The sequence below is a fragment of the Tachypleus tridentatus genome, chromosome 13 (genome assembly GCF_004210375.1).
Source record: "Tachypleus tridentatus isolate NWPU-2018 chromosome 13, ASM421037v1, whole genome shotgun sequence".
Taxonomy (NCBI): domain Eukaryota; kingdom Metazoa; phylum Arthropoda; class Merostomata; order Xiphosura; family Limulidae; genus Tachypleus; species Tachypleus tridentatus.
The window spans coordinates 110,806,500-110,950,678 of NC_134837.1; the positions used below are offsets into that span (position 1 = coordinate 110,806,500).

The 144,179-nt window shown below is 33.2% G+C and overlaps 1 protein-coding gene across 1 annotated transcript; it reads left to right on the top strand.

Moving 5' to 3' along the window:
• The first annotated feature begins 1,378 nt into the window (after window positions 1-1,378).
• On the top strand, window positions 1,379-88,903 carry LOC143238755 (TWiK family of potassium channels protein 7-like). Its single transcript, XM_076479270.1, has 2 exons — window positions 1,379-2,279; window positions 87,670-88,903. The coding sequence occupies exons 1-2, from the start codon at window positions 1,835-1,837 to the stop codon at window positions 88,380-88,382; spliced, it is 1,158 nt and encodes a 385-aa protein (XP_076335385.1). The 5' UTR covers window positions 1,379-1,834; the 3' UTR covers window positions 88,383-88,903.
• Window positions 88,904-144,179: the final 55,276 nt, after the last annotated feature.

Consider the following 144,179-nt stretch of genomic DNA (forward strand, 5'->3'; position numbering starts at 1 on the left):
AAAGACTGAGTTTTCTGTGGGGGGACACAGTGTCAAGTGTATTACTAGTGGACCTCCAGAAGGTTTTCTTCCCACCATTGCACATAAAATTGTGTTTTATGAAATAATTTGTTACAGCTCTTGATAAGGAGTCTGCAGCTTTCAAGTACCTTCGATACTTCTTCCCTAAGCTGTTTGAGACAAAGATCAAAGCTGGTGTCTTCGTTGGACCGCAAATAAAGATTCTGTAGTGCACAGAATTCCCCAAGAAGCTTAGTGGGAAGGAAACAAAAGCTTGGGCCAGCTTTGTCGCAATGGTTCGGTTCTTCTTGGGCAATCACGAGGCCGAGAATTATGTAGAACTGGTTGAGGCTCTGGCGAAGAACTACGGCAAAATTGACAGCAGGATGTCCCTGAAAGTCCATATCCTTGACGCTCATCTTGATAAATTCAAGGAGAACATGAAAGCATACTCACAGGAGCAAAGTGAGCGCTTCCACCAAGATATACTGGACTTTGAACGCCGTTACCGAGGAGCGTATAACGAAAACGTAATGGGAGACTACATTTGGGAATTGATACGTGAAAATAATTTACATTACAGTCGCAAATCTCATTTCTAAACATTTTTGTTCATTTTTGTATAACTTTAGTATAAATACATGTAAATCTTGATTCATATGTTGTTTTATTCACACCTTATGTAAATGAAAATGTGCAAATTTGCTCATTTTTACATAGAAAATAGGTTAATTTCTAAATTTCATTATCCAGGTCACAAAAGCAAAGTTTGAAGGGAATAATGGTCATTTTCTGTACTTTTACGACATAACCAATTAAGAAATAACACATATTATCCAGGAACAAAATTTGTGTTACATAGTGTAATACAACATTTAAAAATGCACAGTTTTCATGTAGTCCCATACTTAGGAACATAGTGGTCCTGTAATAACAATATAGAAATATTTTGCAGTCATATAACATCGTATTTAGAAAAAGTGTTCCCATTATGCCTAATTATGAACTTGCAATGGTTGTGATAAAATGATTTATAAATGTAAGGTGGTCGAATTACATCGATTTAAAATTTTCTTGCCTTCTTAGTACTAAACAATGGTGAAACGCTAATAACAAAAACCTGTCTAGTTCTGTGGTTTCGAATCAAGCTTTTTTCATATTTATCTGTTTTAAAACATAAAGGAAGTAGTTGCTAGGAGAGAAATCTTGAGGTATTTTTAATAGTTATGTTTTCAGAAGGATAAAAAATATTATGAGAAATAAAAATATATAATATGTGTATGTATGTGTTTGTGAAGAAATACGCCGATATGCCGGTAGAGGGAGTCACCATTACAGTTAAGGTATTGAGAAAAGAAGTACCGTGCTGGTCGACAGACGGTAGCTGACTCGTGATGGATGTAGTGTAGCAGTGATCACATCGTGTTTGATATAAGCCTAAATTTAGGGGTGTGATTGTGAATTAGAAGATCAGAAAGTTTGTATAACCAGGATGTGCTGATAATCTGACCTTATTCTATCCAGTGATATTATGTTAGCCAACATATGTGAAATCACAAAGCTCTGCAAGTCGGTAGCTGAATTGCATGGTTTAAAAGTTTTCAGTAAAATTGTTAGCTGCTTCCTTGCTGTATAGAGACTGAAGATTACTAATATTTTTTACTTTACAGTGTTAGATACTTTTTTTCGAATAAACCTTAAGTTTAATAAATTTGGATAAAACACCGAATAATTTATTTAGTCTCTATGGTCATGTGTATCGTTTGCCTGAGCAAGTTTCCAAAAGATGTAAGGAATACTTAGTATTGGCTGGCTGTGAATCTACCAGCCAGCGATGGAGACGAAGATGTCCAACCGACGGAATGGAGCTCGATACCCATGTCGAAAACGTCCACCCCCAAGTAAATGCAAGACTTGTTGTCGCAAGTTAACGGCGTTTTTGTTCTCTCACGTGGGTCTATGTGTTTTGGTGGTGGGGTACAGCATCATGGGAGCATTTGCCTTCCGAGCACTGGAGGCTCCTCATGAAGAAGAGCAGGCCAGTCAGGTAACAGATATGCGAGAGGATACGGTGAGAAGACTGTGGGACATCACAAATAACCTGAACGTCCTCTACAAGGATAACTGGACCCGCTTAGTATCCGTGGAAATTGATAAGTTCCAGATGGACTTGATAGCTGCTGTGCGAGACGGATATGATGGTCAAGAGATAGGAGCTAGTCAACAATGGTCTTTCTCTGGAGCTTTCTTATATTCTTTGACTGTCATCACCACCATAGGTAAATCCCTACATACTATAGCTTATTAAAGAGATTACTGTAACATTTGTTATTTTTTTAAGTTCAATTCGTTATTCTCATGATTTAATTATAGTTCCCCAGTATATATATGAATGCCGTTGTTACAAGTATTCTTTCTTTTTAATCCAAAGGCCTTCCATTATTGTGGTATTGTCTTGCAAAGCTTTTGCAATAAATCTCCGTTAATAAAATTATTTTTAAAGTTATAATAAGCACATTTTTATCAATGTGTCTTTTTGTTTATTGCAAGTGTGTAACAATTGTGTGTTATTTCCAATGAGACGTAAGTATTTTATCCATACGTTCAGTTTTTTACATGCTGTAATATCAGTTTTTTGCTAATATCTTTGTTTATTCTTGCTTACCAAACTCTAATTTTTTGAAATGCTTTATATTTCTTTCTGTTTTCTTCCTTTGTTTATTTAAATTGTTGTTGTTATTTCTTTTGAAGATCGTTAGGTTTCTCAAATGTTGTTTTTGCTTTTCTCATTATTCGTATTCTTAAGTTTGTGTAAAGGTTTCATTCAGACTTTTGCAAAATGTTACGCTTCTTATTTCGCAAAATGTGGTATGTTTTTTACTTTATTATTTTTTAATATTGAAGTTTCTTTCTTCACCATTATCTTTTGAAAGGTAACGTTTTTTCATTCATCATCAAATTCTAATAACATTTTTTCTTCAATATAAATCACATTCTGAGATGTGAGGATTTATTTTACATTATTTTCTTTTGATATGCGAAGTTTTACTTGAAAAATGTGACTTTTTCTATTCGTTATTGTCTTCTGATACGTCAGGTTTCTTTAATATTACACTTACAAATTTTACGTTTTCTTCTTTATTGTCACTTTCTGTTGTGTAAAGTTTCTTTTTCATTATTACATTTTGAAGTGAGGCGATTTCTCCTTCGTTATTATCTTCTGACATGTGAGTTACCTTCCATTATTGTCTTTTGATATATGAAATTTCTTCCTCAGTTATTACCTTTTGAAATGTAGCGTTTTCCTCTTCATTACTTATTTCATTACTAACTACTAATATATAAAGTTTATTTATTCATTACTAACCTCTGAGATATAAAGTTTATTTATTCATTACTAACCTCTGATATATAAAGTTTATTTATTTATTACTAACCTGTGATATATAAAGTTTATTTATTCATTACTAACCTCTGATATGTAAAGTTTATTTATTCATTACTGATATCTGATATATAAAGTTTATTTATTCATTACTGACCTCTGATATATAAAGTTTATTTATTTATTACTAACCTCTGACATATAAAGTTTATTTATTCATTACTAACCTGTGATATATAAAGTTTATTTATTCATTACTAACCTCTGATATATAAAGTTTATTTATTCATTACTAACCTCTGATATGTAAAGTTTATTTATTCATTATATCTGATATATAAAGTTTATTTATTCATTACTGACCTCTGATATATAAAGTTTATTTATTCATTACTAACCTCTGATATATAAAGTTTATTTATTCATTACTAACCTCTGACATATGAAGTTTATTTATTCATTACTAACCTCTGATATATAAAGTTTATTTATTCATTACTAACCTCTGACATATAAAGTTTATTTATTCATTACTAACCTCTGACATATAAAGTTTATTTATTCATTACTGACCTCTGACATATAAAGTTTATTTATTCATTACTAACCTCTGATATATAAAGTTTATTTATTCATTACTAACCTCTGATATATAAAGTTTATTTATTCATTACTAACCTCTGACATATGAAGTTTATTTATTCATTACTAACCTCTGACATATAAAGTTTATTTATTCATTACTAACCTCTGACATATAAAGTTTATTTATTCATTACTAACCTGACATATAAAGTTTATTTATTCATTACTAACCTCTGTTTAGTTTATTTATTCATTACTAACCTCTGACATATAAAGTTTATTTATTCATTACTAACCTCTGACATATAAAGTTTATTTATTCATTACTAACCTCTGATATATAAAGTTTATTTATTCATTACTAACCTCTGACATATAAAGTTTATTTATTCATTACTAACCTCTGATATATAAAGTTTATTTATTCATTACTGACCTCTGATATATAAAGTTTATTTATTCATTACTGACCTCTGATATATAAAGTTTATTTATTCATTACTAACCTCTGACATATAAAGTTTATTTATTCATTACTAACCTCTGACATATAAAGTTTATTTATTCATTACTAACCTCTGATATATAAAGTTTATTTATTCATTACTGACCTCTGATATATAAAGTTTATTTATTCATTACTGACCTCTGATATATAAAGTTTATTTATTCATTACTAACCTCTGACATATAAAGTTTATTTATTCATTACTAACCTCTGACATATGAAGTTTATTTATTCATTACTAACCTCTGACATATAAAGTTTATTTATTCATTACTAACCTCTGACATATAAAGTTTATTTATTCATTAAAGTTTATTTATTCATTACTGACCTCATATGAAGTTTATTTATTCATTATAAAGTTTATTTATTCATTACTGACCTCTGATATATAAAGTTTATTTATTCATTACTGACCTCTGATATATAAAGTTTATTTATTCATTATTATCTTTTGAAGGTGACTTTTTAAGCTTTTTCACTTCTGAAGTTAAGATTATTTTCATGATGACATAACTTTCTGAAATGAAACACTTCAGTTTTAATTATCTTTTGAAGTCCAACTTTTAAGAATTTTTGGTTTCATTAAAATTTCTTGAAATGTAACTTTTCTTTCTCGATTATGACTTTCTGAAAAATATTTTTCTTCATTACTATTTTGTGCAGTTGAAGTTTGTTTTTGATTATTACTTTTTTGAAATGTTATGAATTTTATCTTTGTTTATGATTGGGGACAATATATGTTTTAACTTATTAAAGTAAATTAACGTCCATTTTATTTTATTAGATAAAGAAACCGATTTACTTTTTAATTGGCAATGTTTGTCTTTTATTTATTTATCCTGATATAGATTTAGCTATTCTAATCTCAGAACAGGTAATTCTTTTATTCGATAGCAATTATAATAATTCTTAGTTTCGAATTCGTAAATTCTTCTTTTTATTGAAAAAACATAAAATATTTTGGTTCCTTCTATATTACCTGTATCGTTCTGTTTTTCACTTTCTGCCTTTACGTTGCTTTACTTATATTTTCAAACTTTAAACGCTTTTCCGTGTTAATAACCAGAAATAAACCCATGAATACTAGAACACACAAAAGACGAGTATGTGATTCATGATAACACCGTGGGAAGGCTTCTATACAAGATCGTGACCCACAAGTATCAACAACTAAATGTAGGATGTGGGCGTGGAAGCTACGAAGCTTTGTCGACATTGGAAGTAGCGTAAATTTGTGGCATTTGATGCAGTTCGTCTAAGTAAACAAGCAGGAGATTGCGAAGAATACCTCTTTCTATAGAGATATTGCACATAAAATTGTTCTTTTGTTGCGAACCCTGGTTGTGAAGACTCCAATTCACTTTACAAAGATAAGTTTTTGAAGCTTTTGTATTAGCAAACCAGAAAGTTAGAGGGTTAGTAGAAGTAATAAAAAATGAAATGATATATAGATTTTTTTTTACCATTCCAAATTAAAATACAAAGACATGATTCTGAAATGCCTTTATAGTATACAGAGGGCTGAGTACATTGTATTAAAATTATTTTGAATCTACTCATCAGCAAGTTACGATACAACCACAGCCGATATAAAACTACAGTAAAACTAAATGTAACAGAGCTACATTTTATAAGTAGTGTGATGACCCCAAAACGTATCGATTTTAGAAAGGGTATGTAAGAGCCTTTTATGAAGCAAAATATTTTAATAAACTGAGATCATGACGATGTGTTCAGATCGGGTATTCATAGTGTTTGAGACGAGATTTTCCACTACACTTAATAGTAGTGAAAAAATAATTGTGGATTAATTTGGGTCCCAATGCTACCTAGAAAGAGATCTACAGAAAGTCGTACATTAACAGTGGTAATCAAAGTGCAGCGTCCTGTTACATGAAAAAAAATCAATGGCTGAAGCAGTTAATGTATCCTAGCCAACAGTATGCAATATAACGAAGAAAGATCTCCACCTGGAAAGTGACACAAGTTACGTCCATCAGAAAGAATGAAACAAATATTACTATTATTTCATACAGTATTACCTTTGCAATGGGACTGTTGAAAGAGGTTCTAAAAAGGCGTTTCCTTGGGTACTAGAGTCACTATGAAAAGCATGTAGGGAGGAATAGTGTGCTTTGATTATGACAGCCTTACGACGAAGCCATCCGTAAAGAAAACTTCGCTGTAAGACTGTTATCATTATGCACTGTTATTTGATAAAACACGACTGTAGCGCTGTGATGAGGCTCCAAAATCGTTTTAATGTTACAAATTCAACGACTGTACAAGAAATATCAAATAGAGCCAGTATAGCTAGTAAGGCTAAAGAGTTGAAGGAAAAATATATACAAAAAATACGAAAGAGATTATGATGTGCACTTCTTACAAAAGGATAGAAATGAGAAAGAACTAGAGAAACCCGGAATATAGAAAGTCAAAATAACAGTCATGAGGTAAAACAAATTGAAAAATAATAAAAACTTTAAGAACAAAATATTACTGGAATATATCGATTGACTTAAATTGCTGAGTAGATAAAAAAGAATAAGAGCCAATAAGCAATTACGTTTAGTCTCATGTTTTGTAAAACTATTGTATAATAATTTAACAGTAACATACTGCTTTATGATTTTATAATACTCATTTGGTAAATTTTAAACACATGCCATTTTGTTGATAGAACAGAAAATTGTTTGTCGAATTAAACGAAAGTTACAACGCTTAGATTTCTCTACACGCGTGCATCTGTTCTTCAATGATAACGCTTCCTACATTTGCTGATAGCAATTCATGAATATTTGCATTTCTTCTTTCCCTGGCAACGCATCCGGGATAGCTGTATCATTTCATTTCATGACAACGCTTCCTTCTTTACATTTTTTCCCCCCAAAATCCTTTCTGAATATTTTGTTTTCTTCTTTCCCTAACAACGTTTTCTAGAACACATTTGAATTTATTTGTTCCCTAACAACGCTTCTTGGATGTATGCATATATTATTTCCATGACAATGCTTCTATCTGGATTGTAATTAAATTCTGTAGCGGAAAGAAATGCATACCAAGCTGAGCTCCATGTTTCTACGCGGGTTGACACCGGTGATAATGAGCGGATCCTTGCGTCTCCAGAAATAAGATTTCGGTTATCTTCTCTGAAATTCTATGATAGAATTTTACGCTGATTTTACCTAGACGACATTTCACACACGATAATCATAATTTAAGAAATAAAACTGCTGTATATGATTTAGTTTCTTCCACATTTAAAAAGATAGCAGATGTAAGTATTCTATTACTGCTCACTAAACATGCTCGCCCTCCCAGCCGTGGGGGTGTATAATGTTACGGTCAATCCCACTATTCGTTGGTAAAAGAGTAGCCCAAGAGTTGGCGGTGGGTGGTGATGACTAGCTGCCTTCCCTCTAGTCTTACACTGCTAAATTAGGGACGGCTAGCACAGATAGCCCTCGAGTAGCTTTGTGCGAAATTCCAAAAAACAAACAAACAAACTGCTCACTAAATAGTCACTTCTAATATATAATTTCTTTTCTTTACAAGAACCATAGAATACTTTATTTGAGTGGAGACTTTTACGTACTTATAGCGAACCAGTTAATCGCTGAGCTGGTATATGATATTGCTATATATTTCTACAATCACAGTGGTTGAAGTTACCGAATGAATATTGATTGTTGTATAGTTTTTAATACGTCACGTTTGTTTATTTCGACCGTTTGCTTCAAAAGAAAGTATCTCTGATTAACAGTTTCTAATTTTGAGGTGACAAGAAAGAAAGACATCTGAACCAATCACTTGGCTATTCTCTTACCAAATATTGCGAATAGACTGTCATTTCATAACGCACCCACAACCCCAAAAGTCTGTTATGAATATTGTGTTTTTTTTTCTTCCAAGAATGTTAACAATCGCTCCACCACACCCATGTCCCGACAGGAGCGGCAAGTTTATGAACTTACATCTCGGGTAGACATTGTATTCATCAAATGGCTCAATGTGACGTTGCTCTAAAATCACTGCCTAGACCTTACCATTCCTACCAGACTTCCTTAATAAATAAATCCAGAAATATCCAGCCACTTACTCTACCATTTTTGTTGGTGGCTCTTTATATCCCTTTCACTTATTTCTAGAGGCACAGAGAAATATCATGTACAATAAACTTTGAAAGTTACAGAGTTAACAGAATTTTCAGTTAACAGTTTATAACAAGTACTACTTTGAAAGTAAACATTTCAGAAATGTTCTAAATTTTATATGGACAGCTCTAAGTTATTAAGTGCACTATTTTACATTTCCCTCTTCTGTATTTTCATGAGAGCTCTTTTATTTAAAGACATTCTTTCAGATAAGCAATTCATTATTCATTTTTGTCGGTGATCCACAGTCGCTATGAGCTGTTATTTAACCATGTTCGTAATTCACTCTTACAGAGGACCGAGTACTATTTGATGTTCGTGTTTAAGTAATTTTCTGAATTATTCTTTCAGCATTTTCTCAGCTTTATGTAAAATTTCATCAGTTTCCAGATAGATTTGTTTTTACACTTCACTTTTTAGTGGACATTCTTATTTATTACCTGACGTATTCTTATAGTAATACTTACGTTGTTGAAACCTGCTGGATATTAAACTATTGTAACGCTACCTAAATAATTAAATACTGTTATTTCACCAATTTATTAATAGACCAATGTAGCGTTGCCTATATTATGAAACATTCTTATTTCACCAATTCACTACTAAATTATTGTAGCGCTACTTACGTTGTTAAGCTATTATCCCAGCATTTTCATGCTCAGTTATTTTAGAGACACCAACGTTATTTTGTTATGACATTTATGTATTTTTGGAAATTGTTAGTCTTGCTTCTTTGTAACCAATATATTAACCTGTTGACTGCCAAGTATTTCAGTTGCTACGGCAACTTCGAACCAAGTTCAAAATGCAACTACAATGCTTCTTCGTTTTGTAACCTTTTTCGTGACGCCATTTTGGATCAAAAGTGAAACAATATGTAAGTAGATCAAATTCATGTATGGTGCTGACGTCTGGCGTTGAAGATAGGTATTACTGAAAACGAATTAACTCGTCCGTGACACTGTGTTACCGATCGGCTTGGACGAGTTATCTAGTCTATGGCACTGAACAGGTTAATGTTGTTCCGTCAAGAAATATTACTAAAACGCTAAACTACATCTTTAAAATAGCAGCATAAACATAGTAAATTAACCTTATTCTGATAAATATTTTACTTAAAAGTATTCGGTATGCCGGATCACGTGTTGCATAGCTTGTGAAGTCTACCAGTGAATTTGGATCTAACTTTCAATATTCTAGTGACAATGGATGTAACTGTTAACATACCGATAACTCTGAAAAAAGTTTAAGAATGTTGAAAGTTCGTCATCAAATCTAAATCTTCGTGAATTACATGTTATCTTAAAACAATTCTGTATGATTCATTCATTTTTTTATCCATTTTTATTTTACATTCTAATGGATTTATATCAAACATTCCGTGAAGTAATAAGAATTTTATAGAGCGTTAGATGTACTGATTTGAACTAGATTGATGTAACGTCTTCAAAAATTCAAACGTAAGTAAGCAAATTTATTTTGAATATTATCAATAACTGTGTACAAAGTTTTAATTCTGACGCTAAACTTTGAAGAACGTAACCTATAATTTTAACAAATGACTATTCATATTCGCCCTTTTGACAATAAATGTGTTTTCATGACCTTGAAAAAGTATCTTCTCAAAAATTAATGTTTGAGCTTCTGCTCGTGACAGTGACAGAGATTAATGATGCTAGAAGCAGTTCTACAGTTCACGTGGTAGAATTCAGACGTCTCCCTGGATAATACATGAAATTGGTGAAAAGACGGCAACCAGTGTTTGCAGCTCTTCAGGCCTTGTGCAGACAAAGAAAGAAGATTTTTTTGGATATTTATGTGTTCGATTCCTTCTCTTGAGGAAGACTGCTGATTTACTGATCATCGACCGGCTATTGAATAATTTTCATTCTCTAAGATCACAAGTGTTTGAGTTCCAAAAGAACTGTTCCTCAATCAATATTCTGCATCGATTCAACGGAATGTTTTATGGTTTTCCTGGTTACGAACAGACCTAGTCTGCTCCTATTTATAGTTATCAAGAAGATATAAACTAAATAGGACCCTCACTCATGAGTCATAAGCTAGAAAGGAGGCAATTTAAAACACGTGCATTGAAAATTATTAGGTAGTACCTAAGTGTTATTAGGTGGTAGAAGAAATTGGTTAAGGCTGTTATATCGGCAGTAGGAAATAAGCTTCACCTAGAATTACATACTAGATAGATAACAAAGTATTCGAAGCACATTAAGCCTAGCTCCGCAGAGAATAGTAAGCTAAAAATCTTAACACCTCTTAGACGTTACCTAAATTCGACATTCTGTCCATGTTTCATTATCTAAAACGGAAATAAATAGTTTCAATACTAAGATGTGAATTTAAATTCTCACATCGTAAATAATACAATATGAAAGACAAATTATAACAAGATTTCAAATACTTTTTTATTTTATTGTTCGTTTAAGTTTGGACCTCAAGACTTTATATACACTTTGAAATATTCGAAACTCATATATATGTATTTATTTATATACATAATAATATTGAATTCACAGTTATATATTTTCTATAAATCGTTTTTCTAAAATTCATCGCATTTTCCGACTCAAATTATTTGCTTATTTTACAATATTTAATGTCTTATAAGAGAAATTAATATACTGTCTCATTGTGGCAAGAAAGCGCATCTCAGTAACAAATGCGTTTAGGAAGTGTAAGTCCTATGTAACATACGTATAAAAATTACTTTTTTGTTAAGATATTATTTAAAATATATGAGTTGAAAATTCATCGACTTGTAATATAACTGTACAAGGTTAAAACCTTATTTAAATGCTTATAGTTATTGTTAAAATTCCACATTGTGAAATTAATTCTCTTAACTTTGCTTGAAGTTGTAGTTAAGCACAAAGCAACACAAATGGCTGTCTGTGTTCTCCTCAATACGGGTATCGAGTTCTCTTTACAGTTATTCGACAAAGATATAAACTAAAAGTCTTAGTTGCGCTAAAAACTATCCCACTATAACCTTCCAGAAAACCTGAAATTTAAGCAAAAAATTTAAATAAAACTACAAAAGACGCTTAATCTAGAATGAACGGATTATAAAACGAGCATGCTGATTAATGTCGGTTGTTCGACTGAATGTATATTTTACATCTGCTTGTAAATATGAACCATTTTTGGTATGAAGAATTTTTACAGAAGAATCAAAATTGACTTACTGTTTTAGTAAGCGAGTAATATTGTTCTGACATGAAATCATTGTTTGCAAAAGATTAACACACACAACAATATGAAAAACTTTCAGTTCATCTTGTAACCTTCAATAAAACTAAATTTCTACACTTTGTCAACGATATTATAAGCTAAATGAATGAAACAAAACGAAAAGGGCATGGCCAGGCAGTTAGGGTAATCTGAGGGTCGCGGATTCGAATTCCCGTTACACCAAACATGTTTGTCCTATAAGACGTAGGGGCGTTATAATATGACGGTCAATCCCCCTATTTGTTGGTAAAAGAGTAGCCCAAGAGATGGAGGTGGGTGTTGATTACTAGTTACCTTCCCTCTAGTCTTACACTGCTAAATTAGGGACGGCTAGCTCACAGAGCCCTCGTGTAGCTTTGTGCGAAATTCATAAAACAAACAAACAAATCAATGGACAAATAAATAAATAGTTTTAGTACAAATTTTCATACTTATATGCTGATGCAAAGACAAATGCTGTTGTAGTCGCTGTGTCACGGACAACGTATTTAACACTATTGCACATGATTTACGACAAATTCTCGACCATTCGACCGTGAAATTTGCTTCTAATACAACTGTGGATAAAGTCATATTTGACTTTTTTTCAAGTAAAAATGCGTAAATAGAAAGATTGTTCAACAATGTTTCATGAAAGGGAGGCGTCATTGACCTTTACCAGAGTTAGTTTAGGTAGAAATGGACTTCGAAACGAGACCCAACACATTTAACTCTGAAGTCTGAAGTCAGTATTATTCATATTAATTCATAGTGTCTCAGATCAATATTAATCCTATTAACTCGTAGTGTCTAAGATCAGTATTAATCCTATTAACTCGTAGAGTCTGAGGTCTGTATTAATCCTATTAACTCGTACTCTCTGAGGGGAAAATATACCATAATCGGCAAAGTTAAAAAAAAAAAATCTAGAAAATAAAAAAAAAAGTTTTTTTAAAAATAAAATCTAGAAAATAAAAAAAAATAGTTTTGTTAGACATTTGAGCGTATCAATGAAAATAGTTTTGTTAGACATTTGAGTGTATCAATGAAAATAGTTTTGTTAGACATTTGAGTGTATCAATGAAAATAGTTTTGTTAGACATTTGAGTGTATCAATGAAAATTGTCATATGAATAAATAATTAAGTGAAATTATTAAGAAGAATAAATGACTAAAAGAAATAAACAAATTATTAAGGACACCAGTTGAAAATAAGCAACAACTTGTTTGCTTGTTTGTTTCATAGAAAAGCCATCCTTGGGGGGGTTATTTGATGTGTTTACCGCGGGGATTCGAAGGTCGTATTCCAGCGTTATAAATATATAAACTTACCAATGGCTCTCCGGGATACATATGCAAAACCACATATAAATCATTAAAACTTGTTCATTTGCGTTTAAGCAATAAGTCACTCAATAGTCTTCCTGTGTCATGTCCAAAATAGGGAACAAACTCAGAATTATACGCTACGATGCTAACAGCTGAACTACAGGGACAATTATTGACACTAATGAAGCTCTGAAAAAATGAATTTCAAAAGAACAAACCGAATAAAATTAAAATATCACGAAAAAAAGCTTACATATCCTCACTTTTTTATTTAACAAAGACGAACACATCCGATACATTATTAATTTTATCACAAATAAACTTTTAGAGCAGATAGTAAGAAACAAAATTTCTTTCGAGTAATCTTTATATTGCAAGATTATAAATAATTTAAAAATGAGTTTCAAAGTGTGTTTTGTGTTAACTAATCGTCAGAATAAGTCGGATAGAAGGTAGTTTATTTTCATTAAGATAACGTTCTCTCGTGGTAGTAAACTGGACACAAACTACTCCTGTTAAGGGGTTAGTTTGTGCAAAATTATTCTAATTCTAAGTTTTAAAAATTATGGATATATTTTATTAAATGTTACAGCTTACTCTTAGAAGTTTGTTGTCAGGCGTTCTGAAGCACCCATACACCTTTAATTACTTTTTGTGTAAGTCTAGAATTAGATTACATGTACGTAATTGTAATATACTTGTAGCATACAGACCGAGTAAGCTTTTAAACTGAGTTTTATGTCGCAGAAGGATATTATTGCGAGTAGGAACACTGGACACGTCAATAGGAAACCGTTTCCAACTTCTTCTTTGACCTAGATAAGTAACTACAATGAAGCTTTATTTATCGCAAGGAAACATTTGCCTAACAAACCAACCTTTTTACATTCGTGTCTATGGAAAATGCAACGAAAGATACATTTAAAAGGAAACATTACTTACAGTAGAAGGTTATTCTAAGACACTTGTCGGATGCTTTATTATTACACATAGTTGAATAATATCATGTAGATTAAAACATAATAATGTAACATACATACACTTCAACATTGCTGTGTAACATATAACAATGCAGTGCTATATATTTAGTTCAATATTGATATGTGTGGCCTATGTTATATTTCAGAACAAATTCATTCACAATATCTATGAGGTTTCAAGACTTTTTAAATTCACCATACGTCACATGTTTTCTTTCTAAATTCATCTTTGGTAAAAAAAAGAAAGAAATCTTTAACACACACAAAGACGCATATAAAGTTAGTTGTTTCAGTATTGTTATATATGGTAGAACAGTGTAACATTACACACTGTTAAATACCATTGTTACTGGTGGATCAAAGTAAAGTTATATAAATTTAAATACTGAAACTGAATATGAAGCCTAATCTATTTTCTGGCTCAACAGTTATTGGGTAATTATATATCGGTTTAGGGAAGTTTCACCCCTAACAATTAACCCTGAAGAATGGAAAGTCGAAAAACAAAGAAGACTAAGCTTCATATAGTAATGTAGTGTATGCTAGGAACCTGTAAACTGGTATAACTCACTGCGAAGTGATGAATATAGTGATGGAGTGTATGCTAGGAACCTGTAAACTGGTATAACTCACTGCGAAGTGATGGATATAGTAATGGAGTGTATGCTAGGAACCTGTAAACTGGTATAACTCACTGCGAAGTGATGGATATAGTAATGGAGTGTATACTGGGAAGCTATAAACTGGTATAACTCACTGAGCAGTGATGAACATAGCAGTGAAGTGTATACTGCAAACCTATAAACTGATGTAACTCACTGAAAAGTGATGAATATAGTAATGGAGTGTATACTGGGAACCTAGAAACTAGTAATACTCACTGAAGAGTGATGAATATAGTAATGGAGTGTATACTGGGAATCTAGAAACTAGTAATACTCACTGAAGAGTGATGAATATAGTAATGGAGTGTATACTGGGAAGCTATAAACTGGTATAACTCACTGAGCAGTGATAAACATAGCAGTGAGGTGTATACTGCAAACCTATAAACTGATGTAACTCACTGAAAAGTGATGAATATAGTAATGGAGTGTATACTGGGAACCTAGAAACTAGTAATACTCACTGAAGAGTGATGAATGGAATGATAAACTGAGCTTTACATTCATATAAATTACCTTAAACACTTATCTGCTGTATTATTTATAATAATAAATTAATAGACATACTGTTATAAGTTTTTTTAATTCTATATAATTTTAGATTCACTTTCTATGAGACAACTAAAAACTCCATACATATGACGATGAACGATAGTGTTATAAGTGTTGAAACAATAGAGCATTTGTACAAAGCTAGATTTTCACGAACTTCAAAGATTAAAAAACATGATTTTTAAAAAAAAAATTGTTGTTGGTTTTGTAGTTCGTTACTCGAAATGTGATAAAACCATATAATCTGAGAAAATGTTTAGCTATATTTACAGCCCCATGATTAAGATGTGCTTTACTTGGTCATGTTTGTTTATGGTGAACATCTGCTGATTTTTAAAAGAAGTCAAACTTTTGTATGTAAATCTTATTGTATATGAGTTGAAGGAAAACTGTATAGAGGAAAATGAAATACACTTATAAGAGGTTTGTTACTTGTCTGTTCGTCGTTCATCAGTTCACACTGTATTATTGTAAGAATAATCTTACTCTCCCCGAAATAGAGTAAGGAATCTTACTAGTTAAACAGAACTGTAAAGTCTTCTTGAATGATTTTAAAGAACATAAGAACGAGACAGACTATTGCTTGGAACTAAACCCACCCAATGGGTCGCTAGAATTAACCAACGTCAAATATGACGTCAGAGATGTTACACAGTGTGACGTAACATTTATACTTCTTGAAAGCTACAATATTGTCATTAAAATGTATTCAGAAAAAACAGAAGAAATTTAATTTGGATAAAATTTGTTTACTTTCTTGTTGCTCAAAGTTGCAATTCACAAACAAAGTTCATCGTGGAAAGATAAATCATATTCTTTCTGTCATTGCATATTAGAGAGAAAAATCTTCTTGTTCGAGTCAGGGGCGTGACAATGTTACCAGTACCTCCATCTTGGTAGTGATATATCGTGACAACGTTACCAGTACCTCCATCTTGGTAGTGATATATCGTGACAACGTTACCAGTACCTCCATCTTGGTAGTGATATATCGTGACAACGTTACCAGTACCTCCATCTTGGTAGTGATATATCTTCTCCTTCTCACATTGACAACTTAATCTATCTGTTCCGACTGTTTTTCTTTTTTCATCTGTTCAACAATAAACGCTGTTAATTGTATTTTAATGTAAAATACGCAGAAAGGCCCACGGGTACGTTCACGTTGTTAAAAATCTCTTTGTTAAACATATAGCTACACTTTCTTTTGACACGACGAAACGAGATAAAGTACAAATTTGTATTTATTCCTCTTTCTTTATCAACACATTTATTTTTCGTTTCCTGAATGTCAATTATTAAGTTTTTGTGATCACTTTTCCTTGAAAAATATTTTACCATTTATTGATGCCATTAATGAATAGACGTACTTAACACGACATTCACTTTCTTTCTGCAATATACTGATGTTTTTTTTTCTAATTATTTCACGCTATAAAGAGAATGAATTTTGTAATATTATCTGTGTCAGAAAATCTGTAAACAACAAAATTCCGAAGATTTATTCAACATCTTAAACGTCTATAGTCTGGATAGCTCGTGATAAGCTCCACCCTTCTGGGATTATTTTTCCACCCAAAGTAATAATAAACGTACTTGGAGCTTTATAAGATGGCTGGTGTACTTCAAGTGTACTGACATTTTACATACTTAACAATCAATGAAGTGAAGAAATACACTTCGAAAGACAAAAACAACAAACAAACAAAACAAAGAAATACTTCATAGGAATGTAGTTTAATTATAGTTGTATCTAAAAATATTTATTATCTTAATATATAATCCTGCATCACATAGAGTTGCATAAAAATAAAGGTTCACATACTTCGTTATGTAATGTCCAGGCATGACCAGGTGGTTAAGGCGCTTGACTTGCAAACTGCGAGTCACGGGTTCGAATCCCCGTCACACCAAGCATGCTTGCTCTTTCAGCCGTGGGGGCGCTATAATGTTAAGATCTATCCCACTATTCGTTGGTGAAAGAGTAGCCCAAAAGTTGGCGGTGGGTGGTGACGACTAGATGCCTTTTCTATAGTCTTATATGTATCGTTAGGAACAACCGTGACATGAAATAGAACTGTATAAAATGAAACTTCTCTCAGCATCATGATATACACATGTAAGTTAGAAAAAACTGGCGTGAAATTGGATTGCATAAAACTCAGGTTTATGAACAATGTTATACATACACTTGTCTTAAGAATAAAACTAGCACGAAATAGAACTCCATAAAAAGTAAGATTTATGTACCTTATTATGGGTGTATAATGTAAGTTAGAAATAACTGTCTCGTAAAATAGAACTGCATAAACCCAATGTTTATGCTATAACTTTGACCATGTTTTCCTTATGTCACTAACTCTGAAAGACGATTATTTTCAGTAAAACTTAGATTCTTGATGACTTAGACTCTTGTTTTTTCCTTTATAACATTAACATCTTGCATTTTGTGTATTAAGGTCACGTCTTTTACAGATCTAGTTTTAAATAGCTTAGTTTTACTATTCATATATAGATATATATGTATAATCCTTAAATACATGTTTCTGTAGTTTTGATAATGTGACTTTTTTCTGTTCTTAAATGTTTGTAGGCTTAACTTTTTTGTGTGTTTACAAAAGCCGTTTTAAGGTGTTTAGGGAAACGGATACATAAAGTAAACGAACAGAAACAACATTGGCTCACGATAACCAACAGATACGAACTTAAAGCCTTTTCCAATAAAAGCGTAGTTTATCCGGCAATAAGAGGCTAAAGTAAGCGAGTAGTTGTTTGTTCTTCTGATGGGTACGTTTAAAGCCGTAAGGAATTATGTGTCACTGTGTCTCGACCTTTCTGTCACCATTTCATCCCTTATAACCTATAGTTTACTTTTTATTAGCAGTCTTGTATTTAAAAAGAGTTTTACCACGATTTTCACAGACAAGTCGATGTGTTTGTAAACTATAATAGGTCGTCTTTATTGTATTCTTCCCGAGTATTTCAGAGCTATTGATCAACCTAACAACCGTTTTTCATCAGCGCCCCACAGAGTGGTCGATTTCTAATCTTTTTCAAAGAAATCTGTATGTAGTTGTTCTGAATCGTCTGCAATCACTGAGAAAATGTTACCCCAGTTCTTCAAAAGACGTAATTGTTCTATAGAGATTACTAAAGTCTTCTCTTGTTTCTTTTATGAGTCTAAGCTTTGTTAAAATGTTTTAATACATGCGTGGCGTCAATTTCCGGTTAAGTTTTTATTCGGCTAAACATTCCGAAGCTAGGTGGCGATTAAAGGAGACTAAAAGCTATTAGTTGCACTTGAATAGTTTGAAAACATCGAAAAAATGACCAGTTGTTTCTGGCAAGATAAATACAGTTTACTTAATGTATAGAATAAATCACAAAAAGAAAGTTTCTAAAGAGACTGTCTCGAGGTTTTAAACAACAAAATAGTTTTGAAATGCTTAATATTTTGAAATAGTTTTGCACAGATAACATATAAAACAGTTGTAATAACTTACTTCTCAGCTTTTATAGTTGTATTGTTACTAACTAAGGTATATATATATATATGTATTTTATAGCTAGTATATGCCATTATATTATCATTGTTTGACAGAAAGTATAAATACACACCTAAGGTTGATAGGTAATTGATATATAATAACAGCGTTTTATAGCTGGTATAGTTGTATAATTGGGGTTTATAAGTGGTAGATGTAATTATGATTCTGTGCATTTTGGGTAGTAGATATAATTCTATGTCTTTGTTTTATATAGGGTAGGTATAATTACGTGTCTTTGTTATACGACTGGTAAATATAATTATGTGTCTGTGTTTCATAAGCTGTAGATGTAATCATATAGTTCATTATAGGTTGCAGATGTAGCTATGTAGCTGGAAATTATACGTAGCATAATTATATATCTGGGGTTTATATGTGGTAGGTATAATTATGTGTCTATATTTTATAGGTGGTAGAGATAATTATATACGCTCTTCAGTGCTTAGCAGTAAGTCTGGACTTATGGTAGATGAAGCACAAATAGTTCATTGTGTAGCCTCATGCATAACAACAAACAAAATAATAGTGATATAACTGTGGCTTATTTTATTAAAAGTATCAAACTGATAAATATAGATACAGCTCTTCTTTAAAAATCTAGTCACAGAAATATAGTTAAAATAAAAAAAACTTTAGTGAACAAATAACTAAAAACAATATAGTTTTTAAAAATTTATCTTAATTTCTTCATTTTTTATTTCAGACAAAACTAATCAAACATAATATATCATATCTATCGTCTACCTTCTAAAAGTCTTTATAAACGAAGTATTTTGTTCTAAACCAGAGCTGTTCTTTAGCTGGGCTGAATGATAAAAGACAAAATAATAGGTGACAAGTTCTGGTATTAAACTTAAGCCCTCCAGGGCAATTACTTGTGAAAGTGTTAGTTTCTAATACTTTTTGTTTGAAATCCAAAACGAAAAAAACTAAGAAAATGTGAAAAGAAAAAGGTATTTGCTGTCTAAATGATTTTTAATCGCGGGATAGCAGTTTATAGAATGGCTCTGTTTTTTGTCGTACAAACTTTTAGCTTATAGCTCCGTCACTTGTTGACACTTTAAAATTTAGTTACAGTTTTGGACTCATGATGTGAGACCCTTTTGATTAATGTATTTGACCATATTCAAGATCTCACAAAGTAATTTACTCCGATTTTACTTGAAATAATTTCAAAAGCCGTAGCTATTTATGATTCCCTCTTGTTCTAACAAATATCAAACCTATTGGAATATAATGCTTCGTCATCTCAGCATTTAAACCATAAATTACCTCATTTTGGTCTTATTTTTAATATATCTAGTATTATACATATAAATCCAGTTTTGATAGACTAACAACATTTTTTATGAAATAACATTCTACATTATCACTGGCGACATTTTGGTTTTCCTTAAAATGTTTCTATAAAATCCACTATTATGTATAATATGGTTGAATTGAGATCTTACAAATTCAGAGATAGATGGTGTTTTAAAGTGAAACGTTGATGTTTTGATTTGAGACAATAAATAAGTTTCGTAAAAATGTTTTAAATGTTTCAGCCAAGAAACATATAACATTAAAATATGCTTCAGGAACAAGTTTCAAGAAATTGAGTATGATAGGGGGCATTCAGGTTAAGTTAAGTTTTTATACAGAGTCGAATAGCTTTTAACACTTGCCACACAAGCCAGCCGCGAGCATCTGTTAGTACTGTATCTAGGACGGTTAACAAGGAGGGGTGAGTGGTCATTCCGTAAGTTATTTTAAGGTTATTTGAACAAATATCGATGAATGAAGCTTTTAGAACTCCTAAAACGAAAAAAATAACAAAAACAAAACAGTTAAATATTAATATATGTATTTATTTATTTATGACATAATAAAACCTATATGAATTATAATATGGTGGTAACTATATTGGGCATTATTCCATCCTTGAAATGTTTATTCTTGATTGTAGAAATGACACTTCTTACGTGACAATCGCTAGGGAAATCATCATACAATGCAACGTACATCTGCTTCAATTTCAACACTGGATCTTTGAGCTTCACTGTGCTATTAGTTCCAGAAAATATTGAAAATATATATCATTATATCTTATATATCATTTCAATTCCTCCTTTTCAATTTAACGATACTATTTTGCCTATTCTTTTATGTTAAGCCGTCAGTGCAATAACCAATTCACGAATCTCTAATTCAACTGATATATCCTCATCGGATCTGAACCCACGGCTTAGTTTAATCGCTATACTTAAACTGTCACATTCACAAACACATCTGGAACATTTCAAGTATGTTTCGTTGCTGCATCGTTTTAGTTTACATTTTCAAGTTAAGTTCTTCATACTGACTCTCATGGTCTTGAGTCAGATCACGAGTCTGGTCTAGTGACCTAGACCTCAAAAAATAACACCAAACATCTTTTTTGTGTAATGAAAACAATCCAAACTTTTCCTAATGACCTGTTTTGTTGGATTCACATCAAGGTGCCAAGTCGGCTTATGTGACAGGTGTTAAAATGATTTTGTATAAGTAAATCACCAAGCTACAGCCGGTATAAAGTCGTGGTTGAACAGTGTATATAAGAATTATAATTTGATATGAATTAGTATTTGTAGATTGTAAGATGCTACCAAACATTTACCGGTTTTGAGAACGGCATGGAACATTCATTTCCGACGTAAAACATTCGTACATTTAGGTCAGAAAGATGAGTTCAGAATAAGGATTTATACTTCAAAGACGGAGATATCCCTTGTATTTAACAGCGTTAAAAGCATAGGAATATGGGTCAATCTAAGGTACCAGGATAAAAAATACCTGCAAGAAGTCGTACTCCAATTATAATAAGCAAAGTGCAAGTTTGTAACAGGTAAGAATTTAGCAATACGAATATCATTGATTGAATCCATTTACGCAGCCCAGGTAACAGTTCACAACATAATAAGAAACATTTCCGATAAGATAAGCGACTACACAAGCTGCTTCTACGACGTTTGCGTTCAACCATTGATTATCTTAAGCAGCTGGAAATGTATTTTTGGTATACTATGCGCAGACATACCCACCAAGTCAACCAGACACAGCGCCTATGTATTTCTATGCGATCAAATTGTTTGAAAGGCTGCTAGGATACTGTCGTCCTCCTATAGTACGTTGTTTATTAAAAGTCTGCAGAGAACCGTTTGTAATGGAAAATGCAATGCAAAGCTATTGGCAAGATGCATTGCTTTCACACAAAATATGACCAGATCTAATTTTTTGAGGGGCAATGATGTGGTGAGGCTCCAAAATAATTTTAATGTAATGTTTTTCCCTTACATACTATGTACTATATATAATTATTTATGGCTTTTTTGTTTAACATAAGTTGCTAAAAAGTTTAATAATTTATACACTGAATATTATCTTGCATAAGATATTTCAAGTTTGCTATTATCTACACTGGATACGCAATGTAAAAGTCTTACACAATACCATGTAATGTCATTAATATTTTGTCGGTAATATGTTGTTTATAAACTATCATTGTGGTACTAAGTCATGTTGTTAATATTGAAACTGAATTACGTTTCCCCTAAACTATTGTCGTAATATTGTTATTGTTGAATCAAAATTATGTTATCTAAAAACTATTATTGCGGTACTAAGTAGTATTGTCAATGATGCATGTGAGCAATGTTGTTTGTAAACTGTTATTGTGATAGCAACTAATGTTTTTAATGTTAATTTGGAATTATGTCGTCTGTAAATTGTTATTCTAGTAGAAAACACTTTTGTTAATGTTTAATCAAATGAAAGCAGGCCTGGCATGGCCAGGTGGGTTAAGACGTTTGACTCGTAATCCGAGGGTCGCAGGTTCGAATCTCCCTCGCACCAAACATGCTCACCCTTTCAGCCGTGGGGCGTTATAATGTGACAGTTAATCTCACTATTCACTGGTAAAAGAGTAGCCCAAGAGTTGGTGGTGATGACTAGCTGCCTTCCCTCTAGTCTTACACTGTTAAATTAGGGACGGCTGGCGCAGATAGCCCTCGAGTAGCTTTGCGCGAAATTTAGAAACAAAAAACAAACAAAAGTTTTTAAAGGAACCTGAAGATTTGAGATGTTTTTAGTGTTAGATCATACATGTATACATTTTATATTTATTTAATTAAATCGATGTTACCCATTATAGGTTTATCTTAGGTTTAATGTACTATGATAATGTACATATAGCTAATTCAAATAGTTTTACGACTCTTCCAAATTGTCAATGATTCCACTCTCGTCAATGACAATTACTCGCCAAACGTCACAATAGTGTTGACAAGAGAAATAAAATGTTTTATCCGAGAACAGTAGCCCTGTTGAGTAATTCCGAATAATATGTTAGAAACATTCTTTTGATGATAAAATAATTAACAATATTGAAAACCAAATATTAAACTATGACTACATTTCTTCATGTTCAAATTCATACACATTAGGATGATCCTTCAAACGTAGATTTGATAGTTTGTTGTAGTAGAAGATGGTTGCTAACATCATATCTTCTTTCGTATGTATGAAATAAAAATAGTATACACATATATTTCAAACTAACTAATATTCATTGGTGTAGCATATATGTATATATTTTCTAAAAAATAATTAATCACGTAAAACAAGGAACACAAGTACATTAATATATATTTAGTTTTAATACAAATATATACACTATTGTAATATTTATTTATTAATTATTTCTAGATATTAAAGGCTCATGTATTTAATCGGTTAAGTTTAGTTGTTCAAAGCAATATTCACAAAAACATAAACATCTATGGCTGAGACAATGTTTTACTTGTTCTTTTACATTAAAACAAATAAACAAATGTGTTTCGAAGTAACAAAAAGGTACTTAAAATAAGAGACATCTTAAATACAACATTCTTGGTGTAGCTTTGCGCGAAATTCAAACATTTTTTTTTCATCTTGAGACAATTTTCTTGTTTCATATTTTTATTCACTGGTGGTGTTCCGTTCAAACAGGGTTCAATAAACAGAATTATATCGCTTTAGCTGAGTTTTGCTAGTGCAGTGTTAGGCTTCTGCCAATTTAGTGGCTATGTTGTCATAAATCAGTTTATCAGGAATCCAGTGTTACAAATATACACTGTTGAAATTTTATAATTTACGTTTCTACAATCCTGTTTCAAATGCACAAGCAACATTTTGCTGAAATAAAACTATCATTCATTTCGTAATACATATATATACACTGGGAAATGTTCTTTGATACGATCTTCTACAATCCAGTATTATACACAATGAATAATATTTTGACTACGTCGTTTACTTTCTGTACTGTATTAGAGTGTACATTAGCCACCTATAATCCAGTATGTTTATTCAATAGTTGGTGTTTATAACGTAGTTCTGTAAATTATGGCACTTTGCTGTAAACATTTAATTTCTAACTTTCTCTGATAAATAATTTTCCATACTAGAGACTCATTTTCATAATGAGAACATACCTTAATTTTCTAAATTAGTGTTTGTACCACGTATTGCTTTAGCTTCGAATGCTACAGCGAATTTAAGGCGGGGCCATCACCACCACTTAAAATAACTTCTTTATGTGATCCATTGAAGCTGGTAGCAGTACCAAAACTCGTGTGACGACCGAAACGAACACAAACAATACGCGTGATATGCTGCAGCCGTCCTGGACTTCTCAAACAAGAATGTTTTATTTGGCATCGCGTATTGAAAGGTTTTTATTAACTTTGAAAGTTTCTCAAGAAGCGATGTTTTCATTTTAGCAAGTAACAAATGTATTTATTCTACGCACTTGACGGTCCAGAGTGACGTCAGTCAGACCAACTGAGTCTGTTATGTTTGGATTTCAACAAATTCATTGTCTTTTACAGTTGCATAATAGCTATTCTTAGAAAACGACCACTGTTTAAATATTTTTAACAAAATGTATCTTTAGTATAAACAATAGCGATAATTTTAGTTTATTTTTGGAAATAAAAGTTAAGAGGTTAAACAAGTTCGCTTTTCTTTTAAAGCATTCTTAAACATTGAATGTTGCTGGAAATGTGCCAATCATTATCGTTTCTTACTAGGCTGTTATTTTTGTCTTTTGGTATTATATATTAACTTTAATATAAATGAAGTATCGAACGTACACACGCTATTATTTTCTGTACAGGAACACATTTTAAATATTTTACTTTAATCTAGAAAGCCCTCAATTAAGATTACTCACGAAGTCAAGCAATGTTTTTATTACCTATAAAATGAGTGCGTATTAGGTGTACCATATCGAAACCTTTGACCATTAAATATATATGAAAAATATGAATTTAATTATTGCTTATTTTAAATAAATATTTCATATGTTATTTCCTAATTGAAAATTATTAACATTTTTTAGAAACATTTTGAGTAGTATTTGTAGTGGTGCACATTGGAAAATCGAAACGTATTCACTTCGAACTATAAAAGTAATAAAATATGGAATTAAGTCTTTGTAAATCCAGTTTACATCAGCATTTATTTTGTGGTTAAAACCTGCAGTAAAAAGTGACAAATCACGTAAGTCATAATTTCGTATAGCGGTTAGATTGGGACAGTTCTATTTTTCTCTGACACGCATGCTGTTGAGTTCCGAATGTGGTTGTTCTTGTTACATTAAACCTTAATGACGTAGAGCTATGTTTCAAATGTGGTTGTTTTTGTTACACTAAACCTTAATGAACGTAGAGCGATGTTTCATATGTGGTTGTTCTTGTTACACTAAACCTGAATGAACGTAGAGCTATGTTTCAAATGTGGTAGGCTCGGCATGGCCAAGCGTGTTAAGGCGTGCGACTCGTAATCTGAGGGTCGCGGGTTCGCATCCCGGTCGCGCCAAACATGCTAGCCCTTTCAGCCGTGGGGCGTTATAATGTGACGGTCAAGCCCACTATTCGTTGGTAAAATAGTAGCCCAAGAGTTTGCGGTGGATGGTGATGACTAGCTGCCTTCCCTCTAGTCTTACACTACTGAATTAGGGACGGCTAGCACAGATAGCCCTCGAGTAGCTTTGTGTGAAATTCCAAAAAACAAACAAACAATCAAATGTGGTTGTTTTCGTTACGTTACATTTTAGTGAATGTCCAACTGTGGACATAAATATAAATGTGGTTTGTCTTCTCATATCATATTTCTATTAAAATATTTCGGTGCTTCAAGTATGATTAGATCCAAGTGTTTTAAACTATATTTAATGTTTATCTATGCTATAGATGAGATTGTGACAATCTACAAGTATAACTTTTCTTGACTGAAGTAAGCCTCATTATCTTTTTGTTAAAATATGCTGTAGGATATCTTTTATTACTAGACTGGGGTAAGCTTTCCAGTTTTTTACTGATATTTGTTATAGTTTTTTTTACTAGACTGGGGTAAGCTTTACCGTATTTTTTTGTGATATGATATAGGGTATGTTTTCACTATTCTCGTTACGAATTATTGAGAATTTCATATACGAACACTAAGCTAATTAAGTAGATCAGAAATAAAATATAATATATGACAAACTTACTAGAAATACTTAACGTTATGAATCAAGGCGCTATAAAGCTGAAACCCATAATTAATAGATTGCATTTATTCGTACCTAATAATCATATTATACGATCTTCTAGTTTAGATCTTAACGTTTTAATATGATGTAAGGAGAAGTTAATATGTTTCTTCAAAATGATTTTATAGTCACTATTATAATTTTTAAATATAATGAGATAAAATTTTTTTTTAAAATTCATATATCAACGCTTTTTGAGAGTTAAAATTTCAAGCCTATTATTAAGGGTTTTAAATGCAATGCACGATAGCTTATTCGAGATTTAGCTTCACTGTTTTCCATTATCAAATCGAAACGACAGATTGTCAGAGCTCATACACAGATCTATTCTTAAACGGAAGCAATTAAAATCATGTAGACTTCACTGAATTCCGAGTCCTCGCTTTGGCTGATCGTTAATTCTAACTTGGGTTCATTAATGTCAAAAAAGTTAATCACTGTCTGTATTTAACTTTTCGTTTGCTCTAACTGACAGTAGCTAGTGAACTCGCAATGCCTGAAGAGTTAACAGAACAATAAAGAAGACTTGTTAATTCTCGTCATGGTCGTCAGTTATTCAGAAGCTGTCTATAAAAATAAAAACAAAAAACGTTTTCACTGTTCTAATAACATCGTCCAAACAGAAGAACCAGTCTTCAGATATTCTTTCTTAACATTTGATCTTTTCCTTGAAGCTAGAGACTGAAATGAAATAAAACCGTGAACAAGAACTTGGTATAAGTCCTGGCCAAAATCTTAAGGCCAATGGACATAAAGAAAAAAATATACATCTTGCGTTGTTAGACTCAACCACTTAGTTGAGTAGAGTTTCGAAAGATGAAAGTAAGAAAATGGAAAATAATAAAAAAACTTTTAGCATTTAATAGGGAAAATGTGAGCACTATGGAATTAACCTAAATACTAACTGGTCAAAAGTTTAAGACCATACCAAAAAGATGTCCTAAACAGGGTAGAAAATGTCCAACAAGAGGTCTCAGTAGTGAGTTGCATGGCCGTCATTACAAATAACTGCAAACATTCGCTTTGGCATGGTCGATATAAGTGTTTGTAGAAGGCTGGCTGGAATGTTATTCCAAGTGGTGAAGATGGCTTCACAAAGATTATGTACTGTTTGGAATTGACATTCATTTATATAGACTTCCCTTGTCATCCACTCCCAAACATTTTCAATGGGGTTCAGTTTCGGCGAACACGCTGGATGGTCCAAAAGCATTACGTTGTTCGCCATGAAAAAGTCCTTTGTCCTGCGGGAATTGTGGATTACAGCGTTGTCCTGCTGAAATATCCAGTCATTTCCACACAAGCAAGAGCTTTCAGTCAATAAGGACGCTCTCTCCAACATGCCAATGTAGCCAGCTGCTGTTTGACGCCCCTGTATAACCTCTATTATTCCATGGAAGGAGAAAGCACCCCAGATCGTGATGGAACCTTCTCCACTGTGTTGTGTAGAAAATGTCTCCGGTGGGATATCCTTATCGTGTCAGTAACCTTGGAAGCCATCTGGACCATCCAGGTTAATTTTTTTATCATCAGAGAATAAAACCTTCGTCCACTTTTCTACGTCCCATGTTTGGTGCTTTGCAGCAAAGTGTAAACGAGCTGTTTTGTGGTGTGGAAGGAGGCGTGGCCTTTGAAGATGTTTACGGTTTTTAAAGCCTTTTTCTCGTAGATGCCGTCTTACTGTTTTGAACTGCATTCTGCGTTCGTAAGGGCCTTAATCTGGTTCGACGACCGGCTGATTTCTTGCTGAGCAACCCGTCAAATCCTCCTGCTCAATGCCGGCGAAATTTTCTTGGGCCGACCACTTGAACTTCTTGTTCCGTATTCCTCAGTGTCTTTTAAGAAATTTGCAACAGCAGTTTTACTATGCCCAATCTCACCAGCGATGGCACGTTGAGAGCTTTTGCAGCTCGACAATTCTGCCACGTTCAAACTCTGTCAACTTTTCAGCCTTTGCCATGTTTTTACCCAATGTAATGCAGGAGATGTCAGTGAGAGATAATGACAACGCTAATGCTTGAACAGAAATGACTAAATTTCATTACGTGTTTACCGATTAACACTTCGGTTCAGTATGGTCTTAAACTTTTGACCAGCTAGTAGTTAGGCTAATTTCATAGTGTTAACATTTTCCCTATTAAATGCTAAAAAAGTTTTTTATTTTTATTTGTCCTTTTCTTATTTTCATCTTTCGAAGCTCTACTCAAATAAGTGGTTGAGTCTAACAATAAAAAATGCATATTTTTTCTTTATGTTCATTGGTCTTAAGATTTTGGCCAGCAGTGTATATAATGTAATTAATTTTACTGCAACTATTTCAAATGTTACAACATTTATTACGTGTTTAATTTTTGATACTTATTGGAAATTTATAGAAGACTAACTAATGTAAGCCGAATTGGCAGTAGGTATACATACCCGGAAAAGACTAACTATAGTTGTTAGATTAAAGTTATCCCCCGTTATTGTCGAATATCGAGGAAGAAGGAAATCTGTGATAGTGAAATAATCAAACAATTACTTCTTAGGTGTTTTGTAAATAAGATTATTGTGTTCTACATCAATATACCTTTCACTAATAGTATTGGTTCAAATGTTTAATGTATATACGTATTAGAAGAATAAATATTAATGTATTAGAAATACACACACACATAGATATTCTTTATTATGATGTGATATATTATTTGGATTACATAAGAAGTATCGCTAACATCGAGGGGGGCTCAACTGATGAGTCACTCCTTCTAATCAAACATGTTAAATTAGCTGTGATAATTATTGGGTTAACTTTAAGTTTGGTTATATGTCGGCAGCTTGCTTTGATCAAAAGTTAATGATAATAAATTAAAGGATATTAGCAGTGCTCTCACTATAATTTTGATCGTTTTCATAAATTTGCAAAAAAAATATCCGCATGCCGAAGCTTCCGATAAAATAGTGAAATTTAGTTTACTTTTATTTATTAAAGATACAAAGAATTATTTTTGCTTAACAAAAACCTTTGAACAAGCTCCATAATGTATCTACTGAGTACACATTTCTTAACTAACACATTTTGAAGTTAGCTCTAAAGTGTATTTTGTTAATTTTTTATCGAAATAAAAACTTACTATTGAAACATAAACTCTTTAGACACTTAACAAGTTGAACCTTTAGTGACAGAAAAAATGTTTTAGAGCTTGGAAAAAAAGGCTTAACTATTTAATTCAAATAATGCATTCCTACTTTAGTTGCAATAAACTGCTGTTTGATATAATTTAAGGCGGCTGAAAGTTTAGCTTCCTAGACTCTTTGCAATGGACTTTAGTAAAAGTTACTAGTTTGTACGACATGTGCTGATTTAAAAGTAACTAAAAAATCTGACTGATAAGTAAGATATCAGACGATAATTTAATCGGTACTGATAAGCTTTATTTCTCAAGCATGAATTTATTTATCATAAAGCAACATTTTTCCTGAACATCGGAAAATTACTTTGGAGAATGATTACAAGTACACTGAAAAGTTACCACATTTAGTTCCACACTGGATACCAAAGTTATTACATATATTAGCAAGCACGATAGGCATTACAAAGCTTCTGTACGTAATAGCTCTGAATACTATTATATTGCTGCATGTTGTAACACACTGAATATTAGAGTTACTACATGTTTCAATATAATAAATATTAGTGATTCATTACCTGTTGTAGCATACTCAGTATTGGGGAGTTATTATATGCTGCAATACTTTGATTATTGGACAGTTACAATCTATTTTAGCACATTTATTATTAGAGTTATATTATGTTGTGGTGTACTGAGTAATACTGAGTTACTACTCGTAGCTCCACGCTGAGTATTTGATAATTACTACACATTGCAGCCATTGAGTAGTAGAGAGTGATTACATGTTAAAGTTACTACAGTGAGCATTGAAAGTCACGTTATTTTGTAGCACATTCAATACTGAAGAGTTATTACAAGTTGTAGTGCTTTGAGCATTAGAGAGTTGCATGGAGAGCTACCGTGTGTTGCAGTACGTTGAATAGCAAATAGTTAGTATACGTAATAACGAACTAAATATTAAAATATTAATATATTTAGGTATGTGAAATTTCTCTGTGCATCGGTTGCCACGCTTTTTGTTGTGCTCTTGAAATCACTTGGAAACATTAAATATTATTCATCGATGGTTAGAGGAAGGTTTGTGGTTCACGGTATTTATTATGTCTAACTCGTAGTTCCAACCAAACTCATTTTATATGTTACTAACACAAAACAGTTAAGCGGTTTGGTAGAATACAGCTAAATTATCAAGCATGTGTGACAGCCCTCTAACCACACCCTCATGTAAATATACTTTTCTCCGGAGTTAAATAATAATGGTTCATTCTATTTGGTCGGGAAGTGTTCTGTTTCCCAGCAGGCGGTGCTCAGTTATATAACGTACACAAGCGACTTCCAAGCCTGAAAGGGTTTGGTTTTCAATTATAATTTCCAACTTAATTAACACGTTATACAACGTAACTCAATTAATTCTTCTTGAATCAAATATTTTTCTGTTTACATAGAGCTGTTAAAGTATTTAATGATAACTCAAGTCCTCTACGTAATGTGTTAATAATACTTATTACTTGATCAGGTACTATGTACAATGTTTTTAACAATATTTATTATTGGCTTAAGCCCTTCACTCAGTGTGTTAATAGTATTTAATACCAACTAGATCCTTTACAATATGTTAATAATACTTAGTACTGACTTAGATCATTTAAAAAATGCTGTTAGTAATACTGACTTAGTTACTTCGCACAATTCTGTTGATAATATTTAATATTGGCTCCAGTCCTTTACAAAGTGTGTTAATAGTATTAAATTCTGATTTATTTCCTTTACACAATATTGACTCAACTCCTTTACATATTGTTGTTATTAATACTTAATACTGGTTCACGTACTTTATACAATGCTGTTATTAATACTTAATACTGACTCATGTTCTTTACACAAAGCTGTTATTAATACTTAATACTGACTCACGTACTTTATACAATGCTGTTATTAATACTTAATACTGACTCGTGTTCTTTATACAATGCTGTTATTAATACTTAATACTGACTCATGTTCTTTATACAATGCTGTTATTAATACTTAATACTGACTCATGTTCTTTATACAATGCTGTTATTAATACTTAATACTGACTCATGTTCTTTACACAATGCTGTTATTAATACTTAATACTGACTCACGTACTTTATACAATGCTGTTATTAATACTTAATACTGACTCATGTACTTTATACAATGCTGTTATTCATAATTAATACTGACTCATGTTCCTTACACAATGCTGTTATTAATACTTAATACTGACTCATGTTCTTTACACAATGCTGTTAGTAATATTTACTCAGGTATTTTATACAGTATTTTATTAATACTGTATGAAACTTTTTATACGAAGCTGTTGATAATTATTCAGTTTATGTACACAATGTTTTTAGAGTTATTTAACACGGCTCAAGTATTTGAATTTTCCCTTTCATAGCACTTTCATAAATGTGTATCATAAGGGAATGTCATTAAGATACATGTCAATAGTAAGAGTAGGTTGCAATCGTTTATGGTAAAGGAATATAATACGGTTTCAATATAAGGATAAATATTGATTTAGGTATTGAAGTAAGGAAAATGCTAAGAGGTGTGATAAGGGACACGTTCAGATAGTCTTAGTAAGAGTAACTTGGTAAGAAGTTAAGATACGAAGCTTGGTAAATAGGTTTTGTATAATGAAATGATAAAAGTTAACAATGATTTTATTTTTCACAATAGATATTGGTCTAATGCGTTATGTGATTGGCAGAGCAACAGATAACAATCAGTATACTTTGTAGGGTTATCACTATAATAGACAATAGTCTATAGGATTAGCCCAACAATACTTACTGGTCTGTGTATTCTGCAGAACTAGTATAACAATAGTTACTAGCTATAGATCTAGTCCAATAACATAGTTAATGGTTTGCGTAATTTACTGAGTTATAAGAACAATAAAAATTACTTTATGTGTTTAATAAGACCAGTAGAACAATTTATACTGATGTCTGTGCAGTATGGAATTAGCACAAGTGCATACTGGTCTACTTTTATAAAAATTCAGATAGTATACAGTGTATGTATATGTTTATGTCTTTCTAACCATAAAATATTCAAGCCATAAACCAGAACATATTAACATGAAATTTAATGTATATATATATATATTTACGTACGCTACACATTTAGTTGAAGACTATTCATATTAGACGTTGGGTACAATGGTAAGTAAGAACAAATTTGTAATTGAAATATAACAAAACTTATTGTTTAAAGAGAAAATCCGTACTAAGTTGAATATTAATAAACTGTATAATACAGCTTCATTATATCATCTATAGTAAACCTAGACAATGTTGTAAAATATAAGATTATAATACACTACACAATTAACACTAGGGACATACATAAAATTCTATAATATAGTTTATATTATATAATAAACACAATCAACTAATCACGTATGTGTTAATCTATAACAGAGATTTATGTTACAACCTGCATTATAACACAGAGTGTAACATAATCTTGTATAATGCTTCAACAATAAACACCTATATTAGTGATAGGTATAGTTTTATAACATATCCCACAGTTAACACTGAGCACATAAATAATATTATGTAATACAATTTTATGGCAAACTCTGTACTGAAGACTAGTAATGCTGCATAATACAGGTTTATGTTACTCTCCGCATGAATAATACGATGTCATACAATTTTATGATATACTTTACATATAATATTTAACAATAGACGTTTATTTTAAACTTAGCAATCATCAGTATGTAAACTACAAGTTCCTGAATAATAATAACACACTGAAAAAAAATAAACACTTAGTTGCTTGTGTTGTTTTACGGACCAATACTCACCTCAAAGTTTAGTTTATTACTTCTTTATTGTATGCTTAAAAATGTAAGTGAATAGTTTAGTTAGTCTGAAACATATGTTTTATCAAGACTTACAACTATTCGTACTTCTATATTTCTTATATATATACAACAATTTAAAAGAATAAACGTTTTCGTGTTGTCACGACTCTCTTTAAGATTTACACTTCACAGTTTATGCAAATACACTTTTTATAGTGTTTTTCCATCTTTTATCTTCCAGGAAGACAAATGACTGTGCTCACAATTCTCTCTCAGTGTTTTGTATTCTTCACAGACGAGACAAACTACCGTGAAATCCAACGCGTGCACAAGTTTATCATTTGTGACTGTAGAACTGTAGGGGGGTGAGACTCTTGGGACTCAATCGACCGTGAGTTCCCACCCTGGAATTATGATATGAAAGCAGATATATTAATCTCACTGAAGTCTGACCTCGCTGTGGTGTGTAAGATTTCTGTCAGATATAGTAGAGATTAGTGGTGAAACTAGATTACTTAACTTGTGTTTTGGGAGTACTTCTGTAATATGTCTGAAACTGCTTTCTTTAAAGCTGAAGTGTTTGTGAGAGAAATAGAGTTTTCTTGAACAATCGAGTTCGTTAAAAAGGCCAAACGAAGTCGAGAATAAAATGGCTTCCAACATCCATCTACATGTTATAATGTCTGTCTGCCTACCTTTCTGTCTATATATCACGTTTCTTGGTTGTCTGAACGTCGACTGTTTAATAATGCTTCCTATGTTTCCTAGGGTAGGAAAGCGGAAAAGCGATTGTTTAGCTCTTAAAGTTTCCTGAGATGTGTCGCGGGTGTTCTTTATTTTAACTGCAGTTAAATTTTCACGCACTATCATATTACAGTCGCTAGGTGACTGATGGTAAAACCAGTTAACTATCTCTGACAAGAAAGATGTGGTGGAACAGAGCTGGTTCAAAGTCTGGGGGAAAATACATATTTATTTCTTTAAGTAGTTCAAAGAGCGTGCGACAGTTAAAATACACCTGCAGCTTGTAGGATACATAAAGTAATTTTATGTTTACTTGCATAATGAAATTCACGTTTAAAATTTTTTTTTTTTCAAAATCCTCGAGCGTACAAAATAATAGAAAGAAACAGAAAGTGTATAATACTGAGCCACACCAAACAGTTGATGTAGGTCAGAGCGAACATAGAAGTTTTGTAGTCTGCATGTTACTCACAATTAAGTATATTTAGTCTTAGTTTCAATTATTGTTCAATAATAAAGACTGTTTGCTACCATTTCTAATTATTTCTGTAGAATTAAGACTATTATTAATTCTGATTATGATTGTAAAATTTTGCAATTTTTTCTGATAGAATCCGTGCACGACTGTAAAAACAAAACATAAACTTCTAGTAAAAGTAACACGGAATAGAATTCTTGATTAGTTTTTAATGGCTACAATACAAATCCAAGTGACAAACAATGCAATGATTGTAGTTCAACAAAAAAAGAACACAATCTTACTGTAAAATTTTATACAATCTAAATAAATATAAAATTGCGAGTTTAAATTAATATAATTTTGAACTGAAAACTAGATAAGATTTTTGTTGTTAAAATCACACGAAAGAGTTAGTGTCTATATTACTATAACAAGCAATTGTTTTATAGTATACACAAGACTGTAATTCGGAAACACAAATTGTTTTGATTTACCGCAACTTGTTTATAGTGTATAAATAGATAATCTTTTACTCCATGCAGTAAGCTGTCTTAAAAAGATTTCAAGTAATTGTTAAATATTTAATTACTTGAAGTATGTGTACTTTTCTCCAGTAAACTATGTAAACCTTATACTATGCAGGGACAGTTAAAACGGGAAAGTTCATAATCAAAATATTAATTCTTCATTCTGTATATGTGGTTTCTGCGCATGATCAAATACGTCGGTATGCAGCATATAGTTTTAATCTTGTTAGAATTGCCGAGAATCCATTACAGTGGTAATTTCAGCGTATAATTCTCGCCCCTCAAGGTTCACTGTGTAATCCTCTCATTAGCTTTGCCTGGGATCTGGCAAGTCTTCGTCGCCAAACAAGAGCAATCTAACGATGCAAACTTTTCTGTAAACTTTTCTTAAAAAAAAAAGGAACCAATAACACTCTGTGACAGCAAAACATTTCATTCTAAGTATTGGTGTTTTCTCAATGTGCTAAGACTTACTTGGTTGTCATCTTAAAAGCAGAATAATAAGTAAATATATTTTTAATGGTAATTTGGTAATATTTGTCTGCTGAATTTCGCGCAAAACTACTCGAAGGCTAATTGTGCTAGTTGTCTCTAATTTAGAATCTATAAACTAGTGGTAAAACAGCTGGTCAACAACACCCGCCATCAACCCATCGGCTACTTTTTACAAAGGAAAACTGGGATTAATCTCATGTAGCTGAAAGGGCGAGCGTGTTCAGTGATGGGACTCGAACTCACAATGCGCAGGCTGTGAGTCGAGTGTATTAACCAGCAGGTCAAACTAAACTCTTTGGTGATATTCTAACATACTTTAAATATTTTATCTTTTATTAGTTTTGGAAGAAAAATATAGTTTAACTTTCATTGTCACTTCAGGGCAATTCATAAAAGGTTTCAATAGCTCGTGTGCTCTGAGATGGTAAATATACTCAAAAGGTCGCCATTTTGAAAATAACACTGATAATTCAGAAAATAATTTGTATTCATTGCTTATACATTGAAATATAATTGCTAAAATTATATTTTCTAGTTCTTACATAAGTTATTATGTTACGGTCAATTCATTATTCGTTGGTAAGAGAAGCCAAAAAATTTGCGGTGGCTGGTATTGATTAGCACCATTTCCTTTACTCTTTTAACTGCCAAGTTCGGAAAGGCTAGTCCTGGTGTAGCTTTGCGAGAAATTAAAAACAAACATACAAAAATGCTTTATGACAAAGAATCAAAAGATGTTTTATTGTGTGTTCTAGAGTTTCCTGTAGAAAGTGTTTATGTCACGAAATCACAGTTGTTCTATTTCATGTTCCGTAAGTTTTTACAGAAAATAATTTATATCACGAAACCATTAAGATGATTTATTTTATGTTCTTTAGGTTTTTACAGAAGATGGTTTACATCATGAAACCATTAAGATGATTTATTTTATGTTCTGTAGGTTTTTACAGAAGATGGTTTACATCATGAAACCATTAAGATGTTTTATTTTATGTTCTGTAGGTTTTTACAGACGATGATTTATGTCACAAAACCACTAAGATGATCTATTTTATGTTCTGTAGGTTTTTACAGAAGATGGCTTAAATCACGAAAGCACTAAGATGTCTTATCTCATATTGCGAAATCATTGAAGATATTTAATATTTTGCATTCCGTAGTGCGTAGAGAAGTGTAATTGTTTCATTTGCTGGGGTGTTTGAGGGGATGTTGTAATTATCCAATGTCCCGATGTAACAAATGAGAGTTTTTAAGGTTTATTAGGAGTTACTTCAAGAAATCAGTGTGTAGATGTGTTAAATACGCTTATAACTGTGTGAAATACGTTTGTAACTGAATTAAATATGTTTGTATATGAGATAAGTGCGTTTTTAAGTGAACTAATTACGTTTTTAAATTAATTAAATACATTTATGAATAGCTAAATAAGAAACATAGCCAATAACAATAACTTTTAACATGCCATTCGTTATTGTTATACCGTCTAATTTAAGAGGGATTACACTACACATTTCCTTGCTGTTTGCAACAAATTCACCTTCTTTGTTTCCTACGAGCGTGTTCTTAAGTTACGAAACAGAATGACGTCACAGAGAAGTCGTGCTTGACAAGTTTTACATAAGTAAACAATAAGATAAGTTGACTGCTTGATAGAGAAACATGCTTTGTTATCGGTCAGAGGTTATACACAAGCTGTGAAACAGCTTGCAGAAAGAAGCTTTTATAACGTATAAACTGTTCGTAACGAACAAGTTAGGTCACGAGAAAACATTTCAAACATAATTAAAAGATACTGAATTTTATCAATTATTTTCCTTTTTAACATAAATTTAAGAGCAAGATTTGTTTAATGTAAATATAAATTAGCTCGCAAGTTATGTTTATCTGCCTATTTTATAGTAAAAAGTATATCAATATCAGGAACATTTTAGTTCTGAATATATATAAAACATTTCTTCAGGTTACTGTCAACGTTATTTCACAATACACCATGGGTCGATCTTCCTGAAAATAAACTGAAAAAGTCAACGTGTTTTACATCATACTTTCTTCAGTTTTAAGCTTACGTTACCTATTCCAGACATAAACTGTAAAGTAGCTTCTGTTAAAAATAATCGATATAGTCTAGTGTTTGAATATCTACAAGAGAAATTCAAGTTGAAACAACACAGTCATAATGTGCTAACAAAATAAACTGCAAATGTACTGGCTGACTGATGTACGTCATTTGTGTTTAATTTTATACAATTTACGTCAACATAACATAAAAAGGAAAATCACAGCACACGTTTTACCAAAAAAAAACATCAGCATTTTGAGCTGAAGACCCGCACGTCAATTGTGTTGTTACAAAATACAAAACTTTTGTGTTTATATCACTGCAACAACAAAATTATGTTACAGTTCACACAACCCTGTATTAAGGAAACAGTTTGTGTTAATTACGACGCAACTTGTTTATATTGCAATAAATACCTAAATCTAGTTTCTGACACTTCTGTTACTGTTCAGTCATCGTTTACAAGAAATTGTTTTTATATGCAGATATTAATAACTGAATGTAATAAAAAACGTTACATAAAAAATAGAAAAAAGTAACATTCCGGTTATAAATACTGTTATTCAGAGGTTCCGCCGGTTTTTAAACATTATATTATTATCATATTCAAAGTGTATTCAAACCATTTGTATAGTTCACTTTATATTGTGTCATTAATTCGGTATTTTCACAGTCTAAAGTGTTGATGTTTTACATGTAGAATATGTGTAACTTGTGAAATTTAGTTACTTCCAGGTAACAAGGAAAACTTATTTCACTCGACACTTGGATCTTTATGTCAATACTTTCATTCATGGACTGTCACTTCCATCACCTCAGTAGTAGAGTTAAATGACTGAAACGGTTTTCTTTTCTTTCTCGGGATAGCCACGAAAATAATGTGGTCTCACTCTGGATTTGACATTCATTAAGCCTGTAAAGCTGTGTTAGTTTCCTAATGCAACAGGAAGGAAGACCTGAACAAAGGAAAGGATTATTACGACAGCTGTATTAGTGTAAAAATGCTGCAACGTATCCATAATGTATAGTATAACACTAAATGTCTCCTCTGTTATGTAATATTAACATTATTACTAATATTACATAACACTAAATGTCTTCTCTGTTATGTAATATTAATATTATCCTTTATTTTTTTGTCGTTGTGAATGTCAACGTTTTTTGTTTCTTTTACCGTGGTACAAAATATTAATATTTTGCTGAGGAATTATTTACTCAATACCGTTAGCTGGGTAATTATATAATTAGGTGGATGATTATATAAACAGTATTTATATACGTTTATAAATGTTTTATTGCATATCATCATTTATGACAATAGTTAGATATATGTCTGACATTTCTAAAAGATTAACGATTTTTCATACAAAATTTCATATTCACAAATCATGCTAGAGTTTAATTTATGGTACCTCCGAGCCATGAGGATTTGCAAACATTAAAGTTAGATTTGTTGTAAAGAAGTGAAGAAAATTAACAAGAAACATCTCGCGATAATTACGGTAAAATACAGAATACAAAGGGTTAAATGTACTTCGTATGAACGACTTTATTCACTTATAGTTAAACACAAACCTACGCAATAGGCTATGTGTGCTTTGCCCACAACGCGTATTGAAATCTGGTTTTTATCGTAATAAGTCCGCAGACGTCCCGCTGTAACATTGAAGAGGGGATTATATGAGGGATATTTGTATTGAATTACAGTGGATTGTCTCTTCATGTGCAAGCTGAGGCCAGTACTCGTGAGGGGGGGGGAGAGGAATGACATGTGACAAAGTTTCCGAGCATTAATGAACTCCAAATTATTCTCGGAATTATCTATAAGCTGGTAACTAGCATTGGTAAAGGAGCACTGTCACTATCATTGGTAAGCCTCAAACTGGTCGTCCAGATCTCTCTGCCTCCACAAAATGATTGCTAAAACTTGCACACACTTCAATCTAATATGCATAAGATAATTCACGATCTAACCCTTGTAAGGAGACATAAATAAACAATACACAGGTTTCACCCCAGACTTATAGTTGGGAGAAATACAACCTGCAGAAAATTAGTTAAAAAGAGATCTTGAACGTTTTCTTCACTGGGCTGTTAATAAAATCTAATATGTGGTATACCCTAATATATCTAATATATCTCACTTAAGTGAGAGGAAATTTCTAACATGTGTGGCCAGAAGGTCAAAATAGACATGTCTTTCACACCAGAGTAAAGCGTCCAGTTACATATCTAATTCCACAACAGGGTTTTTACAAACTATGAGCAATGAAACCAGTGTTTATGTTATCTGCTACTCCGACACACCTGTTAAACTACTTGAATACGTAGCCACATATGTTTCTGAATTTAGTTTGCTTAAATATGATTTTGGACTCACAAATCTGTGTGTAGTGGAGAGTCTTTAGAAACTGTTGGTATAAAACTAAGCTTGCCATTTTTTACAGAAACTTTTGATAAGGAACATTTTGGTTTTAGGCAACAGTGCTTGTTCGGTGACCATTGAAAGAAAAATAATGAACGATGAAGGACACATGGCACGAGACCCGTGAAATAACTCCCCTTCCCTAATTACTTTTGTTTGGTAGAGAATAAAAGCCAATCTGAATCAGACTGACAACAAAAAAGACGAGTTACGGTATGCTACATCTTAGAGGGACTATAAAAGATGCTTGTAGATCTGTGAATGATTTATACTTAGAGGGACTATAAAAGATGCTTGTAGATCTGTGAATGATTTATACTTAGAGGGACTATAAAAGATGCTTGTAGATCTGTGAATGATTTATACTTAGAGGGACTATAAAAGATGCTTGTAGATCTGTGAATGATTTATACTTAGAGGGACTATAAAAGATGCTTGTAGATCTGTGAATGATTTATACTTAGAGGGACTATAAAAGATGCTTGTAGATCTGTGAATGATTTATACTTAGAGGGACTATAAAAGATGCTTGTAGATCTGTGAATGATTTATACTTAGAGGGACTATAAAAGATGCTTGTAGATCTGTGAATGATTTATACTTAGAGGGACTATAAAAGATGCTTGTAGATCTGTGAATGATTTATACTTAGAGGGACTATAAAAGATGCTTGTAGATCTGTGAATGATTTATACTTAGAGGGACTATAAAAGATGCTTGTAGATCTGTGAATGATTTATACTTAGAGGGACTATAAAAGATGCTTGTAGATCTGTGAATGATTTATACTTAGAGGGACTATAAAAGATGCTTGTAGATCTGTGAATGATTTATAAGTGACATTAAGCAAGTTAACATTGTTCTTAGTGTTTTATAATAATATCATTTTTATAATTTTCTTCAGTAGGAATATTATAACATGTAAAAGGAAATATAAAGATAACCTATATTTAAAATGAATATATTTTAAAACCCGCTTCTTCTAGATAAACTAATATCACAAGAGGCATATTGAAAACCATATATGTTTTTTCCAGAAACTTTGTTGAGAAGATGTTTTAAAAACTGTTACAGAACGTTCTCGATCATTCTCTCAATGAGCAAAGTCAAACGTATCCCTAAATGCAGTTACTGTGAGAACACTGTTCTGTAGTTCTAAGGGTTTCCTGCACTACAATAAACATTAAATTCAAATGACTGACATCGTATTTATCTTTCACATCCTGTTAATAAGTAAATATCGTAGAATGAAATTTTGTAAACGAAAGGCGGAAGAGTTTAGAAACGTGGTCCTCTACACTTGTGTCTCCACAGCAGGCAGTTGCCGTCCATCCTACAAAGTTTCATGATGAATACTCTGCCTAAAAAATCTATCACAGAATATCGTAGAATTTATTTTGAAGTGTACTTGTTAATAAAAAACACCTGAATATTTTATTGTGCCTTTAGTTGAGTTAGTTTTACACAATGTTAAGTACATTTTGGAACTTCATATATCATTACAACTATGTCGCCACATTAGGTCATAATCCACTTGATGAGTATACATCGTGATAACAGCTGTACTTGCAGTTCTACTGCAAGAGGTTCCTTCATAAGGCTATAACCTCCAAATCCCATCTGAAGGTTTTTCGTTATCCATACGGCATACTAGAATAATGATTTACCAGTGCCAGTTTAACCTGTCTGATCGCACACAAATATATATGTGCCCCGTCTATGGAATAGAATGAGTACTCGTTTCATTTTCCAGCTGCTTAGGGTATACGATGGATAAACGGGAATTATGACAGGAAGTCTTATCTTGGTAAACCTATACCATGTTGTTTTGTTTGCAGACAGAGATTCTTCTTGATTATGTTGCTAAACACATGTGAAGGGTTTTTGCCCATGACCTTTGTGTTCCTTGTTCCTCACTTGTTAGAAGACGCTGCTCTTTGAATAAAACATTTGAGGTACAACTTGTTGTAGGTCTCTTTCCTGATAGTGCTGATGCTTCAAGCTGATTCATATTCCTTTGTTTTCCCGTGTCATTAAGAACAAGGGATATACAACTCTGCTTTAGAAAATCCGAATCCTTGATGATCTGAGTGTATTTATATTTTGTGCTGGAAAGGCTGTTACACATCCTTCTCAAAACGATCATTTGTCGTTGGCATTACAGAATGTACAAATCGCCAGTGTCAAAACGTAGCTCAGATACAGCGCGTTCTATACTACGATGTCAGTTACAACAGCTGTAATTCTTACGTGGCTTGCTGATTTATATCATCACATTTGTTTTAATATAACGCACTCAACCATGTATTTCAAACACAATTCATCATGATAGGGACAAAAATTGACTATTTTTAACTCATCAAATTTTAAACTTTATGCTCTTATATTTGTAAAAATTATGCGACACGCTGAAGTTAAAATAAACAAATTCACAAATCATATGAAACACTTAATCAACCAGTGTTAGTATGATATGATTGCTGCTAAAATTAGTAAGTTGTATTTAAACAGAATCTTTAAAGTGTATACAGAAGCATAGCCAAAATAATCCACAAAAATTTAACCAAAATATTCAGAGATAATATGATGCTTATAAAATAACTGGCTTCGAACTAAACTTTACCAATACTTTTATTATAAAGTATCACAGTAATAATATATATTTATGCAATTGAGGACACAAATGCGAAACCTTATAACCAAAGTGTGTCCCTGATGAGAAAAATATCTCAGGTCACAGGGTTTCGTGTTATTGTTTTTAATTATTTTTGAATTTACTTGTTTCTCTGGTATTATGCTTTGATTAGCGAAATGTTCTCTTTTAGTCCTATCTATTTCTCACCAATTAATGAGCCATCTCTAAAAGTGCTTTTGATTTCATTCAGTATTTGATCCTATATAAATAAAACGCCTTCTCACTGCACGCTATTAAAATCTACAATCATAATAACCCATTTAAAATTTTTATATCCTTACATTTTCAAGGAATTTTCTAATCTGACTTTTATCTTAACTAGAGGTTCTAAACTTTAAGAGTTCCAATAAAGGGTAAAGCATCTTTTTTTTTTCTCACTGCAATTTACACTGATATTTTAAAATTTTAAAACGTACACTTAAAAACTACGTAGAAGAATTTACGTATAAGATATTTAAACCATACTTAATGTGGAACGTTCTCATCCCACTCTTGTATATATTCTGGAAAGAATCTGAAAAATAACAATTATATTTTGGTCTACTCTCTGTTTTTTAGCCTCCTAGTAAATGTTCAAAGACTAAAGTTTCACATCAAACTTGACGCCCTAGAATTTCAGAGAAACATCAGTGTCAGGTAGTGAGTAAAGAAAGATCTTTATGATTTAATTTCTGTGGTGTGTAGTGAAATACAAAATACATTTTAATTCCAGTAACTAAATATACTTATTCATGGTCTACAAAAATGTTCTGTTTTAAATGTAAATAAAACAAGAATAAAGAGTAACAAATATTTTTATTTCTAGCTTTTGAAGCTTATACATCACGGTGTGATGTTGGTAACACAGCGAATAATTTGTCTCGTGTTTCATGATATGAGAAAGTTTTACTGACGTCACGATAGTACAAATTGCAGTGCTAAGCGTCCCGTATGTAACGCCTGTCTAGTTTCTACTGATTAACTGGCAGACAACACACTAAGTTATTGTTGTGTGAATAGTTAAAACAGGTGGCCCCTCGAGGCGTCCACCTTTCGGGGAAATAAACGGTCTTATGACACTAATTTGTTTTCTTTTATTGAACACTTAACTGTTTGTTTGAAGTTGAGTGTCAAATGGAATAAAAAATTAAATTTGATGTTATATGTTATTTATTATTAGTACTAAAGACGTTTATCTACTAAAAGATTGTCTATCAGTTCGAAGTAACGTCATAATTTTAGGGTTGGTCCTTTTGAGAAGAAACAGAAGCACTATAAATTTAATACCAAGAACAAACAGAGATATAGTTTGTCAAATTATTGTTAGTTATTATATGTGATAACTTTTAAATTTTGTTTGATTTAATGACGTAAACTGTTCAATCCTTTGCACAATAGAAGTTTTTAGTAATGTTTGTGTACTAGTTAAAAAACTTCAGACAGACACGTTGTTGTACGTTCAAATGAATCATTTTAATATCGTTACCCAAATAACCGTATGATTTTCTGTATTGTTGTGCACGACAATATCGCCTAATAACAAAAATGTAATGCCTAAAAACAGAAATAAAGACATCTTGATGAAGTTGAAGGACCCAAAGTTGTTAAAAAATAAGTTGTTCATGGAAGTAGTCGATGTTAAAGCTTGACATACATCCCATACAATTCAGTTTGTATCCTTTTTAATACTGTTCATCGTTGTTACAATGATAAGTCCATGGATTTATGACGCTAAACTCAGCAGTTCGATTCCTTTCGGTGTACTCAGCAGATAGTACGATGTGGCTTTGTTATAATAAAACACACACATACATATCTTTAATACTAATCTAACTTGAAAACAAATATTAAAAATAGGAAAACTCCAGATGAAAAACAAAAATAGATACAGGGAAGCACAAAGTGTTCCAATTAACAAATAATTTTCTCGCGAAAATAATAGAAATGTTATTTTTTTTGAAAGATCTTAACTTTAATAGTTATAACCTTGACTGAATAACATCTTCAAAAATGGCAAATTGATGTTGAAAGTAAAAACCTTGTGGTTTCTTCCGATGAAAACAATTTTCATACATACAGCATTTCAGCCTAAAACGCAAAATACAAAACACGGACACACAACAAAAACATTAACAAAAACTCTCGTTTACTAACAATGCATTGGTAAAGAAAAATGGATAAAAATACAACCTCACTAACTTGTCAAGAGCATTGGGGAAATTTATTACACATTTCAAAATGTTTTAAAGTAACCAGAAGAAGGACTTTTCAATTTCTTCAAAAACAATATTATTAATCTTCTTCATTGAATAACTCGTTTTTGTTGGTGTATTTCTAGTAAACACTATTACGTATTACATATGTATTACATATTTCACACAAAATTATGGTTTAGTGTTAACTACAACGTAAGGTTTCTATGTAAGGTCGTAAACTCTGTAAGGATGTTAACTTCTCCAGAGATTGGATTGTACGAAGCAAACAAATAATTTTTATGAGCTTTAGAAGTAAAGGTGTTTGGCTGATTGTTCAATTTTTGAGCAAAGCTGTTTGAGAGCTATCTATGATAGTCGTCATTTTTATGTGTTAAAATAGAAGGAAAGCGGCTAGTCAATACCACTCTCTACTAACTCTTGGGCTACTCTTTTACCAACAAATATGATCGCAATATTGTAACGCCCTCATACCTGAAAGGTCAAACATGTTTGGTGGCAGGTTTCGGTTCTGCTATCTTCAGGATGCGAGTCATACGCCTTATCCATCAGTCCATGCCAAGCCCAAATGAAGATATACTATATTCTTTCTTTTATGTTACTTTCTTTAATAACTGTGGATAAAACGTTTAGGGTACGCATATATATGTATTTCATTTATTTATTATATATACACGTATATATACGTATATTATGAAGGCTGTTTTGCCTTGTTTGTTTAGTACACGGATTTAGGATTACCCTTTTTTACGTAAACTAAATGAGTATTTGAATTACGGCCAAAAATATCGATAACAGTGATGGTAAACAGCTGATCAAAAACAGGGAAAGCAAGTCATAAACATATATATTGGGTCAAATCTCTAAGTTAAGAAAGATAAAATAAACACGCACTAGTAAAAGGTTCGCAAACCACTGATGCATTGATTACCAAAAACGTTTGAGTTTTTTATACGAAGCCAAAGCCTTTTATTGATAATTTATTAAAAGAAAACACTCGTTCTATAGTGGTTTGTTTAAAACAGGTCTAGACTTATAGTTAGATATACGAGGGCTGTTCAAAAAATACGCGGACTGACGTCATAAAACAAAATGTACTTTATTTAGAAGTTACAGGTCTGGGACCCCTTCAAGGTACTCTCCTCCCCAACGCACACACTTATCCCAACGGTGTTTCCACTTGTTGAAACAGTCCTGGTACGCTTCTTTTGTAATGTCCTCCAGCTCCTTCGTCGCATTTGCCTTAATTTCGGGAATCGTCTCAAATCTTCTTCCTTTCAAGGGACTTTTGAGTTTGGGGAACAAGAAAACATCGCAAGGAGCAAGGTCAGGTGAGTAGGGGGGGGGGAAGAACAGTGATCGAGTGTTTGGCCAAAAACGCACGAGTTCTGAGGCACAAATTTCGCAGCAACGCGGTGCATCTTCAATTTTTCGGTCAAAATCTCGTAACAAGATCCAACTGATATCCCAAACTCTTCAGCAAGCTCCCTAACAGTGAGACGTCGATTTGCCCGCACCAGGGTGTTGATTTTGTCGACGTGTGGGTCGTCAGTTGACGTGGAAGGACGTCCAGGACGCTCATCATCTTCAATGGACTGTCGACCATTTTTAAAACGTTCATGCCACTTGAAACATGCCGTACGCTTCATAGCAACATCACCGTAAGCCGTGTTAAGCATAGCAAAAGGTTAAGTCGCAGATTTTCCAAGTTTAACACAAAATTTCACAGCAAGTCGTTGCTCCTTCAGGTCATTCATTCTGAAATCCGCCAAACGAAAAAATCGCACTTCACTTAAAACCGCGTAGCTAATACACAAATGAAGATATCTGCAATCGGGAAATGGCGTCGTAATCAGCTGATCTGTGCGAACCTAGCGACACCAAGCGGATTCCACTGGAACCAACTGGAGCCGCGCAATTCAAACAGTCCGCGTATTTTTTGAACAGACCTCGTAGACGTCGCTTTTGTAGTCTTAAACACATGCTTTGATTTTATGAACGTAAACATAGGTTTAATTTTTATTTTACGAACATTTACATTCACTAAATTATCCAGTTACTTAACTTCCTCACCTTTATAATGGCCCTTTTAATCATTATACGTTTTAGCTTGATAGCCCTTCGTAGTTCTAGTAAGAGAAGTATGTATTAAATGAGTTGCATTATCTAATTAATTCTTAGTTCTAACTTATGTAAGTATCTTTCTTTGGTCAGAAATTATAAATAAATACTTCGAGAGGTTTCATTCTGGATAGTTCACAAATAAATCTAGCATGATTGCAGACTGGAACACCTTCTTTACATGAACTATTATACTTTAACTTAGCTTAGTGTGTACGATTTTGTTTAATAAAAGTAATCTCTCAATCTCTTAAAAAATATTATATTGGTATTTAACTGTGTTACTCGAGATTTTTGTTTTTGGATAATAAAGCGATTCCGTAGTTTTGCTTGGCATGATGTGGCGGACCTTAGGATTATAGGGTTTAATCCCATCACCAAACATGTTTGTATGTTTAGTCGTCGGTGAGTGGATGTGGGGTTATAATGTGGCAGTCATTCCCACCATTCCTTGGTAAATAGAACTTTAATAGTTGACATGGGTAGTGTGAATAGCTTACTTTTTTCTTGTCTATCATTTCAAAGTATGTATTAATTATAAATTAATTTGTAAAAATAATAATGTTTTTTCAAACAATGGAGAACCTATAGATGGTTATCTTCCACACTGTACATAGCTTTGTCACTTCTTACTTAGGTTTAAATAAGAGATTCACAAGAGTGAGTTTACTGTTTGTCAGTTTTTATAAGCCAACTTCAGAAAAACGAAAAGAGTAAACATTTTTGTTATTGTCGTTAAGCTCCGCTGTTTGAATCCATCATTACATGATGTGGAAAAAACTTACACGAACATCTGAGTAAATGGATAACATTTTTAATGGTTTGTTATAATGCAAATTTCAGTTGCTTCCATATACTCTACCACCATGTATGTAGAATTAGTTACGCACTGAAGATAAATTAAGATTTTTAAAACAAAAAAGAGCGGTACTATTAACTGCAGAGAAAGAACATTCGGGGACGTCGCACAAATATAAATATACATTTTTGTACTTTACATCATAAAACATTTCCTCATACTCCAGCCTTTATTTTTGTTTGTTTGTTTTTTAATTTCGCGCAAAGTTACTCGTGGGCTATCTGCGCTAGCCGCCCCTAATTTAGCAGTGTAAAACTAGAAGGAAGGTAGCTAGTCATCACCACCCATCGCCAACTTTTGGGGTACTATTTTATTAGCGAATAGTGGGATTGACCGTCACTTTATAACGCCCCCACGAGCATGTTTGGTGCGACGGGGCAAGCTTTTATTAAGATGCAATATATCATTTGTGGTTCAAGTTTCTTTTAAACAAACCTTGTTCATAGAACATATTTCAGTTTAGGAGAAAAGTTATTGTTCCAATGACTTATATTTTGTTCAAAGATTTAGGCTTCGTTTTGTAACGTTTTTACTCTCTAATGTATGCTTTGATTTTATAAGCACGAACGCACGTTTTCATATACTGGTTACAAACACTTAGAATTACCAGATGATTCGTTTATTTAACTTTCTCCAACAAATTGTTTAAATTGAAATGAAAAAAAAAAGCCGGAAGCTTTTTCGTAAACTACTATTTGTTACGTTTGTTCAATTTCTACGGTAAAGTTCATCAAACCTTGAGTCAATATCTGCTGGACTCGTGCAGAGCAATTGTCATTCCTGACAGAAAATGTGCCTCTGCTGTGAATTAGAAACTAACTGTTCAAAGCACAACAGTGGTCGATTCTTCTGAGATTACGAAGTAAATAATAAGTTCACTTAACAAAAGTGAATCCTTTCAGAGAAATTTTAGAAACACTGATTTTGTATGATACTTTAACACTGAATCCCTGATAAAGTTTCTACCTTGATACCAAACATAAGGGATATTTGTGAACTATGGCTATCGACCATTAAACTATCTGTCTGGCGCCTTACTTTCTTTAGTAGCTATTTTCTGATCATACTGTTTTGCATATTTCTATAGTACATCGTTTAAAAAAAACCCATTAAACTTTTGTAATAAATTTTTGTTAGATATATATATATATATTTTATGATAGACATTCAGATAAAATTCAATATTTATTTATGTCTTTCGATAATTGAAAAAGAAATTGTTTTCTAATTTATGGTTTTAGCTAAACCGACTAAACTTCGTCAACTATATCAACGTTATTTAGATAACGTGGATGTACTTCCTTCTCGTCTTCACATGTTAAATGCTTCGATAGACTTTATAACCTATTTCACGTCTTAGGGCAGCTCATATTAGTTTATATGGTATATTTTATTGTGGTAGGTAACGTAGCTATATTTCTTTCTCATTTATTCATGTTAAACACTCTAATAAACCTTATAACCTATTTTACGTTGTCAGACAACACACTCAAACATTGCGATCAAATTAGATAGTTAAGCATCTATATAAACTTTGTGGTCCATTATAATGTTAGATTTGTTTGTTTTTAGCGCAAAGGTACACCATAGGTTATTTGCGTTCTGTCCACCACAGGGAATTTTTTTGTCATCACGAATTCCGGATTTATTACTGCAGATCAGTAAACATTATTACCGACGCACTGTAGACTACAAATTAAGACAATTCAAGTAAATTTTGAGATGATTCCTCGTTATATTCGTTGGAATAAACCCAAATGAAATATGAGAAAAACTAAAACTAAACTCTTACTTAAGAACTCCGAACAGAAAAAAGTCTATTTTAACCGCTGACATTTAATAATTTCCTTATAAAAATATATGATATGCTATTTCTTTAATAGCAGCTTTTCTAAATGTATATATAAATTGTCTCAACTACCTTGACTGACAACCTTGTAATCTCATAAATTCTTACTGCACACGAACTATGTAATCTCGTGATACAAAATTTACTAGAAACATTTTCGAAATATGAGGTCGAAGAAGAAGAATTTTGAATGAATTACATCACATTACATATTCTTCTGATGTGCACTACTGGATGAGAGGAGATGGGTTCTGGTCTTAGCAAGTGTGCTTGGATAACTAGAATAGATTATGCGACTGCTATGCCATAAAAAAGCACTTAATCCTCATCTGTAAGTCCTTGGAGTTGCGCTCAAATTCCTCAGGCTTGGAAATAGCTAGGATCTGGAAATCCCTTGGGTGTTCAAAGTTTCAATCAAATGAGGCGATGTTACTTCACAAACAAGGTGAGAATGCTGAGCCATGATTTAAATAACGACATGCTTCAGAAAATGTCTACATTTCTTTGTTTCTAGGAAAGACATAAGTGATCAGAACATGATTGTTTTTACAATGTTGCAGTTTACCGTAAGTCTCAGAAGAATGATTTTTGTCTACAAAATTACTCGTCACAGTGTCAGTTATAAACCTTTGATCACTGTGATAATAAACTATTATTAGCACTTTTCTGCTAATTTAATTTTCATGGCACTGTGACAACATGCGATGTTTGTAAAAAGTTCTCTGTCGGTTAAGAAACATTACATGCCTCCTCTCCTTATGACAATAAAATTTTTACTGGATATTGTCTTCAATTCCGTATTCTTCCTTACATAAAAAAAATGTTGTCGTTAAAAGTTCTGTTGAAATTAAGATACCCCTCCTTACTGTGATAATAAACGCAACTCTTATGTGATATTTGTCAGCAATGTCTTTAACAGCCATTGTGTTCATGCACCCTATACTAGAATTTCTTCGTCGACTACGACTTCTCACACACTTGAAATAGAACGTTTTGCCTAATATATATTTCTTACGTGGGTCTCTTTCTGTTTCTGCGTCCGTAAATTTCATAACTAACTACGAGTTCTAGATTAACAGTGATTCTTTCACATTTCTCTGTTTTTGCACAGAAAAGTATGATACTCTCAGTTGTTTTCCTGTCTAAGGCTCCTACATTCTTTCTTTCACAACATGTTCTCTGTAAATAAGGATTCTCGTTTCTTCTGTGAAATGTCAACACTGTTATTAGATGTTGATGTTTCATTTATAACAAATAACAATAACCAGAATCACTATAACTTGTAAGAAAACAAAGATTTTCTTCGGAGTCACACATTCCGAACTATGTGAACAAACAACTCATAGAGTGCACACGTAATATACACAGTGTGTTGCTCTTTCGGAACACAGCAGGCGCCTGTTCGTAGCGTTGCCATGGTGACTTTTCATGGTACACATTTTTGTTCAAGGGTTTCACGGTATGTGTCTTCCATGTGATTTTTCCGTAAGTAAATTATTTGTTATTAAGCTCTCTATTAAGCTTCATTCTTTCTGTGTGAAAGAAATTTACAACATGAGAAGTTCTGTGTTAATTAAAAATCTCCCTCTCTGTGTGGCATGAAACTCTGCTACAAGAAGTATTCTTGAAATTAATGTTGTACAACGAACTTCGTTGTTCAGTTCCCTCTTTAGATGTTTGTTGTTTATTATGAATAATTCTGCCAGTCTGATAATAAACTCACCTAGTAACTACGTGTTACCTGTCAATCCTTGCTGTAGCATTCTCTACCGAACGCTTTACTGGAAGTACTCTATGAATGATAACTCCTCCTGTAATTCTGGTAATAAATTCTATTACAAGAAGAATTCTAATGCTTAAGTCAACAATTTCTATTGCAACTATAAATTTTGTTAGTAGGTCTTGTTAGTTAAAACTCATATCTTATTTATAAACGCAAACTCTTGTATTTTCCGATTAAGACTCCATTACTCACCGTCAGAAACTATTAAATGTTTTCTGCCAACTAAAACTTATCTACCCACTGTCATAATACATCTTGTTAATATAAGACTTCTACTAGTTAAGACTCCTCTACCTCCTGTCAAAATACATATTATTACTGGAAGTTTTATGCTAATTAAGCCCCCCAGTGGCACAGTGGTATGCCTGCGGACTTACACACTAAAAACCGGGTTTCGATACCCGCGGTGGGCAGAGCACAGATAGCCCGTTGTGTAGCTTTGTGCTTAATTCAAAATAAACAATGCCGCTTAAACTTATCTGCCAACTGTTGTAATCCAACGTGTTATTAGAAGTCCTCTACCAGCTGAGACCCTTCTACTCACTGTCATAATACATTTTACTACTAAAAGTTTTTTGCCAAATGAAACTTATCTACCGGCAACTTGTTATTAGAAGTCCGTTGTCTGTCAGAATTACACTCACCAGTGTGTCGTTACACTCTGTTATAATTACTTCTCTGTTAACTGTTATAATTACTTCTCTGTTAACGAAGACTCTTCAGCCCACTGTAATAATAAGTTCTGTGAAATAAGGCTTTTATACAGTGTTTATTAATCAACGGTGTTACTTAGAGTTACTTCTAAATTATGGGCTTACTCACTCCAAAAATATTGTTTACTGTGTACCAGTGACGGGATTATATATTTTTGTAAATTATGTTACGTAGTTCATTCAGTGTAATAATTCAGTTGAAGAGCCACATACAATATAAATCTTGGATTTACGAGATGTTGTAAAGGAACTCTTGTTTCTAAATCTGGTATGTAATAATTAACCAGAGGTTATCATGAATCGTTAAAGAGGTTATTTCTTTAACGGAGAGAGTTAATTGTCGTTTACAATCTACAATAAAAACTGCTTTTAATCAATTATTTTTTTTGCACTTTTACTTGGATGATAGTTATTAGTTTTCTAAGTATTTAGTGAATAAACAACAAACTTTCTGGCAACAGTATATTGTTTTCAGTGGTATGTTATTAGATTCAACAAATATAAGTCGTTTGACGGCCGAAAGAGCAGCGGCTGCCTATACTGTTTTCTATTGCGGATTAATAGGCAGAGTTTTTCTTCGGGTTTGTAAAAGCATAAACTTGAACAACAAGTTTTAATTATTTAATTTTTACAGTCTTTATTTACACGTTTGTAATGATTAAGTTATCATTGCAAGTTTCGAAGTAATTTATTTGTTTGTGGTGCATTCAGGAAAAACCAATCTTATTCTTCGTTAGTTCAGGGAACAGTGCTAAATACTTAAACAACTTTTGAGGCATCAAAATATTTGAGTACCTTAAAAATACTTAATTCTAAGTGAACGACACACAAGTTCTAAAAACTGCATTCATTTCTGAATCTAACACTTATAGTAATGGGTTACCTCCAAAGAAGTCGCACACACGAACCCTTAGACGAAGAAATTATAAAATATTTTGGAGATTCGGTAGGAAAAAACGAATTGTTAGTAAGTCCGATACACAGATACAAATAAAGAGTCAAGGAAAACTATAGTAAACGAGAAATAATAGGACGTGAAACCTTCGTTTTGAGATTAAGTCGACAAAAAATAACCATTGAAGTCTTGATTGATTCTTTATGTTTTAGCATAAATAATAATTTAGAATATATATATCTTCCTGTTTATTCCACACACGGACAGTTTGTTGTCTGTGACCTTTTGAAACCTAGAAAACCTTTTTAATATGACGTCGGCTAAGAAGAGATTGAATGATTTGAGTGCCACTCGTATTACAACCATCCCATTTATTTGTCTTCTTATCAGGTGTATTGTCCTTTATGATATTGCCTGGTGGGGAACAGGAGGAAGAATAGTTATGTTGGATAGCGACCGCTTGGACCTGAAAGACGTATTCTTCTAACGTGACAATGAGCCACAAGAAAATTTGAGATTTGCTGTATTTTCTGCTAATATGTGTAGGTGATCGATATTTTATATGGTAGCCCTTTCTTGTGCAGTGCTCGTGGCGGTGGCGCGTAGATTATTAATAACACATGTCAACGCCACGTGCTAGCACGTGCCACGACGATAGACTAAGCTTTCTTTTGTTTATTGTTTTCTGCACTTAGACGTTGCCATATCAAATTTTCATCTGATAATTTGAAGTAAATGAAAAAGAAATAGCTAATCTGACTACGTTGAACATGGCAATAAGGTTTGTTCAGTAATATATATCCTGTTTCAGCATTGTTCCAGTATCATTATACTTGTTCAGTACGCGTTCTTGCTGCTGCTTTAAGACAGTTCATAATTTATAATTCAAGAGCAATGTAGATGAGTTATTTCGAACCATATACGAACACTGATTAAATGAACTTATTAAATATATATAATACGAATATAAAATTTTAATTAGGTAAAATACAATAACAACAATCTGCAAAAGAAGTGAAGTATTCTATCTCGATGTAGATAGTTTCTCTCACAAACACTGATTTTTACTTGTTCGTGACAAATATTATCCTAGTGTTCAATTTATAATTCCTAAAACAACGTTCACAATATCAATAGAAGTATCTAACGTTGGTAAGCACAGATCAACATATCCTCATGGATAAAGTAATTATGATTATGAGGAAACTTACGCGTGTTTGAGGGGCCCGGCATGGCCAGGTGTGTTAAGGCGTTCGACTCGTAATCCGAGGGTCGCGGGTTTGAATCCTGGTCGCACCAAACATGCTCGCCCGTTCAGCCGTGGAGGCGTTATAAAGTTACGATCAATCCCACTATTCGTTGGTAAAAGAGTAGCCCAAGAGTCGGCGGTTGGTGGTGATGACTAGCTGCCTTCCCTCTAGTCTTACACTGCTAAATTAGGGACGGCTAGCACAGATAGCCCTCGAGTAGCTTTGCGCAAAATTAAAAAAAACAACTCGTCTTTGCACAGGACAAAACGTTTACTTTGAGGTAGGTATTTCATTGAGCTTTTTAAATTTTGAATACAGCTAATAAAATGAAGGTAAACATGAAAATACATCTACTTATCTGCTTGCCTCTCTATTCTATTTCACGTAGTTCAATAACTGTTACACGCTATACCAGCTTTGAGCATAATGAAACATTAAGAATGCTTTATTTTTCTTCAGTACTGTTAAGGTTGTGAAGTTAAACGGTATGCAAAGTTATTAGAACTGATTGTGATATTAAGGTCAGTTGATGTGCATATTAAGAAAATAGTGAAATGAAGCACATTTACTTAAGATTTGTTCGGAGCTACTGACGCCATCGTGATTGTTGTTTGGTGTTGCATTCAACGCTTGGTTTCGCGCAGCACAGCTTTGGAGAACACAAGACACGAAGACACCAACATACTTAAAAGGAATACTCAGTAAACACGAATGATCGTTTTCCAGATTCTTTAAGAATGGCATTACTTAATACATACTCAATACTCAGAACCGTACTTTCCACAAATCAGGTAATTATGATCACCCAGTTTATTCATGAATATCGTTGAGATAAATATTAGAAACAAAGATGTATTGCCAGTTTTTCGAAACAAAATTAAACCGATAGACTTGGAATATCTTTGAAAGCACGTAAACCTGGGAGTTTTGTAGTTCTTTGTAGTTTTTTAGAATATGTTTATTTGTATTATAGGCATTTTCTGGTATTTAGGTAGGAAACATTTATCTATTTTAGTGATGACCAAAACGTTGGAAACTTTATCTTTCCTCTAAAATTACCTTAGTATTTGTTTTTTAATCTCCATTAATCACCAGTGGGGTCCATATATTATATCACACTAATGACCGCAGCAGTAATTAGTGGGATTAATTGCAATACTGATGGCATATTTGTTACTTTTTTATATGATTCTTAAGTTATAGGGAACGCTGTAAAAATGTGTAGGAAAAGCTAATGGAGAATCTGATCTTATTGAGTTTAGAGTTAATGTTCAGTACCATACATTTTAATCGATTTCTGTATGTTGTAAATCTTGTTAGCGTTTACTTCCGTAAAAATTCTTGAAATAGTAATGAAAGAGGTTCACAAACTAGATTAAATTTGGACTGCCATCAACACTTAGTTTTGAATTTACTTACTGATTATAAGCATTATTTTATTGTAAGTCAGAGCTTTTATAGTAAGGAAGAATATTTTTAAAACAGGTATGACGTTTGCCAAACCTTTGAGCGATCTCTTCAAATTGCACTTAAAACCGGTGTATCACTTATGTAATAAAATAGACTTATATCTTTTAAATATCCAATATTTTACTTCTTTATATATACAGAAGACACTCATTAAGAACTCTGAAGACATCAGTAACATGTATTAAAGGATACTAAATAATAAAAACATATTTTTAAAAAGATGTTCGTATCACTTCTGCACGCTTTTGAATTTAGTCTACATACAGTGGTTGTGACACATCCGAATGTTGTAATGATTCTACAGAACCAAACAGTATTAAAACTTCTAAATGATTCCTAAGCTCATCTAGAAAAATTGCTACGATCTTTGGTAGCTTCTTTCTAAATAGCGAACATTTTAAGTGTATAATCACTTGACATCAAAGATAAGCTGTAGTTCTGGTCATACAATATAAACAAACGCAATACCATACAAAACTTACTGATGTTGGATTAACCGGTGTAAACAACAAAAAGCAATGACGACAAATGATTGTTTTTGTTTGGGCAACGTGGTATAACCAAAGCAAATAGCTTCAAAATCTATTATTGTTGCAGTGGTCACGTAATGTAATGTAACTACAATACATTTTTGCTGATGCTCCCTTCATGTAATGTAATCATTCACAACAATCTATAAAACATTATTATTGTTGTCTTATAACAAATTAAAAGAGAAGAAAAACATGACAAATTTTAATTTTGTATTCGCATGATTTAATTAACTACAATAAAAAGTTGAACATATCCTGAAACTTAGCTACTTTGTTGAGAGTATTACAGAAATATTTGTTAATGTTGTAAAGTCTGTTAGTCCTTATTCTCGATATTCAGGAACTTTTTGCATCAACAACAGACATCAATCAAATTTCATGTAGGTTTAGGTTTCGTACGCTGGTATACACGCTACAAGAGACTAATGAGTATTGCTAGCTTGCCTTGACAAATGAATTACAATTTTGCTTACTTTCCTACTTCTCATTATGTGCAATTATGATGGTTTTTATACTCCTACAAACACTGTATCCCTAAAATAATAAAATAAGCGACGTATGTACAAAGTATTTTAGCGTTTGCCTGTTATAGTATTTGAAATAATTCATTTGAATATTGATCATAGCTAGTTTGTGCGACATGTCTATGTTTATGCATAAAGTATAAGATTATCGAGCTACCTTTAATGTAAGTTCCTTCTGCTCACAACAAGCATTTGTCTATGCCATTCGTTTCGTAGTTTTGTTCTTTAGTTGGAAATAGACAAATATAAAATTTCTAGAATAAAATCCATAACATTTACGTTAGTTTTAAACCTTTTTAACAACTCACTCTAAAAATTTCACCTTTAAATCGTGTCTATAAGTAAATAAACATATGTTTGTTTTCGAAATGCAAGACTTAGAGACGAATAATAATGCAGTAAAGTGGTATTTTTTATTATTAATTTACAAAATTCATAAGAGTTGATTTAGCTCGAATCGCTAGCATTTACTTCAAGCTTAAAGTTTCAGCTTTGTTGGATTAGAATTTCAACGTCGTTAAATTAATCGGTTTTATTAACTTGAAATATATAGTTTCGTTCTCGCTAGATCAGATTTTCGTTGCTATTAAATTAGAGTTTTAACTACAAGTTTAGATAATTTTAAATTAATACGCCTTGCTAAAAAAACAAATTACAAAAATAAAAAATATCCGGGAAACTATAAAGAAAGAAGAGAAAAGAAGAACAAAGTTGATAAAAAAAGAAATGAACCACTACGTGAGTAAGTAACGAAAATTATACGGAAAATACTAAAACTAAAATATTTAGGGCGGTGATGTATAAAAGTAGCTAGGTAACTGTGGAAACAATGCCTCAAACATAAAGGGAAAGAAAGAAAAGTATTAAGAAAAGACAAAAGAAAGGAGTTATAGAGAAGCTCGAGGGTCAGACTTCTTAAGATCTTATGGTATGAATTCATGTTCTAGTACGGCGCCGGTTTAGCACTCAAAGCGATGAGAAAAAAAAGCAAACAAAAATCAACTGTTTAACAAGAAAATCGATATCTAGGGCTGTATTGTATTCTCGTAAAATTGTATTCAACTTTTAGCATGGATCAATGAGCGTGAGCTTGGAAGACACCAGGGTTAAGCAGTTTCAAACAGTATCAATAAATCCTTTGTCTCTATTTGTGATATAATTAATGCGGGTTAATATCGTCCCTAACACAAAATAATTATATTTATTTTCTTATTACTTTCATATTTTTTGTCATTCAATCAGTCCTTGCCGATTTTTCCCCTTTCATCCGTCTTTCTTTAGTTTGACTGGCTATTTAGTGCTGGGTAAAATTGGTTTTACCTTCTAGTTTCCCGCTTTTTGCGTGCCTGTAGGTCGTTATTTTTCATTAGATTTTTTTTAGATGGAATTTTTTCAGTAAAGCTCATCATGTTTATTTTAAACATTTACCTATGAACTCATTCATTGAATAGAATACTTTTCTCTATTCCTATGGCCCCAAACCCAAATAAATAGCACACATATATGCACGTACTGTATGTATATTTTAAGAGGACTGATTTTGGTTTCTGTTTTATGTCTTTGAATCTAATCAGAAGAAATAATCGTATTTTATTTATTTGTAACCAAACCTCTTTTTGCTTATTTTGTTATTACGATGTTCTTACTTGTACCCTAAATGTTGATTTTACCCGTTTAGGGTGCAGCTCACTTTATCGTTGGTTATTTCAAGGAACTCCTTCGGTTTTGTTTGTTTTGAATTTCGCACAAAGCTACTCGAGGGCTATCTACGCTAACTTCTTAGGAACTGATAACTTCTGTGTTTCTTTACAGCTTAAAGTGAGTAGGCAAAATATTAAAACAGTTTAAAGTGAGTAGGCTAAATATCAAAACAGTTTAAAGTGAGTAGGATAAATATCAAAACAGTTTAAAGTGAGTAGGCTAAATATCAAAATATTTCTTTTTTTGTTGAACTTTCGCGAAAAGCTATTCGAAAGCTATCTTTGCAAGTCGTCCCTAATATTGAAGTTGTAAACTGGAGAGAGTGCAGTAAACCAACTCCAATCATCGCGAACTCTTGGGAACAGTGGAGTTTATCACCATACTATAACGTTCTCACATTTGAAAGGGCGAGTAGATTTAGAGACAAGTCGGGCCTGAAGCACATTGAAGAAAACGATGTTTACAGAACATTTGCTCCAACTGCTTTTATGCTAGTATTGTTAAACCGCTGCTTACAACAATAACTGTAAGGGTTAAAGTGGACTATTGTTTGTTTGAAATTAGGTACAATGCTACACAATGGGCTATCTGTTCTCTGCTCACCACAAGTATCGAAACCCTGTTTCTGGTGGTGTGAATCCGGAAACATGCCGTTGTGCTACTTTGGGGCTCCTTTTGTTAATATGCTACTTATACAGTAACCCTGAGATTTCAGTTTATTATTAAACATGTTCAGAGTGAGTTTTTTTTTTATTACTATTTGTTTACAACGACACACAATGATGAGTGAAAAATACTTATTTTTTATTCTGCGAAATAACATTTGATCCCTAGGAAAATATATATAGAGTTCATGTAAGACGTATTGAAATGTAAAAGTAAAAACAAAATAAGCAGAAATATTCAGCTTTTCATTCTATTATTTTTGTTTTCATTTTCTCTTCACATAAGTCACCTAGTGACGAGGGGTAAGTTTGAAGACTTGTAACACTAAAAAACTGGTTTCGATACTTGTGGTATGCATAGCACAAATAACTCATTGTGTAGCATTGTGCTTAATAACGCAACAAACAAACTCTTTAAACGTATTCCAGGCTGAATGTTGCCATTGCACTTTGGGTAATAGACTTTGAACAATCCTGAATTATTAAACTAAAGGCAGTACTAAATGTTTAGAAAATGAATTTTCCTAACTTCAATCTTCGTTGTATAACTGTTAATTTGAGGTACGCATCACATTGTCAACGCGTATTAATTTTGTTTTGATGGTTTGGTTTTTGAATTTCGCACAAAGCTACTCGAGGGCTACCTGCGCTAGCCGTCCCTAATTTTGCAGTGTAAGACTAGAGGGAAGGTAGCTAGTCACCACCACCTTGCGCCAACTTTTGAGCTACTCTTTTACCAAGAAATAGTAGGATTGACCGTAACATTATAACGCCCCACATGGTTGAAAGGGTGAGCATGTTTGGTGCGACTGGGATTCGAACCCGCGACCCTCGGTTACGAGTCGAACGCCTTAACCCACCTGGCCATGACGGGCCTCTTTTGTTTTGATGTGGAAAGGTATGAACCATTTCTATACGATATTATATATGTTTTTTACATAACCTGTGAAAAATGATTTTTTTCTTAAGTATGTTCCTGATCTTTGTCTTTTATTCAGTCCTTGGCCAGAGTGCTGAAACTAGTTTAATTCAGTAGAGCGGGGTGAAACAAAATAAATATTGTGCTTTTGGAAGTAAAAGTTGATAAAAAACAACAACAAAATAAATACTTAAAATAGTGATTATTTTACAACCTAATCAATAGAAGTACATAGAATAGAAAAATCACATGTTTACTAGAACTGCGAAATACTGATAAGTAAGTCCGCGGTGTTTGGAAAGACGAGTGGAATGAAAGAGATGTAGTGAAGCTAGACAGTAACTAAAACTTCATTTACTGAGACCACAGAAGAATAGATGGATCACTGGCTGATCGGCTAGTAGGAAAAAAATCGTTGCGTTGGGAGATAAAAGTGGCTAAGATTAAAGAAAATGATAAATTGAATCGTGTAGTAGATTAAAAAGTAGATTTAAACAAACACATGCGGTTGATAGTTATCAATATAAAACACGGGAACAGAAAGAAGTCTTCAGCAGCAAATTTTTGCTGTGCCAAGATGGAAAGAAATTCGCTTGAAAATACCAAACTGCTTTCATAATTTACATTCTGTCTGTATTTAATAATCACAAAATTGGATAATTACTATCCAGATGTATCTGGATATTCCATGACTAACATAAAGTTATTTCAGATGCACAGGTGATGTTTGTTTGTTTTGAATTTCACGCAAAACTCCTCAAGGGCTATCTGCGCTAGCCGTCCCTGGTTTAGCAGTGTCAGACTAGAGGGAAGGCAGCTAGTCATTACCACCCACCGCCAACTCTTGGGCTACTCTTTTGCCAACTAATAGTGGGATTGACCGTAACATTATAACGCCCCCACGGCTGGAAGAGTAAGCATGTTTGGTGCGACGGGGATTCGAATGCGCGACCCTCAGATTATGAGCCGAGTGCCTTAACCACCTGGCCATAATATACGATATAATTCCAACAAACACACCCCATGACAAAGTATGAATTTATGCCATTAAAGGTGTAAATTTAGGGTAAATAAACTTTTACACTTCTGCTATGTATGTGAATATTTAAAGAGAATGAAGTATTTTGTCATTCATACTTGATAGAAAAAGTTAACAAAGTCACTTAAATGAAGATAATTTTAAGATGATTAATATAACATTTTATTAACATAATATTTTTACACAAACAGAAACTCTCCTAAATGTGCATGTTCACAAGTAGGTTTACTTATACAACTTCTTAAAATTATTAGTATTTAATATATTATAATTGTATCGTGTTTGTGTGATCACGTTTGGTGTGTAGTAATACCTTTACAGGAAACAGAAGATAAATTTTTGACCACACCCTACCAAAGAAAGGAACACATAGGATTAAATCAGAACACGACTTTAATGAAACACACAATCCGCTTTTAGCGATTTAAACTCAGTAGATTTCGACACACAACACCAACACCATGTCAACAACTACATAAATGCAAACCAAGCTTCATTCTCACCAGGATTTCCCGGAGAGACACTAGAAGCATACTCAAATTCAATCAATAGAAAAATAACCATAACCGAACTAAAGATTAATATCAAAAACTTGAAGAACACTTCCCCCGGACATGACCAAATACCAAATATTATTCTCAAAAAAAGTTCCACTCTCCTACTACAACACCTCACAAACATCATGAACATTTCATTAGCGACAGGGTATTACCCTGACACATGGAAAAAAGCCATCATAACAACGATCCCCAAGAAACAAACTAACAGAACAAATCCAGATAATTTCCGCCCCATCAGTCTGTTAAGCTGCCTTGGCAAACTGATGGAGAGAATTATCTCCAACCGTCTCCTCCATTTTTTGCGAATCAAACAACATCCTTCCAGAATCTCAAAATGCCTCCAGAAAAATAGACAAACAACAGATCACCTCACACGACTCACCGAATCAATATACAAAGCTTACAACAACAATCAAGTAACCATCGGGGTATTCCTAGATGTCAAAAAAGCATTCGACAGCGTTTGGCACAATGCCATCATATACAAACTAAACCACCTACAAATAAATCCTACGATAGTCAAATGGATTTCAAATTTTTTAACCAATAGAACAGCACAAGTAAAAGTCAATAAAACCATATCCAAATTGTTTAATATAACGGCAGGAGTGCCCCAAGGATCAGTCCTCTCTCCACTTCTTTACATAATTTTCGTCAGTGACATACCTTTTCCAAATCTAACATACACACACAATTCACAATACGCAGATGACATCGCAATCTGGAGCACCTCCAGAAACCCAGTAATGGCCATGTCTCGCGTACAAGAATCACTAAACAACGTCTCAACATGGAGCAACAAGTGGAGGGTCGTGTTAAATCCGACAAAAACACAAGCAATCACCTTCTATAGAAAACTAAAGAAGCAAAGAAAAAATCTAGAAAAAATAAATCTATCACTTGGAAACACAACCATCAACATGAGCAAAAACATCACATTCCTTGGCGTCACTTTCGACACAAAACTAACATGGAAAAAAACACATAAACAATATACACTCATCAATAAGAAAAGGATTTCATATCTAAAGACTATAACTGGAAAACAATCAAAATGCGCACCGAACACCATTATACAAATATACAAGGCTTACATCCGTCCACTAATAGAGTACGGATGTCAAGTAACATACAACATGTCAAACAACACACTCCAAAAAATCCAAGTGCAACAAAACAAAATATTGAAATCCGCATTCAGTTTACCATCCTTTACACCAACAAATTATCTACACCAAATTAGTAATTTACCAACTATAAAAGACAGAATAACAGAACTTTCTCTGAAATATTATCGAAAAGCAGAAAACAGAAACAAACTAACGGCATCACTACACAAATTATCAAGTGCACCAACAAAATACATATCACCATACAACATATTTCAAGAATCACAATCCACTCAACAAAGAGTTTAAATACATAAAAACTATGTTATTAACATGAATTCCTTTTTTTTCAGGTACAGGGGCACGACAGGCAAAACTTTCGGCGCCTGTCGTGTGAAAGTGGGTTTTCTCAGGGTACTCCCGTTTCCCCACATCAAAATCTTCAGGCATTGGATTTCTAGATCCCAGCCCAGGCAACCTTTTGCCAGACCCAGAATCGGGCCGTTTGATTTGATCTGAACTTGAATGAATTACATTCATGTTCACATCTACCCAACTTTTTTCTTTCGAGACAGGTCCCGACCTTTCCTTCTTTCCACTGCTACCTTTGCCTCCACCCAAAGACCATTTAGTGAGACATTCCCCACCTAAAAAGTCAAGAATAATAACGATAATTAATTTATTAAAATAATAATAATAAAAAAACCCACCACTTAATCCTAATAACAATGTTCCTGAACACCCCAGTTGGAGAGAGAACTCTTCGGATTTCTCTCTCTCTAAACTGAACCCCTGCCACGTTAGTTTAGTTTTAGTTTATGAAACACACTATGTTCTACATAAGAACTTAGGATAAATTAAAAAAAGCTGAAAATATTAAACTCATTTGAAAGGAGAGTGAAATATGTGATATATGCCACCCTTGCCACTTTCCTCCATTTTTCTAGACTTGTCTTCAAGTTGACCTTAAAAGCAACTTTAATATAATATTAAAACGTTATTCCTGTTAGACTAGATGGTAATGTCATAGAACAGCATGTGATGCGGAAAATAATAACACGCCAAGTGGTCTACATGCACATGACACTCACAGCCATGAATAAACAGGCCCCAAGTAACACACACAGCTTCCAAAGTAAGCAGAACGAAGACCTTTAAACTTTAAACTACTGGCGTCTTTATATGCCGTTAAATAATAGTGAGATACATTATTCTGTGTAATTTTATGTTTATCTGTTGAACTCTGAATGTAAATAATTGGCCAAAATAAAGTGGATGAAATAACACATTTTCTGTGTGGAATACATAGGAATTCCTAGAAGTAACTAGTGGGCAATTTTGTTAATTATTTTGTGAACATCGTGCTATTAGGAATTCTATAACCAACAATGACATATACTCACGAGTAATTGGTAATAAGTAGTTTATAAAATGTGTTTAACAAATTCATGTGTCCTGAAGAATTGACGCTTGCAAAGGAAGAAGCAATAACAGCAATATAAATGTAGCTACACAATAAGTATAAATGAACTGGGAGAAGCACTCGTGAAGGAAAGGATATAAACGTATCTGTTAGAGATGTACATACAATGAATGAAATACAATATTGATGTAACAGTCTGAATGCAAACAAAATAAAAAGCAACCGAAAAGTCAAACTCAACCTAATTACAGAATTAAACAACTTAATATGCGGTAAGAATACTTATTATTAAAACTAACTGGAGTATCTGTCCTCTGGACGGAAGCTATATAAATTCATTATTTAATCAAATGTTATTTTAGGACATGAAAATTTGTTCCTCTTATATGTAATTGAAAAACACAAAATGTAGAACAGAAAGTAAGCTTGTTTCCCCGCATTGACCTTATGAGTCTCCTCATCAATTTTGGTTAAGGTCCTTCCACACCCTGCAAAGTAATTACATAAACATACAACGGACAGTACTGTAATGTTTATATAAATGTAGATACACATGTAAAAATCCTTTATAAGAATTGAATATAAAATCAAAATGAAACAGTATCAATACAAAACGAAATGAAAAAAACAAAAACTTCCTTTAAATATGCAATAATGGTAAAAGTGAATAAGATCTTATTGTGTTTGTTTACTTAGTGCTAAGGTACGCAGTGAGACACCTGCATCCTGTACATTGAAGGTAAATAAGTTACAGGTTTAGACTGCAGGTGGGAGATAAAGCTAATAAAAGAACTCATATATAACCTTAAAAAATATGACACTTACAAAACTAAGACTTGTACAAATATACATTTTATCTACCTGAACGCAGCCCGATGTGGCTATGCTATAACAATGCACACACACAAATATATATTATTTTAAAAAATTACAAACGCGTTAAATGAAATATATATATATACATTGCAGTTTCTCAGGTCAATGGGTAGGTCACCAGTATTTGAGGTATTAATGAATGAGAGGGCGTCACTCTCTCTTTGTTTGCTGGTGCAAGAAACATGGCTCTAATGGTGACGCTCAGATATCTGGATTAACGGATGAGCTTTGAGGCAACACCTGTAAGATTTTGAAAGTGTCAGGGAAGGGAAGACTCATGGACCACATTTCTACTTGACTCTTAGAAACACTTTTCGTCATCCTCGTTATGAGATGGCGAATTATTCAGACAGCAACTATGGAAGGTGAATGATTCCTATCCATTACGGTTGGAACTGGAGGTCCATCAACATTAATAAAATGGATGGATAGTGATATCCAAATCCAATTGTCCAGCTCGTCAGTGTATTGAATGTTGATGGCTAATCGTCACTGGCAAAATAAATAACGATAAAACATGACACGAAAAACCTCACTTTTTGATAATCACAACAAAAATGGTCAGTGTTGACCCTCACAGTCTGTAAATATTTAGGAATTTACGTTTCAGCATTAGGTATTGTTGATAAACTTAAAATACATCTATGCACTGGTGTTTTCTCAAACTTTACACAAACTATCTAAAACAAGAAACTTATGCTGCAGTAATTTAAATGAACTTCATATCTCTGTAAACCTTAAACACGTATATCGTATTCCATCTTCATGGGTATCTGAGTGCCTTTTATTTTTGTGAATAAAGTTGCCTGAAAAACACTTTACATGACAATCTGAGTCGAACAAGAAGTTTTTAGAAAAATACAACGTTAACTGTTGACAAAAGTTTATAATTGAACTGCTGCACCAGCATTTTAACTACACAAACTGTTGGTAGGTACAGTATCATATATGCTGTCTTCGGGCAGGTTAGCTATTTAACAATTAATCTTTGGACCCCTTTAAGCATAACAGAAACTAGAAATTTATGTTCATTTCATTGACTTTTGCACCAACACATTTCTCAAGAAGGGAAAAACATAGTATTAAAGCTAAATAGTACTCTCAACCTTCTGTATCACGGTAACTCGACAGAACATTTATCCTTTTGATTAAAATATTCTTAAATTTTGAACTGTTGACAAAAATAACACTTTATATAGGTTTCTGTGCTGTCCGCAATCATTAAGTTAAGCTTCTCTAGACAGACAAAACCCAATCTGTAATTCACTTAATATATTAGAAGCATTTTCTTATTTTAATGTATTTTCTCAGGCATTTCAACTTCTATTGTTTTATTAATGCTCACGATAAATAAGTATATTCATATGCTTGTACTTGCTAAACACATACGGATAATGGTTATTAGAAGATAAAACTCTGTAGGACAATAGAAGTAATTAATTAATTCTAGTTACAATGTTCGAAGCTTAATGTTTGATCTTTTACCATCTATGAGTAAACAATCCAACATTACTCATACAAATTAAGTAAAGAATTCAAGATATTAAGTGCTTTCGAGAGGTTAAAAAGCAGTAACTGAAACACATCACTTTATATTTCTTTCTAGTGCAAATCACATTTAACAAATAATATAATTAAAGAAGGAGTTAACACTATTATACAGTAGTATCTCTTGATTTTCTTTTATTTGTTATCCTCACTTTCACTACATATTCACGGCCCGACATGGCCAGATGGGTTAAGGCGTTCGACTCGTAATCTGAGAGTCGCGGGTTCGAATCTCCGTCGCACCAAACATGCTCGTCCTTTCAGCCGTGGGGCGTTACAATGTGACTGTCAATCCCACTATTCGTTGGTAAAAGAGTAGCCCAAGGGTTGGCGGTGGGTGGTGATGACTAGCTGCCTTCCCTCTAGTCTTACACCGCTAACTTAGGGACGGCTAGCGCAGATAGCCCTTGAGTAGCTTTGCGCGAAATTTATAACAAACAAACCAAACCACTACATATTCATTCCAATTCATTTATACATGCTTACGCCTTCAAATCATGATTAAAAGTGGTTTCACGAAGGGTAAGAACTGAACGTTTTGAATAGCATAACATCAATTCTCCTACTGAAGTTATATATTCATGATATTTTTTGAACATAAAATTTCAAACAATGTAAATAGGGTTTGAAGTATCATAGTTATCGTTAATATCTTACCAATTTATAATATACTAGGATCTATAGCTCTCACTCTGTGCTATTGTAACAATCGTAAGTGAATTGTTAGCAGAAACCTTTTCTGACAGGTATTTGGTTAAAGAATTTGGCTCCAAAGTTTTAAAGTTAAGGATTTTTACTCTTTTAATCTAATAGCAATACATACAACAGATCACACAATTATCGTTAAAGTTGAATGTTGTTTAATTTTTACTCCCAGTCAGGAAAGGTTTAACATTGTTCTCTTGTTTCTTGTGTGATTAATTCAATCATAGTATAGAATTAATTGGTGTCCTCATCATCATCTTCATCTTCATTACTCTCTACTTTCTGGTCAAACTAATGTGTTAGAGGGCCATTCGTGGCATAGAGTTGTCATTTATCAACATTTCTTATGCACTTTCATGAATTACGAGACAACTAAATTTGGTAGCTTGATGATTTGAGTCACTTCAGTACAAGCTAAAATACATTCCAAGTGGATCTGAGTAATTTTTGTGTTATTGGTATACATAAGATTTACAGTTAATCTCCTCACTTGAACGAATGTTTTTTTACTTTCTTATCAGTTGCTTTTTTACTGGTTTTTGTGGCTTCATAACTCATATATCGACACGTGAACTCATGATTATCAAATAATGCGCATTTTAACCATTCTAAACAATTTTGTGGATATTTAAGGAACTATTCATCAGGTGTAGGGCCACAACTTCAGTTTCCAACAGAAACATATTTCTAAAACCACTGAAAGTTGTTTTACTCAATAGTATGCCATCATCAAATGTGACAGGTGATTATCCCAAGCAGTTCAACATTATCTCTCAAAAGTAGAATGCGCAATTTTTACCATAAGAATAGGTGTGATAATGTGAAACACGAATATTCACCAGACCTAGGGTCTTATACAACTCACCGAACAACTTGTTATTAAAATCAATTTCTTGATCAATATGGATCGTTTTCGTGTTCTAAAGCAACTTATCCAATATTCACCCAACTTACTGGTTACTTACACAGCCAAAACGTATCACTCAGTACTTTATCTTTGGCCCACGTTATTAACAGAGTATAATAATTACCATCATATATTTCAAGGGGGGTTCAACAATTTCCTGGGTTATTCTCTATAATTGGAAAGGTACAATGTGGTGATCGGGGGTGTTTTGGTACAGATAACCCTTTTTATAAGTTGCACATCTTACATCCTATACAAAAATAAAGATAGAACTATCATTTTTGCAGATTGACTGTAGTATAGGGCTTTCTCTGGTGTCCTCTAATCCTCGAGTTAATTAATGTTTGGAAAATTTATGATATCAGATATTTTGAGTTCACCAACAGAATCATAGCAACAGTACAGCACTTTCACCTATATCTACAACTGTTCAAACAAATGTCAGAGATTAAATACTTTTGAGTTCCATTCACTAATGTGTGATGTTTCTGCTTCTTTTTGGTGTACACCAGGCAGAAAATAACCTAGTTCTGATACCTTAAACTCATCACTCATAGCTTCACTCTCATTATAGTAAGTATTCCATCATTCATTCATCAATGGAATCTTGGCTATTTGTACGGATTTAACATCAAGGCTAAGACTGTAGGTTTTGTAGCAGTATTATCTCCATTCTACAGACACGCAACAAATAGGAAAGCTCTCACGTGTGAAATATTTGATCTAATAATTTGAAGTTGGACTCCTGTGTAGACACAGAGAAAGAGCATCTAAGAAACCAAGGACAAAATCGTCCATATTTACAGAAAGCATCGTTACATTCTTGCTTTATCTGTGGACTCAAATATCTTTTAATCTGCATATATGAATGTAAAGAGCAAGCTCAGGGTACCTTTGCTAATCCACTGACAGTCATTCAAGCTAAATCAACCAACATACAATATTTTCAAGGAGATACCACTATCATCTACTCTTCTATGATACAGTGCTGAAACTTCAAAACTACATTTCTGGTGGAGACACTGTTGTTCATCTGCAGGCTTTTTCTGCAATGGATACTTGTTTATTATCACAAGCTCATATCTTGTTGCCACTGGCATAGTTGAAGTAAAATATAATGTTCTTAATGCCCAAGTTGCATTGTATGGTTGAAATGAACACCAGTTTATAATACTACGGGTTGCACTAACAGATGTTGACCCGTGTTGTGGATACTGGCGGCATTACACGAGGAAGCAAAGTTTTTTGGTTTTTTTTACTGATGTGACTAGTGTTCTTTTGAATGAGTAATGTCTTACTGAATATCCATAATTAGCTTTTACTAATTACCACACCAAATATAGTATCTTATTTACCAGTAGTATGGTATCATCTGAACTTACTACAAATTCTCTCAATTCACAAGCTTACGAACCTGAATATTTTTTTCTTTATTTGTTTCCTTTCTGGAAGAAACTGTGCAGTGTATCATTTGCAATCTAAATGTTGATGTCTAATATTGTATTGGTTCTAAGTATTTCATGGCATCAAGTGCTGAATTGTTCAAACGAATAACAAAAACTGCATGATATATGGTCTGCAGTCCATGAATTCGAAAAAGTGTCCAAGCAAAACAGTTTAAGTCAGCAATCAAGATCTTTCTTCGCTGAGAATCTGAAATTCACATTTCTGCTTTCTATAGGCTATAGTAGGAAAAATTATTTATTTTTATTGTCATTAAGGAAATGTAATATTAAGCTGCTGTCGATACGGGCACAGATTCTTCCTCTCTTTTATCTTGCAGATAGAATTCCTATGTTCAGTTAAATTTTAAAATCTCTCTCGAACGTACTTTGGGAATGCGTCACATGGCAATGCTGCCATAGTTCAAGGGCTGTTTGAGGTTCATTATGATATCTAGTATCAGCAGTTTCCTCTATCTTCAAGGTAGTGCTTCCAGTTAATTTAGAATACATGACACACTTCATATAATATCAGTCATGCTACCTGTTGGCAGAGATAATTTATCTACGAAAGCATGTTTGTAGGAAACCTTAATAAGTGCATACAGCACTGGGCTATGCAAATTTCATCAGAAGGTATCAGCATGCCCTTGATTGGTCACCTTTGCAACGTGAATTTTACCGTATCTTTTGGTTCATCATACCTGTATGAGAGAAACTGATAATTTATTAGTGATATCGGATGGAACGGGTTGTATTTCAGACTTTTTATTTAAGTAGAAAGTGTGAAGTGTGAAGTTCTCGAAGGTTTGCTGAAGTGCTGGGAAGCAGGCTACTTTAAACAAAAATATATATCTCAGAACCAAGTTAGGACTGTCTGATGTCACTTTCAGATCAGTTTGATTTTTTTCTATCTGCCACAAATTTTTACCAGATCCCAGAAATGTATGTCAAATGGTATCTCACAAAGAGCGATTAATAGGTTCGGATCGATGCCACCAAAATGTGCATCGATAAAGGTTGCCTGTAATATCCCAAAGTTCGGGATAAACCAAAAACACAGTTATTTGGTATTTGCAGCAATGAAAGGCTTATGGATTTAGTATTTGGAAAATCAAATGTGACAGTTTGTTACAGGTTAAATGAAGAGCAAAGACTGTGTGTAGCCAAACAAAATATAAGACATTATTTAGAGGAGACAAAAGAACAGATCATACGTGGTTGACTATCTGGAACACATTATTTACAGAGGAAACAGAAGAACAGATCAAACGTGGCCGACTATCTGGAACACATTATTTACAGAGGAGACAGAAGAACAGATCAAACGTGGCCGACTATCTGGAACACTTTATTTACAGAAGAGACAGTAAACAGGTCAAACGTGGCTGACTATCTGGAACACATTATTTACAGAGGAGACAGAAGAACAGATCAAACAGGGCTGATTATCTGGTTAGCAAGGACAATTTTAGTAAAGAGCAGAATAAAACCAACTATGCCTTTAAAATAATCCTGTATTTGAAGCCACTGGAAGATTTTTGTCAAAATTGACAGCAAATGTGGATGGTCAACAGTTGTTAATCTGAAATAGTAACAGAGACGAGTCTTCAGTGGCAAATCTTGAATGTCTTAAGATAGAATTGCTTAAAATGCAAAACAAAAAAGTCTTCATCATCCACACTGTTTGTGCAATTGACCAATATCAAAATATAATCAAAGTATCAGAAGACATTTCTGTTTTACCTGAAAGGCATCAAGTTCGTTCTGCTTATCTTATATGTATGCTAATGTAGTATTGAATTTAGATCTTTTCAAATCTCATTATTCTTCGTCTGAAGTATCCGTGAAAGATTCGGTTTAAAAAAATTATCCTTAGAATTTGAAAAGAAATCTACATGATGCCATCTACAAGCATTTCAAATAAATAAACATCAAAGAAATATATGATTAAATTATAAAAGTTGTTTCACACTGTAAGGGTGATGTAGAACTCAGCAAGCTGTTTTATGGCACAGTAAATAGTACATTTTTCCAAATGTTGCACACGGGTTTAATTAGCCCACGTATTCGACTGTTATGGATTAGAGCTTCACAAAATTTGTAAAATGTAGGAAATAGTAAAATATTCTACTGGAGAGATAGGTACGAGTTATCTCCCAAAACAACTTGGTTTTTCCCATAAATAGGCTTTCTTGTTTCGCAGTTCAATCATGAGAAAAAGGGCTTCATCTATAGGGATAGCATGCAGTGATGAAAATAAGTTTGGTTTATTTTGTTTTCAATTTCGTTGAAAGTTATTTGAAAGCTATTTGCGCTAGACGAAACTAATTTAACAGTGATGAACGAGAACGAAGGTACTAGTTAACGTCATCCACTGCTAACTCTTGGACCACTCTTTTATCAACAAATTGGCCATTACATTTTAAAGCCCTTATTAAAAGGACTAAAACATTTGGTGACATGCATTGGGAATATAGGTCGCCATAATTCCCCAGCGAAAATACGAAAATAGGCCTTATCGTTTCTCTGTAAGATGTCTTCAAAGTGGTGAGTGTTTTGCCTTAAGGCTTTTTTAGTAGCTTTTCGAAATACTTGAGAATCAAAATAGCTATAATGTTTGCAAACTCATTGTATAGTAGGTGGTTATATAATGTTGATAGTAATTTTAAAACATTCAGTTTAGAAAGGAATAAATCGTTTATTTATTTTTGAATTTCGCGCAAAGCTACATTAGGGCTATCTGCGCTAGCCGTCCCTAATTTAGCAGCGTAAGACTAGATGGAAGGCAGCTAGCCATTACCACCCACCGCCAACCCTTGGGCTACTCTTTTACCAACAAATAATGGGATTGACCGTCACATTATAACGCCCCAAGGCTGTAAGGGTGAGCTTGTTTGGTGTAACAGGGATTCGAACCCGCGATCCTCAAATTATGAGTTGGGCGCCCTAACCACGTGATCATGCCTGTGCGGAATAAAATGTAACTTTTTTTATATGCAAAGAAGAGTTAGTACAAAAGTCCACTGAAGTAATAGTGTTATTGAATATAATATTTCATCCAAGAATCGTATTAACCACCGTTAAGAAATGTTGTTTTTTGAGCCTTTAATTTGAAGAAGGGATTTAAAATGTGCACTTTATTGCTTATATTAAAAGCGGGGAGCTGGCATAATGATAAAACTAACCGGCAGGAAATTTGTGCTCACCAGGTTCGTTCTGCTTATCTTATATGTATGCTAATGTAGTATTGAATTTAGATCTTTCCAAATCTCATTATTCTTCATCTCAAGTATCCGACGAAAGATTTGGTTTAAAAAAAACATCCTTAGAATTTGAAATGAAATCTGCATTACGCCATCTACAAGCATTTTAAATAAAGAAACATGAAAAATATGTATGATTAAATTATAAAATGTACCAAACAAAGAATGGTATGCAACCTTTTGATTGTTCCTTTAGCTGCTGTGAAAGATATGTAATAAATTATCCTCTCTGCTTAGATCTTATCAGAGTTGTACACTGAAAAATGGCACCTAGACTCAGTAATGTAAAACAAGTGATCAATATCTTGAAGGATTTGCGCGAGAAACAAAAACGAAGTATAATCATAGAGTAAAATATTACCTTAACTGATGACACAGTTTAAAGACATGAGTTTTGAAAGAAAAGAATAACATGAATTATTTTTGGCTTGAATTAGTTGTATTAATCCATTTTAAACTATTGTTTACTCACAATTATATCTATATCTGTATATATGCTATGAACAAAATGTGATTTTGAAATTTACATTAAACGTTTTTCTCCGCTTCTGAATTCAGATATAAAACTTTTAAATACAATCCAATGTGATTGAGTTTGTTTAGCTCATATATACTTTTTAAATGAATTCTTTTCAATGGGTGTGTGTGTATTTTCTTATAGTGAAGCCACATTGGGCTATCTGCTAGCTCATCAAGGGGAATCGAACCCCTAATTTTAGGGTTGTAAATCCGTAGACATACCGCTGTACTAGCGGTGGGCTCTTTTTGTATACAAATCAGTTGTGTAATGTTAAATTAGATTAATATTAAATTAAAACAAAATTTGACTAATAAATAGTACGTTTTGTTGTTGTTAAGCGCGAAACTATACAATGAGCTATCTCTTCTGTGCTAAATACGTGTGTAGAAAACCCTGCATTTAGCGTTATAAACTATCAGACTTACAGCTGAGCCATTGTGGTAGAGGTAGAAAGGTAAAATAGTAGGTAACACTTTTACTAAAATGTACAATTGTATTTCCAATTTCTTAATGAATTTTATTCAATAAGAAATAAATGCTGTTTAATGTTCTTCTACAGTTTTTTTTCTATTTTATTTAACTTGTATTTGTAAGCTGCAACTAGATAATCCTAATTACAGAAGCATGTATAAAAGTTACAATACCTATATTTAAAATATAGTTACAAAAATCTCACAAAAATGAAAAAGTGACATTCACAAGAAATTGCTTTAAAAATAATTAATAAAAGTGTATTAAGAAAATGTATAATTAACAATTTACAGATGTAATGATTATATAGATATGTTCTAGATTTCTTTCCTTTTTCATGAAAGGTGAAATTGGAAAGAGAATCTGTGACCCATAGGCCTAATGCATTCTTTGTTTGGTCGTGCTCTCTGATGTGGACTGCAGTTTCGCCTATTCTAGGGTCACTAAAAACAATACAGTTAAATCTCTCATAATCATGAAATGCGTATAATATTTATGGGATTTTCAAGTTATTTTTAATTCACCGTACAGTAACCTAATTTAATTAATCGAACAATGAATTAGGCGAAACGTTATAACATTATTATCATACCTCAATTAACTTAGAATACAGAATGGTTAATGAAAAAGGCCAAAAATCTTATGAAAAATTTTGTAACTTTGTTAATAATTTGATATATCTGAACTATATGGATCAGTATAAGAGAGTGTTTCACACATTTGCAATAACATCTCTATTAACCTCGGAGTTGGTAGACACGTACAATAGCGTGTTTATTAGCTTCTAACGCGAAATTAAAGCATTGTTTGTCAACGCAAAGTAAGCTATCGTTCTAGGAAACATTAACCTCTAATGTTTGGGTTATTTTGAGAACAACGTATGATTATGGTATACCTAAGTATACCAAATAAGCATACAGTTACTATATTTTGGTTATTGTTAACAAAGAGTATATGAATATGACATATTCTCCTGATGAAGACAGTGAGACGTATTATATATTATTTTATGAGAGCTTCACAAGAAACTACATGCTGTTTATTCAGGATGCGACAATTACTTCATGAGGAGGAGGAACATAATACTACCGTAATGTTTTTTATTAGCTTTTTTATAGTTAAGGTGTAATGGGAAGAGTATTGTGAAAAAAATAGTTTTTAATTTCCCCTACGCTGGATGTAAATAAATTGTGATCAACAAGTGATTGTTAATCCATTGGTATTATATGTTATGTGTTTCTATGAAAAATGATGTAAACACAATTACTAAATGACAACTGTGAAAGTCCTTAACGCTGTTGTTTTTAATTAAGTATAAAACAACACAATGGGTTATCTGTGCTTTGCCTATCACGGGTATTGATACTCGGTTTCTAGCGTTGGACGTCCGCAGACATACATATCACTGTGCCACAGGGAGGCAGCCCTGAACGCACTTGACATAATACCATGTGACTTCGCGTTTTTTTTTTTTTCCTTTTTCAAGAATGAACTGTGTGAACAACCTTTTAGACAGCTGTTGTTTTTAATGCACCTGTATGCATCTGATTTCGTAATACAACACTTGTATTTTATTGAACTGGTGTTATGAAACTCACAGAACGATTGAAGAAATACTTAACTAGAACTAAACTGAGAAGTGATTCCTAACTGCTCACATGCATTGATGATACTTGATGGTTGCCAGTTTATAAAAGATTGCCTAACCCTTCTTTTACGAATCAATATATTTTCCAATAATCACTGAATATTTTTTTTTACAGAAAACTTTCACCAGTACTATTTTATCACACATTTCTTACTACCACTACTGAGTTTTTGAACTTGTCTTTTTGAAAATGTGGATATTGTTAAGTGGAAAATAAGTATTTTTCTACTCATTTCATCAATGATATGTTTAATAACTTTAAACAATACTGTAATAGTACTTTGTCCTTAGGCTGTCAGAAACAATTTCCAGTTAAGGTGATGAATTGTCAACAAACACATAAAAAAGGAAAGTTCTTCCATGAAGAATGTTATCTCATATCACTGGTGTGTTCCGACTGCTATTATCCAACGTTTGTAATATAATTCAGAAAACAACGACAAAAACCGTTAGCAAAAGTAGCGACAATACAGTAAGAAAATATCAGATTACATTGTGTTGAGAAAATCGCCTATGCTGGCAAAACAAAGAAATTCACTAAGCCTAATAATTGTGGTTGAAATACTGTTTGACGGAAGTTGTTTTTTTCTCACACCTCTAAAACTATAAAACAAAATCAAAAGAAAAAACAGAAATGCCACAACACGTGATTATCATCAAAAATACTAGGCCTAAGTAATATAACGTTATAATACCCTTTCCTCCAAACATTTACAATATATTAAGACAATAACTGATCATCGTTGTTTTTTATTGTTGTTGTTTTTGGAATTTTGCACAAAGCTACTCGAGGGCTATCTGTGCTAGCCGTCCCTAATTTAGCAGTGTAAGACTAGAGGGAAGGCAGCTAGTCATCACCACCCACCGCCAACTCTTGGGCTACTCTTTTACCAACGAATAGTGGGATTGACCGTCACATTATAACGCCCCCACGGCTGGGAGGGCGAGCATGTTTGGCACGACTCGGGCGCGAACCCGCAACCCTCAGATTACGAAGCGCACGCCTTAACGCGCTAGGCCATGCCAGACCCCCTGATCATCGTGCTTAAGAAAACAGGAGAGTGGCATAATGTGATAACACAGGACAACGTTATAATAAAACATGAGATAATAGGTTTGTAACAATACCTGACGGAATATTTTTGTAACTTAGCAATACGTGGTAATATTATAACCAAATTTGAAAGGACAGTGTTGTACATTAATAATACACGGTAATATTGTAATACAATACGAGGTCTGTTAAAAAAATACGCGGACAGACGTCATAAAACAAAATGTACTGTATTTAGAAGTTAGAGGTCTGGGACCCCTTCAAAGTACTATCCTCCCCAACGCACACACTTATCCCAATGGTGTTTCCACTTGTTGAAACAGTCCTGGCACGCTTCTTTTGTATTGTCCTCCAGCTCCTTCGTCGCATTTGCCTTAATCTCGGGAATCGTCTCAAATCTTCTTCCTTTCAAGGGTCTTTTGAGTTTGGGGAACAAGGAAAAATCGCAAGGAGCAAGGTCAGGTGAGTGGGGGGGGTGGGGAAGAACAGTGATCGAGTGTTTGGCCAAAAACGCACGAGTTCTGAGGGCTTAATTTCGCAGCAACGCGGTGCATCTGCAATTTTTCGGTCATAATCTCGTAACACGATTCAACTGATATCCCACACTCTTCAGCAAGCTCCCTGACAGTCAGACGTCGATTTGCCTGCACCAGGGTGTTGATTTTGTTGACGTGTGGGTCGTCAGTTGACGTGGAAGGACGTCCAGGACGCTCATCATCTTCAATGGACTGTCGACCATCCTTAAAACGTTCATGCCACTTGAAACATGCCGTACGATTCATAGCAACATCACCGTAAGCCGTGTTAAGCATAGCAAAAGTTTCAGTCGCAGATGTTCCAAGTTTAACACAAAATTTCACAGCAAGTCGTTGCTCCTTCAGGTCATTCATTCTGAAATCCGCCAAACGAAAAAATCGCACTTCATTTAAAACCGCGTAGCTAATACACAAATAAAGATATCTGCAATCGGAAAATGGCGTCGTAATCAGCTGATCTGTGCGAACCTAGCGACATTAAGCGGATTCCCCTGGAACCAACTGGAGCCGCGCAATTCAAACAGTCCGCGTATTTTTTGAACAGCCCTCGTATGATTGGAAATAATTTAACGTAATATGACAAAACAGTGTTGTTACTTAATAATTCATGGTAATATTATAATATAATATTACACAACAGTTTTGTAACTTGATATTACATGGTAGTACTGTAACATAAGCTGATAGAAAAGTGTTGTCAGTTAGTAATACTTGGTAGTATTATAATATGACATGACTGAACAGTGACGTAAGTAAAAATACATAGTAGCACTGTATCATGACCAGACAAGACAGTGTTGTAAGTTTATAATACGTGGTAGTATTGTAATACTGGCATTGGCTCACAATACATATATTTATTGCAACAATACTTCTTTAAGTACAAGGTTTCTAGAATAATATAACACAATTTTAATCGCAGACACTGAAATTGTTAATTTCAGTTGTCTTAGGCCAAACCTGAGTTAAGCCTAAATTATATACGAGCTCTGTACCTAATATTCGATAAAAAAATAACAATGTAACTTGTGTACGTTTTTTTGCTTCAGATTGGATAGGGGTAAACTTTATGGTACTTAAAACTATCAATAAATAAACTTATAATGTTATTCTAAAACAAAACGTTAGACCTGTTTTAAAATTATGCTAAATGTTGTTACTTTTCAAACTGGTTACTAAAGTACATTTGCGTCAGCCTTTTGTTTGCAGTTGGTGAATGACGTGTATACGTATGGGTATTTAGATAGTAAGGTGCACGCTCATTTTCAGGACAGGCAAAATCTGAGTATTATAGTAATAAATAATCTGAAATTACAGTGATGTAACTTACTAATACATGTTAGTATTATAACATAATTAATGACGGGTGTTTGTAACTTGTTGAAATGCTGGTGGTCGCTCGCTGTTGTGAAAGGGAATTATATAAGGATTTGCTTGTATAAAAGTCATATTTTTTTCTAAACAATTAGTTATTGAATATTGGCATAATACTGTGGAAAGGCATTTATTTTGATTTTGTTCGTGAAGTTCAGTCATTTCAGTATCATTCACAAGTTGTGACGTTGGATGTGTATCATGAAAACACATCAATGTTTATTTATGTATGTTCATGTTTCACGTCTTGGTAATCTGGCAGATCTAAACAGTAAATGACTTGTATTTTCGTCTAGCTAATAGTATATTACCTTTTATTTATAGTTACTTTTAATATATTGTATTAAATATAATGGTTAAATAATTTTTCGTTTTAGTAAATTTTTGAATTAAGATAAATCTTACGATTATTTTGTATTATTGGCTAAATATACAGAATCAGTGCTAATTTAGGTCTCTTAAGAGGGTTGATTGAATTTATATGACGTTTAAGGTTATTTCGTATTATTGGCTAAGTATATAGAATTAGTGCTAACTTAAATCTCCTAAACTGGATAAACGTTTTGAGGGATTATTAGGATTAATGTTGAAAACAACGTTAACAGTGAGAGTACGAAATGGCGGCTCAAGGAATTCTAATCATTAAAATATTTTAGTTTTCTGGTGTACTAATTTATGAAATTTAAAATATTTATTCATTTAGTTATACACAGCTCTTTTAATCTATTTGTAAATTCTTTTTAAATTACTTTGATATATTTAATTAATTTATTTATGATTAGATATTTATAATAATAAGAGAACCCAATGTTGTAGTGGAGAAAATGGTAAAAAATGGTAACTTGATAAGTGTAGGTAGTGTTGTACCTTGAGAAGACAGTACAGTGTCGTAACTTAATAGGAGAAGTCAGTGTTGTAACTTCAGAAAATCAGCTCACTGCTGTAACTTATAAATCAAGACAGTACTGTAACTCGAATAGACATGATAGTATCGTAACTTGATATGACAAGAAGGTGTTGTAATCTGAATACACAAGACATTGTCGTATCTGGATCACAGAATAGTGTCGCAACTTGATAAGAAAAGGTAGTGTGACTTGAGTGGAGAGGTTGGTGTCGTAACTTGATAGGACAGGATGTTGTAATATGAACAGACAAGATAGTGTCGTACTTGACAAAGCAAGGTATCCTTGTAACTTGAGTATACAAATACACAGCACTAGACGATGTCGTAATATGATAAGGTAAAATACTGTTGTAACTTGTATTTTCGGGATAGTGTCATTACTTGATGATAGGACAAGACGGTGTTCTAATTTGAATAGACAAGAAAATGTTGCTGTTTTATAAGGCAAAGTACTGTCGTAACTTCAATAGACAAGGCAATGTGGTAACGTTACTACAGCTTTAATGTACTTCTGTTTTCAATCACGTATTGTTGTGAATGAAAGATTCGCGAATAAACCTAAACATGCAATGTATGCACATGTTTTTATATACACACGTGCATATGTGCAGTGTATTTCTGAAGACGAAATTGGTATGGCCTGGCTTGGATACTCGAATCGTAACCCGTGAATCACGAATTCGAATATCCATTGCCGAACATACTCATCTTATATAGTTGCCTACAGGGCTAGCTACCCGTGAGTAAAAAAATTCTTGGTTTATTACAATACCTATCGACAGTAAACTAGTTTGGATGAAGGTCATAAATAGAAAAAAAAAGCGTTGTCCTGAAGATTAGAAAATAGATTTAGAGGAATGTATGTATTTCATGATTCTGTAGAAGAATCAAAGTGTATTGCATGTTTTCTTAACATCAGTTGTATAATAAATAATATATATTTGAATTTTCATTTACTAGTGAAGTTTCGGCACACTGCGGGTTCATCGGTATTTTAGCCTTTTACAACGCTAAAAAGCCGGGTTTCGATACCCGTGGTGGGCAGAGCACAGATAGCCCCTTGTGTAGCTTTGTGCTTAATTCAAAACAACAACAACACTGCGGTTTTTTTTGCTATTTACACCATTGGTTCCTATGTCGAAGAAGAATGACAGAAGTCAAGAAAGTTTATAAGACAAATGGCTCTGATTTTCCAATAACATACTCTTGAAAGCTAAATGGAATTCTATATCATGTGTTTTAGTGTTAATTCGTAGTTTCATTTATTTTCAAGTACAAACAATAAACATACACACAAATATGACTATTGTTTTCTGTCTATAAAAGAACGTAAAATTTAATATTAATTTTACACTTTTGAATCAATAATAACAACAATACAGTCTTGTAAAAATGTTTAACTTTGTGAGGTGAAGTGACAGTGAACTACGTGTGTATCCAATTTAATTTTCCGTTTAGCATATTTTCTCATGAAAGATAATGATAAGTTTATTTAATAATTATATGTTTCTTACATACACCTATCTGTCTGTCTGTCTTTCTATTTCACAATGACTTATTTGATGATGTTGAAAATTGTATACAGTCATTTGTTTGAAATATATACAAAAACTATTTATCAAAGCCAGGATGCCCCTAATTCTAATGTTCTGATCTAAGTTTGTGTAAAGTTTATAATAAAAATATACAGTGTGATTTATGTATGCACGTGTATTTGGTTAAGTGTTGTCGATAAAACTATAGAAGGAAATGAAATTGTAATTAACAACGAATTGAACAGATGCTTCCCTTATCAGCTTACTTTGGTCATGGAATGGGTTCACAAGAGACATACTTGCAGTCATACGTTTTGATGTCCCAGCTAATACTTCAATACAGATAGCACGCTCAATAATATCAAAAGCTAGGCCTAATTAGTAAGCACAGGACACGCATCTCGTTAACAAACGGAAATGAAACATGCGAGAAACACTCGCAGTAATGTTTTTTTCATCCCTCATGTGAGCCGAATGTTGAAATAGGCTTAAGATTTGTTTAACTAGTTGTCTTCACTGTGCAAGTTATTTGTCAGAAAACGTTTTCGTAAATCATGATTGAATTTCCTTATAATTCAGTAATTAAGTGAAAGAATTGTTTTCCAATTTAAATGAACACTACAAAAAAGTTATTTATATTTTTAAAAACGAATGCAAGAAATACAGTTCATATTACTTATCATGCATTGTTGATCACATCACATGCACATTAGTATTTACTCTTTGTTTTTCATCAGGCGCTTCTTTAAAAAAACACTCTTATAAATACCATTTTAACAGTTTCATCAACAAATACTTTTAATGGCTTCGTGAATAAATGCTCTGAAGACACCTTTTTAACAGCTTTACTAATAAACCCTCTTTAAACACCGTTTTAACGGTTTATCAATAAACTCTCTTAGATAAGTAAAATTCTTTATTTAACAGTAAGAGAAAGTAATGATTTTTTTATCCATCACAGGAAAGTAAATTGTTTATAAATATAGAGAAGTAACTTATTGTAAGATAAAATGGGAAATTATGTAAAAAGAAATAATCATTAGTTCAAGTTTGTTTATTTGTTTTTTTAGCAAAAGCTACAGAAAGGGCTATCTATGCTCTGCTCATCACGATGATCGAAACCCGGTTTCTAGCGGTATAGGTCCACAGACATAACCCTTATAGCAATGTAACTTTTAAACTTTAATTTCTGGAGAGAAAGGGTTGAGGTATAATAGCACTGATACGTGTAATTTTCTGTAAACGTAATTTCAGCTTTGTAGTTTTCCTGAGTATACCGTTCTTTCACGAACCTCAGGATACCCATTACTCAGTATAAAAGCAGACAATGTATCACTGTTCTGCATGTTCTTTGTAACTAAGGCGCAGTCACGATCTCCAATGTCTGTAACTATAAAACTCCTCGTCCAACTCAAAGCAGGTTTGGAATGAAGTTCGATGTTTACTATCATTCTTCTTTCACTACTTTGTTATGAAACAGCATTTTTTTTAATTGTGATTACAATAAACTCAGGATCTCATTTTTTAAAAGCCCACACAAATATATAAGTATCTATATCATATACAACTATTTCAACCGATATGACAAATATATTTTATTACAGTAAAGAAGAAACGCGCAGATTAACTGGTTCTTGGCTAGCACAAAATGTTGCAAGCTTGTAACGAAATATACAAGTCTTTTATATATAAAACGTCACACGTGTTGCGTAGCTAGTCTGACTCAGATTCTGACAAGTCATACTGTACAGTGAACAAAAGTATTTTTATTCTTTACATCAATTTCACTTTACAGTATGACTTGTCAGAATCTGAGTCAGACTAGCTACGCAACACGTGTGACGTTTTATATATAAAAGGTTTATATATAAACCTCTGGAACCTCTATAATGCTTATCTATACTTTTCTCTGTATCCCTGAATTTAGTATCTGATATTCACTCCCCTCTATTCTGTAAAATGTCATGGCATGCGCACTTTGACTTCCACCCTTCACGTATGGCTAATCGCTTTTTTTTTACGAGTAGTGTTTTATTTTATATTTAAGGCCTTAGGTAGTCTCGAAAGAAAAGTTCTTTAAGCCATTTATAAATAAAATGACTGTCTCTGTAACAGTACTCGTACATTTGACTTTTTAAATTCTATGAGAAAAAAATGAAGAGCAATCCCTGTATGTATGAAACGTAAAAATAAAAAAAGAAAAGTTTGTTAACATTATAGTTATGTTTATGTCTCATTTAGAAAGTTATTATGGTAGAGATAGGCCTTTTTTATAGCATTAACTTGCCATGAATGTTGTTACTGTTTTTATATTTGAATTTAATACAGGATAATATACACATAACAAATAATATTTTTTCGTTATTTCTCTTATTATGTATTCAGTATTCGGCATATATGTTAATGATTATTCCTCTCCTTTTCCAGCTATCTATCTGTCTTTCCATCTATTGTTCTTCGGAAATTAATTGAAGGCAATGTTAATGTTGATTTTACAGTCATTGAAACAAAGTCACGTAAATGTTAGCATTTTATTTTTACAACAACTGTAAAAACTGTAAAAACACGCGTATTCAAGAACACAAATTGACATTCCATGTCTCGACGTCAGATTCGTGAACATGAAACTGATTCTGGTCCACTGACAGGTTTCTCTTATTCAGGAGTGAAACTGACACTCTGTTAGTATGAGCAACGAGTACAGCCGTCGGCGCCTCCGTGTGAGATCGATTACTAGGAATCAGGCCTTTTTCTTCATTCTGAATACTTGTCGACACTTTTCAATCACCAGGAATATACACTTGATCTGTTCTTTAGTAACATTAAATAACATTGCGATCTTGCTAGTACAGTCAGTTAATTAATTTTCAATCACCAATAATCTACACTTGATCTGTTCTTCAGTAACATTAAGTAACATTGTGATCTTGTTAGTACAGTCAGTTAATTAATTTTCAATCACCAATAATCTACACTTGATCTGTTCTTCAGTAACATTAAGTAACATTGTGATCTTGTTAGTACAGTCAGTTAATTAATTTGTCGCACATGAAATCCATTAATGCTTTGCATTACTTTCATATCATCGTAAAACAAAACGAATTTATGAATCCACAAAATAAAACCTTTTAGGAAACCAGGCTTGATAAACTGTCTCCTAATGTTGACATATACGTAGACACAATTATCGTTGTTTTAGTATTACTATATTGTCATAACTCATGTATGACAAGCAACAGCATTTATTATGTATACAAAATTGTAATACCTTGTATTATCACTATAACTGACGTATGAGAAGCAAAAACATTTATAATATAGACGCAGTTATGGTACCTTGTACTATTAATATATTATCACAAGAAAATCTTTTAAACAATGGAAGTAAATGTAAGGATGACTGATACCCTTTAAAACAATACAAACAACATAGTAGGGATAACATCTGCTATATCCTTACATAACTGTAAAAGCAACAATTAACCTCTAGCACTATACATGTATGTATAACAATTAATTTCTAGCACTATACATGTATATATGTATGTGAATGTATAAATATTTAATCGCACATCAGTTTAATGTATCCTGTTATCGTCTGTAAGCATTCTATTACTGATAGACCAGACGGAATGCAACTAGTCAAGGTCACCTACCACTAACACTTGGGCTACTCTTTCACCAACGAATAACGTGATTGATCATAACATTATAATAATGCCTCTATGGGTGTAGGAGTGAACGCGTTTGGTGGGACGAGGATCTGAATTCGCGACTCTCAAATTGCGAGTTTTGAACCTTCACGATCTGGACATGTAAAGCACCCTGTCCATCTGGACATGTAAAACACCCTAACCATCTGGACATGTATAGCACTCTAATCATCTGGGTATGTAAAGCACCCTAACCATCTGGACATGTAAAGCACCCTAACCATCTGGACATGTAAAGCACTCTATCCATCTGGAAATGTATAGCACCATAACCATCTTGGCATGTAAAGCTTCCAAACCATATGGACATGTAAAGCACCTTAAACATCTGGACATGTAAAGCGCCCTAACCATATGGACATGTAAAGCACCCTAACCATCAGGTCATGTGAAGCACCCTAACCATCTGGACATGTAAAGCACCCTAATCATCTAGGCATGTAAAGCACCCTAACCATCTGTACATGTAAAGCACCCTAACCATCTGGATATGTAAAGCATAATAAACTAATTGTACCATATGGTACGGGAAGAATTTTATATGATTTTGTTCAAGCTCATACACTTCATGATAGCTTTTAACCTCAAATGTAGTGGCTCTGTGCTTTCAGGTACAAACTTTAAGTTCATAGTTCCGTCATATATTGACCGATTTTAGATCTAATTACAGTGTTGGACTTAGAAGGTCAAAGCCTTTCGAATGATGTGTTTGATCACGCCCGAGGTTTCATAGATTAAATTACACTAATTCTGCCTAAAAGAATTTCAGTTCGAGTTTAGGCTGGTAGAGTATCTGATGAGTATTGTTGTTTGTTTTGAACTTCGCGCGAAGCTACACGAGGACTATCTGCGCTAGCTGTCCCTAATTTAGCAGTGTATGAGTAAAGGAAAGGCAGCGCTAGTCGTCACCACCCACCACCAACTCTTTGGATACTTTTTCACCAGCGAATAGTGGGATTGATCGTCACATTATAAAGCTCCCACGGCTGGCCACCCTCAGATTACGAGTAAAGTTCCCTAACCACCTACCCATGCCGGGCCCTTAATGAGTATTAAAATCATATTGGGTATACGCGCACCGCACAATTGGTATTGCTGGCATATAAAAACATAGTTAGTAAAAATAAGAAAAAAAAAGGTTTATAGATTAATTTATCTTTAATACTATTTAAAATAATTTCAAGTTCCACTGCTGTTGATAATTTTATCTTGTTTTATTTACGCATTTCGTATCAAGATGCAACTCAGTGAGAAAAACTTTATTTTCATGTTGTGGTTTAGTTGTATGTGAACAATGAATTCAATGAAATTTAAATGAACAGCTGTAGTATTTACAATAAAACACACACAAGAAACGACAGTTAACATTTAATAACCTGGAAACTCATCACAATACTCTCAATGCAGGTACAGTCTGCAGCTTCTTGTGACGAGACATGTGACGTGACAGGGAAGGATTGTATTAACTGTCGGAATTTTTACATCACCACTTGACGAAATACATTATGTTGTATGAAACTATTTTTAGATTGGTGATCAGCTGCGCCACATATGGTAGAATGGAGGATAAAACTATTCACATTTTCTCAAATGTTACTTCGTTACTTACGCTAAACAATTACTAATAGTGTGAGAAGTTTCCACAACTGTTAGCCTCTACAAAATATGGAACTGATATATGAATTCCATGAACGATGTACGGCAGCTATTGTGTAAAAGCCGATAGTATTCTGAACATCGATTGAAAGACTCAGCTAAAAATATACGTGATCTATTTACTGTTAAAGCTGCATTGTAAAAATCGTTATACAAAATCATGTACATCACTGAGCTGCTGCATCATCAGTATCCCTTGGCTACATCAGTGAGACTGGATTTAGTCTTTAAAGGTCCTGGGTTGTAACTGTATTGTTTTGATCTTATAACATGATACATAAACTGATCTGAGCTGTAAATGGAAGTGTTATGATCTTATAACATGATACATAAACTGATCTGACCTGTAAATGGAAGTGTTATGTAGTTATAACAAGGTACCTAGACTGCTTTGAGTTGCAAATGGAAGTATTAGGTAGCTTATAACGTGGTACATAAACTGAACTGAGTTGTAAATGGACATGTTATGTAGTTATAACAACGTACATAGAGTGATCTGAGTTGTAAATGACATTGCTATTTAATTATAATATGGTATATAAACTGATTGAAATTGTAACTGAAACTGTTATGTAGTTATTTCACATTAACTAACCTAAAATGTAACTAGCATTATTTTAATGTTTTAGAACAAACCTAATTAAACACCATTTGAAATTAGTCACAAAGGTAACAATAATGAATTATTCAGCTGTAAGAAAATTATGGTTTTGTAACAAAATTTGATAAACATTTCTCGTGTGAAGTCACTGAAATATCATTTAGTATATCAGTTTGCAATACATGAACTAAAGTTGTATTAAAATATCATACATACATACATATATTTATTTATATGTGGTGTACTATTAAATGGGAATGCATGAACCAAAGTTCCATTGTGACTAAGGTTGAGTGTCAATTGAAATGCGTTGTAAAACATACGATTGTTTTTGTTTTCTTATTGAAATTATTTTCCGTAAGTCAGTGAACGGATAATTGATTTATTTTTGTTTTTGTATTTTTAGGATACGGGAATATTGCTCCCAAAACGAACTGGGGTAAACTTGTCACTATAGTCTATGCCATCCTTGGGATTCCCCTAATGCTGCTCTATTTGACAAACATAGGAGATCTCATGGCCAAGGCCTTCCGGTACGTCTATGGTCGTCTCTGTACCTGTAAGCCCAACGACCCCTACCGACGTCGAAGAAACATCGAAAATTATCGTGTCCACCATATAGTGGCACACAATTCACCTAACACGCCAAACGCTGTGGAACCTGGTGTCCAGGATAAACTTCACGTGTCTCCTGAGGAAGAAGTTAGAATTGAAACAATTCCTGAAGAATTCAGAGAAGGTTTAGAATTATCCAGTGAACGTGTAACAGTGCCAGTCACATTATGTTTGTTGATTCTTGTGGGGTACATTTTAGGGGGAGCGGCGCTTTTTTCCATATGGGAGGGCTGGGGATTTTTAGACGGTTCATACTTCTGTTTCGTCACGCTCAGCACGATTGGATTTGGGGATCTAGTTCCTGGAGACGCCAGGGGGCTTGAATATGGTAATACGAATGCACAAGAGAAACTGGTTATATGTTCATTGTACTTATTAGTAGGGATGGCTTTGATTGCCATGTGTTTTAACTTGATGCAAGAGGAAGTCATTCACAAAGTTAGAAACTGTGGACGACGGATAGGTATCATTGTCGATCTGGAGGTCGAGGATAACGTCGCATGATCCGGATGTCTGATAAAACCCATCAATATTGGAACATGTGGTGTAACATAATTACTCCGCCCACTTTGTGGGAAATGTTAGGAGTAGTGAAATTTGAAGTCGTGTGTCAGAAACGCAATAGAATCCAAGTGAAAACACGTTATAATTAAGGCAACTGATGACTTCTATAGTACTATAGTGTAAGACGTTTACGGTGCTTAAAGACTAAGGATCTTTTGAGAGACAATTTCTATTAACTATATAGAAAAGGAAATAAATAATAAAACTCCATATATTCAGTCATGACTGAAAGCAAGCCGATTTCAGCCCGAAAATTCCTCACCAGAAAACCTTCTGCCACATACTATCCCTCGCTCAGTACCCCGGCCACAATTTTGTTTATGTTGTGATTAAATATAATGTTTGTAACTACCGTTTGAAAAGAAAAAATATGTATTGCATGTCGTCTATTTGGAAGAAGTTTCTGTGTTTCGAAATGTTATGTAAAGAAATAAATGTCTCCTTTGGACAACATGTTCCAGAGTCAATCTTGTATTATAACTCTTATTTTCTACTTTTACGAAAAATATATGATCATATTTTTTTACTATTCCATGTGAACTCCACTCATTGTTTAATGTCTTATTTTTATATAGAAGTCAGATGTTTTATTTATCAAGGAAAAACAGATCAATAATTATTTGAGCTAGATTTCTCTTGTAGACAACCAATTATTTAAAGGTAAATATTCTGAAGATGATGGCTATCATAATGCCATTGTGACGCTTTTTAAATTTAGTAAATATTTAAAGTTACTAAATTAATACCCACAAATAAAATTGCAGAATTACAACTGAAATTCCGAGATCTGACTTCCTTCGGTGGGCAGAGTACAACTAACTTATTGGGATGACTTGCGCTAGAAAAAGTACCAATCTAATTTTAATGATAACAGCTTTAATAATCATAGATTAAAAAGTAAATTGTTTTAGTATAAGAATATCTTGGATTGTTTTATTTTGGTTTGTTAATCAAGAGCACAGTTCTTCAACGGTAAACGCTATAATTTTGTCAAAGCTTTGCTTTAACAATAGTAGCTATTTAACAGAACTATGTCCAACTTACCAGTACATAAACAGATACCTCTCGAAACATAAATTAACCAATTCTATAACGTGATATACAATTAATCTCGATGTATAAATACAGATATAAATAACTCTTTAAAGATTACAGATTACATACAGCCACATAACGAACGAAAAAAATCCCAAGAATTAATAGTACTTTCACAAAATTGCATTATGGTGGATGGAAGGGCCGTTAAAATCACCTATAAATCACTAATTACTTGAAGTAATACTGGCAACAGTGAATAGGGAATTGAAGTTCCAGTCACGTTGGAAAACAACAGTTTCTACACTTCCTGGGCAACCAAAACCAACAAAAAAGACTATTCGTGCTAATAAAAGTGTGAGGAATCATTTTCTACAAGTTGTCCTCATAGAACAGGTTGCATAAGCAGAGTAACTATTTGATACATTTTGGAAAACTGTGATTTTTTTTTTCAGATAAGTTCAGACGTACACAATTCTCGGACAATGATTATGCTCTCAGAAATTTTCGTTATAACACCCAAGCAAAATAATAAAAAATACTGAACTATCATAGCTTATGGTATGTGAGGTGACGATCATGTTATTTCTGTCATAAATCTTGACAATGATTTTGTATCGGTCTACGCCAGTGGCCAACTTACATAATAACGTAGCGTTTTTATACAAAACAGGTCTCCTGCTCATCCAGCTAATCACAAAACGAAGGTTGGCACACTACTAATTTCTCATGACCAGTCACTAGATGTGAACTTTGTTGCTCATCCAGCTAATAATAAAACAAAGGTAGGCACACAGCTAATTTCTCATGACCAGTCGCTAGATGTGAACTTTGTTGCTCAATCAGCTAATCACAAAACGAAGGTTGGCCCACTGCTAATTTCTCATGACCAGTCACTAGATGTGAACTTTGTTGCTCATCCAGCTAATAATAAAACAAATGTAGGCACACAGCTAATTTCTCATGACCAGTCGCTAGATGTGAACTTTGTTGATCAATCTACGAGTGTTCCATAAACAACTAACGAATAAAGATATCTCTTCCAAGTTCTTTGCAAGGAGTTGAATTAAGTTCCACAGCCTAAATTTCAATTCATGTTTGTGTCTTTAAGTACTGAAAAAGACACATCTATTAAAATGAAATACAATGTTGTCCCTTTTGTTTCTTGATCTAATAACAAAACATTCATTCTGTATATATTTACTTATTGAGAGGTGTATTTTATCGGTATGACTATATGGTACCACTATTCTTCAACAACGTTGACTATTTGGCAGCAGTGTGTTTCAACAGCAGTGACGATGTGCTCTACAGTAGTAGTAGTTAAATGACAAAGTCGTGTTTCTAACGAGATGTCATGTAACATAAATATATCTTATTATTAGTGGTTGGATTACAGTTTTCGAAAATTAAAAACCAGGTCAAGACAAGAAGTAGTGTAGCAGCACTATGCTGTAGTGGTATGAGATAAGCGGTGACAATGTTTGCTTAAAGAACAGATGCAGGTAGAAGGAGTCATAATCCGTGATGACGAGAAAACCCACTTGTAGAGAAAAATATATATGTAAAAACGGCTGGTATAAATTGAGAAAATTCTATATAGAGGAGCGAACAACGTTTTGACCTTCTTCGGTCATCTTCAGGTTCACATAGTAAATAATGCACTAAAGGAGTTGCAGTTATAAATTCTTGTTACTTGAAAATAGTGTGCTACAAAAGTTGTGGATATGTCACATTTTTCTTCTATAGGAGTTTTAGATATGTGCCAGTATTGTATTACATCAGGTGTTTTTGAACGGATAGGTGGCAGAATTGTACTACATCAGGTATTGTTGGGCTGAAAGATGGCAGAATTGTACTACATCAAGTATTGTTGGACGGAAAGATGGCAGAATTGTACTACACCAGGTATTATTGAACGGAAGATGGCAGAATTGTACTACATCAGGTATTGTTGGACTGAAAGATGGCAGAATTGTACTACATCAAGTATTGTTGGACGGAAAGATGGCAGAATTGTACTAAATCAAGTATTATTGAACGGAAGATGGCAGAATTGTACTACATCAGGTATTATTGAACGGAAGATGGCAGGATTTTACTATTTCAGATGTTATTGGACGAAATCACTGTGCTACATGAGTTAGATGATAACAAGTGTCAAAATGTATTAAAATAATTGTCTTTATGTGGTAGCTATACGTTGTTAGGATTGATGTGTTTTTTCAATAACTGTGCTATGACATATGATCAGATAACAGCACACTGAAACAGTAGTTTTTATTATGATTTAAATTGTATTATGGTAATTGTGGCTGAACGGTAGTTCTGTGCTATAAGAATTTTGGTTAGATGGTGACATTGTACTACTCGAGTTTGTTTCTTTATTTGTAATTCAGCCCAAAGCTACACGATGGGCTATCTGTGTTCTAACCTCCATGGGTATCGAAACTCGGATTCTAGCGTTGTAAGTCCCCAGACACGCCGCTGTGCTACTAGGGGATTTACTACTAGAGGTTTGGTCGAATTTCAGGAACTGTACTAATGAAGTAGTATTTCTTTTACTTCTATATCTTTGGAGCTGTACTAATGAAGTTGTATTTCTTTTAGTTGTATATCTCTGGAACTGTACTAATGAAGTAGCATTTCTTTTAGTTGTATATCTCTGGAACTGTACTAATGAAGTAGTATTTCTTTTAGTTGTATATCTCTGGAACTGTACTAATGAAGTAGTATTTCTTTTAGTTGTATATCTCTGGAACTGTACTAATGAAGTAGTATTTCTTTTAGTTGTATACCTCTGGAACTGTACTAATGAAGTAGTATTTCTTTTAGTTGTATATCTCTGGAACTGTACTAATGAAGTAGCATTTCTTTTAGTTGTATATCTCTGGAACTGTACTAATGAAGTAGTATTTCTTTTAGTTGTATATCTCTGGAACTGTACTAATGAAGTAGTATTTCTTTTAGTTGTATATCTCTGAACTGTACTAATGAAGTAGTATTTCTTTTAGTTGTATACCTCTGGAACTGTACTAATGAAGTAGTATTTCTTTTAGTTGTATATCTCTGGAACTGTACTAATGAAGTAGTATTTCTTTTAGTTGTATATCTCTGGAACTGTACTAATGAAGTAGTATTTCTTTTAGTTGTATATCTCTGGAACTGTACTAATGAAGTAGTAGTTCTTTCAGTTGTATATCTCTGGAACTGTACTAATGAGTAGTATTTCTTTCAGTTGTATATCTCTGGAACTGTACTAATGAGTAGTATTTCTTTCAGTTGTATACCTCTGCGAACAAAGCTCTTGTTTATTGATTAGTAATGACTACAGCAAGTTCTGTAGTTTGAACAAGAATAAATCATCTGGTATTATAGGTCTGCTATGGGTTACTATTATTTACTCATCAACATTTGGACGTGAATTATTTATTGGAATGCAATAACGATACTTTGTAATTATATTTAGAAATACGAAATGTGAAACACCTAACAGCCATTTTCTCTTCCGATTGTTCAATAAAGCAGACATTATCCCCATGAATTGCACAAATCTATCATTTAAATTATTTAGATCGCTTTTACTTCCAACTGAACTTAAAAGAAACTGAAAAGACTGACATGCTTCTGTTATCAATTTTTTTGGGGTTGAAGCTTTCAGCTCAAATAAAGGTGTCAGTTTGGTTACATATTTTGCTAGGCAACAAACCAAAAATGAAAAAAGCCTGTTCGTGCTGAAAGTTTGTAACTTAAAGTTATGTCTCACAGCATTAACTCTGAAATTAGATATTTGTATAAGTGTGAGAATTCAACCGTAAATGTTCCGATGCTACAAAGGAAATATCAAGAATATCGAAATCTTGTTAAGATATATAATAACATATTCCATAAAATATAATAAAAGTATTAACTTATTGTACTTTAACTAACAAAAATAGCTTAAACCAGATTCTCATTTTTTATGAATTGTATATACTACCTATTTTCCCTTTCATAGTTTTTACGATTTACAACTTTATCTAAGCTAATACACAAGAGACAATAAATATATTTATATTAATCTTAAACTTGTAATTGTATAGGAACATATGCTGAAAGTGTTTGAGGATAAGAGATACTTGTATGTTTTTTCTTATAGCAAAGCCACATCGGGCTATCTGCTCAGCCCACTGACAAAGCCACATCGGGCTATCTGCTCAGCGCACTGACAAAGCCACATCAGGCTATCTGCTCAGCCCACTGACAAAGCCACATCGGGCTATCTGCTCAGCCCACTGACAAGCCACATCAGGCTATCTGCTCAGCCCACTGACAAAGCCACATCAGGCTATCTGCTCAGCCCACTGACAAAGCCACATCGGGCTATCTGCTCAGCCCACTGACAAAGCCACATCGGGCTATCTGCTCAGCCCACTGAGAGGAATTGAACCCCTGATTTTAGCGTTGTAAATCCGGAGACATGCCTGTTGTACTAGCGGGGGGCATAAGAAATACAGTTGATAAAAACGGCAACGTTACATGGTTTGATAAAACAAGGTTTACTTCCAGCCCAAAGCGACTTTCTTTTATAGACTTCTTCTTTTATTAATCAAAGTAATTCGAGACGAAGTTGTAACATAACATTATTTAATAAAATGTCATTAGGTATGTTAGTTAAGTCTGAATATGTACATTGCAAAAAGGAAATCAGTTTCCCTCTAATCATCTTATGTTGAGATATACGAATCTGTTATTCTATACTGAGATGTGATTTCATGAACTAAAGCTAGGAGGTCAGTTACGATCTGTTATTCTATACTGAGATGTGATTTCATGAACTAAAGCTAGGAGGTCAGTTACGATCTGTTATTCTATACTGAGATGTGATTTCAGGGACTAAAGCTAGGAGGTCAGCTACCAGTTGTTATTCTATACTGAGATGTGATTTCATGGACTAAAGCTAGGAGGTCAGCTACCATCTGTTATTCTATACTGAGATGTGATTTCATGGACTAAAGCTACGAGGTCAGCTACCAGTTGTTATTCTATACTGAGATGTGATTTCAGGGACTAAAGCTAGGAGGTCGGCTACCATCTGTTATTCTATACTGAGATGTGATTTCAGGGACTAAAGCTAGGAGATCAGCTACCATCTGTTATTCTATACTGAGATGTGATTTCATAAACTAAAGCTACGAGGTCAGCTATCAGTTGTTATTTTATACTGAGATGTGATTTCAGGGACTAAAGCTAGGAGGTCGGCTACCATCTGTTATTCTATACTGAGATGTGATTTCAGGGACTAAAGCTAGGAGGTCGGCTACCATCTTTTATTCTATACTGAGATGTGATTTCATAAACTAAAGCTACGAGGTCAGCTACCAGTTGTTATTCTATACTGAGATGTGATTTCAGGGACTAAAGCTAGGAGGTCGGCTACCATCTGTTATTCTATACTGAGATGTGATTTCAGGGACTAAAGCTAGGAGGTCAGCTACCATCTGTTATTCTATACTGAGATGTGATTTCATAAACTAAAGCTACGAGGTCAGCTACTAGTTGTTATTCTATACTGAGATGTGATTTCAGGGACTAAAGCTAGGAGGTCGGCTACCATCTGTTATTCTATACTGAGATGTGATTTCAGGGACTAAAGCTAGGAGGTCGGCTACCATCTTTTATTCTATACTGAGATGTGATTTCAGGGACTAACGCTACGAGGTCAGCTACCAGTTGTTATTCTATACTGAGATGTGATTTCAGGGACTAAAGCTAGGAGGTCAGCTACCATCTGTTATTCTATACTGAGATGTGATTTCATAAACTAAAGCTACGAGGTCAGCTACCAGTTGTTATTCTATACTGAGATGTGATTTCAGGGACTAAAGCTAGGAGGTCGGCTACCAGTTGTTATTCTATACTGAGATGTGATTTCAGGGACTAAAGCTAGGAGGTCGGCTACCATCTGTTATTCTATACTGAGATGTGATTTCAGGGACTAAAGCTAGGAGGTCGGCTACCATCTGTTATTCTATACTGAGACTAATATTTTGAAAAGTAGATTCATCCTTTTAGACAACAGGAAATTATACTTTCAAATATTAGTAGGGTGAAAACATTAACCACTGTTTCAACAACACATTTTCTATCTGCTACACTCACTAGTTTTTCCATCAGTACTTTGTAATAATAAAAACAAGTTATTAAAATATTATTATAAAATTTAGTTTATTGAAATAAGAGAATAAATAGTTTCGCAAAATTTTATTCGTGTCGAATCTCTTCTGGCTAGATAATAACTGTGTGTTTGTGTTTTTCTTATAACAAAGCCACATCGAGATATCTGCTCAGCCCACCGCGAGGCATCGAACCCTTGATTTTAGCATTGTAAATCCGGAGACATACCGCCGTACTAGCGAGAGGCAGATAATAACACTCAAGCATATAATGTTTATGTTTTTAGCAGTAATATTAAAATACAAAGTAAAGGTGAAGTTTCAGTCAAACCCAAGATCATATTATCTGAGCATTTTTAGTCCGTTAAAGGTCTGTGAAAATAAGCTAACAGAAAACTCCCAGAAACACATACGTAACTAAACATGTATATGTTTATTGATTTACTAGCGGCGTAAACAGCTACGTATAAGGATGTGACGCATTCGATTTTTCTCTTCAATCGATAATGTTGGACACTTCCAGTACATTTCTATTTCATGAAATAAATGTATTAAATGTAGTGTTCAAAGAAGTGATAAGACTCTTCACTATAACAGTAGTGTTTTCCGCAGATTATCAACACTGCTCAGAAATATAGGATTGAAGTTTCGAGACGTCTGATCTATAGGTAAAAGAAGTGAGAATGAATCAGAACGTGAGAAACCAGCAACAAACAGATTTATTGATGCATTCATCAAAAGCAACTGTCAAATACTATGATACAACGTACTATGAAACAAGTAAATATAGGGGAATTAAAAACGCACATCATTGGATCTTCAGACCATTTCGATATATTAAATTAAAAATTCAAACAATGTGATAATCTAAAAACAAGATGTTTAGAAAGCTTTGTATTTATGATTCAGATTGTATTAGAATGCATTTTTAACATTTTCGCTCATTTCTTCATTATAAATCTTAGACCAGAAGTGTGTAAACATAGCATTTAAGATCAATCGTTTGTCCTCCAGAATTCACTCTGATCAATATCAATATGAGAAGTCGTCAACCAGGCTAGATGATGAAAAACTGTAATTTTAAAACGTTTATATTAACAGAGTTTCTGGTGTAACTGTGTCTATCATAATTCAATTTAGATAAAGAGTTTTGGTAGTGAACGATAGGCTTTTTGAACAGTGATTTGTAAAAAACAGCTAAGCCTTAAATGTAATTTTCACACATCTATAATTTGGACTCTGTAATAGAGGAATTAAAGTGAATAATAGAAACAGTCTGTGGTTTAAGTGATTTGTTTAGTAAATGCTTAGTCCGTTTGTTCTTAATAGCTTGTGTTTTAAATTATAAATTAAAAATATGAGAATAGGATATCAAATTTAAGACAAATAAAAGATAAAATTCAGGACAGCTTAAAACTTATAATTAAAAGTCCAGACAGTTTTAACTTTTCAAGTTATACATTCACATAGGTTGGATACTTAAAAATGGAAATCCAGATAACTTAAATACCCAAATACCTACGGTCTCCCAGTTGGCTAAGTCGCAGGTTCGAATCCTCGTTGTATCAAATATGCTTACACTTTCAACTATGTGGGCTTTATAATGTGTAGGCGAACCCCACTATTTGCTAATAAAAGAGTAACCCAAGGGTATTGATGACTAGCTGCCTTCCCTCTACTCTTACATTGTTAAATTGTGGACGGCTTGCGCAGATAACCCTCGTGTAGTTTTAGCGAAATTCAGAACAAAGAAATGTAAATATCTAAAAATAATTGAAATACATTAACTTAAATATCCAAATAATGTTGACACATCAAAATTTAGACTATTTGAACAAATATAATTAGATAGCCAGAAAAATTGGGGAGAATTTGATATACAGATAGTTTTTGTAATAAACCAAATATATATATATATATAAAAGACTAAAGATCATTTGAGAAATCTTCTCATACTAGTATTCTTGTAAACTAATATTCGAACTTGTTTTACACTGGTATATTTTAAACATTTCCTTAAACGTAAATATAGTACAATTATTGTATTTGATAAGTTTAAGGGTTGTATATAATTCAGTAGGCCCGGCATGGCCAAGCGTGTTAAGGCTTGCGACTCGTAATCTGAGGGTCGCGGGTTCGCATCCCGGTCGCGCCAAACATGCTCGCCCTTTCAGCTGTGGGGGCGTTATAATGTCACGGTCAATCCCACTATTCGTTGATAAAAGAGTAGCCCAAGAGTTGGCGGTGGGTGGTGATGACCAGCTGCCTTCTCTCTAGTCTTACACTGCTAAATTAGGGACGACTAGCACAGATAGCCCTCGAGTGGCTTTGTGCGAGATTTAAAAACAAAACAAATATAATTCAGTAGTTCTCAACATTTTCTGACTTGCGGCACACTACGACAATCTGAAAATTTTCGCGGCACACCTGGAAAGCCTTAACGATTTTTTTAGGTACACGTTATACGGCAAACGTTAAAAGCCTTAGAACGAAAATCACGGCCAGAGCAAGTGATATTAATTTTCGCGGCACACCTGGAAAGCCTTAACGATTTTTTTAGGTACACGTTATACGGCAAACGTTAAAAGCCTTAGAACGAAAATCACGGCCAGAGCAAGTGATATTAATGTCATTGTGCATTACGTTTAGATACACGTAATACAGAAGAGTTAACAGAAAAGCGCTACAATTAAACTAACAGTCGAACCGTTGCAGTCGAGAATGAAATTTAAGTATGAACTTCTCAGTGCTCGAGTTCAATGAAAACCATCGAATGTTTTGGAAAGTTTCAGAGTGTCTCTATAGCGGCTTTTATTAACTGATGTGTCGACTTGCTTGTAAAATCTCAAGAAAGTTGAATGTGTTTCAAAATCACTGCAGCACACCTGCCAATCTCTCGCGGCACACAGGTTGAGAATCACCGATATAATTCCAAGCGATTAAAGCTAATTGAATAAAAAAAAATAAAAAATAAAATAGTATTTTATGTTTTCATTGGTATGTAATATTCATATGATTTCCTTATTGGATCTGAGCGGCTTAGCTACTTTCTATTTTGTATGGTATTTTCCCTCATTTACTTTCTTTTACTATTTGTCACTACTGTCATGAATCGTACATCGCTACGTCTTGTGACGTCAGAGGAATCATTAGGTGTTTGTTTGTTTGTTTGTTTTGGAATTTCGCACAAAGCTACTCGAGGGCTATCTGTGCTAGCCGTCTCTAATTTAGCAGTGTAATACTAGAGGTAAGGCAGCTAGTCATCACCACCCACCGCCAACTCTTGGGCTACTCTTTTACCAACGAAAAGTGGGATTGACCGTCACATTATAACGCCCCCACGGGTGGGAGGGCGAGCACGTTTGGCGCGACTCGGGCGCGAACCCGCGACTCTCAGATTACGCCTTAACGTGCTAGGCTATGCCAGGCCCATTATTAGGTGTAAAATGGTTTGTTCCTGTTTCAACGAAAACACATCGTTTTGTTGTGGATTGTGATTAGTGGATTGTTTTATTGCCATTTTGCACCACACAACGGACCCTTCCTTTGAAAACTGAAATAAGTTATTGTATTTCGTATAGGTCGATGCATTTTTATGGTTATTTTGTGTGCAAGTCAAAAATGTGTTATATTTTGTTCTAGTTGTTTGCGTGTGTTTGTTTCAAAGTTAATTAATATAGCATCATAGAAATGTTACTTAATTCTGTAACACATAAGGTTCTGTGAACTATACACGTTTCTATCTTGTGGAAAAAATAATGTTCTATTTTGGGTCAATCTCTAGATGTTCAGTCACACGGAAAACCTAAATGTAGTTTCTTGATATATTGAGTTTCGTGATACATTTAGTCGAGTGATACAATGGATTTCGTGATACATTGAGTCTTGTGAGATATTTAGTATTTTTCAGTCTTGCGGATGATATATTGTAAGATTTGTAAAAAAAACAAACAAAACGCAAAACGTTTGGTTCTTAGTATTATAAATAATTGGTATGATTTTATCCTTCAGAATATTGTTTGTCTTCAAACATATAACGGGTAGGAAAAGAAAAGTCCCAGTGCTCTTTGGATGACACAAGAAAAGCAGTTTACTAAAATAACACAGTTTGAAGAAACTTCCAGTCATATTCCAACTTTTATCAATCGATTGATCGGTCTCACTACGTCCTATTGCAAACAACGTCACTCCTGTGTTGACTTGAAGGATTAACAGCAAAAGAAGTTTGGAGATTTTTCAGAATCAATTTTCCTAAGTTTGTGTCAAGGCTGGATATAACAAGAGCATTTGTTGACTTGGCAAGCATTAATTCTATATCCAATCACAGTTTTGTTTGATGAATAGTCACATGAATCACTGAAGTAAAACTGTCGACAGAAATGTCCAATGAGTTTGAACTAGAATGACTAAGAATCGAGTGTAAAGTAAAATATTGTAACATTTTCCACTCGATCAACGATCAGTGTTAAGGTTTATGTAATATACTGATTTGAAGTGTTGGAAATTTTTATGTGTGACGTACTTTTAGATTCGGTTCCTCAATTTATAGATAACATAATATTAAATATAGTGATAACGTTTTTCAACAATTGTTACTACAAAGCACATTTCAAAACACTTTCTACAGCATTTACTTCATAAAAGAAGAATGACTTCCTAGGTTTAAACTAACTATTCCTTTTTTGATGCACAAATGGAAATCAAACTTACTAAAAGATTCCCTGATAGTCGGTTTTTGAACAAAGTTTATTCACTCTATTAGAACACGTCTTCTTTCATAATAAAAGCTTTATGTGTTTCTTTTCAGCTACTCACTACTTATACCGTCTCCAATTTTGAGGTGATAGACTAGAGAAAGGCAATAAGTCAATGGCATTCACCTTCAAATTTTGGGCTAATTTTGCATGACCAAAAGTAATATGACATAGCCTTCACTCCTATAATACTTCCTGGTGTGGAGTACGATTTATTATTTTGTTTTTTGCAGTAACGGGACTCGAATAGTGGACTCAGAGAGCCATAATCTGGCACACTAACAATATTGCCACAATCGGTTCGTTAATAAAGGTTCCTGATAATTTATAAAGAAATAATTAGTACCTAAGAATTTTAATACAAGATTAGAGTAAACTAATTAGTGAGTACTAGATAGCTTGTTCTATTAATTCTATTTTCACATTTCAAACAATCGATTAAAATAGAACTTATTGCTCCCTCTGGTGGATAGTTTAGGAATTATCTTGACCTTATGCACTTTCAGACAAAATATTTCACTTTAGTTTATGAACTTGTGGTTCATATTCTTATTTTGTTACCCTTCACACTTAGTTTATTTATATAGTAACTGTGAGTAATCCTTTACAAAACAAACAGCCGATAAGGCTATACATACTCGATTATACACAAATTGTACACCAGAATACACCATGTGTTTAGCTTAAGAACAATAAGATAACAAATTTTGTATACACTTAAACCACTCTTTTCCAGGTTGAATAGTGTGATTTAACAATCACTCTTACAGAAGCTCCCCTCTCCTGGTGGCATGTCTGCACACTTACAATGCTAGAACCTATCCGGGTTTCGATGCCCATGGTGAGTAAAGCACAAATAGCCCAATCTGTAGCTTTTACAAATCAGCCGTAACACTACAATGGGGGAACATATTTCTACGACAACAGGGCGCGAACCCTGAACCTTATGATTCACAATACGAAGATGCTCACTACTAAGCTGCCCCCAGATGAGCACGTTTTATAAAACTAAAAGAAGTGCATAATCACATTTCAGTGCTATCTATTAATCACAAACAAAACGTTCTGTTACACATATAATAGATGTTTTACAGTCATAAAGAGAAACTCACTTTTACGAATATCAAATTTCTTACAGTAACACAATAAAACTTACTGATCCACGTATCGAATTCCTTACACTTGCACAATAAAAGTTACTTATCCAGGAGTTCAATATTTAGTCAGTTGTGAAAGTTTTCGTAGTTTCATTTCAGCTATAAGGGTTTAGAACTTGCATTGTAACTTTACATATTACATTTTTTTCTTTGTGTCTTACTTATAAAATATCACCCTGCAATGTAACCACCATAATACAGTTTTTGTATTGAGAGCCATCTATTGTAGCTTTATTAAAACATTACCATATTGCAACCTCGCAATAAAAATGTAGTGAAAACACCAATTCACATACAGAGAACACTAATCACTAAGTCACGCCTTATCCTGTAGAGAATGAACTCACACCCACACAATCTTAAAAAGTGTCAAGAAACAAGAAGCGAACAGTTGACATTTACTTAGTGAAAAGTCGAGAATCACGTGATGTTCTTCCAACCAAGTCCATCTTTCTGTTCTTATTTTCTTCTCTTAGATCAAATAAATGGTTTCATTGAAAGTGAAAGCATTTTTTGTATGCTTGTTTGATTTGAATTTTGTGCAAAGTTACATAAGAGCTATCTGCACAAGCTGTCCCTAATTTAGCAATGTAAGATCAGAGGGAAGGCTTCTAGTTATCACCACCTCTTGGGCTACTCTTTTACCAACGAATAGTGGCATTGACGGTCACATTATAACGCCCCCACGGCTGGAAGGGCAAGCATGACTGGGATTCGAGCCAGCGACCCTCAAATTACAAGTCGAAAGCCCTAATCACCTGGTCATGCCGGGTCCTTTTTTGTGTAATAATATCATTTCCTTTTCCATGAGGGTAAGCTTGAAATCTCATAATACTAAAATCCGGAGGTCGATTCCTGTTATGAGAAAAGAGGAAGCTGCGAAGCTTTGCGTTTAAATATAAATAGACTGACAGACATGTTCGACTTAGTTAAGAGGACACCTTGGAAGAAAAGTATTAGCATATCTTACATAGTCTAGATATTTTATAATATAATAGTATTTTCAAATACGTTTGCTGGATTTAAATAACACATAACTCGGTAACTGTCACATCTTGTTTAGTGCGAAATACAACAAAAATGCTCTCTTATTTTACATGATCAGGTTTTTCTTTCTCTAAATATGTTATGTTATCTTAACGTTTACTATTAGGCTCCGAGAAGCATATCTGTGAAATATATAGACTTGCTGTTTCATGGACAAGAAATGCACAACCTTAGAGATTTAGTGTTATGAGAAGTAGAAAAAATAGTCTGTGTAACATACTGACTTCTTGTCTCATAAACAAACAACCGTAAAACATATGATTTAACGTAATGAGAACCAGAGAAAGCAGTCTTTGGAATACGGTAATCTACTGTAAATAGGACCAAACAAAAAATATCGGTGGAATATCTAAGTTATGTATCGCGGATAAGATAAACGTATCTCTAAAATACGGTTATTTAGCGTTGTAGGGACCAAGCAAACCTGTGTAATGCTGGTTCGTATATTGTTTCTTTATATTGAACAAGTAGAAGTTATGAGATAATTTCCTCTCGTACTATTGTATAGTATAAATAATTTGTAAACATTTTCTGTGCTTGTGCAACGAAATGTATCTGAATCATGCAATCAGTCCAAGGAAATTCTTGATTTTTAATCATCTGATTGCCTAGTGTGGTCAAACCTTCACGTTAATCTAGATATGTCAATAAACCTCCCTTTCTCTGTCTCTAGATATAAATTTACTCACTACTGTCTCTGACTGGAGGTGAACGTCAAAGAACTTGCTGAGACTAGTCTCGTTCGAAGCTTGAGGATGAATGGTTTGAAGTGGCTGATTAAATGTAAGTACATAAAGTCTGAGAAGGTGTAGTTAGGAATTCAAAGCCGTAAGCAAGAAGAAATAACTCAAAAATAAACAGCTGCTGAAAATGACATGGCATATTCAGACAAATCGACCTTGAATTATCTCATGTCTTTAGAAACATGCATGTATATTTACAGACTTCTATAGTTTTCATAATCACGCCAGTGAGTTTGAGATGTTTGTCATATGAGTCAAACACGACTCTTGACAAGTAAATAGTGTAGGTTAAGAAAGAGTGTCAAAACAAGAGATTTTTCAATTAATGTGAAAAACACATGTTGAATAAGTGTTTGTTAATGTGTTTAAGTTATGTGACAAAAATGAATAAACATCTTTTTTTTTTAAAAGAGAAAAAAGTATTTGATGGGCAAACGATGCTTATGACTATATATGTTTTTAATTTTTAGCTCATTAGAGTTCGTAGTGATAAAATACTAAATATTCGTACTTGTTATCGTGCAAACACGCAAAGGAAGTAGGCACCTATAAACCTGTTAAAATACATGTCTTTTTAAAGAACGTAACAAAAGCTAATTGGCAAAATGACTAAAAATACTCAAATGTAAGGGTTACATTCTGGGATCACTGTATATAGTGGACATACTGATAAAGTATATGATGGGAAAGTGCTAAGCATATGCTGGTTAAATTATGAATATATGGATTAGGGATAAGCGAGATAACGACGTTATATAACATATTAAACTACGTGATGAGAAAATACTAGATATATATTGGTTGATGCGAAAATGCAGGATAGCGAAATAAATACTGGATATAACATGCTTAATTACGTGATAAGAAAACAGCCTTGTGAAAAAAAATCCACTCGGTGTTGATGCCTGCACGTGGTGAGGGGACCATCCAGAGAAGGTCTGTCTTTTTCAGCTTACCTCCTTTTGTTTGCTGCGTGTGGCGATATGTGAAGGGGAGAGGACCCTGGTAGTTGATGGTTACAACCTCAACACACCACTTTGGTCTTGAATTTCTGTAAACGAATGGCATTGAAGTGCTTCCCCTGGGTCAATTGGCTGGTCATGTTGGGTTAAAATCAACCGAGTACCAGCGTTGGGTGTTCTCAACGGGCGTTGTGAACATTATGTCTGATGCTGGTGATTGAGTATAGTGCTCACCAAACTTTGGTGTTGATGTAATGTCCTTTTCTGGCATTGTAGTGCGCCCCCTCGTGGTGGGTTGGGTCAGTGGCCACTGATTCTTTCTTCTTTTATTATGGATGCCCCAAATCCAAATAAAAGTAAAATAATAAAAAACAGTTCATTGGTAAGCGGTCACGTCTTGAAGACTCTGGACAGCAGTCTTGAAGTCACTCCCCATGCTACTTTGAATTCCACACGAGGAGTTATTGTTGAGAGGAGCTTGAAGAGCCTTCTTGGTTTCTCCCCAAATAATTTCTGTGGTGAGGTATATCTCCACTCGTAAGGACAGAATCATGCTGCTAACTAATGTTCTAATTTTGAACTTTCCATCATCACCTTCACCTGCTGCTGATTTATGAGGTACAGCTATATACTCCAAACCCCTCATACGTTTCCACTGTCAGCGGTTTGGTTACTCAAAAGCATCTTATCGTGGTTCTTTGACGTGTAATCGTTGTGGGGTCAAAGACCATGATGCCTATGAGTGCAAACTGGCCCCTCACATGTTGATTGTTGTGCTTATCACCCTTCTTACTTTGGTTCTTGCCCTTGGAAAAAGAGGTACAGCGTTTGAAAACGATTAACAACATTTCTTACACCAAGGCTCGAAACTTATTGTCTCCATTTCAGACATATGCTGTTGCATTATGTTTCACTACTGTTGAGGAAATACCATGTCAACGTGAACGCCTGTCTCTGTCCCTAGCATCCCTTGCAGTGAATGTTCACTTCCTTCAGTCACAGCTTCTGATGTCTGGTCGGGACCACCTTCTTGGGTCCCGAGATGTAGAACGATTATTCGTTCACGCCCTTAGTCCCTGAAATCTCCATTTACTGACAGAGACCTGCCAGCTCAAGTCAGGACAGAATCCATGGAAGTATACAGACCACCTTCTAATAAAGACAAACGACGTGGTTTCTCAAAACGGCTGGTTTGAGTATTAAAACTTTAATTTAAATAAAGTTGTATTTATTTAATTTGCACTGTCCAAAAACGTGTGAAGGCGTTTTTTGTTGTTGTTTGAATCTGGTTTCCAATTTTCTGCTTGTTTCTCCATTATAGAAGTCCTAGCAGTTGTTGCATTGTATTTTATAAATAATGTTAGTGTTAGGTTTATCAGTACAGTTTTTGTACATAATATGGACTTTAGTTTTGTATCTCGTTTTTGAATAAATTTGTTGTTTACTGGAATGTTATGTTTTATTATACGTTTTTTTAAAATATTGGTTATTTTTTCGCTGATGTCGGGAGCATGTGGTATGTAGCAGTGTAAGGTTTTGTAGTTCGCTGTATCTTGGGATTTATTGTTGTTTGCTAGTGTTTTTGGTCTGGGTGTGTGTGAATACATTTTTCAACGGGTTTTGAAGGAACTTTGTTTTATCTTGTTGATTTTATCATTAATTTTATCAGGTGAACATAGTTTTGTGGTTGTGTTTATTTGATTTCTTAATATGTTAGTTTTTGTTTTGTTTCATGTGCTGAGTCTCAGGGAATGCATAGTCCAGTGGTGGTTATTTTTCTGTAGATTTCTACTTTGAATTGTGCATCGGTTCTTGTGATCTTGAAATTAAGAAATGCTATTTGGTTAGTTTTTCTTGTTCACAGGTGAACTTAATGTTGGGGTGTATAGAGTTAGCTTTGTTGAAAAACTAAGTGTGTGTCCTGTAGACGTGAATCCAGCAATTATACCGTCAACATACCTGTACCAGTATAGTGGTGGGTGTAAGGCTGAATTGATCGCTTGAGATTCAATCTGTGTCATAAAAATGTTGGCTAAAACTTGTGATACGGGATTCTCCATACATAGGTCATTTATTTGTCGGTAGTTTTGGTGGTAGCGAATTCTATAAGGGTTGTTAATTGGTTGCTGGGTTGTGCATCAATAGGTTGAGATCTTGAATATAAAGTTCTAAAGCTATCTTGCAGGCTTTAGTTGTTGGAACTTTTGTGAAGAGGGAGATTACATCAAAACTAGTAATTAAGGTTTTATGGTTTAATTGATTAAGAATAGATTTAAAGCTAAAAGAGTCTTTGAAAAAGGAGCCGGCTGATGTTATATATTTAGAAAATGCCCACGCTTTATGTTTACTGAGGTTGCAGTTGTGTGATTCATAGGTAGACATTATGTGAGATCTGGGGATGCTGTACAGTTATGGTGTGTGTGAGTCGGTCTTGCATTGGTAAGAATAAAAGTTTTCTGAGCTGTGTTGGTTTTTTAATTTGTAGCAGTATTCTGTTTAGTTGGTTTTCATGTGTTTTTGTTGGATTTCTATGTATTGGTTTAATTTTTTTTGTATCTGACAAAATGTTTTCATTTTTTGAATGTACTCATTCATTATAGCTACAGCATTACCTTTTTCTGCTTTTACTGTTTTTATGTTGTTGTCTTGTTTTAGGTCGTTTACCGAATTAATATCTTTCCGTGTGGTTTTGCGTGAGAATTCTTTGAAAAACTTGTTTATGATACTGTTTTGAGATGTTGGTTTATAGTTTCTTAGTTTCGTTAGGATCGCAAGAGGGTGTAGGGTTAACAATGACGTAATGTAGATGAGTTCAGGCACAATGGAGTTTAAATAGATAACACATTACACAAATTAACACTAGGGACTTACTTCGCCATTGTTTTAAGAGAGATTTGCCGTTGTCAATGCCACCCGACCCTCGTGCCTAGATGGAATATGCATCAAATTAACTAGCCCTCTTTCATCACGCTCTCTCTGAATTTGATCCTGACATTGTCTGCTTTCCATCTATAGACGGCTGTGTTGTAGTGGTGACTAACTGTATTGTCCAGGCAGCTACTCGTTTTACTCCTATGAACGTAATACGTTTTTCACACTATCCTCGTTCATGGTGGAGTTCTGCCTTCTAGGAGGCATGAAAGTATAACAAACTGGACTGGAATACCTTTTGCAGATATTCCACTCTTTTGAATTGCATTGCTTTTCAGTGGGACAGTGCACAGCAAGTTAGACGCCAAAGTCAAAAGGAATCTTGGTTTCAGTTCACAATTAGCATCTATTCTACCATAAGTTCTAAAATCATACGAGAAAAGAATCAGAAGGTCAGTGGCTAGTATACTTCCCATCCTCTTTCCCTCTTGATCTCCAATGGCCAAGAAGTTATTGATGCCCAGAGTATCGCCAACAATATCAGTGAAAGGATTTCTAGTGCATCTGTTTCTTCCCTCGCCTTTTTGGCCATCAAGTTTTAGGCAGAGCAATCACCTCAATCACTATAATCGCCTGTTTACACTGGTGGAACACAAGCTTGCTCTTCATTGGTCGTATCTGATAATGTTTACTGTGAGATGGTGTGTCATTTCTCTCCTGCCTCTCTTGCTATTCTTCTAGTTGTTTTTCTGTCAGGAGAATGTTTTTTATATTACTTGCTGCTGAACTATTGTTCTCTTTTTCTCTAAGCCTGGGAAAAATTCCAAGATTCCTTTTAGCTATCGTTCAATTGATTTGTCCAACAGTCTTTATAATGTATTTGAAATGATTCATAATGTTCATCTTGTTTGGTTCCTCCAATCAAACAACCTTCTATTGCCCACCCAGTGTGGGTTCCGTCGACAGCGTTCCATTGTGGACCACCCGATTCGACTTGAAGCGTTTATCTTGGAAGCCTTCTTTAAAAGGAAACATCTTACTTCCATGTTCTTTACCTTGAAAAGACTTACTGCACTACGTGGAGGGAGGTACAACATTTTTGCAGAACCTCCACTCCTTTGGATTACATAGTAGTTTACTCATTTTTATCTAGAACATTTTACTGGACAGGCGATTCCAAGTCTATGTGGGTTCGGAAATTTCCCATTCTTTTTTAGAGAAATTTGGAGTTCCTCTGGTCTGTGTCTTGCGTGTTATATTTTTCAATATCAAGATAAATGATATCACTACACAACTTTCTCCGACTATTGCAAACGGGTTTCATGTCGACGACTTCCGCATTTTGTATCGGTCGACGAACATATAGTTTCTTGAGTGGCAGCCTCAGACTTGAAGATGCTGGACCCTAGTCACCTTTTGGGACTTCGACTCTGCACAGGGATTTGCCATTCAGGGTTTGTACACTGAGTCCCATGAACCCTCCCTTCACAATTTTATAGTATTTAATTACGCTTCGATTCTTACCACAGCATCCTACCTAGAGTTGTATCTCACTTCCTTAGTGGAGTATGCTATTTCAGAATAGAAGGTCTGCAATTCTTCTTTTTGGCCTTCGCATCCAGACACAACTGACTGAGTTGAGTTACCGTCCCCACCTCTGATCTTTTCTTGAGTCATTTGAAAAAGGCAGACACTCCCAGTTGGAAGTGCCATCTTCTCTCTGCTGAACATCTTTCAAACAACTCTTGCATTCTGATTTATATGGATGGTACAAAATCAGGTGGCGCTGTGAGACCTGCCGTGGTTTATTGTAACTCGGTGATTCTTCACAAGATTCCCTCTACAGTTACTGTGTTCAGTGCCGACTTGTATACCATTTCTCTTGCTCTGGACAGGGTAGAAACTACGCAGTACACAGAATGTGTACATGTGATATATACCGATTTTCTTAGCGCTCTACTGGCTCTGGAATCGCTTAACGTTAGATCTCACCTTATTCTTGTCGATATTCAAAAACGACTGGCCCATTTTCCTTTACCTTTTATCTACATTCAGTTTTCCTGGATACCTGGTATTCACAGCTCACTGGCACCGCGACTAAATCCATTTGTTCTGGTGCCGCCAAAGCCGTGTCTATCCCACATATGGATTACGGTCCTGTTTTGAGGTCTCGGCTCTGCTCCAGTTGGCATTAGACTTGGAGTGAGCGACATCGTAACAAACTTTCTCAGATGACACCTTTTGTTGGCTGTCTTATTTCTATAAGGATCGGAAGAAGGAACTTGTTATGGCTAGGCTACGATTTGGTCACAGTTTTTAACTCATAGTTTTCATTTATCTGGGACTGTTTGTTTGTTTTGTTTGTTTTTTGAATTTCGCGCAAAGCTACTCGAGGGCTATCTGCGCTATCTGGGACTGATCCACTAATATGTGGTCTTTATGACAATGAAGTCGCAATAGCCCACGTTTTACTGTCGTACCGTCGTTTCGACCGTGAGCGACGGTACCGTTATTTTTAACGTTTTTTATAAGGGTTTACTTCCACGTTGGACAATGTTATTGGCGGTGGCGACACTGTTCAACATGCTCGTGCCAATGGTTTTTAATTCTGTTTAACTTTTTATTCAAATTTTGGACATTGTTTCGTTTTCACTTTATTTATTATTAAAATAATTTTACTCTTACGTTTTATAACAGTTGTATGTCGCAGACACCCCACGTGTGACCTAAATAACGTTTCATATGTTTCAAAATTATGAAATACGTGACCCGAATAACGCTAGATATGTTTTAAACGTTATAAAATGTGTGACCTGAATAGCGTCAGAGAAGTAATTCCGAAGAGTTTATATTGAATTGACCCGTTTTATATTTTGATTCAATAAAAACTAAGAAAAAACATTGAACTTCTAAAGTATGTTTTAGTAGAACATTTTTATTACAGAAATGAACATTTTACTACGTGTATTACATGAAAGAATGAAGAAGTTCATTATGTGGGGGCAGGAAAAGAACGGATAAAACAACCTATATGGAAAGACGTTTTTGATTACTGAAATAGAGACAATTAAATAAAAGTGGATATGACACGTAAAAATAAAATACGATAACGAGATTTATACAAAGTACACATGAAAAAATCCCTCTGTGGACTTAGCAGATAGCCCCACGTGGTTTTGCTATAAGAAAACACACACACACACACACGTGGAAATAAATACAATATCAACCCAAAGAGTAAAAAAATTTGAAAATAATTACTTTTCTATGAACTTGAATGTCTAAAAAAATATGCAATTAGTTTGGCGTTAACTTACTTCAAAATTTGTTTGGATATACGACAATGCCATATTAAAACAAAAAAGTAGAATTTTGAAAGCGTCTCACAAAACGAGACAACATATTCGTAATGAAAGCGGCTTTGTTGATTAATATATGGGTGTGGAACCAAAATTAATAACTCATTGAATTATATAGCAACAAATAGGATGTGAAAACAATTTCCGTTTTAACAGGTGCGCTTGGCACGATTTTTATGAAAGCACCAGATAACAATATGGAAATAATTACAATCGTAAATCGCTGTGATAACATTAGGTGTAAAAAAAAATATTCAATAAATATACGTACGTTTAGTAAGGTAGATAAAGTCTACAGTTTTAATTAATCCGAAAAATCATTATTTATTTAACAAAATCAGTATGGCTGAGACCCAAAAGCGATTTCCAAAAAGTAGCATTATTATGATCTTTCATTAAAACTTGACAGTGAGACATGATATTTGGATAACACATAAAGGTTTCATACCGATTTTGTAAGCATGCTAACTGAAAGTTGTACATTTTCTGGATAAACATAATTTTCAATGTTCGCCCTTAGAGATAGTAACTCGGTTATACGTGTTTCCTCATCTCCTCTAGGATTAAATAAATAAGATTGAAGTTTTATAATGGTGAGATTTTGGGTTTTATTCCTGTTTTGTGCACATCGCATATAACCATTTATGTATCTTAATGGTTAAAAGAAAGCAAGGAAAGCATTCTCTAGATAAAACATGAACTGAGATGTTTGTGTTTGATACGCATGTTTTATTATCTTTAATAACGTAGCTTTAACCGTTCTCTAAGCACCGTTCAAATTATGAACATACATTTACAGAAAAACGAAAGTTTTATTAACTTTCTCTTTTGTCGTACGTCTCTTTTCCACAGCTGATAAAGAGCTGTATTATTGTTATTGTTACATTTTTGTTAATACACAAATTTAATCAATATTCTCTTCGATAACTGTATCATCTTAATATTCAATAAAAGTATTAATTGAAATATATGCATATTTACATATATCATAAATATTATTTATATTTTATATACATATCAGTAAAAGGCTTCACAGATTAGCTATGTTAACTACTTTTCATAAGTAAATTACTTGTACAATTTTAGTGTTTAGCATAATAATTTTTGCTGTTCATTGCCAAATGTTACCAATGTAACGAGAAAAAATATATTTATTAATACTGGCCACCTATTGGCTTTCTTCCTTATTTAAATGTAAAACAAAATTTTTGCCTTGTTCTAAATAAACTACTTTATTTGGTGTAAACATTCTCCCCTTAATAAATAATGATTACAACATTTATAATATTTTGAAATCACGTTTCTCTCCGTGACGTGAAGACCGATGCGAGAGACTTGCTTACCTCGAGTTAATACCGCAGGGACGTGCAAGGTTATTACTTTGATTTTAAACAGCATAGAAACGTTGGAATGTTCTAGAAAGGTTTAGGGATGTATTTTTAGGCACTGTTAAATATGTTTTAACTAATTTTAAGATTTTTCCTTCATCAAGACGCTAATGCAAGCTATTTCTCCGTCTCGATTTGATAATTAGTGAGTAAACAATAACAAATAATCATCTTTCCTAAGTTCATGAGTCAGTGAAATCTTCTTCAGTGGTATGTTACTCTCCCTAAAATTAAGCTATTTTGAATGAATCAACACGCCATTGTTGGATTTTAATTTTTGAGACGAATGCTAACCATTACTGATGCTGCATAGAAAGGTCTTGTAAAATTTAAACCGTTTTCAGAAACATTATGTAAAATGTTTACAATCACTAACAATCTGATTGACATGGAAACTGAAAAACTACGTTCCTCTCTAAACGAGTTACTCCATAAACTATAAGAGTATAGAATTCTTGCGATGCTTGCTTCCTACAACAATGCTCCTAATAACGTAGGTCAATACACAACCGGGACAGCACAGTTTTTGACAACACAGGTCACTACAGAATCTGAACAACAAAGTTTCTGATAAAACAGGTTACTACAAAACCTTAACAACAGTCTCTAATAATACGCGTCACTATAAAATCTGAATAACAGATTGGAGCATGAACTTGGATGTAGTTCTAAGAAATACTAGGCTTCAGTTTTAACTAATAACACTATGCAAATAAACTTTAGAAACTAACAAATTTCCAGAAAAGACAAGTTAGTAAAAAAAACAAACTAAACAGAACTTTATCGAAAACAAATTGTTATAAATACAAGATAACTATGTGTCTGATTAAAAAAAAAACTTATATAAAAGATCCAGAAACTTTATGGACAATACTGTATTTGAAAGACAGATCTGAGCCGTGCGCTAGGACTATTAATGATGAAAGCATTGCACAGATAATAGTGTACATAAATTAAAAATGAATCAGAGCTTCGGTGGTTAAAAAGATGTGGACAGCTGTTAATGCTTTAAGTGATATACAGGTACAGTACATTCCTTATTGCTGATACACTAGGGTAATTAACACAGTAATGTGCAACACATAAGAACAATTAGCATTGCAGTGAGTGTAGCGTGTGGAAACAGTCAGTATTGAGGTAGGCGACATACATCAAACAACAGATAACAGTGGTGATCGCAGCCCAGTCGTTTTTGTAGTACTAATATAGTTAGTTGGGTTAAGGCATTCGCCTCCTACTCTGAGGATCGTGGGTTTGAATCCTAGTCGAACCCCACATATTTTTGGTATTTCGTATTTAAGACATTATTTTAACTGATGAATAGTTGGTTTTGTTTCACTGAGAAAGTCACTATTATGGGATATTACAGAAACAGAATAGGAGCAGTGCAAAAGGCTGCACATAAATAAAATTAGTTTGTGTTAGTAATGTAAACATTGCGTTAGCGCTGTGGAGTGTGACACACAGAACCAGAATTGCAGAAAGCGATATTTTAGAATAACAGGTTTTGTCTTGATGATGTTTTCACAAATGATCTGAAAAGAAAATTCAGAAACTAAACACTATTCAGTCTCATGGAAAAAAGTGTTTTTTATTAACTGAGATGAAAAAGACGACGTTTTGACATTATATTTCAGTATCTACTGCAGTAAAAGGTTCGAACCGTAAGTGAATTATAGAACTTATGAGATCCATAAAAGACATTAATGGAACATGATATATATGAAAATTGTTTTACTTGCAGATGATGAATTTTATGTTAGCCCCGTAGAAATATCCTCATTATAAAATGCACGAAATAATGAGGAAACTTGAAAGTAATTATAAAAAATCTAAATAATTTTTCGTAAATGTTATCTTATTCACTTCACACACATACGCAAAAATAAACGAGCTTTTTTATTAATACGATTAAATTTTACTTGACCCAATCTGATTTGTTAAATATTCTGCAGACTACATGAAAGTACTGCTTAAAATATTTCGCCAGTTTTAAAATTAGTTATTTGTGCTAATTTACAACAGAATGTAAGATAACACTAAGTCAACGCTTCACATTTAAAACTTATTTATAAAAGAGAGCAAGAAATGTTATAATTTTGTTTGTAAACATCAAGTAAATGAAACCCAAAAGTTGTCTTTTCTCAGTCGTCAGATTCTCTATCATCATTTTTCTCAACCAGTCTTATCTTTTGTGTCACTAAATCAAATCTTCTAACTATTGTACACCAAGCTAATTTAACGTATTTTGTCGACGTTTTTTGCTTTAGAAAAATGCATAATTAAAGTAGTATTTATGGTCTCTCACTGTTTTCTCTTAAAAATAATTCCTAGCAATTAGTTGTTTATACTTTCGCGTTCTTTGGTAATCATACTATAATGTAATTCCTGCTTATATGATACACAAAAATATTTTTCATTTCGCGATGTGCAACTCCGAACTTCGCAACATTTTTATCCTGTGTGGATGTAGATTTGCATGGGATTTCATGATTTTCGCGTTTACCGTCACGGAGAACTTTATTTTTCTCCATTTTTTGGGTGCAGATATAATGTTATGAATGTCACACGCGGATTTAATGCACGGAAAATCGGCTGGTATAGAGTAACTAAAGAAAATGATTACAGTATGATACATGTAAATAAAAATATTAATGTAACACCAACTTTTGTTAAATATTACTTAAAAAGAAAATAGATAGATATAAATAAAACGAAATAAATGTTTTACACTACACCAATGAGCATCCTATTACATCACTAAACCACGTTTCTTCAAAAATGTCTTGTTTCTGCAAATATTACACTAATTATAAATTGTCTTATTTTTGTTTATTTTTTAATTTAGAAACATTTGTTTCAATGAACTTTGTAAATTTAAATATTTTATTTCAACTTTGTTACATTTGTTGTATCATTAAACTATGTAAACATTTTGACTTAATATATAATGCTAATATAAAAAATATATATTGTCTCAATGAACTTGAAAATACGAAGTTGTTTCTCCCATCAAAGTCACTAAACCGTATTCATTAAGGACATTTTCTCTTCGTGAGCTCATTAAATTTAAAACTATTTAGTACTTACAATAAGGCTCGGCATAGCCAGGTGGTTAAGGCAATCCGAGAGTCGAGTGTTCGAATCCACGTCTCACCAAACATGCTCGCCTCTTTTCAGCCGTAGGAAGGTATAATGTTACGGTCAATGCCACTATTTGTTGGTAAAAGAGTTGCCCAAGAGTTGGCGGTGGGTGGTGATGACTAGCTGCTATCTCTCTAGTCTTACACTGCTAATTTAGGGACGGCTAGCGCAGATAGCTCTCGTGTACCTTTGCACGAAATTGAAAAAACTTACAGTAAATCATGTAATTTAAATAATATTATCACAATAAATCTTATTAATGTTTTTCTCAGAAATCACATATGTTTAAATTCTTTTGTTTCCGTAACATATGGAAATTTAGAGCTTTTTGTATCAATGAAATTTGGTAATTCAAAACATTTAGTCTTACTAAATAAAGCACATTTATAACCTTTAGATCCAATTATATTTGATAACATGAAACACTCTGTTTCAGAGAGAGAGAAAAAGAATTAAATATTTACCCAGCAAACCATGCTAATACCAAACTCTCAGTTTTAGATCAAAAATGATCATTTCATAATGTATACTCAATAACCCATTCTGAAATGAAATACCTTGCTCATCATACTTTTATATTTTTAAGTCTTATCTTTTAGTGCACCTTATTAATTTAAGGTAAGCTTTGTTAAATCAATACCTCTCGTTTCGGTAAGCTTTCGAAATTTAATATATGTTGTTTAAGTGAGCCTTTTAACTTTATCATCTTTCTTTTCTAAAGTTGAATAGCAGTACGATATATTGGGTTTCAACCCACTTCAAGGTATATGAATTTCAAAAATGTACAATATTTAAAATACCCAAAACACCAATAAATAGGCCAAAATAATTATAAATTCAAGAGAAATCAGCAAAAGCATTTAGAATGGCAAAAAATTATTAAAATAGCTCAATATCGCTAAAAAAATTGAAAACAAAAATCGTAAAAAATTATTTTCACCATCCAGTTTTCCAGACTCTTCAATGTTGCCTCTCCATCAAGGATATGGGGTTTCTGCCCCACCTGAATACAAATTGAAAAATACTGTTTTAAATCACAATCCCACTTAGAAGCTAAAATTGGTATGTAGGTAAGAGGATATCACCCAGAACTCCAGGAGATTGTCCGAATAGATTAATAGCAGTGGGAATTAACTCACTTTTATAATAAGCGTAAAGGAAAATAAGATTGGATGAATAAGTAATTTTCACTAGTTTCAAACGGAACTACTTCTTTGTCACCAATTTCTAACGTAAAAGAAATACCTTTAATTTCAGTGTCACAAATTCTTCAACAAATTTCAAATTGACATCTGTTTTTCAGCACTATTCCCATATCTACCAAATCCGAATTAGATGTGCTATAAATAATTATTTAATTATTCCTTGTAACTTTAATAAGGAAGAACTTAACTTTTTTAGTTTATAATACATATAAAAATTAATGATGGCATTGTTTCTGCTGAAGGACTATTGATATTTTTAGTTCTCTTTTAGTTCCACTGTTTTTATTATCGGATTATTTCTAAATATCGTATTTTGTTTTTAGTTTTAAAGTTGTTGATACTTAATTTATTATTATTAGCAATTGCTTCTTTCACTTTTATTAACGATTCACTTAATTTCATATTATCAGTTGTCTCTTTCATATATATATATTTAAAATTCATTTATGTTAGTTTTTCATATTTTTATCTTCAAACTTTTTGTTAACTGCATCTTCACCTATGTTCAGTTTTGTTAAATTTGTCAAAGCATTTTTACTTGCATCAAATTTTTTACCCTTATTCAGTAGTGATGAATTAATTTCTAAATATTATAGTTTTCTTGTAGTTTCAGTACTGAAGACCTTTATAATGAGTTTAATGTTATTTTATTATCCTTTCAAAATTCATTCTAATTCATTTATACTAGTCTCTAATGTTTCATTGCAAAATTGCGATTTGCTCAATAATTTCTTTACTTTTTCATCCACATATTCAGTTTTTTCTATCAGTTCCGTTACATTTTCTATATTTTTGTCATCAACATCAAATTTATCATTGATTACTAACAATCCTTTAGGTGCATATTAACTGTTTTATTTTTATTAAGAGTATTATTAAGATATTTATATTTGATTTTGGTCTGTTAATAATATGCAGTATATCAATAACAGCATTATTATTAATTGCATCTCTAAGATTTTTAATTATTTGTTTCATATCTCATTATTGCAATCATTACTTAATTTATAACAATTTCCATGTGGATCTGTACGATCCTGGAATACATATATATACAACAATGGAACTAAAACCAAAAAACTTATTTGTTATAATTAAAGAGTTCTTATTGTTCCAAAATGTTTGTTATAAACATTAATTATTACTTCTATGTTTTCAACTGATAAACAAAATCTGTAAGGTTTTGCTGGAGTTTATTTGACTTGCCAGAAGAACTAAGTATTCAAATTCGTCACATTATTATAGGATTCGTGGTTTAAAAAGACGAAACAGATTATTGCATACAATGTTCCGTTATTGACGTAGCTAACTAAACATCAAGTTTCCGTATTGATATTATTTAATCCAGATGTTAACAAATCCAAGCGATATATGGAACAATATAACTATCCATCTTTTAAAAAGACATTGTAATTTTCAGATAAATATTTATTAATATTAATTCTAAATTACGTTATATCAAGATTATCGATAATAATATTGTTTTCGTTTTCATTATTTTCCTTATCTTGAAACTAAGGAACAATGTCACTATTTCAACATTTCGTTGGCTGATTCTTTCTGAGCTTTACTTTTAACATCACTGTAAATAATTTCAGAATCAGCTTGAGAGGTTAGGATAAAACTACCATATCCAGCTTGTTATTTAGGGTAGAGTTTGATATGAGGAAAAATAAAAAAATAGTGTTAAAACAATTTTATTATTTATATTATCTACATCAACATAAATCATGTCATTATTTTCATTTCTATAGAAAACAAATCTCACATTGATTTATAATTTTTTCTGTAGTAATTAAGAACTCAAGAGTATTGTATTTCATTACAGTTTTGCCCCCAATCTCACAATGGTATGTTTGCAGACTGAAACCACTCTCAACCGGATTTCAATACCCGTGGTGGATAGGGCACAGATAGCCCATTGTGTAGCTTTGTACTTAACTACATCAAACAAATAAATATTGCAACTTTTTATAATCCACCTGTTGGTAAAATATTTGTTGTAAGTGGCATTACGTTTAAATGTTAACACTAATTAATCACTTTTGTGCTGACCACTCAATATTCTCAATCCATCGTTATCAAATAATAAAATCTATTTACTTGGACTTTCCGAGGTATCGATATAAAACAACATATTAGATGCCTCTTTTGTGCTATAATCGTTTCTTAAATGTGTTAATCATAGTACGCGATGAACGAGACAAGGTAATTAAATTCATTCAATTACGTTTTACCAATATGTATTTCAGTTCTTGAAGAAAATATTTCCTTTAATGACGAGGATTAAACTATCTATTACAATTGAGGAACTTTACTATCTTGTTAAATCATTTTTAGTTGTGGCATAGCGGGTCATGGAATGGCTCCGACCTTTGCTTTTGAAGTACAAAACTTTAGCTCATACCTCTATCTCTTGATCGATTTGATATCTAATTACAGCTGTTGCTATTGGGGATTACTTCTTGTCAGCTCTGGGTTCTGGACAAATATAGCCATCCCTTGTTCCACCACAAATTATTTTCATTTATTCAGAATTAAAATATCTTAAGTCCAGTTCCAATATTGTGCTTGATGTAAAATGGTAGATTCCCTTAATATGTTACTCTTTTTATTTTCTATGAATGGTTCTGCTCTCTTGTTTAAACTTTGTTTAAAATATTCTAATCCTTTTTTCATCTTTTTAAACAAAATAGTTTTCAATAAACAATAAATGATGTTTGTTATAATTAATTTATTTATACTTCTAAGTAACCTATATATATCTTAAAGTTTTTTAAGTAAAGTAGATAATCATTTTGATCTATAAACCTATTCTAAGAATGAAATTTTATCTATTGACATCTGCATATACCGAATTTGTCTCTTCAACTTTAATTACACTTTTCATTTTGATTAGGAGGATTGTAGGAATATAAAACTTTGCTAAACTCATTATTGTATAATACTCCATTGGCAACATCACAATGAATCTGTCTACACCCTTAGAGGTGTTCGTTATATATTTTACTTTTTGTTCTTGATCAGAATAAATTTTGCTTGAAATCTTTATAGTTTACATCTTTTCTTTAGACAAGTCAATCTGATAACTTGGGGCTAATTTAATTATAAACCTTGAAACTGTAAACTGAATACCAAAATTTTATTATCTGGGTTTACTTCTAATTTTCAACTGCTACTCCTTTCCAAGTCGCCCCGTGAGACAGTGGTAAGTCTATGGATTTACAACACTAAAGTCACTAGTTTAAAACCCTTCGGTAGACACAGAAAATAGTCCGGTGTGGCTTTTCCATGAAACACATTCTCCTTTCCAACTATTTCTATCGTAATATTTAAAAGCATTGCTATTATATTTCTCATGGATATTGTTCAATGACGTCTAGATTGACATATATTTTAATAGTAAAAAATAATTTGTCATCTAGTGAGACAGCGAGTAAGATTATTGAAGCACAACGTTTAAAATTCGATCCCCAGCGGTAAATACATCAGACAGCAAAAAGTGGCTTTGCTATAAAACAAACAAACAAAAAATTCCATCATTTATATAGTTAGGAGTTTTAAATTCTATTTTAAATTCTTCTGAAAGCTCGCTATCTACATTTTCTAAAAGCTAATGGTTTTCTTATTTTTAAAACATAATTCTTGTTGAAATCATGTGGTGTATGAGAAAATGTCTCTAACACTTTGCAAAAACTGCAACCGATATTTCGTTCTTTTATACAGTTTATAAAACAATATTCACATTTTATGGCTGGTTGGTTGATTGTTTAGTGTTTATTGGCACAAAGCAACTGGGCTATCTACACCAAACATCCGGTAAAAAGTAAAATATGTAAAACGGAATCATGTAAAACAGAACATAGTCCAGTTTTCGGAATAAGTTCTTAAATAGAGTAAAAAGGATCCTTAAAAATTAAAAACACAACTGAGGTGGACATTATCACCCTCACCAATGACACTGACCAATGTCAAGGGTGAGCCCACCGTAAAAATATGTTTAAAATGGTGCAATCGCTCTCAATCGTAAGTCTTAAGTAACTCCACATTCCTGTGGGAACGAATGAGAAAATGTCGAACCCACACAGACCTGGAATCGCCGGTTCATTAAAAAATGTATAATAAAAATCGGTAAATTGCCACGTAATCCATACGAGTGGAGGTCTTGCAAGATGCCATGCCTCCACGTTGTATCATAAGCTTTTCAAGGTAAAAAATTACAAAAACAAGATGTTATCGCTTGAGAAAGGCTTCACTGATTGATGTTTCAAGTCAAATCAGGTGATCCATAGTGAAGTGCTGTCTTCGGAACCGACACTGAGTGGGTGAAAGGAGGTTGTTTGATTCGAGGAACCAAACAAGACAAGCATTACCCATCCTATCTAAGATTTTACAGAGATAGCTCTTCAAAGCAACTGGGCGGTAGTTCAAAGGAATCTTGGTATCCTTCCCACGTTTAAGAAAAGGGAGTACGATGGCATGGCACCTAACATCGAGAAAACATTCTCCCACCAGATCTTGTAAAAACAACTAAAAGAAAAGCAAGAGAAGCAGGAGAGAGATGGCACAACATTTCGTAATTAATATCATTACTAGATCCGACTGATGTACTGCCAAACCGATGAAAAGCAAGTTTAAGTTCTACTAGTGTAAGTGGTGATTATAGTCACAGAGACGATCAGCCCAAAACAAACGAAGCTATCGTTCTGTCAATGTTTTAGTGGTGAAAGAGATGGGGATGAAGTAGAAGTGCTAGATGCATGAGAAAAGTTTTGGCCGAGAGTATTGGCGATACTATGAGTATTAGCAACTGCCTAGCCATCAGAGAACAAGATCGAAACGGGGCAGAAGTATACTGGCGACTAGCCTTTCGAATTTTGTCCCATGTGACTTTGGAACCGGTGGTAGAGGTGGTGCCATAGGTTTATTTAATCCAAGATTCCTTCTCGTTTTGACGTCTAACCTACCGAGCATGTGCAGGGTTCACTGAAATGCTATACTATTTAAAAATTGTGGGACACCTACGAAAGATATCCCAACCCCTTTTCGAGCTTTTCTCGCTATGTGGCAGGCAGAATTTCACCAAGAACGAGAACACTGTGGAAAACGTGTCGAGATTTTAGGAATGCAATGAGCAGCTGCCTGGACAATACACTCAGTTACTGCTGCCACACAGTCATCTATCGATGACTTACACACGATGGCAGGATTACGTTCTGAGAGTGCAGTGAAACAAGGCTAGTTAGTCTGTTTCAACTTTTATCGAGACCCGAGGGTGGGATAGCATTGACCACGGTCAGTCTCTTTCAAAATAATAGAAAAATGATCACTGCTGCGTGGATTACTGTCGACCCTCCAAGAAAAGTTAATGAAAATTGAAGGGGAGCAGATGGAAAAATTTATAGCAGTAAAAGACTGACTAGGTGCATGAAAATAAGTATAAGAACCAGAATTTAATAGAGATAGGTTGTGGTCCAAGAACATATGCTCTATAGTATGACTCGTTCCATCAATACTACCACCACCCCAGAGGATATTATGTCCATTAAAATTCCATAATAGTACAAAGGGGGATTGTAACTGCTCAATGAGAGCATCAAGGTATGACTGATCGTAGATTTATTCAGGAGTCAGACAGAGAAAACAGATAGTGATGGTATGACCCAAGGAAGCACGGATGGCCATAATCTCCAAGGTGTATCAAATAACAAAGACAGGTAGGAACTTGCTGATGAATCAGCAGTGCCACGCCACTATACACTCGTTCATCACATTACCTGTCGTTTCTGTACAAGGAAAATTTTCGAAGTGTGACTGTATCAGCAGGTTTTAGAAACGTTTCCTGTAAGGAGAGACACACGGAATGGTAAGAATAAATTAAATCCTTAATGTAATCAACATGTGATCGTAAACTTCGACAACTCAACTGGATCAGAGTGGCAAGTTTTATTCATCTGGAGGAGAAGGTAGCAGGAAGACCTTCTGTTTGGGACCACGTTCGTTCCTTATTTGATCCTGCCCTGGGTCGACTAGGCAGGTCTCTATCCGTGGACAAAGATTCCAATGAGTGAGGGCGTGAACGAATAGTAGATTTACTTTTCGGTGCTACAGAAGAGGATGGCCCCGAGGAAACACTTGAACCCAACGGAAGTGAAACTGGGCAGTCACTCGAAGGAGTGGTAGAGACAAGGATGAAAGTGGACATAGATGCGTCAACATTGTTAATCATGGAAGGCACAAGCTTCTTGAGATGTTTTCCAAACGTCTCTGTTGGAGGCACAGAAAGATCTGTCAGGTCCTTCTACTGTGGTAGTGGAATGGAATGCAGCAGCATGTGTTCGAGATGGAGGTGGGGACAATAATTTCCGAGCCTATGGGTAGGTGATATTATTAACAGTCTTTAAACGTTGCACCTGTTTCCTCTCTTCCCACTTACGGCAAGAAATAGAGTAAGAAGAGTGTAGGCCACTACGCAGCGTGGTTCCAGACTGCACTCGTAAGCTTTGTGGTCTTCATAACCACAATGAGCACATATCAAAGAACCACGACATGATGTTTAGAGTGACCAAACTGCTGACACTGGAAACGTCTGAGAGGGTTAGAAATGAAAAGCCATACCTTACAGTTCAGATAACCTGATTTGATTGTGGCAGGAGGACGTGATAATGTAGAAATATTAAAACATTGGTAGGATCCATAATTTCGTCTTTTAGAGTGAAGAGTTTGCAAAATACGATAACGCCTTGGCTGGAGAAACCAGCGAGGTTCTCCGAATCCCCGACTGAGGAATGTTCTTTAAATTCCTTTCAACTATAACTCCTCTGGAAGAATTGAAAGTTGCATAGGGAAAAATCTCGATGGTTATATCCCCAATGGCCTTTGATTTTAAGAGGAGCTTGGTATGTTGTGGTAAAAATGTTTCCACCAAAGACTCTGTAAAGACTGAAATGTACAACGAAATTAGATTTTCGATCATGGTAATTACAAAACTAATGGGTATCAGGTCCTATACTTTTTTCTAAGTTAACAATACCACTTTCAAATGATTTTCCATTTTAGGTAATAGATCAATAGGGATAAACGCCTGTAACTCATTATTTTCAACATGTTTTTATTACTCAGTGCAAAACATCCCAGTTTTTAATTACTCCTTTCTCACTTTTTACAACCGTTAAGAAACCCGGATCCACTGATTTTATCTATTATATTTCTATCACAATAAGTACCCAACCTACAAGCTGCACCAACCACATTCACTTTGCGAGCTGCAATTCATGTAGGGACATAAAATGATAAAAGCCTCAGTTTTGTTGTAATTGTTTTTGATACTGTGATCCTCTTAACTTCATTTATCTCTTTAACTTATTTTTTGTTGACGACATTTGATGATTATACTTTCTAGATTTATATATTTGAAGTAAAACAGCTTTTTTATGCTGCTTTTAATTTATTGTTTTTTTCCCATAAATTAAATACATGATCATTGTAATATAACCATTTATTATATCACAAGCATCTTATAAAATATTATTCAACTTCATAAATTGCTGTCATTCCTTTTTCTGTTATGTGTTTATTAAATTTACAGTTTTTTATTGTTTTTTATTTTTATCTGATCAATTAATTATGCTAGTTCATTGAATAAACTTTATCACTCATTTTTATCACGTTAGATGTACATTTGAAAACTTTTATATGGCTCACTGATTTTTCATATATACTCTTTTCAATTCTACCTCGATATTTTATTTTCTTTTGACCGATTCTTTTCTTCCTGGATACCTTTCTATTTTTAATTATATATATATTTTAAATTTTAATATTTATTTTACCTGCTTTAACACTCAAAGCTTTATTTACTCTTCTTACTTTTTAGTAATGTTTTTCAATGAAATAAGGTTGATTAATTAACTTGGATGATAAGTTCTTGTTAACACCCAATCCTTCACTTCAATCGATCCTACATATTTTTGGCTCTTCAGTAGCTGTTGTTTTTAACTGAGGTGATGCAATATTATGAATCTCATTTACCAATGCTTTCATTTCTTCTTCTAGAAGAATAGCTTATGATTCTCATTCTAAATGTGTATTAAATATTAAAATAAAAATCAAGAATGTCTGGTGTATTGTATATCAACATATTTCTAACTAGATGTAAAAAACTCAATCCAGAATGAATTACCAATTATAATAACCTAGAACAACGGAAAGATGTTTAAAAAGTACTCAAATAAATTAATTCACCTCTTGCTATAAATGATAATCCAAAGTTGAGAAGAAAAATAATGTATCTGTAAAAGTTCACAGTTATGATGAAAAGTGTTTTATTTATGCTTTAAGCATAACTTAAAATAAACTAGTGCACATTATTGTCATCAAAATTTATTTCGATTAATTAAAATCAAGTAATAAAACATGAATATGTCCATTAACAGATGTCCACAGTATTTTTATTTACGAGTCAAATTGAAAATATCATGAAGAAAACTAATACAAATGAAATTGTGAAGACTAAAATTATCCAAGGGATTCAGTTATAAAATTTAAGAACATAAATAATTCACTAAGAATCACGTTTGTTATATATGCTAATTTTGAATGCTTAACAAGAAAAATCCATAACTGTAATCCAGACCTCCCTGAGAGTTATGCAAATGCTTATCAAAAATACGAATATATGAATTCTTGTTATAATATGAAGTATGTTCATAGGCATTATAAAAATTCTGTAGTCTATTAAGAACCAAATTCACAAAGGAAATTCATGAAACTGCTTGAATAAGATGTTTAAGAAATAGAACAGTTATATGACGTTAATAAGACAATTAATCATTTAACTGATGAATAAAAATAATTTACAAATAATAATATTTGTTATAAGGTAATCATAGCCCAGCTAAGTTTAAGATCATGATCATTTAACTGGAAAATATAAAGAGCTTACACATGAAATCCGAAATATATTGTATATAAATTCTCCATTCATACCATTATTGACTGAATATGATATGATCTTAATGCTTAAGAAAGGTATTTGTGGAGATATATCCTAGCGTTTTAATAAATATAGCAAAACTATTAATAAATAAGTGAAGGATTGTTATTGTAATAACTAAACTATTTATTTAGCTTATAACCTATATAGATGCTAATAACCTATATGGCTAGATTTTGAATCATTATCTACCTTATGGAGAATTTACATGGAATGATAGCATCATCATCAGTTAGTTTTACAATACAAATGTATCTGATAATTCTAATATAGGTTACATATTTAGAAGTTGATTTGGACTATTCAAAATAAATGCAAAACTATTATTAAGATATACCTCTAACTTCATAGAACAAAATAGCGATCAAGGAAATAAAATTAATGACAATTTGATATGACAAGAAAAATTCATAGTGCTAGATTTCAAACAAATTGACTGACTAGTATACAAATGTAAAGTAAAGCCACTAATCAGTTTGAAAAAAAGGTTTTCACAAACTGTTAAATAATTCTATATTTGCAAAGACTATGGACAATATTAGAGAATTAGTTATCCAAAAACTGTGTTCTGATGCAGAGAAAAATGAAAAATCGATAGGTAAATCAAACTACAAAGAAAAAGCAATATTTAGAGAAACATTACCTGATATTTATTTGAATAAAACAAAGGTAACATTAAACAAACCCATCTACGTTTGTATGAGTATTATAAATATTTCGAAAACTTCAATCAGTGTATGATTTTTACTAAGGATTCCTGAAACCAAAGTACGGTAATGACTTAAAATTATTATTAAAAGATAAAATTATTATTCAAAGATACTGGTGATTCTTATATATACGAGGTAAAAACAGACGGACTCTGTAATAAGTATAAAAGAAAACATTAATTTATTTGGTATTTCGTACCTTCCAAACGAAAATGTGTGTGATGTTTGGCTAGTAAAAAATAAATAAATAAGCCTTAGTATAATGAAAGACGAAAGGAATGAAAAAATAACAACTGAATTTGTAGGTTTAGGTTTAAGATGCAGGCTTTGAAAATAATAAAATTTTCAAAAGTCTAAACGTGTAAAGAAGTGTGCCTTTGAATATAAAAATTACATTATATTTATTTAATAAAAAAATGAAAGTATGTATAATAAGTAAAAAGCACAAACATATTCTGTTCAAGTTAATAAAGACAGATCAAGCTCGACTGATGGTAAAAAAGATATTTAATGTCAGATGGTGTTAAAACTTTTTAGTGGGGCTATTTTTTTTTCTCATATGTATGAAAGCAGTACAAAAAGTTAATAGTAATTTATGCATTACAAATTATAATATATAATATTATCTGCTATCTGCGCTAGTCTTCCGTGATTTAGCAGCGTAAGACAAGAGTGAAGGCGGCTAGTCATCACCACCCACCGCCAACTATTTAGCTATTTTTTTTACAAACGAATAGTGGGATTGACCCTCACATTATAACGCCCACACGGCTGAAAGGGCAAGCATGTTTGGTGTTATGGAGATTCGATTCCGCGACCGTCAGTATACGAGTCAAGTACCATAACCACCTGGCCATGCCGGGCCTGGTATTAATAGATGAAAGCATAGAACTGATTTCAAACATATACGGCTCGGCACGGCTAGGCGGTTAAGTCGTAATCTGAGAGTCGTAGGTTCGAATCCCTGTCACACCAAACATGCCCGCCCTTTCAGCCGTGGGGGCGTTATAATATTACGGTCAATTCACTCGTTTTGTAAAAGAGTAGCAAAAAAGTTGGCGGTAGGTGAAGATGATTGGCTGCTTTTTCTCTAGTTTTGCACTGTAAAATTAGGGACGCTAGTGCAAATAACCCTCGTGAAATTCAAAACACATCAAAATCCAAATATATACAAGCATTTAATTATAACGCTACATAAACCCGTAGGTTCAAGACGCTTTGATAGAAATAAATAAAAACCCTATAGCCCTAGCGCTTTTGAAAGGTGGACCTTTATTCTTCAGAGACAAACAATTTGTTTTGAATTTCGTGCAAAGCTACACGAGGGTGTCTGTATTAGCCGTCCCTAATTTAGCAGCGTAAAACTTGAGGGAAGGAAGCTAGTCCCTTTGCCCCTGAAGAATCAAAATCCATCTTTCTAAAGCGCTGAGACTATAGGGACTTTATTCATTTCAGTTATTTATTTATTTATTACAAATAGTTTCACCTTAAAGACTTAACAAAAGGTTAACTGAGAATGATACTAAGGGAATGAATACGATAAAGAATCTTAATTTCATGTGCAGAGGATTGAATACCGTGGATATAGTCACTATACACATATCATTGAATTTGAAATTTTGCAATAATTTTTAACTTTGTATCTAAGTGGAGCAAAACTTGTATTCTTGTTACAGAAGCAAAATTGAAAAGTCGAAGTAACTGGACAACGAAAACATTTTTAATGAATTTTATTTTCAGTATTTTTAGCATTTTATAGTTGTTTTAATTATTTGTTACAGATTTGTTATTCTTATTAATGATTCTGAATTACTTTTAGTATTTTGGGGACATTTTCAAACATATTTTCTCAGAAGTAAATCATCTTGTCTCAGAGAAAAAATGATAGGATAAATCCTCTTGTTTTTAGAGAAAAGAACAATAATCCTCTTGTCTCGGTAAACTATACAGTTTAAAATCTCAAGTCTTCTTTTCTATGTTTTCTCTGTTTGAAATCTGATGTTTCCCGCAGGTACAGCAGTAAGTCTACAAATTTGGTACGCTAAAATCAAAGGTTTGATTCCCCTCGGTGGACTCAGCAGCTAGCCTTATGTGGCTTTGCTATAATAAAACAAACACACACACACACTGCTAATTAAAACCTCTCGTCTGAGTTTGAACATTATTATTCAAAAATATTTTATCTCAGTAAATCATATTAGGTTTATATACAACACCACATTGAAGTAAATTCTGATGAACTAAAACTTAGAAAAATGAAATTTAGTAATTCTTGAACCACGCCAGTTTGATTGTTTGTTTGTTTTGAATTTCGCGCAAAGCTTCTCGAGGGCTATCTGCGCTAACCGTCCCTAATTTAACAGTGTAAGACTAGAGAAAAGGCAGCTAGTTATCATCACCAATCGCCAACTCTTGGGCTGCTCTTTTATCAACGAATAGTGAGACTGGCCGTTACATTTTTAACGCTTTCACGGCTGAAAGGGCGAGCATGTTTGGTGCGACGGGGATTCGAAACCGCGACCCTCGGATTACTAGTCGAACGCCTTAACCCACCTGTCCATGCCAGGCCACGCCAATTTGAAATATTTTACTTCAGAGAAGACTGGTAATTTAATTTTTTCAGTAAATTTAGCTAATTTAAAATCATTATATAGGTAAACGATGTTCATTTCGGAACATTTATGTCAGTAAGCCAAATTAGATTAAAACTTGTTTTAACAAAAATCGAACGTAAAGAGTAAATGCTTTAGTGATAAGTTTACGGCCTTAAAATGTTAAAATCCTTATTCCAATAGAGTGCAAATAACCCATTGTTTTGTTAGTTTTACGCTAAACAAACAAATAAACGTTAATTTTAACATTTGTTGTATCCTGTTACTCGTAAATATCCTTTTAAATTTGAATGTTAACGAAGAGAAATTCTTGAGAAAATTATAGTGAACACATTTGTAAACGTTACCCATGTCAAAATAGGTAAAAAAGACCAACTTATAACGATGAAAAGTACACGCTAGACGCGTTGCTTGACTCTCTTCTTCAAACTGTGGAGACTAAAACAAGGCGTGAGACGCATATTTTAACTTCTTTCCGCAAACAATTGTAATATCAGTTTATCATATGCTAAACTTAATATCAAAGTATAAATTTTATGTGAATCCACTGTACACATAAAGTTTATGTAGTAGGTTTCTTAGATCCTGTGCACGAAAATGACAAAAATGTCTAACATATTAGTTTTTATGGAGGATCTAACTTAGATTTCAATAGAATTAGTGGACTACCATCTCTGAAACTCTGAGCTTTACGAAACAAAATTCTGCGCTGTTAACAACATTACCAGGTAGGCTTCCCACTCTAATCAAATTGTCGGTAATGCGTCACTTTCGTTTCTGACCGACCAGCTGGAGTATCTATTTCACGCTTCAGTGTTTGCCAGTTTCATATCTATTATTGAACTGCTGTTAAAACGAGCACATTTCCCACGGCTGAGTAATAGCAGAGAGAAAAGGATCACATGGGTAATATATGATAGTATTTTCTATATGAACTACTGTTAACATTCCTGCTGTTTGTTCAATACTTCTTACTTTCCGTTGCTTACAATTACTTCTGTAGATTTCTTGTCGTGTTATTCTGTAATTAAGAAAAACTAGCAAGAATTATAACTATTATCAGCTCATCAACCTTTGTAACTAGCAGTTATTTCAAAACGAAGTCTCGTGAAATTTCTGTTTATTTGTTTTCTAGGGATGAAACCTGATATGAACGTTTACAATTATTGTTTTAACGATAATCTTATGGTTTAACTAGTTTTATTTTATAGATTAAATATGGTATACCTCTATTCATATCAGTATGAGTTTTATTGATCTTGGCAAAATATTTCAATTTACGTATGCTACCTTACATCTTTCACTTATATATGTTTTATAAAGGCTGATGGTGTTACTTAGTTGCTATAGGCTTATGGTATTACCAGACATATTGTGTGTGTGTGTTTTACCAAGGTGGTGCTATGTTTCGATACTCATGAAAGGCAGAACACAGATATCCAAAACTACAAACTAATAAACTTAAGCAAAAATTATAAAGGTTTTGAGATTGGAATAGTAGATTGTTTGGCTTATAAAGTGAAACAATAAAAACAACACCATGAAATTAGATTAAATTATTAATTTTAAGACTTTCTTACCATAAAGTTAATGTCGTATTGACTGACCTTCATCATGTGACACGAAGTTATCATAGCAATGTGTTCCAAATAACTCGTCATCTGAAGGAACGAAAACTTTGGTTATCAAGTGTCATGGAGACATGAAAACTTCCATCATTCGAGTGCAGAGGAACTTCTAACATTACTAATTATTTGCTTTAAGATTGGGAAAACTCCTATCAAAAATGATGTTTAAAAAAAGCTATATTACTCAGTGAATTCATTGTATTTATGATCTATATTAACACCTCTGATGACACATTTTTGATAAGAATATGCTAATTAGATGATAAAGAAACCTTCATGATTAAATTGATTTATAAAATAATATTAAGATGAAAACTTTGATGAATTGATATTTTAATGTATTATCTTTGTTTTAAATATTAGTTATAGAATTAAGTTTGTATTCTTTACAATAACATTCTTGGTTTACTTAATATCTCTTCATTAAAGGTTGATTTTTACAATACGTAATGCCTTTGTTTCAGTAAAGCAAAATCTAGCTATTGCTAAATTGAAAATCTTCAATCACTAAACAACAGCTATTACTGTACTTACCATGTTCACTCCTTTACACGCAGTAATTAATACACTCGTTAAAGGAAGTTATTACTGCTTTGAACATCTTAAATTAGCTCAAGGCAGCTATTACTTCTCCAAACTTTACATCTTTCAAAAAAAAAACTGTTACTAAACCAAGCATATATACTTCACGAAGTGTGTGTATCAAATAACCTACATCTTTAGTGGTGAGTACTGTTTCAATAAACGTAACCGCTGCACAAAAAAGCAGTTAGTATCATAGTTTAAAATATATTCTCAAAAGATTAACTTTTACTATACTTAAAATTTTGAAATCGCTAAAAGGACTTATTAGTATACTAAAGATTTTCACTTCATTTAAAATCTTCACCTTGCTGAAAAAAGATATTACTTCAGTTAATGTCTTCTCTTCACCAAGGGAAACTTCTGTTAGAATGAACGGATTCGATTAATTAAATCCAGCGACAGAGTGTTGAGCATGTTGTATTTAAAAAAGATACATGTAAATCAGGAAGTCAGGTGAAAATCATGGTGGAACAGCGTGTATCTGAATACAAGTTTAAACTGAAAATTTATTGCTTGTGAAAGGGTCTCTAATAATTACCTTTTCCGGTGTAAGATAGACAGCAGACCATAAGTATGAATTTAGATCGAAATTTTGAGATTTCCAAGATGGGGAATGTATCTTGTATTTAATGGCACATGGGATAAAGGAATCTGGATTAACTTGTGTCACCAGGATCATCGAAGGAAAAAGGCTTTCAGTAAGTCATATCAGCCAAGTATGGTTTCTTGTAATATAAGAGAATCAACGAAAAGGTAGTGATAAAAGCCGTCCAGTGCCCCAAACAACAATGGCAAAACATTCAAGAATATTATCCATCTGTAAAAGTAAACAACCTGATTCAATGATATAACCATTGCTTACCTCAAGCAAACAGAAAATTAAATGAGCGTTTATACTATTCCGTAAGAAGACATACCAGTAAAGTCGCCTGTGGATTTATATATCTATGGAATGTTCAAGTAGACGCTGAGAGATCGTCGCCTCTTATACTGGATGGCTTATGGCAAACTGGCAGGAATGAGAACTGAACGTTGGACATGTCAGCTTTACTATGGAATATTCTGGAATGTTAAAGTAATTTTCTGGAATTAGCTGTTACTATACTGCTCATTTTCATTTTATTAAAGACGTTTGTTTCTGCATCAAACATTTCATTTTTAGCAAAGTCCTCAACGATACAGCTTGATCTGTTATAATCAGTTTATCATAAACGTCAGTTTATTGGTTTAACACGAAGGCATTAGTAAGATTCGTCCAAAACGTAAATAATTCAATATATTTAACAAAACGGGTAATTAACTCAAGTCTGACCGATGTGAAATGTAATAATTTCTGTCGTAAACCTCAGGTGTGATATGTTTCATACTTTTAACATCTAATACAGTTTCCATGGATTGAGGTTTTCTGATATTTTTCCACAATTTAGAAAGAAAGTCAAATTTATTAAAGAAATTTAACGCACATATTTTTTGTTGTTAGGAACCTTGCGATCAAGAAAGATATTTACTTTCATGCGAGTAATTTGTTTAGAAAGCCGATGGATTATGGGTCACAATGATAATTCTGGGATCAAACTTACAACATGCAAACGCCATAAATACAACTTTTTGTATTTGTTTGTTAGTAATATACATTAAAGACGGAGATCATGACACACATGAAACATTGCCAGAGTAAAATAAATATTTAGAAGCAAGCATTGGATTTATATATATATAAAAATGGCTCGTTTGGGTTAAGAAAATATTTTACGTAGAGGAGCGAACAACGTTTCGACCTTCTTCGGTCATCGTCAGGTTTATAAAGAAAGAAAGAGGTAACTGACTGGTAGCTGACCACATGTTTGAAAGAGATTGTGTGACTGAGTGTCGGATTATTATATATTCAAACATCTAACACCGCCCTCTATATTCCGACATTCAGTTACACAACCCCTTTCAAACATGTGGTCAGCTTCTGGTCAGTTACCTCTTTCTTTCTTTGTGAGCCTGACGATGACCGAAGAAGGTTGAAACGTTGTTTGCTTCTCTACGTAAAATATTTTCTCAACCCAAACGAGCCGTTTTTACATATATATATTTCTCTACAAGTGGGTTTTCTCGACATCACTGAAGCATTGAATTTATGTTGCTCTTATGCATCACTGTTGGAAGGTGAGGACTTGATATATAGTCAGAAAGAAGAAGGATCGTTACAAAACAGCTTAGCTCCTCCTCTGGCAGTATCGTACAACAAAGATTAAAGGACGAATTTACCAAAAGTTAACTGGAAGGGAAAAATCGCTTATAAATAAGATATGGTGTATCTGTGCTAGAGTTACACATCAGACACAAAAAATATGATACATTGAATCACAAACTGAACTAAAGAAAAATTCGTATATCGACATGACCCATGGGATTAAGCAGCAGTAGTAATCGGCTTAATGGATATCAGTGTATTTTGTTGGGAAAAAATAAAGAGTGATGTACTAAAATCATTATTCATCTTACTGTTGTGTTAAATATACTTATCGGTGAGGTTTCGTACTTCCACGTTTTATAGTTTATACACCATAGAGTTTTATATTTTGATAATTTTTGTGGGTGATTGATTGAAGTTCAGCACAAAGCTACTCAATGGAGTATCTGTGACGGAGTACGTTAGTGTTCATACAAAACTAAAACGAAGTATTTAGTTCATGAGTAAAAAGGAAAGTAATGAGCTTATATTGAGGCGCATGAAAAAACTTGTAAATCTTTATATAAAACCCAGAATGTGTGAATGTTTGTGTCGCGAAAAAAAATCTGCTTACAGTAAACGAAATAGAAGAGTCACGAAGTTGAACATTAATGTTATTAAAAATGTCATATTGACATTTAATAGCATGAAAAATTTACAAATCTTATTGCAAAGTAGAATATTCTATATTCTAAAAAAAAGAGGTTCTAGTATTTTCTGGGCGTGTTTAAAATGAAAAACTTTGTTACAATACTCATTCAAATCATGCAAAAGTTTAGATACAACCTGAATTTTAGAAATGTAAAGCACCAGTAATACCGAAACTAATGCAATATTTTAGATCTAGACTGAAAGATAATTTCAAGTGAAACAAAAGCAGGGTTTCAACAAGAAACAACAAAATTGCAAAAGAAATAGAGTTCATGAAATCCCTGTTGAAGAGACGGGAAACTGAGGCAGAACTGATTTCAGATAAGAATATATAAATCTAGAGATGTACCGAAAGGAAAGTTTTAATATCCTGCGTGACGTGAATCGAAGAAAGAAATAGAAACACTTATTTCATACGGATGAGAACTAGCTAGTTTATAAATTAGGCTACGTTCTTTTCAGCTATAGCTTTAGAGGTTCTGCGGGGAATTGAGCGATAGAATACCCAGAATGTTTTACTTTCTTTGCATGTTAAGCTTTTATTACTGTTGTTCAGATGCTAGGTTCATAAAGAGACATGTGTGGTCTCAGTAGAGTTACAACATCAGCACGCGGTGTGAACTGAATTTTAACCACAACGGAAATTCCATGGATGTCAATATTTCGTTTCATAAATAAAAACTGCTTTCAATTATGGATAGCGTAAGTGAACAATAAGTAATTTTAAACACTCCATGAGCTTTATAAATAATATATAACCGTTTGGCGATTGTAAAAATGACACTTTCTTTGAAACAAACTTTAGTTTGACAACTAATATTAAATATCTATCGATTGTACCCTAGTAATACGATGCAAGTTAAGTAAACAATTTCAACCGTCTATCGAACGTACAAACACATTTAAATATACTGAGTGTTAGATAAGCAAGTTTAATTGTCTATCACACTCACAAATACTGTTATGAACACAATGCGACTTATCGTTTACTTATCTGATGTGTATAAATAGTACAGTATTTAAAACTCTTCTTGACTCAGGTAAACAATTTTGTTGACACAATGGTCTTATCTGTTACGTAGTCTTAAGCAGATAAACAATGTTTAGTTGTTTGATGAGTGTGCAGAAAACACAGTATTTTAAATTCTTCTTGTAGATAGGTAAACAATTTTGTGAATAGAACGGTCTCATCTGCGTTACGTAGTCTGAAAGTAAGAAAGAATGTTTAGCTGTTTGATGTGTGTGAAGAAAATACAGTATTTTAAACAAACAATGAGTTAGATAAATAATGTTTTACTGTCTGTCTGCCTCTATAGGATAAAGTGAGATAAAAAAACAACAAAAATATTCAACTATCGATTAAGTCTACAAGTACTTTTTATGTAAGAAGTAGTGTATTGGCAAATTTATCGAAAAGTAGAGCAGAACGTTTGATACTAGGTGGCACTGTATTGAAATAATTATAAACACGATATACATATTTATGTACTATTAACAGAAAGAAAAAATGTGATAGAAAGCCTAAATCATTAGACATTACTCTATGTTGTAAATACACAAAAGTGCTTTGCTTTTTGTGAATTTAATATTCAAAGTTTTAAGCATTAGTGTAAACAAACAAGTGACAATGTTAATTAGATCAGAAGGAACAACACATCAAAATAACTACTTGAAAATACTGTTAGTTACAAAAACAATTATCATTCATTAATAATTTAGTCACTTTATTAAAACATAAAAAATAGAAAATTTACATACAACGTACCTTTTATAACGATGAAATTTCAATAGATATACTTGAAGTAAAATCAGAAATCTAAGAAGAAAAATACAGAGGAATGTTTATAGAATTGACATTGAGTTAACTTACTGGAATGGCAGGTTATTAAAACAATACAACTTAACCTTAATAAATCTTTTTAATGTTATTAAAACGTTTTTTTGATGTTGTTACGACAATCTGTCAGTCTTATTGTTATTTTGTACTAACGTAGAAATTGTATGCGGGATTTTAAACTTGTGGTTGAGATTATCTAGTGTTAACAAGCGTCTTTTTTCATTTCAGTCTAATAGCTGTTTCTGTATTTCAGGAATAAGAACCAGAGAGTTATATCAGATATTTCGGTTTTTTTTATTTTGCTTTTCAGTCACTTTTATGGACAAGAACATATTTTTATTAGGAAATTTGTTCGTGTTTCTTGTTACTTATGGAACTGATTTCCATTTTCAGGCATCTAGTAATAAAATATAGAACTTTATGAAAATTGTTTTTTAAATCTCTCGAGAATTGTGATTAATTAGAGAATTCCAGCTTCATAAGAGCAAAAAATGTAGCGCATTGTTATATATGCATGTTACTATGATTCTTTGCTCTAACTGCATCCCAAAGGATGCTCACGGTTGCTATAGTGACTACGAACTATTTATTTTGAAAGATGTATGAGATTTTTGTTAGATGAATAATGCAAAATCAAAAATTCGAAATATTTACTCACGGCTCCTTTTGATTTCGCAGCATTCAAGCAAGATGTTTCAAGTAGTATGCAGAGATAGATTAATGTAAGCAAACTTCTATTACCTGTTATAGAAATGATAAAGCGATTTTTCCTTAATGTTCATGGATTATTCATAACTATCCGGGTGATAGATAGATGTTTCAGTTCTGGAGAACTATGATAAGAGAAACAACCAATGGGCCTAATTCAAGTGAGTATAAATTCTGGTTTATAGGTGAAGGCCTGCTGCCTCGGCTCAATCAACACACTATTGACTTTCAACTCACGACATGCAACACGTGAAAGGAACAAAATATCTCTCTCTCAGATTTATTTTAATTTTACTCTTATTACTGTTGTGGAAAAAAGTAGAGTTTCATTAAGTGCATTTTACTGAGGTGGTAAATTTGGTGGTGAAACACAGCTATTCTGATTTACATCGCATTGAACTTTACAGGTTTTGTTTTCAAGAGACAGTAATGCCTCTTTTAATCGCACGTATATGCTCTAATCTATAGCATATCTGAAGCTTTCAACCTGTTTCTACTAAAACTAAAAACACGAATAATTAGCTAAAATGGTGCATGATGAAAAGAAATTTGTGTTTAGTGTTTTAGGTTTAACAAATATAACATTGCTAAAACTTTATTATATAACTGTTATTTTTTTCATAGACTGAAGTATTTATAACTTTTTGTATTGTCAAATGCTATCATACCGTAGTTTCAGCTGTTACCAAACTAGATACAAACCAATGAATATGATCAGTTAACCACTATGAGCTACATTAGTATTTAAGAAAATAAATTATTCTATTTTAGTAAAGTTCTATTAGTTTTCAAGAAAAATTCTAAGGATTATTTGTATGTATGATTAATATAGCACGTTTTAAAAATGCGTGTTTTGCATTCCATAGATTGTAGTTTGTTGGGTTGCATTTCAGAATGAGTTAAAATGTTTATAGAGCTATTTATTATGTTCCTCAGATTAAATTACTTACCCAGGGTTATATGATTATGGAAATATTTCAGTTTACTTATTCCATACGTCACTTCTTCACAAGTAAATAAAAATGGAAAAGCAATGACATGTTTCACCTTTTTTAAAGAAGTAATTTGAAACTTAATGTAAGGTTGATTTAATATTTATAAAAGCACCAAGAATTAGAGTCTAGTAATTATAAAATTGTGCGATTATATATCTTGCAGTCGTCTTTCCATAATGCCATTCTTTATTCCTCACAAGAACAACTTGGTTTGAAGAAATCTGACTTAAACACTGAGTTAGTAGACGTAGTTTGATTCGGCACTTTGAAGTATCTAAAGTTAATATGGTCTTTCGACTATAACTAGGGTTAATTTGAAGAGATGCTGTCATAATGTCAACTAAGCTGTTCGTAATTAGCTTAATCACTACTGTCGCTATTCTAATAAGAGATTGAGACTTAATTTGAGGAGAAAAACTTAGCTAAAGGAATAAGAAACGAAAATTGATATCTTATTAAGTTTTTAGAGAAATTTTTACTTGTTTTGAGGAAACTCATAACTAATCATTATACGGAATCAATAAAAAACAAAACAGTCCTATTACAACTGTTTTGTAAGACATTATAGCTAGAATAGCCTTTAAATTACACTGTATACTTTATAATATATTCTCTTTTAATTCTAAATAAAGAAAGGAAGAGAGAGAGAAAAAGTTGTGAAACAGTATTACAAAAACAACATCGACTCTTGTACATAGAGTTTTGATAAAACTAATTATTTAGCTAAATTATCCTACAGAAGATTTTCCTTGGAAGCTTGCAATGAAGAACTAAGTAATAGCACAAGCAAATACGATAATGTAAATATAAATGTATAAATACAATAATGTAAATATAAATGTATAAGTCGATAGAACGAACTTTTAGAGTTCTTTCCCTCTACTATCAACGAGTTGTCATAGCAACGACGTTGTCATGACTATGTTCAGAAATGTGTTCTCTAGGGACACCAAATTCACTTTACGAGGTGGAAATAAAAGTAGTCTGATACAGTAAAACCTTAGATATGAATTAAAAAACACAGCTTTCAGAGAAAATTTCTAATATGATGTTCACTTAATTAAATAAAATGTAATTGGAATCGCTTTTTGTACAAATATTCCTAGCATTCCAGGGGTTTGAAATATTTCCCCTAAATATTGTCCAAGCGTTCTAATATTCAGTTAAGAGTAAATGTATTTACTCTACATCTCTCTTCTAATATTCCGATGTTCCATCTGTTTGAAATGTTTCTCTTATACATCGTTTTAATTTTCTGTTGGTTTTAAATATTTCTGTTACACATCATCCTAATGTTTCAGTTGTGAAATATTTTCCCTACATATTGTTCTAATAGTCCATCGGCTTGAAATGACTGCATGGCAGAACAAATGTCACGAAGGTAAATATTCCTAGATAAAAATTCCTTTAACTGAATAAATATCAAGTTATTAATTATATATATCATATACAAAGATGCACTTACACTTAATTCATAGTTAGCAAATGCTCGAGGAGTGTTTAAATGTATAAGAAAATTTATTATCTTACACTGAGTGTGAACAAATGACTGATTATTGTAATAATAGGTAAGTAAATATCTAGCTACGGATACAGCATCACATGATGAGTTTTTCTATGAACAGATGATGAGAAACAAAATCAAAAAATGGCAACTGCAAGTGATGAGTTTTAACTGTTGTTGTAATGAAGCGCTTAAGATATAAGGGAGGGAAGCTTTGCTTATATACTATCGGTTAGAAATGTGACGATCTAATGAGATTGAAAATGTAATGGTGAAGTAAAGGACAAAACTATACGTATATACTATTGGTTAGAAATGTGTAGCGTGGTGATTTTATATTTCTGGTCTTCTCAAGAATTATTTTCTTGGGCGACTGTTGTCTTTGAGTTGGAGTACAAGGTTAGATTGGTAAAAAATATAAAGTTTATAGAAATGATACAATGACGTTCACAAAACTGTGTAAAAATGAAGCGTACAGTAGTTATGTCCCCCCGCTAGTACAGCGGTAAGTCTACGGATTTACAACGCTAAAATCAGGGATTCGTTTTTCCTTAGTAGACTCAGTAGATAGCCCAATGTGGCTTTGCTATAAGAAAGCTCAGTAGTTATTTGGGACCGTACTGTGAGGTTATGTTTGGTTGTTTATATCCTTAGGATCACTACTGCATGTTTTTTTGTTTGTTATCTGATATGGTTGGGTTATCAGAGATAAAAAAAGTTCTTGTGTAACAGTATTAAGTTAAAGACAAAATAAATATTTTACATAAAGAAAGAAACTGAAAAGTACATATTTTGTAAAAGAATCCTTTCACCGCTATCACAACGTAAACTTTATAACATTTACAGTCTGTTAACATAGTTTCAGCGAAACTATGTTAATTAATTTTCTGAATTACAGCTCACTCAAATTCTTGAAGGAAACTGTACAATCACCTGTACAGAAATTAAATAAAACTGGGCCTGAAAGGTATCAAAGTAGCTATTGCAACACAGGATACTAAAATACCTTAAACTGAACTTGAAAGGTATCAAATTAGTTACTCAGACAAAGAATTCTATCAACACAGTTACTGTGCTTGAAAAGTATCAGAGTAATTATTCCGACACAGACTGCTATAAAAACTTTTAACTGACCCTGAAACCGATCAAACAGTTACTCAAGTATAGAATGGTCTTAATTTTTTTTACAGATTACAACTGACAAAACAAGTCAAATCAGTAAAGGAATAATCAGTTTAAGGTTGTGTTCTGTGAATTACCTAATGTAGAAGGATTAAAGAAGTGGTCATACCTCTATAGTATTGTTTATTTTTGAATTTCGCGCAAAGCTACTGGAGGGCTATCTGACCTAGCCGTCCCTAATTTAGCAGTGTAAGACTAGAGGGAAGGCAGCTAGTCATCACAACTCATCACCAACACTTGGACTACTCTTTTATCAACGAATAGTGGATTGACTGATGCATTATAATGCCTACACTACTGAAAGGGGCGAGCATGCTTGGTGCGATGGGGATTCGAACCCGCGACCCTCAGATTACGAGTCGAACGCCTTAACTCACCTGGCCATGCCTGGCCTACCTCTATAGTAGGGTAGAGATTTTAAAGGGATATTAATCAGTATGTCTTGAATGTCTGAATAATAAAGTACTCTTCAAAACACTAGTAAAAATACACTTTAGTTCCTTCCACGTGATTTGTTTGTTTGCTTTGGAAATTAAGCACAAAGCTACGCAATGGGCTATCTGTGCTATGCCCAGAATGGGTATCGAAACCCAGTTTCTAGGGGTGTGAGTCTGCAGACATACCGCTGTGCCACTGGGAGGGCACAGTGAATACATGCATGTGAATACATACAAACAGCACAGTTATCTTTATGAGGAACATTTTCTGTGCACATTGTTCATATGTTCCTTGTTTTCGCTAAGCTACAATAAGCCAACTTGTCTCAACTATTTATTCCGACTCATTCAGCTAGAGGAAATGAAGTCTTCGTTTTTTGTTACTCAGTTCATCATACGCAAGGCTACTTCTGATTTTGAGGGCTCATACTATCGAACACAAACCATGTCTTTTCCTCTCCATCTCACCATAACCCTCTTTCCATCATCCTTTGCCTTTTCTTCTCTACTTCAATTTTTGCTTTTCGACTCTATGATTCTCATTTCCTATAGTATTATATTTCTTCTATTTTTGCTATGTCTTTACACCAGTGGTTCCCAACCTTTTTTATGCCCCGCACCCCTAAAAAAATTTAATATGTTCTCACACCCCTCACAGTAATTATTTATTTAAGAATAAAGGTGATGGTGGCTAAAACAAATGTTATCTCGCACCCCTGGTTGGGAACTATTGCTTTACACCATACTGATATCACGTTATTATTCAGATTATTTAAGTATTTTCACAAGTTTTCTTTTATAGCATGTTATATTAAAAGTAGTTATCGGACAACACCTCTGAATAACGTTAGGAACAATTCTGAAGTTAACTGGTATTCGAAAACGTTAACTAGCTCTACATATTACTTTTGAAGTTAAGCTTCAAAATAACAATAATTATTAGAGATTAAGAATAATAGACGGTTAAAGATATTTTTTATCCCAAAGTATAAAACAAGTAAAAGAAAATTCTTAAAATGAAATAAATGTGAGAACAGCTACTATTTTATGTAAACAAGATATTAGAGATTTTATTTTTATCGTCCCTACATATAACAGAGACGCACAGTACAGATAAAGAGCAACAGCAAAAATAGTGTTAATCAAACACAATTACAATTCAATACTTATATATAGGGTTACATGATAATTATTATCTCTGCTTTTATGTAGTGATGTCGTAAATACCATCCCAATATTTACTTCCTTTTTAAACAGTTTTGCTTTACTTATTTTTAATGTAGTGTTTCAGTAGACATAGATAGATATTCTATTTATAACCAAGTTCTAAACACAATGAGGTTCCTACGGAAATATTTATTTTTTATTTATTATTGGTTGGTAGATCCTGTTTCACCCTGTATGTAAGGTTCTTAAAGGAAATCTAATTTTTTTAAGAAAGCTAATTTCAAGGGTTAATAAAAACATCGTGTGCACTAGAAGTATGATTTTGTAAAATTACTACTTGTTAGTAATACTTATGATACTCTGTTTGAAACTGAGTCAACTTAATGTTTTGGTTGGTTTGGGTTTTTAGTTATCATGTAATAAAAAAGAAACAGAAGAAAGAGGAACGAGAAATTCAAACTTTGTATAATATTTACAGACATTAACTTATGACATACTCATTAAATAGATATTGTTGTAAGAGGAAACACCGTACAATATTATAAAGTTCTGATGACCTATTGAGGAGATACTTAAACTACGATTTCGATGAACAGTTCTAGCCATCCCTACCCAAACAGCTCCACTGCTTGTCTGGTATAATTATAGGTAGACTGCCATATCTGGACTGCACAATGACAAATGTGCTACGATTGGACACCACAATCAAGAGGGAGTAGTGCCTGAACTCTTCAAGGGTGTGAATGAAAAAATAAATAATAAAAGTAGGTACATACATATATTGTTACGTATTATACTTTATTTCGGACGAGTCGTCCATTTATTATGTTACGTACGTTACTTGCTACGCTTTCAGATAACCAGAAATTTGAATATGAATTAATAAGTTAATTAAATGTCGGCATGTATTAAATTTATGCCAAAAAGACTGATATTCAAATTTTTCTTTCTTAATCAAGTGGGGCCTGGCATGGCTTAGCGCGTAAGGCGTGCGACTTGTAATTTGAGGGTCGCGGGTTCGTGCCCGCGTCGCACTAAACATGCTCACCCTCCCAGCCGTGGGGGCGTATAATGTGACGGTCAATCCCGCTATTCGTTGGTAAAAGAGTAGCCCAAGAGTTGGCGGTGGGTGGTGATGACTAGCTGCCTTCCCTCTAGTCTTACACTGCTAAATTAGGGATGGCTAGCACAGATAGCCCTCGAGTAGCTTTGTGCGAAATTCCAAAACAACAATCTTAATCAAGTATATTTTAATATGCAAAGAACAATACAATTTATATTAACAGTTATTACAAATAGTGATTTATATACAGGAGTTTTAAAAACATACAAACAATATTAGGTTTTCTCTCTGCTCTGGCCCGGCATGGCCAGGTGGGTTAAGGCGTACGACTCGTAATCATAGGGTTGAGGGTTCGCATCTCCGTTGCGCCAAACATGCTTGCTCCTTTTAGCGGTGGGGGCGTTATAATGTGACGGTCAATCCCACTATTCGTTGGTAAAAAAATAGCCCAAGAGTTGGCTGTGGGTGATGATGACTAATTGCCTTCCCTCTGGTCTTACACTGCTAAATTAGGGACGGCTAGCGCAGATAGCCCTCGAGTAGCTTTGCGCGAAATTCAGAAAACAAACAAACAATTCGTTTATCTGGTCTGGAACTGTATCTTTTATTGACGTTCACGAGAGAGAATGAATTATATGTTGATACACAGGTATACTTAAAATGACGGCTTGAAGTATACAAAAGTTTTCTCCGAATACAATATTTAATGTTCTCGTAGAAGTTAATTATCTGAAGTTAAACGGTTTGTAATGTTCGAACTTTACAAACGCTCCTGGCCAAATATCTGAAGCTTCCTGGTTAATAAACGTTTATTACAATTATAGCTTCCGAGCCTTATTGTTACTGACAGAAACGACAAAAAATATTATAAAACTGTTTCTTAGTGAAATTCTTGAAAATTCACTTAGCAACATTTAAGATACACTAGTGCTTTCGTAAAACATATATATTGTTGATTTTTACTCTCGAGAATCTTCTATAAATTTAGAGAACAAGTGGAACTTTCCTCAGGATGGGCTATCTACCCTCTTTCCACAGCAAAGAATTGAATCTTGAATTTCATTGTGATGAAACCGTAAAAGCACTGTTGCTCTAAGATACGTAAGAAGAAGAGAATCAACATATAATATATATAGGTGTGTATTTATATGAGGCATTTGTGTGCTCTGTCTACAGCTAGCCATTTATTATGTTATTAGAAGAACATATTCCAGTCAAGTCATTTTTCTAATGAGTACCATAAATAATTAATTACGTTTTAGTATTAATAAATAATTTATTCTCATTGTGTTAGTTTTAGCCGTTACTGATACTCTGAATTATCGTTTGCGATGCAAATACAGTGAAACATTAGCACCAAGGTCGTATTTCACATTACTGTTTGAATAGAAAATACGTCGTATTACATACACATACAACATACTCACTGTGATTTCTGTTATATTTCACATTAATGTTTTCATACACAATATGTCGCTATGATCCATTTCAAAGCTTTGACTTTAAACACCGTTTTACTCATATACACAGAAATGCATCTTTTCAGTAATATATAAAGTCAAAAAATGATCTGGTTTATAGAACAGAATACTGTGTTGATACACTTTCTCTGAAGCAACTGG

Coding starts and splice junctions, on each gene's coding strand:
- LOC143238755 (XM_076479270.1), top strand. CDS start 1,835: ATGGAGACGAAGATGTCCAACCGACGGAATGGAGCTCGATACCCATGT. Junction 2,280..87,669: donor GACTGTCATCACCACCATAG/GTAAATCCCTAC, acceptor TTGTATTTTTAG/GATACGGGAATATTGCTCCC.